At 41.1% G+C, this 144,179-nt stretch overlaps 3 protein-coding genes across 5 annotated transcripts in view; all 3 read right to left on the bottom strand.

Annotated features, from left to right (window-relative positions):
- PROM1 (prominin 1) overlaps positions 1 to 6,293 on the bottom strand; it is a 152,086-nt gene extending 145,793 nt beyond the window's left edge. Inside the window, exon 1 of the mRNA XM_023206949.1 lies at positions 6,234 to 6,293. The gene's annotated coding sequence lies outside the window, so the exon portion shown is untranslated. The remainder of the gene's footprint in view (positions 1 to 6,233) is intronic.
- A 45,140-nt stretch (positions 6,294 to 51,433) lies between these two features.
- Positions 51,434 to 117,445, bottom strand: TAPT1 (transmembrane anterior posterior transformation 1). Of its 3 annotated transcripts, XM_023206952.1 has the most exons (14): positions 117,157 to 117,445; positions 104,664 to 104,794; positions 93,292 to 93,410; positions 82,211 to 82,373; positions 79,029 to 79,164; positions 77,584 to 77,681; positions 77,338 to 77,407; positions 69,833 to 69,913; positions 66,393 to 66,502; positions 64,977 to 65,036; positions 64,513 to 64,581; positions 61,110 to 61,186; positions 56,767 to 56,927; positions 51,434 to 53,664 (listed from the first exon to the last, which is right to left on the bottom strand). In XM_023206952.1, exons 1-14 carry the CDS (start codon positions 117,353 to 117,355, stop codon positions 53,435 to 53,437), a joined length of 1,704 nt encoding a protein of 567 aa, XP_023062720.1. In that variant the 5' UTR covers positions 117,356 to 117,445; the 3' UTR covers positions 51,434 to 53,434. The 3 variants fall into 3 exon arrangements, 2 of the variants coding, with proteins under 2 accessions (XP_023062720.1, XP_023062721.1); XR_002730600.1 differs by lacking the exon at positions 61,110 to 61,186; XM_023206953.1 differs by lacking the exon at positions 104,664 to 104,794 and having other exon boundaries at positions 117,157 to 117,380.
- Positions 117,446 to 117,451: 6 nt separating this feature from the next.
- LOC111538974 (translation initiation factor IF-2-like) lies at positions 117,452 to 119,074 on the bottom strand (the record flags this gene model as incomplete). The annotated part of the gene is made up of 1 exon (XM_023206668.3): positions 117,452 to 119,074. A coding segment is annotated over exon 1 (552 nt), but the record flags the coding sequence as incomplete, so codon positions are not given.
- Between the last annotated feature and the right edge of the window lie 25,105 nt (positions 119,075 to 144,179).

Genomic DNA, 144,179 nt, shown 5'->3' with positions numbered 1-144,179 from the left:
ATCGAAGGCTATTTTGCTATGCACACATCACAGAGTGCACTTACACAAATGTAGATGGTGTAGCTTACTTCACACCTATGCATATGGTATAGGCTATTGCTCCTAGACTACAAACTTGGACCACGTGTCACTGTACTGAATACTGTAGGCCACTGTAACACATGGGTAATAGTTGTGTATCTAAACATAGAAAAGGTACGGTAAAAATACGGTATTATAATCTTATGGGATGACCAAGGTGTGTATATGTGGCCTGTTGTTGATTAAACATTGTTATGTGGCACATGACTGTAACTGTGCACTGTAGAAGGCATTGCTCTGCAACAGCAGGTCCCAGACGTTTTTGTGACATGACAAGTATGTTATCTGCAGGGTCAGCTCTAGGCAAAAATGTGGAGTATGCATAGGAGGAAGAACAAGGACTTTGGAGCCAAACAGACATAAGTAGAAGGCTATGTCCGCAATATCTTGTGTGATCTTGGACATATATTCTCATCACTCAGAATTCCAATTTCATCATTGACAAAGTGGGAATAACAGCACCTATTTTACACTGTCACTGTAAGGATTTTATGGAAAGGATAGAGTTGGTCCTCAGTAGATCGGGGGCCTCTTAGAAGCTGCACCTCCATGTCACTCTCTGGAGTCTCTGCGCCCATCTGCTTTCCCCATTGTCCACCCTGGGTAAGCAATCTCTGCTTCTTCTCATTTTCCTATGTCAGACCTGAGCCTTTGAGGTATTCAGAGATTTGGGGGAACATTTCTCTCTCCTTAGCCCCAGTCCTAGCACTGGAAATGACTTAGGCGCAAGCATCGCCCCATCCCACCAGCCACCTGCACATGAGAAAAAGGAGACCCCAGGAAGTTGTGTGTATTGAGTGTTTTATATCAGAGGAATTAAAAGTGTGTGTTCTGGAGGTGGATTGGCTATGATTTCTGGTCTACATCCCCTTGGTGAGTTACCTGACCTCTTTGTATTTCCGTTCCCTCGTCTGTATATTGTGTCTAGCACCTAATACGGAATAACATTGTGAGGATCAAATGAGTTAATACACACAGAGCTTTGCCCAGCAACTAACATGTATTATTTCCAACAAGTATTTATTGAGTGTCTGCCCCATGATGGCGGGTGTCTTTTCTAATGTCACCATGTCAGTCAGTGGGGAACAAGTGATTAAATCCCAGGTCTCTGACTCAAAAGTGCCAACTCTTCCCAGAATATGCACTTTTCCTTTTTCTTCCCTCCCCATCTTTCAAGCAGGAAAATGGGAGGGAGGGAGGGAGGGAAGGAAGGAAGGAAGGAAGGAGGGAGGGAGGGAGGGAGGGAGGGAGGGAGGGTAGAAAGGAAGAGGTGTAGGATTTAAAACTGCCAAGCATGCTCTCCCTCCTCCTCTGGGGTCAACTGAGCCAGAGCTCACTTCCATTGAGTGGAAGACGATGGATTCTATGGGGGTTTCTATATTTGACGCTCATGTCTACCTTTATCACATAGTGTGTGTAGACTCACACTCTCCCCTCAACCACAGATTCTTCATTCAGAAGGGTCCAGTTCCAGTTACTGCACAGCTGATAGAGACAGTGAGAGGCAGGGAGGAAAGAGGACAGATTTCACATCCAGGACAGAGCAAATTATTTCCTCCCTCTCATTCATTTGTCCGTTCTTTCGTTTAACAGATACTGACTCTGTATCAGATACTGTGTAGTATCTCATCTAACCCTCATGACCACACAATGATGGAGGCATTGTCCCATTTTCCAGATGAGAAAGCTGAGGTTCTAGAGGTAAAGAAATGGCAGAATGAGAATAAGTCTGTCTCCCTTGGTCTAGCACTGGGTCATTATTGATCAGGCACTGATTATTATTATTATTGTTATTATTTTAAGAAACAGGGGCCTGCGCTGTCACCTAGGCCAGGGTGCCGTGGTATAATCACAGCTCACTGCAGCCTCAAACCCTTGGGCTCAAGTGGTCTTCCCTCCTCAGCCTCTCAAGTAACTGGGACTACAGGAATGCAGCATCACATCCAGCAAATTTTTAAACATTTTGTAAAGATAAGGGGCTTATTATGTGGCCCAAGCTGGTCTTGAACTCCTGGCCTCAAGTGATCTTCCCAGCTTAGCCTGCCAAAGTGCTGGGATTACAGGCATGATCACTGCACCCAGCCCCCTGATTATTTTTTAAGTCATCAAACATATTTTCATTTGACTGGTGGAAAATTGTCTAATGTATTCCATAAATTTACCCCAGTAAGGCAGAGAATGAAAAAGCCTGAAAAGTGCCCTATTCCTAGATCACAGTGACAAGAAGGTGGGGTTAGTCGATCAGTTACCCTTATCTGAGGGTGCCAGCTCCCTGCCACGCACTATCCTTGGGGCAGGTCATCACTCATGTGGTGTTCTGGGAGCACCTTTTGCTCCAAAGTGTGGGCACCACAGTTTTCTGTGCAGAAGCAACATTGCCCTGATGCACTCATGTTTCAGAAAGGAAAATGCCAGCCAGGGATGCAGCTCTGGTTCCACCTCTACCACCTACCAGATGTGTGACTTCAGATAAGCTGATTAACCTCTCTGAGCTTCTGCTTCTCCTTTCAGGAGCTCTGAGAGTGTCCTCATCTCTGCTTGTGCTCCTTTTGAGTGTTCTTTAATTAGCACTTGGACAAAGTTTGTCAGGGCAGAGCTATTTACAGTTGTCCAGGAAGCTGAACTTTCAGTGAAAGTTCTGGAGACTTCCATTTGTCCCTCAAAATAATTCACATAAATAAATATCAGGCTCAGATGCAAAGTTTCTTTTTATAATAGAGAGGAGACATTTGAGAAGGAGCTGTTGCTGTGTTGAAATAGCCACTACAATCATGTTTTTGCCTCCTCTTTGACCTTTCTCTTCTGGGAACCTCCTTTGAGAAGGAGTCCCTTAGAAATGTATTTCCAAAACTTATTTGGTGATAAGATTCACCTGGCGCACTTGAAAAAACAAACAAATAAACAGAACCAGAATCCCAAGTCCATCGTCTGGAGCTGTGATTCTGCAGGTTCAGGTGAGTATTCTTACAAGTATACCCAGGCCTGGGTAATTCTTGTGGTCAGATGGACTGGGGGAGCACTTGTAGATCCTGGAGCCCTGGAAATAAACTCAGTGTCCAACCCTGTCATTTTATAGTTGGGGAAACTGAAACCCAGAAAAACTGAATGTCTTACTCACCAGCTGTCACCAACTGGGGCTAAACTGAGACTTGAGTGAAGGTCCTTGGGCCAGGAAGAACTTGGAATCAGGAATTTGATTCTTGATCTGCCCGCTTAGTAGCTGTGTGATGTTGGCAAGTATTCTGTTCACCTCACAAAGTATTCCTTGTCAATGGTCCAAATATTCAGGACAGTCGTGGTGCCATCAGGTTTTTGGGATTGTGCACTTGGCTTAAGTGCTGACAGGTGAACAAGAGCGAAGTTGACCTGGCCTTGGTGACTGGAGCCCAAAGAAGGAGGCCAAAAAGAGTACATACTCCCAAAAGTGAGCAGTGTGGCCAAAGTAGAGGGGGGAACCCTAGGCTGGACGGAGCCCTACCCAGCCTGGTCTGCAAGAGGCAGGAGTGGCTTCCCTGAGAAAAAGAAGGTTGAAGATGGTTAAAGTGACCAGGTGTTAGGCAGATAAAGAGGTGGAGGAGAATACCGCAGGCATCAGGGAAATGTACACAGGCCAGGTAAGTATAAGAAACATGGTCTCGGGTGGAATCACCAAGTAAGAGAGAGAGAATAGAAGGCAGAGGGAGGCTGGTGCAGATCAGGTGGGATCTCGTGGGTGCCCGAGGATATGTTCCATTTTAAAGGCAGAGGGAAGTCACCTGAGGATCCAGGTGATCCAGGACAGAGAGGGTCATGGTGCCATCAGATTTTGGAGGCACATTTGTGAGCTGAGAATCATCATCTGAATATGGCGGGGGGTAGGGAGTTCCTGATTTGCCTCCTGCTTTCTCTCCGACCCCTCTGTGGTCTAATTCTCCACCCAGTGGCCCTAGCAATGCTTTCATAATGGAAGCCAAATCCTGTCACGTCTTTGCTCAACTGCCCTGGCGGTTCCCATCTGCTATAGTTTGGATGTTTGTCCCCTCCAAATCTCATGTTGAAATGTGATTCCCAGTGTTGAAGGTGGGGCCTACAGGGAGGTGTTTGGGTCATGGGGTGGATCATTCGTGCATAGTTTGCTGCCCCCTCAGCAGTGAGGAATTCATGGAGATCTCTGGTTGTTAGAAAGAGTCTGGGACCTCTCCACTTCTCTCTTGCTTCCTCTCTCACCTTGTGACGTGCTTGCTCTCCCTTCTTCCACCATGATTTTAAGCTCCTGAGGCCTCACCAGAAGCAGATACTGGTGCCATGCTTCCTGTACAGCATGCAGAACTATGAACTAAATAAACCTCTTTTCTTTATAAATTACCCAGTCTCAGGTATTTCTTTAGAGCAACGCAATACAGATCAACACACTATCTCATTCCTCACTCAGCGCAATGTGCGAAGTGCCCAGTGTGGCCTGTAACTATCTGTCCTAAGCCCCAACACCCACACCTTCCCCGTTCTAACTGGACACCAGTCCTGCTGGCCTCCCTTAACATCGAACAGCCTGTCTCTCGAGAGCTTTGCACTGACGGCTCCCATGCCTGGGGGCAGAGGGGTCAGCCCCAGACACCCCCACAGCTGCCTCACTCCCCAGGCCTTTCTCGACTGCCTGCCACTCGCTGACCCGGCAGCTCAGCTTTCCTTTGGTGCACTCACACCTGTCATCACTTATACGCATTTGCCCAATTCTTTCCTGAAGGCTTACCCCTTAGAAGGTAAGCTCCATGGCAGCAGGAACTTGGGTCAGTTTGCCTCTGCTCTCCCCATGGTCTGGCACAGAGCCACCCGCCAATAATATTGTTGGGTCAATGGCTGAACAATACCTATCCTGAATGTTTATTGAAAAGCTTGGGCCGGGCACGGTGGCTCAAGCCTGTAATCCCAGCACTTTGGGAGGCCGAGACGGGCGGATCACGAGGTCAGGAGATCGAGACCATCCTGGCTAACACTGTGAAACCCCGTCTCTACTAAAAAATACAAAAAACTAGCCGGGCAACGTGGCGGGCGCCTGTAGTCCCAGCAACTTGGGAGGCTGAAGTGGGAGAATGGCGTGAACCCGGGAGGCAGAGCTTGCAGTGAGCTGAGATCCGGCCACTGCACTCCAGCCCGGGAGACAGAGCGAGACTCCATCTCAAAAAAAAAAAAAAAAAAGAAAAGCTTGAAGAATAGAATTTCTATACACACAGCACTAGTTGCAGTATGTGGTCAGTGAGTAGAAGCTTCCTCATTTCTTTCTATTGCATCCTCCCTTCCAGACTTACAATTAGAAGTTATTTCCAGGACATCAGTCATCCCTGGGCCCCCAACTGACCGCACTAAACCCTCTGCCCTTCCTGCCAGCACCTGGCTCTGTCCTTGACAGAGCTTGTTGTTTGCATTTCTCTGGTGTCAGCTTAGCTGTGTCCCTAGGGAAGGAGATGATGGTGGTGGGGGGGCGGGGGCGGTGTGTGTGCAGTTATCATACAGTACATTGGGATGGTTGGGAAGCTGGTGCCTCTTAGATAGAGTCATTTCTCTGGTTCCTCTGGACCCTGTGTGATCAGAACCTAGAGGTGGTCATCACACTCATGTGACACCAACTGCATGCCAGGGCATGTAATGATTCAGGACCATTGTGCAGGGACAGAAAAAACAAAGCCTTCCTTGCACCTTGACTAACAGGTTCTTCTCCACTGACCCCAGCACAAATAGACTGTGCTAATCCGGATGTTGCTGGCAGTGTGAACTTGGGATCATGCGCAGAAGCGTACTTTCCTCCCCAAAAGCATGGTTTGAGATTCCTGGAGATAGCAAGGCTGTTTGTAGTAGAGAGGCCCAGATGACCATCTGAGAGGGTTTTCTCCTCCTTTCTTTACTTACAACTCACATTGACTCAAATAATAAATGGAGACATTTGCAAGCTTCTTTGGGAAGGCAGCATTGCAAACTGTCAAGAAGTCTGATACCTAGTTCAGGATGTTTAACCTGAGAGGCTCCTGAATCGCTAAAGAATTTGGATGTGGGCCGTGAACTTGTATGCAAAGCATGGGTCTATCATGAATATTTGTGGAAAGAGGGTCCGCTGCTTTTCTCAGATTCTGAGAACCAACTTGTGAAAACGTCCGGTCTAGACGGGAGAAGTGACTTACCTGACTCACAGCATCACTGGCCGCCCAGCCTCCACCTCCACGTCTGCTGCTATCCACAACCTGCATCTGCGAGGTCGCTGGCACTGTTTAGAACAAATGATGAACAAATCAATAACAGGAAAGCCAAGGACTATGAAAACTAAAAGCTCAGGGAAAAGAAAATACATCAACACATTAACCATGATTGCCTCTATGAGCAGTGGGGCAAAAATCTTTTTCTTTTTTCTTCTCTTTTTAATTTTTGTGTATTTTCCAGATTTTCTATGAAAAAGCATTTACATTTAATTATTATCAAGAGGAAAACTTTAAGAAAAACAAATAACTGTAAATATATAAATGTAGCCCTTCTTTATACAGTTTTTTAGGTTTTTTTTAAAGGGTTGCTATTATTCAAAGTTTACAGGTTAGATATTTTGGGAACCTGCTTTTCTGGGAAAAAAAGCATGAAAGTTTTAGAATGCATTCATTTTCACTCCTGAAGCATTTAGTTGAAGAAGGAGTTAGTGGACATACTTTAAAGAACAATTTTCATGCTCTGATATGCTCTATTAAAGGGCAAGCTGCATTCATTGGAAAGATGCATTTTTATGGTTAGTTTTGATATGGCAAAGATTTTGGTTCACTTAACTATTGTAAAGTTTTACTTCTTTAGGGACCAAGCTAAATTCAGTGAGCTACATTTGCCCTAAGATACCACTCCAGGGTAGCCCTCTATTTTTCTACACTTTAGCTTTAATGGAGTTTTTCAAATATGAATTCTAAACTGTTACTTCAGCTGATGAACTCAAAGTGACAGCTATTAAACTCAATATTTATAAGATTTCCTAGAATAAATTTAATCGTCATACGAATACTTGCAGTCAGCTGTCACTGTTGCTATAAATACGTCTCTTGCCTTCTCGAGTCCCAAGTGTGCCAACACTAGCTCTGGCCTCAAGAAAAGAAGTTAACTAGGTATCACCAGTTTATGTGACCTCACTGTAGTCAATTGTTTTGATTCATCTGGGGCAGGTCTTTGTGTAGTTTAGACACTTTCCACAGAGAAAGACTATATAAAAGTATTCTCATCCTCATGGAGAAAGGACACATGGCTTTTACCTTTAGGCAGGTGGAAATATGCTTCCAAATCTATGCCTGATGTGTAGCTATACTGTCTACTGGAATCCCATCCTGAATTATCGTGATAAAAATAATTTAAATGAGTATAAGTCATCTTGTCTTTAAATATATAAATCTGACTTCAAACCCTGGTTCTGTCTCTCAGTAGCCGTGTAACCCTGGGCAGCTCACATAACTTCTCTGACCATCCTCTACAAAACAGGGATAGTAATACACTTCAGTAAGATTGCCGGGAGGGTTTTTGGAAATAAAGTATGTTACGGCATTATTACCCCAGTGTGTAGCATACAGCCCACATTCAAATTCATTTCATTTTCCCCACCTAATTCTCAGAGAATAATGTCAATTTTATTCAATTAAGCAAACATTAATTGGGCATTTGTTATGTGCAAATCACTAGAGATACCGGCACTTCATTCATGCCTTTAAGAATCCCAGCCGGGTGCTGTGGTTTGCACCTGTAATCCCAGGGAGGCTGAGGTGGGAGACTCGTTTGAGGCCAGGAGTTCAAGACAAGCCTGAGCAACATACGGAGACCTTGACTCTATTAAAAATTAAGAACAAACTTAGACAGGCTTGTGCCTGTAGTCCCAGCTACTCAGGAGGCTGAGTAGAGACCCTGTCTCAAAAAAAGAAAACAAAAACAGAAACAAACAAACAAACAAACAAACCAAAAAACCTCCCTATTTTCCAGGGAGGATAGAGCCTTTATCCTTTCATAGGTCTTAATTATGTCAGATTGTAAAAATGCCTTAATCAGAGTATCAGGAAAAGGTTCTGGGATCCAAGCAAAAGGAATATTAGTTTCACCTGGTATGACTTTACCAAAAAGGTTACAGAGCCTCCAGTGAGCCCTTGAAGGATGAGTAAGTTCTGGCCTTAGAGAGGAGCAAGATTTTTGGAAAGCTGAGAATGAAGAGGGAACAGTAAGAGGCACCAGCAAGAGCACAGGCAAGGAAGAATAAATGTACGGGGTGGAGTCAAAGAACCCTTTGAAGGGACAGATCTTGGGAGTAATGACCAAGTAACAGAAAGATAGGGGGACAGATAGGAGAAAGGGACAGGTGGAAATAGCCATGGCTCCTCACCATTACCTCTGGCGTGTTCCCACTTCCTGAAGCAAAAGTCTTAGAACTGTAGGAGAAGCTAAGTTGACACCTGTTGTCTTCATTCACTCAACAAATATGGATTGAAACTTCTATGTGATAGGTCCTATTTGAGGTGCTTGGAAGTCAACAATGGTCAAGACACAGTTCCTGTCTTCATGGTGCTTACACTCTACTGTGGCAAACAGACAATAATGAGAGAGAAAACAAATAAACATACTGCAGAATATAATTGTAGGAAATTAGTGTTGCATAACAAGAGAATGTGTAAGGGATAGATGAGATGTTCTTTTCCATGGGGTGGTCAGAGACCTCTCTGTCAGATATTTGAGAGGACTTGAGTAAAGTGAATACCCGAGGGAAGCAAGTTCCAGGCAAAGTACAGTGCAAAGGCTGGGAAAAGGGGGCCAGCTTCGTGTGTTCAGGGAACAGCAAAGAAGCCTGGATGGGTCCAGTGCAGGGCTAGGAAATGAGATCAAAGAGATATGGAAGAGCACCGATAAGGTTTCCCAACCCCAAGTTCTGTAACCCACTCTCTGCTCCTGCTCTGATCCTTGGAGTCTGGAGTTTAAATCTAGGCTTTCTGGGACAGATTCTCTTGGCTCCCTGCTGGCTCCCTCTGTCCTTACAAACATGCCTGACCCTTGGCACACAATCCTTGACACCAGTCTTTGGGCAGAAAACCCACTGAGAGGGGCTTCAGTCACTGGGGTGGCTCTGCCTCCCTCAATGGCATCCTGATCAAATGCTCCCCTCGATTCTCCAAGGTTGGCAGCAGCCAGGGAGATTCTCCACCATGGGAGGGCCATGGAAGTCTTGCCACTGAGGCCCCCCTTTCCCTTGGGACCGCACTAGTGTCATCGTATCCCTGGCATGGCAAGGCTTGCCTGTTCTTTAAACTCTGATCTATACCTGAACACCTGATCTATTCCCTCGATTTCCCCCAACCCAAATGAGATCAAACCTGATTGTTTAGCAAGATTTTAGAGAAGACCTAAACATAAACAGAGTAACTGACAACTGCCCACTGCTGCGCATGGCTGCTGTCAGAACCCTCAAGGCTGCCCACAGCTGTCCCTTGACTGGCTCAGCCTCCTCCAGGGCAGTGGCCACCACCTCCATCATCCCCATCACCTGGCACCCCTCCTCCCTATGTCTGGGAACTTCTGGGGTCCAGATCCAGGAGAAAGGAACCCACAGAGAAGAAAGCAGCAACTCCTACCAGCCTAAGGCCCACCTCCAAGCTACTTCCTGTCCCAGCATCCTCCCCTTCCTGCCTGATTGACATTGGGAATAGCCACTCTCTGGGGAGACACTGCCCAGCACCCTGGAAGCTTAGAACTCCCCTCAGTCCCATCAGAGCATCAGAGCAGTGTCCTCTCAGGGTCATTCCTGAGATCACAGATATTCCCGCAGAAGGGTTTGTCATGGCCCCATTTGGTGCACTTGGATTTGGTCTGTCCCTGCCCTGAGCTGCTTAGGGTAGGAACTTCCAGCTGGTCTGGCCCCTCAAAGATCAGCTCAGCTCACCAGCACCACACGGCACTGGGAGTCAGGAGCTGGGCAAGGCAGCCTTCCTGCTCACACTCTGCCAGGACAGATGCTGCGTCTTTGGGGGGCAGCTTGGGGGCAGAGTGGGCTCAAAGAGGGTTTCTTGAAGACCTGCTTGACTCAGGGTGGGGACATGGTTCCTTTTATCCATCGGGGTCTGGCTGAGGAACTCTGACCCTATTTACAAGACAGATACTAAAGTCAGTGGTGCAGAGTAGTTGTGCAAATTCAAGTGGGATATGAAGGGAATGGAGCCTGAATGAGCTGCCAGGAGAACAGAGACCGAGAGAGGTCATACCGCATTACACAGCTGTACACACCAATATTGAGTATATGTAAACTTGGTAAAGAAGATACAAGACCAAACTTTAATCCAGACATAGAGGCTGTGATTAATTCTGATATCTAAGATGAAGGGCCATTGCTGAGGAATGGAGGTGGGGGGTTGAAATGCAGATTGACTGACTCTGAGCCTGGGAGTTTGGCTACCACAACAGACTACTTGTGAAGTGAAGGGGTCTGAAGCATGAGGAAGAGAAAACAGGGTCTGGAAGAATTCACCCAGCCAGAGTGTCCTATGACATTTTATGCTGAGTTGGGACCACTATGACATTTTATGTTGAGTGTATGGCATGTGTCCCTCGTAGAGTGCACAGTGGAATCATCTGCCGTAGGGTAGGGAATCACCCAGCAAAAATCCTATGTGAGTTGCTTCTATAACCCAGGCAAGATGAGGACAAAAAAATGTCCCCGAAAGGAAGCCTCCCTTTTCCTCCAGGAGAGTGGCATTTATGAATGCTTACCCATCCCTGATTTTCTGTCATCATTGCAGCTACCCTGTTACGGGCTCAATGGGGTCCCCCAAAAAACTCATACATTGAAGTCCCACTCCCCAGTGGGACTTCACAGAATGTGACCTTATTTGGAGACAGGGTGTTTATAGAGGTAATTTGTTTAGTGAAAATGAACTCATTATGGTGAACCCTAATCCATTATGGCTAGTGTCTTTTTAAAAAGGGGAAATTTGGACACAGAGACAGACATGCAAAGAAGAAAGACAGTGTGAAGAGGCACAGGGAGGAGGTCACCTACAAGCCAAGGAGAGAGGTCTGGGACACAACATCCCTCAGAGCCCTTAGGAGGAAATGTTGCCATCTAATCACTCCTTAGTTCAGCTAGGTCCAAGTTATTGACTGCAACCAAGAAGAATAAGGCACGTGGCCACCAGAGAGTGAGTAGAGCGGAGCAGAATTTTATTAAGCAACAGAAAATACCTCAGCAATGAGAGGGGATCCAAGGATTAGATGGCAACCAAAATGGGGATGAGTTCCAGGTCTTTATGTGGCAAAGACAAGGAAGTCTTCTGTGGAATCTGCCCACGTGGGAGGGGTAAAACTCCCCCTTGGGGGTGTTGCATCTGTGCACGCCAAGATGAGGACATTTTTACTGTCCTCATCTTTCCTGGGTGATAGAAGCAACTCATGAAGGATTTTTGCTGGCTGGCTCCCTACCCTGTTGCAAGTTATGCCACCATACACTCTATGAGGGGTTGGCCATAGTGACTTCATCTTGGTTATTACTCATGAGTGCCTAAGCAAAAGTACAGCAGGGGAGGGGGAGGGGGAGGGTTAAAACGCAATGCTAATGGCATGTTAATGATATTATAATGAGCTGGGTTAAGTTAAGGACATTTAGGTTGATTCATTGTGCCTCCACCTAGGTCGGCACAGTCCCTTCTGAGCAACATCCTGGCATTAGAGGAAATTCTTAACCACATTTCTTTCCACTAGCAACAGAGGTAATGCAGGTGCTGTCCCATGGGTATTTTTCCACTCCCAAGACTCTCCCTCTTTATCTGGCTAAGCAGCCTCTAACTGTCTTCTCTCTCAGAACCAACCCCGCAACACCTTGATCTCAGACTTCTGGGACAATACATACCTGTTGTTTAAGCCACTTGTTCTGTGGTACTTTGTTCCAGCAGCCCTCACAAACTAATCCACATCCCATGAGACAGGAGTTATTACCTGTTTTGCGGATGAGGAAACTGAGGCTCAGAGAGGTTGGATGTTCGCCTCAAAGGCCCTCACATCCAGTAAGAGGCAGGAATTTTGGCTTCCAAGACATTTTCCACTGCACTGAGCTGCTCCTCTCGAGGCAGTGAGAGGTTTGGGGTCTCTGGGGTTTTCCCACACGTGGCACAGGCTTCACTCTCATGCTGTAAACAGAAGGCTCTGTAATTGTGATTATTCTCCACTCTTCTGTGGTTAGGTAGCCATGCTGCCAATTACCTCCCCAGTGCTTACATGGGACAGAAAACCTGCTTCTCTGAGGGGGTGCCCGGATCCCATTCCTGGCAGTCAAGAGGAGGAAAGGCCCAGCAGTGTGTTTCCTTGTTTACATTGCAAAGCTGAAGAAAGCCTCGGTTGTGAGGCACCAGCTCTTTCAACCCGAGGAGCCCTTCACCCACCTCAGTCTCTCACACCTCTGGGAGCCAGAGGCTGGGGTTTTATTTCCCCCTTTCACAGACAATGAAACCCAAGCTCAAGGAAGCAGAAAAACTCACCCGAATTCACCCAGTAACTGTACTGGCAGAGCTGAGAGTCCAACACAACCTTTTGTTGTCTCTCCATAGAATTCATCCAGTAACCATTACTAAGAACCTGCTGTTTGCACTGAGGAAGATGTGGAAGAACGAAATCATGAACCAGCCTTTCTACACCATCTGGGGGTGTCCCCTCTGAGTGTTCTTAAGGCTGCCTGACCAATGTGGTTTCCCAAAAGTGTCGAAACGGAATCAGGGGGCTCCTATGTCAGATGCCCCAAGACCCACAGGCCCTGAGGCTACAAGGCAGGTCTGATGTGACCACAGTACCTTGCCAGCTTGTGTGGAACAGGCTTTTCCCAACAGGCAGCAAAGCAGTGAGAAAATTCCAGGTCAGAAGATTGCTCCGGACATCCAGGTTCTACTCCCATTTCAATTTCAATAATTCTGTGAGAGCAGCTTTCCGGTTTTTCGCTCAGTGAGGGTTGGCGGTAGCAGGTTTGAAAGATGGAGGGGGTTAAGGGGGAAAATGATTCACCTTTAATGTCCACGTTACAGGTCAAGAATTTAATGATGACCCTCAGAAGCAGGCACATTTATTCATCCTCCCATCCTGCTGGGCCCTGAGGGGACCGCTGCCAGGATGAAGACAGGATTCTGGGCTCTGAGCCATTGGTGGAATGGAGGATGGAGGTTAAAGGCAGGCCCAAGAAAAGGCCTGCAAGGCTCCAAGGGACCTGATGAGTGTCTCCTCCTCCTCAGGGGTTGTGGAGCCACAAACTGAGGGTCTGGCCTCTCCCAGAGGGTCAGGCAGAGCTTCAGCAGGGGAAGTTCTCAAATGAAGCTTCTCCCTGGGGGAAAATGAAAGGGAAAGGTATTTCCAGGTCATCAAGTCACTGAATAGGAATTAGCTGCCCACATGACTCTCTCTCTCTCTCTCTCTCTAACATTGAGTTTAAATTCACATAACAAAAAATTAACCGTTTAGAAGAGAACAATTCAGTGGCATTCAGCATACTCGGTGTTGTGCAACCACCACCAGTATCTAGTTGCAAAACTTTTCATCCTCCCAAAAGGAAACCTGTTCCCGTGAAGCAGCTGCCTCCCATTACCCCGCTAATTCCTTGGCAATCACCAGTTCGCTTTCTGTCTCTATGGATTTACCTTTCCTGGGTATTTCAAACAAATGCAATCATTCAACGCCCCCTTCTTAACAGCATGCAGAGCATCAGGCTGAGAAGGGCTGGATAGGGGTTTCTGTTTTTGATATATTTTAACCACTGTTGAGACCATTTTGTGTGTGATAATCAAAGTTACACATTTTGTGGTAGAAAACCTGGAAATGGAGAAAAGTCCAAAGAAGAAACTTAAAATGACAAATTTTCACTCCCTCGTTATTTTATTTATAGATAGACAGAGCATATTAACTATGCTAATACTTCAGAGACACACCTTCCATTTTCCCCCTTGTGCAAAGGTGGATGGGCAAATAGGCTGCTGTGTGCCCTGCTGTGTGCCCTGGTTTCTTAAACGCTCTGTGTCTCATTCCCTCACCTGTAAAATGAAGATGTGAACTGTACCCACTTCCTAGGTTTATTGGGAGGATAGAATGGGTGAAAATGGTGTGAGCCACAGAGCAGGTGCTCAGTCAGCCCAGCACACATCAGTTATCATGTTGTTCTGTGCACCTCAATGACACGAGGCTTGTTATATCTCCAGAGAAAGAAACTGAGGAGTCAGGAAGGTGTCAAGTAACTTGCCAAATGACAAAAGGAAGCAAAAATTCTTTTCTGAGTACCTCTATGTGGTAGGTCATCACTGTTGGTCCATTTACCAGAGAGGGAAATTGAGGCACTGAGAGGTTGAGAGCGTCCCAAGTCACTCAGCTGTTTCAGGGCAGAGCTGATTGATATGGCAGGCTTTGTACGTTCCTCCATCCCGCCCCACTGCCTTCTCCCGTGTGGAAATGCCCCTTGTCTGGGACTAAGAGTCACCCGGCCAGGGCCCCTCACCTCTGGGTGGTTCCAAGCATCTGCTTCTGCCTTCCTGCTTGGCCAAGGTTGCTGTTTACCTGTTCTCTGGCTTCTCGCTGTGGTCATCCCCCGGCTATAACTGCAGGCACTCTTGCAGTGCTTCCAAGAAGCAGAGGCAGGGGCCAGCGCTGTGGAAACCGGTGTGTTGGTCCCTGAGTTTCTGTTCTCAGAGTGTCTCAGGCACTGCTCTGAAGCTTCACAGGGCCCTCAGGTGATCCCAGGCCAAGAGATACTGCCAGTGTCAGATACTGAGCCTGCCCTTCCAGAAACCTCTCATGTAAGCCTCCCAACTCTGCCCTGGGAGAAAGGCTAGGCCCTCAGAAATACAGGAAAAAAGGCTCGAGGCCTTGTTAAGCAAGGAAGACACTGTCTATCTCAGGTCTGACTTCTCATCCAGAGATGCCAAGAGCTCAGGTGGTTGGTATTTGGTCCTGTAACCAAAACAATGTGATCAGCCTGCAGGGCATTCCCTGAGATTCCACAGGAGGGCCAGGAGACCGCAGCATTTTCCCAGGATGCTAATTAAAAACACTATGAGACCAACACAGCATCATAAATAATTCAACTTGAAGAGCCCCACCCAGGGTCCATGCTGTTGCTCAAATCCCTCCAGAGCATGCTGGTTCTTGCGGTTCTTCATCTTTCTAACGAGCTTTTAGAGATGAGGGCTCTTCCTGGTAGGCAGCTGCTCCCAGTCCCGGGGAACCCCAGGACTAGAGGCCCACATAGCTGCCTGGGTCCCGGCATCCTCAGGGACACGGGAACGTTCACTGACTAAGCCCACCCTGGTGGCACCGCCAGGTTGGTCTGTAGTTTGTCAAGTGAGAGTAGAGTCTGGAAGCAAAATTCCTTCTCCTCGATGAAATTTCACAGCATTCACTTGGCGTGATATTGAGCAGGTCACCTGCTTTCTGAGCTCCCAGCAGGTCCACAGGTAAATCCTGTTGTCATCTCCTCTCTTCTAGGATTCAGCTGCCGTTGCTGGTGGGCTGCAGGCCCTGTTACCCCCATCAGCTGAAACTGTTAAGTTGCCATTGCATCCCCCTGAGATCATGGTTTTGAGAGGTAGTGGAGACAGGTGTCAAGAAAGACCTTAGTACTGTTTGTTCTGCATTCTCCAGCATCATCATCTTCACCTTTGTCCAAGGTAAACATTGATTGAGTACCATTCTGCTCAATAAGCTGAGCCTTTTATAAGCAAAATGGCATTTCATCCTCCTCCACACTCATGAGGTATATGCTGTCATGATCCCCATCTCACAGGGACCCACTGGGGTTCACAGAGCTTACATGCACTGCCCAAGGTCACACCTGGTTAGTTAGTAGTGGGCCATGGGTTAAGATCAGGCAGGTTGACTCCAAAGCCGACAGTCCTGACAAAGTCTGCTAAGATATACCAGTCATGGGATGGTCTGTAGGATTAATAATCTGTGGTAGGAAGAAGAAGATATATATAGACTGTGAGGATGAGACAGGATGTTTAGTTCCAAAGCCAAAACCTTATCAACTAAAAAGAAGAATGTGAAGGAGGAATGGCAGATAACAGCAGCACCCGAGGGTAGACTGACAGCAGGGCTCAGCTTCCCCGTGTGAGAGCTTCTTAACTGTAGACAGGTCAAGAGTATATCAAGTACTCGATGTACTCGCCTGGGTCCCCTCTTCTGCCTCGTCCTCTCCCCAAACTAGATACAAGGTAGATCTCTGGTATCCATAAATTTAACAATCCATGTATTAACCTGCCATTTTTCTGAGCTAAGAATTTGAATGACAAACAATGATGGGTAAAATCAGCCTCCCAATCAAAATAGTTTCATGTCATATAACCTAAAAGTTAAACAGTAAACAAATACTAACTCCTTTCCTTTTCAGATGCTTGCCTAAGCCTTTCTTTCCCTTGTTTATTGTTTATCTCTCTCTATTTTCAAAATGTAAGTTTACATCTCTTTTCCGATGTATATTTTACCCTGTTTACGATTATTCCGTCTGTTTTCAATGTATATATTTACAGTGCTTGTCAAATGTGCATTGCATGTTTATTTTCTTGTAAGCACCAGGATCTGCCTCCAGATGTATCTCAAAACACAAAACAAGAAACTTTCTGGAAAGGTGCATGTGTAGGGTGGGCGGAATCTTGGGTTTCACTCATGTATAAAACAGAACCTATAAACCTGAGAGGAAGCAGTCACTTGCTTTCTGCCTGCTGGGTAAAAAGCCCGCACTTCTTCCAGCATGCACAATTTTTGTGAGACAGCTAAAGTGTTATCTCAAACCATTTTATGTCAGTGATTGTTCAACAATAACTCCGTGGGGTTATTGTGCCACGTCATTTACAAGTGAGTGTGCTGAGCTGCCTGCCCAGCGCCCACATCTTGACCTAAGTGCTTATTCCTTAGCATACTTATTGTCTCTGATGTGAAACATACTTGGTGCATTTTAGATGGAATGTACATGCTGTAGTAGTATTCATGAATTTAGGAATTACACATATCTCAGAAGCTATTCCTTGAGATGTCAGGAATCCACTAGGTGATGAGATAACCAGCATGTGTAGAACTACTGTTCTGTGCCAAACTGATAAGGAAACCCTGTTGGTGTTATGGGTATGGCCTTGACAAGGGAGAAGATTTGGAGCTTCCACACCAGGTAGACCTGTGAAACATGTGATGTTTCCTGTGGCCTCTGAGAGGAGTGAACCCCTGCCCACCCAATCCCTTTCCTAGGCCTTTCTGAGCCAACAAAAACACTCACCTGAAACACCTTGAAACATCTCTGTTAAACGTGACCCATGACGCTGACGCTGGTCCAGGCCTCGAACTTTGCGTAGCTGTGGCTCAAACTAATTTTAGTTGCATGTTTTATTACTTGCATCCAAAAGCATCCTATCCAATCAATGCTTTTGGTGGGTATGTGACAATGCATATTTTTACTTTATATTTACAAACCTCTGATACAAACATTAGTTCACTTGATCCTCACATCAGAACTAGGAGGTAGCTTACTTTGCAGAAGAGCAAACGGAGACTTAGAGAATTGCATTTGTCAGAACACTTCTTGTAAGTGACACATAACTAACTCCAAAGAAATTTAAACACAAAAGAGAAGCTGACTTAGGTATCCAGAAAGAATAGGGGCAAGCCTCTGGCACAGCTGCATCCAGTGACTCAAGTTATTTTTCTAGGGCTTTGTTAATTTTATTCTTCCCTACTGCTGACCGGCTTTCTTCAAGAAGTAGAGAATCTGACCATTAGCAACCCAAGGCTCCCATCTTGTCCCATAGGATTCAGACTCCAGAGGAGGGTATTTTCACCTGCCCATTGTCCATATGCAAAACCCTGTGGACCACTTACAGAGGGTAAGAGTGGATTGGACACAGTGAGAATGATTTGGAAGGGCCCTTGATAGACAGGCATGAGATTATGTGGCTTACCTTAAGGTGGGAGAGGAGGAGGTTATAGAAAGCAGTTGGATGTACGTAAGTTGCGATATTTTCTTGTAAATCTATTTTATTTTATTTTATTTATTTATGTATTTTTTGAGATGGAGTCGCGCTCTGTCGCCCAGGCTGGAGTGCAGTGGCCGGATCTCAGCTCACTGCAAGCTCCGCCTCCCGGGTTCACGCCATTCTCCTGCCTCAGCCTCCCGAGTAACTGGGACTACAGGCGCCCGCCACCTCGCCCAGCTAGTTTTTTGTATTTTTTAGTAGAGACGGGGTTTCACCGTGTTAGCCAGGATGATCTCGATCTCCTGACCTCGTGATCCGCACGTCTCGGCCTCCCAAAGTGCTGGGATTACAGGCTTGAGCCACCGCGCCCGGCCTGTAAATGTATTTTAAAATCAGAAGAAAAATACTTTATCAGAATTCTTGTTGCAGGGTTTGATCCAGAAAATGGGATCCCCGTGGTTGTAGCACTTATTTGATCCTACAGCTTGTAAATGTACACTATTGCCTCCTCCACCAGATTACAGGGACACCGACAACAGGAAACATTTCTTTCATGTATTCATTTACTCAACAAATATATGTCGCCCTGCTGTGGGCCTGGCTCAGGGAATGTCACTGATAAGGCTGAGTCTGTTTTGATTAGGAGATTTCATCTGAACAGCTGGCCTTTCTGTGTGTCAGGTGTCCTAGGAGAGGCAGCCTTGTGGCCGAAAGAACCATTTCGCCACACTCTCCTAAAACAGAAATGTATGTGATCACAGTTTTGTAAATTCACACACACACACACACACACACACACACACACACACACACACACCAGTTAAAGAGTTTGACTGCAAATACCTAAAACAGATATTGAGAAGGAAACGGGAGAAAAGATGCTGAGAAGGTCACTAGCTGTGTCTGCCATGATATATATTTGTAATAAGATGTTCTGATATTAGACCGAATTGTTTTGAAATCTCAATACAGAGAAGTGGAAACACATTAGTATTTTTACATACAGGGAGATAAGGCGGAGTTTATCTTTGGACAAAGACTACACATTGATTATGTTGTTGTGTTGTTGTTTTTGAGACAGGGTCTCATTCTGTCTCCCAGGCTGGAGTGCAGTGGCATGATCACAGCTCACTGCAGCCTCAATCTCCCAGGCTCAACCGATCCTTCCATCTCGGCCTCCTGAGTAGCTGGGACCACAGCTACTATCAGCGTGTTGTCTAGCCCAGCTAATGTTTTTAACTTTTTTGTAGAAACAGGGTCTTGCCATCTTGCCCAGGCTGATCTCAAACTTCTGGGCTCAAGTGATCCTCTTGTCTCAGCCTCCCAAAGTACTGGGATGACAAGCGTGAGCCCCCATGGCCAGCTGACACATTGATCATGTGAAGACACTGTAAAAAGATTCCTATAATCCGACAAAAAGACCAGGACCTCTTCTGAACTGAAGAAATTCTGAATGAAGTTTTGCTAACGATGGGCTGCAAAATGATACAGGTGGATGTGTTCATTGATGGCAGAGTTGCATTGCTTTGAGGATCAGGTTTGATCTGTCACTTTGGGGTCCAGGACTAAAAATATCTGAATCTGGCAAGGAGAAATGGCAAAAGACTGTCTTCTTGTTTGGAGGCCAAGTAGGTCAGAGGTAGGTGTGGAGCTAAGAAGAGCCTATCTGAGACGGATTGGTCCTTCAAGGCGGGACTCAGCCTCTGGATCTGGGAGTCATGTCCTGTTTGTTTGGACACATGTACTTTGTGTCCTGTGTCAGTGGTTTGTTAATTGTGTCTATTTTTAAATTACCTTCTGAGGATATTGCCTACAGGGATATTTTATTAACTCTTCCAGTCTTGAGTCAGCTGTGGTCTGGGGATTAGGGAGGCAGGATCCATGCATGGGGAAGCTGCTGTTGTGAAGTATGGAGAGAACATCTGCAGGGAGTGAGCAAGGCCTGGAGGGAGGTTGTTGTTGAGGTGACAAATACCATGAAAGACATATTCTGGAACATGTGGGTGTCCCTCTGGGACCCCTCGGAGAGACTCTGTTAAAACTCTGTATTTTCTCCTAATCAAGTAAATGATCTGGGGCTTGGGCCTACACTGGTTGTTTTTTTTGTTTTGTTTTGTCCTGTTTGTTTTGTTTTTGAGACAGAGTCTTGCTCTGTCACTCAGGCTGGAGGGCAGTGGCATGATCTTGGCTCACTGCAACCTCCGCCTCCCAGGTTCAAGCGATTCTCCCGCCTCAGCTTCTCAAGTAGCTGGGACTACAGGTACGTGCTACCATGCCCAGCTACATTTTTCTGTATTTTTAGTAGAGATGGGGTTTCACATATTGATCAGGCTGGTCTCGAACTCCTGATCTCAAATGATCTGCCCACCTTGGCCTCCCAAACTGCTGGGGTTATAGGCATGAACCACCATGCCTGGTCCACTGGTTGTTTAAGGGAAGGGTTTCTCATAGGTTAGAGAACTTGTGAATAGCCAGGCTATACTTGGGGTTCACAGAAGTTTGACTTTGGTCTCAGTGTTTTTCCAGATATACAGTTGGATTTAACCTTGACCTTTGGAAGGCTCAATAGCCAAATGCCCACCTCAATGTCATATCTTGCACCTCTGAGCTATTATAAACATTCCTCTTATCCTTCTACTCCAGGGAAAGGCTGAAATTTGTATTCACGCAATGAAAACTGAGATGCACTAGAAATTTAGGTGGGATCTTACTGTCTTGAAAGCCATTTCTAGATCCAAAATTTAAGGACACATTTGTCTCAAAGGATCATATAAAGTATCAAGTCCATGCAAAAGTATAGGAAATTTAAAACTGCAAGAGAGTGCAACAATCTTAAGAGCACATTTTTTTTTTCCTTTTTCCTTTCTCTTTGCTTTTTTTCTTTTTTTGGTGACAGAGTCTTGCTTTGTCACCCAGGCTGGAGTGCAATGGGGCAATCTTGGCTCACTACAACCTCTGACTCTCAGGTTCAAGCAGTTCTTGTGCTTCAACCTCCTGAGTAGCTGGGATTACAGATGCCTCCCAGCACGGCTGGCTAATTTTTGTATTTTTATTAGAGATGGGGTTTCACCATGTTGGCCAGGCTGGTCTCAAACTCCTGACCTCAAGTGATCTGCCCGCCTCGGCCTCCCAAAGTATTGGGATTACGGGCATGAGCCACCGCACCTGGCACTTTATAAAATAAGAAGTATTTTCTTTCTTCCTTTCCAATCTGTATGCCTTTTCTTTCCTTTTCTTGTCCCATTGCTAGGCCTTCCAGTATGACATAGGAGTGAAGAGAAGGTGTCTTTGTCTTATTTTCAGTCTTAAAGAAAAACTGTTCAGTCTTTTACCATAGTATGCTGTTAGCTATAGGATTTTTTAAAGAAAATATTACCTTTATTGTGTTAAGGAAGTTCTTTTCTAATTCTAAATATTTGAGAATTCCCATCATGATATGACAAGATGGGTTTTCTTATTCAGTCTGCTAAATATTACATCGATTGATTTTTAAATGTTGAACTAGCCTTGCATTTCTGTAACCATATATATATTTATGTATATATGGTTTTGATTTTGCCCATATTTTGTTAAGGGTTTTTGCATCTATATTCATGGAGAAATATTTCGTCTGTAGTTGTTATGTCTTGTACTGTTTTTGTCTGGTTTTGGTAGTAGGGTAATATTGCCCTCTGAAAATGAGTTAGGGAAGCATTTTCTCTGCTTCTATTTTCTGGAAGATATTGTGGAGAATTGGTATTTTTTTCTTCAAATGTTTTGCAGAATTCGCCACTGAAATTCTAGTGCTTTACTTTTCTTAAATTTTAATTATCCATTTGATTTTTTAATAATTACAGGTCTATTGAGATTATCTATTTCTCCCGTGTTAGTTCTTATAGTCTCTTTCAATGAATTACTTTATTTTATCTAAGTTATCAAAGTTGTGTGGAAGTATCTTTTTCAAGTGCTCAAAACATTAGTTTATGAAATTGCTTCCATGAAACTGCATCAGCAACATGAACCAAATTCTCCTGTTAAGTAGGTGAGGAGACAGTAAGTCATGACCTTAGTTGCTTACTAAAAACAAAAGGAGTTTGAGGAAAGCCTGATAATTCTTTGACAACATTACCATCAGCCACCCCTTATCATTCCCAGCAGAGCTGGCCAAACGGATCTTCCTCTATCAATAACAGGAAGTGGGTATCTATCTGGTATTAACAAACATGCAAATTAGTGATTTAGGAACCACACAGCCCCTGATGATGAAGATACATGATTCCTACACTATAACTTCAAAATGTAACATTGAATACTAAGTTGTTTTAACAATAACAATTTTAAATTAATGTATTTTGGATCAGATTTATTTTTTCATTGCATAACATCAATCTATGATTATAATATTCACTTTTTGCCTTGACAGAGACAGATTTTACCATTTGCCAATTTGGAATCAGTCAAATGCATATTTACCATGCACCTCTAGAATATACATGCATGGACACACACACACACTCCTCTTTATCTCAGTGTCTCCAAGCCTCACCAGGCTGTATTTATCACATTGAGAATAATCCTTGTGTCTTGCAAGTAGTTCTTCTGTTTATATTCCAGGCCCTTTTCATGTCAAAGTACATGTTAGTTGGGTCACAGTGGATTTATAAACACAACCTCACAGAGCATTTTCAGATCCCCAGTGCTCCTGTGTGGTTCTCAAGTCTTGAATCTGACTTGTTTTGTCAGAATCCCACTTCTCTTTTGAATTCTCTTGTAGGATTCCCACAGCACTCTTGGTAGCTGTGTAAATTCATTCATCTCTCAGTTCATAGAAAGACAAGAGAATCACAGTTGAAGCTTTTCTGCAATGCTTGGGACTCATTTCACACCTGTAACATTCAGAGCTTATAATTAGCTTTCTTGCATCTAACTAAACACTAAACAGTGGCTTAAACAAGATCGATGTTTATCTTTATCTTATGTAAATGGAGTCTGGAGGCGGACTTCTCATGGCAGAATGATGACTCCTTTTATAGCCATTGTGGCTTTGGCTTCTATTTTTTTGCTTCCTTATTCTGTTATATCCTCAAGGTCACTACCACATCCAAGAACGCTGTCGGGGCTTCACAATATCTGCACTGGGGGTCATGCTACCGCCTGAATGTAAGTGTCCCCTCCAAACTATATGTTGAAATTCTAACTCCCAAGGTAATGAACCTCCTAAAGACTCCACTTCCTAATACCATTACCCTGGGGGTTAGAAGCCATCATGAATGGGATTAGTGCCCTGATTAGGTCACGGTGGGCAGAGCTACCATAAACGGGATTAGTGCCCTGATAAGAGAGACCCCAGGGAACTTGCTCACCCCTTCCACCATGTGAGACACAGCTAGAAGGCACCACATGATAGAAATATGGAGGCAGAAAAGAAGTTAAGACCAATTAAGATGGAAGGCTGATGGTCACATAGGCAGAATCAGGAGGTCTAGGGGGTAGATAGATGTGGCCCTGCTGATGATACAAGGTGTGGACTTGCTGCGATATCCATGTGGTGCTGCCACAGCTGGTCAGAATAGCCACCTTAGAAGACTCAGCTGAAAAGTTCTGCTTGAAGGCACAAGAGAAAACTGGCATGTCTAGAGAGGAGAATAGACACAACAGAAAACTCTCCCTGGGGGTACATCCAGGTTTGAAGGGCAGAGGGGAAGTATAGCAAATGGAACCAGTGAAGAAGACAAAGAAACAGCAGCTGGATAAATACGGGCAAAGCAGGGCGGTGCAGAATGGCCAAGATCCAGGGAGGAGCATGGCTGGAGGGAAAGGGAGAGAGAAATGGAGCGGAAGCACCGAGAGCTTGAAGTCAAATGGAGCAGACAACGGCAGAGCAGGCCAGTGGGTCTAGTGTTTAGAAAGCCGTTGGCGCCCAAAGAGGGCATTGTTTTTTGAGGTATTACCAGTGGGACAGATGGTAGTGTCTTTTTTTTTTTTTTTTTTTGAGACGGAGTCTTGCTCTGTCGCCCGAGCTGGAGTGCAGTGGCCAGATCTCAGCTCACTGCAAGCTCCGCCTCCCGTGTTTACGCCATTCTCCTGCCTCAGCCTCCAGAGTAGCTGGGACTACAGGCGACCGCCACCTCGCCCGGCTAGTTTTTTGTATTTTTAGTAGAGACGGGGTTTCACCGTGTTAGCCAGGATGGTCTCGATCTCCTGACCTCGTGATCCGCCCGTCTCGGCCTCCCAAAGTGCTGGGATTACAGGCTTGAGCCACCGCGCCCGGCCTAGATGGTAGTGTCTTTAAGCCTAAGTCAAAATGAGTAATTAAAACAAATAAAAAAAAGAGTCAGCTGTGAAAATAACTTTGAAGGTTATGGCCAGCCCTTGCATTTGCATGATGCTTGGTGCTTTCCCAGCAGGACAAGCTCCATAATTTGCAGGGCCCCATACAAAATCAAAATGTGGGTCCCTTACTGAAAAATTAAGTATTTCAAGACAGTAACAAGACATTAAAATAAGAGCAGAGTCTTTCTGAGTCTGGGGCCCCATGCAACTGCATAGATTCCACACACCCATGAAACTCACCTGCTTCCAAGCAGTCAGTTTTCCTCTACTCTTTAATTTCAGAGATGAGTTCTGGAGATGGGAAAAATCCATGAGTCATTTGGGATAAATATCTTTTCTCAGCATCGAAACACCCTTCTTACTTGGGGGATAGAGGGATTTCCCATTATGTGAGAAGCATGGTCCCCTCTACCAGGCAAATCCTCTGCCAACCCCAAGCAACCAGGCTTAGCTAATTAGGTGCTCCTTCCCAGGATTTTGAGTCTTGAGGGAGAAGTGCAAAGATGCATGATTATTAGAGAGAATTTCTTGTGGTGGTGGCAGAATGGAGAGGCCAGGGCAGAGGTGAAGGTAGGGCAGGAAAAGCAGCGAGCATCCAGTGGAACCCAGGAGTACTGTCCCATCCCACATTTCCCTGGGACCTGCTTGGGCATTCTCTGCTGCTCAGCCTTCCTTGACTGTTGCCCATTCTCCATACACAAGTTTATGTTGGGGAAAGGGTCCCTAAGACCACCCTTGGGCTTAGTCATTCACTAGAAGGATCACAGAATTTAGCAAAACTGTCATGCTTACAGTTTTGATTATTACATTGAAAGGACACAGACAAAAATCAGCAACAAGACCACGCAAGGCAGGATCCAGGCATGAGCCTCCAATTGCGCTCTCCCAGTGGCATATGTGAACAGCGATTACCTCTTTCAACAAGGACGTGTGGTAACACAAATGTCGGCAATGCTGATGTTTGGCAACACCAGTATTGCCAACCAGTGCAGCTCACCACAGCCCTGGTGTCCAGAGTTTTTGCTGGAGGCCAGCCATGTAGACACAGCTGACAACCCACAGGGCTGAGATTAGTATCCAGTCTCTCCAGAGGTTGAGCTGTGGCCCCAGGGCTTCACCATAAATCACGATTCTAGCATAGCTATATGACATAGTTCAAGACCCCCAAATAAACAAAGACACTCCAATTTGGCAAAACATTCCCAGACTTAGGGTTTACCTCTCAGAAGTAGGGATCGAAGCCACACCTTTCTTTGGGCAAGATAAATCCTTCACTGCACACCAAGCCCTCTTCACCTGCTTTCTCATCCGTTCCTCTGGGTTCTCCAAGCCCTTTCTTAGGAAGCCCCTCCAAAGAGTACCTGGATTCTCTCAACATCTCCTGAGGTGGGCACAGCAGATTATTTTTCCAATGATCCAACAGAGGCCCGGAGAGATCTAGGAACTTTCCTGAAGTCACAAAAGTTGATGTAGGGCTCACATGTTCTGAAACCTACCCCAATGTCCTTTTGATTCCACCCAGCTATCGGGGATGTAATTGCTCTAACAGGCTAGCAGCTGTCCAGGAGGACTTGGAGTCACTAGAAAGGTCAGAAGACTGAGGTTGGCTGAACTTCATCTCAAATGATTGGGGATCTGAATTTTTTTAATTCCTCATAAGCCTGATGAAATTAACCCAGGGTTTGCCCTCCAACAGTATTCTAAGGAGTTTTGTGGATAAATAAAGCTTTCTGTAGGTTTTTACAAACATCCAATGTTAAGACATTTCTCTATGTTAGGAAGCTGGCCAGACTTTCCAGGAAACATGGCAAAACCAAAGGGCATCCCTACATCCATGGAATGGAAAACAAGTCTTTATAACCAATAGGTTATAATCCCTAAGCGATTATCCCCCACTGTGACCCAGAAGTAAAAGTCCTTTGTGGTGGGCAAGGCTTGTCTCCTAGCCAGGGGACAACTCACCCCAGCCCTACCACCAGCTGGGCCCATCTGCTTCTGGGAGCCCTGGGAAAGAGATGGTCACTAAGGTAACCACAAGACACTGAGGGTTGGGCAGACACAGATACACAGCAGCTGCCACTGCTGGGCACACAGCCCGTGCCCTGCTCTGGAGAGACCCTGAGGGCCTTCTGCCAGCTGAGGCCTCAGACCTGGGGCACACAGAGCTGCCTAGAGAAAGGTGCTTTGAGAACCTTCTTGGTCTCCGTAGTGTTCCTGCAGATCACGGATCATGGAGACATCTCTTCCAACTGGGCAGACTGAGGCCAGGAGCAGGAACTGACACTTAATAGCAGAGCTCAGACTTAAACTCAATGGTCCTGACACCAACTTGAGAGCTCCCCGCTTTAGAGGTGACCTCTTGATGCAATGAGCTCTCCAGGATCCCAAAGAAAGGGGCTGAATACGGCTGCAAGGGATGATGCAGAAATACCTCATTCACTCATTCAGCAAACATTTACCAACTGAAATCAGTGTGTTGACAGGGAGAGGGCTGTGGCCCCTGTATTCAGAGGGTCTAGTAGGAATCCCTCCTTGCCTCTTCTGGCTTCTGGTAGCTTCAGGCAGCTCCAGACATCCTTGGTTTGTGGCTGTGTGACTCCAAACTGCCTCTGTCTTCACATAGTCTTCTCCTCTGTCTCCCTATATTCCCTTTTCTCAGGAGGACACTTGTCATTAGATTTAGGGCCCAGCTTAATCCAGAATAATCTCAACTCAAGATCCTTAACTTCATTATATCTTCAAAGACCCTTTCCTAAAATACAGTCAGATGCACAGATTTTAATGGATGCATATTTTGGTGAGGGAGCACCATCCAACCCACTGCCCCCACCCTGTGTCAGTCTGTTTTAAACCCTGGGTGCTACAGGAAACACAGCAGACAGGGCCTGGTTCTCTGAAGTATATAATCCAATGAAGAAAAGACAATCTACAGATGGTCACCAACTTATGAAGGTTCAATTTAGATTTTTTTACCCTTAAGAGGATGCAAAAGCAACATGCATTTAGTAGAAACAGTACTTCAAGTACCCATACAACCATTCTGTTTTCACTTTCAGTACAGCATTCAATACATAACGTGAGATATCTTGATTACTAAATAAGCTTTGTGTTAGATGATAAGTGTTCTGAGCATATTTAACATAGGCTAGGCTAAGCTATGATATTTGGTGGGTTAGGTGTATTAAATGCATTTTCAGTTTACAATATTTTTAACTTATGATGGGTTTATAGGGATGTAACTATGGGCATCTGTATAATTTAATGTAGTTTCAGGTAATGATAACTGCTCAGAGGAACAGTTACAGTTACAAAGGGCAAAGGAAGACTCTCTGGGCATGCAGTGGGTTCTCTTTTGGATGGAATGGTCACAAAAGCTCTCTTAGAAGGGGTTTTGGATGGCTCAGGTCACTGGCACATGCACACGTTTCCACCTATCCAAGTTCAGGGGCCTGGGAGACAACAGTACAGTATCGAGGAAAGAGCAGACACTTGGTAGCTTGTCTTTCATTGGGCTTGCATTGGAGGGGCACGACGTTTCCTGCAGTCCTTGTAGCTGAAGCTGAAAATGCATTTAATATACATAACACACCAGATACCATAGCTTAGCCTCGCCTACCTTAACTACACTCAGAACACCTACATTAGCCCACAGTGGGGCAAATCATCTAACACAAAGCCTATTTAGTAATCAAGTGCTAAATATCTTATGTAATGTATTGAATGCTGTACTGAAAGTGAAAACAGAATGGTCGTATGGGTGCTTGAAGCACTGTTTCCACTAAACGCATATGGCTTTTGCATCATCTTAAAGGTGAAAAATCCTATCTGCCAGTAGCATTTATGAAAGGAAATGGCAGCACTTTGGGACTGCACTCATTGGAACCTCGACTTTCAAGACTGCCATTTACCAAGCGTTTTCTATGAACGAGGCATCTCATCAACCAACCAGGAAATCTCCATTGAGATTTCCTGAGTCCTCAGAAGTGAAGACAATGGGTTCTCACACATTTTAAAAGGAGGTGTTAGACACATGCCCACAGATATGCCCAGATCTGCAAAAACCTGTGACCCTTGCTCACCACTTGCATCCAACCTACACAAGAGATGAGAAATTCACAGAAGACTGATCAGAGAAAGCTGTCCCTTAAAGCAAATGCACAGATGTGGAGCTTGTGGCAGTGTTTGTCCTCCTCTTCTTTTTATTACTTTTAGAGACAGAGTCTTGCTCTGTCACCCAGGCTGGAATGCAGTGGCACAATCATAGCTCACTGCAGCCTTGGGCTCCTGGGCCCAAGGGATCCTCACAGTTCAGCCTCCTGAGTAGCTGGGGCTACAGACCCACACCATTGTGCCTAACTTGTTTCTCCTTCTTTTCTGAGAGGGAAGAGAAAAGCCAGGGCTCCTCATCTTAAATGAGGGGAAGGGGTAGGAGGTTCTCTGGGGGAGAGGACGGGGTGTCCATGGGCCAGTCTGGTTTCTGACTGCATGTTGAATGTCTCCTAAGCTGCTGAACTGTGCACCAGGGCCACTACAAGGCCAGAGCAGGGTGCAGTGGCAACGTTGGGTGACACCTTGGCCTCCTGAACTTTGGAGGTCACATGCTGGAGTCAGCTTTTTTCCTGAAGATGTCTAGGATGCATGAGGAGGATGGTCAGGCAGCCTGGGGAGCAGCCTGCACCCCCAGAGACTGGCTGGGCCGAGGGAACACCAAGGAAGGCGCCAGACTAGAGCCATTCTGGAAACAACCCTGCCCAAGCAGGCTGCCTGCCAGAACTCCAGGGCGGGCCCCTGGGGCGGGAGACGAAGAGATGAGAAGGAGCTGGGAGAGGTCAGATCAGAGGGTGCGTCTGCCATGCCAGCAGGCCCCAGGGTGGGGCAGGGATGGAAGTGAGGCTAGTAGATATCTCTGAAGAACCCACAAAAGGTACCTCCTTGGAGACAGACAAGAAAGAGGGCTGTTATCGGTTGAGTTGTGTCCCTCAAAAAGATGTCTTGAATGAATTCCTCACCCCTAGAACCTGTGAAGGTGACCTTATTTGGGAATGGGGTTGGGGCTGATGTAATGAGTTAGAATGAGGTTGTAGTGGACCAGGGTGGGCCCTTAATCCAATATGACTGTTGTCCTTATCAGAAGAGGGAAATTTGGAAACAGACACAGAGAAGAGAGCATCATTTGAATAGATGCAAAGATTGGAGTCCTGGTGTCACTATCTAAGGATAGTGCTTCGGGGGCTGCCAGAAGCTGGAAAAGGCAAAACAGAAGCCTGCCCCAGGGGTTTCAGAGGGAGGCTGGTCCTGCTAGCCCCTTGATTTTGAACTTCTAGCTTTCAGAACTGTGAGAGAATACATTTCTGTTGATGTAGGACACCCAGTTTGAGGTATGCTGCTATGGCAACCCTAGCAAACTAATATAAGGGCCAACTTTTGGTCATCTGCCACATAGAAGACCCATGGGCAGATACTCCAAGAGTCGGGTGAGGCAGCCTTGAGTTCACATCTCCCCTACCCCACCCACTCCCTCCCCAGCTCGAGGTGCAACAGGGCATATGAAGGACACATCATGTCCTATTCCTGGGGCTGTCCTTGCCTGAGCTGGGGAAAAGGCAACTGCTTTGAATGGGACGTGAGATGGAAAAAAAAAAAAAAAAAAAGCAAAACAGAAGATCTGAGTGGCTTAGATTGGACTTGAATCTTTTTACTACCAGAACACGCTATAGGATCTACCCATAGTGTGAGAAGTTTCCCCAAAGAGTCCACAGGAAACATACAGGTAGGAATATCTGATGGGCTCTGGCCCAAAACTTTCCCCTAAGCCTCAAGGAGAGCCAAAGCACTACTCCGAAAATGTTGGAGGCAGAAGAAAGTTTTCTCAGATTCCCTGCCATCTCCTGGACTTCTCCATAAATGGAAAGAAGGCTCAGTTCAGCTTCACTAAAGTCTTGGATTCTTGTTCCCCAGGGACTGAAACCTAACCTGGAGCCCAAGTCACTACAGGGAAATGATCCAGACCTCAAGGAATTGCAAAACACTTACGCAGGCAACAGCTTTACCTGGAGGCTGGCCAACAAAGGTCACATAATGGACAGAGCAACATTTTGTGGTTGGGACAATGCTTTCAGAGAGGCAAGCCTTTGGGACTGTAGATTAGGATCCAAATACCAGTGTAAATAGAGTAGAGCTTCCTGGGTGAGAGCTTGGTTGCTCAAGGTGAACAGTGTGCGTCTTTGTCCATGCTCAGCTCCACAGTCTGGAGTTAGTTACCCTATCATCAGAGTTAATGGCAGGAAACAGAAAGTCCCCTAGTGGGTGTTAAGTATACAGATAATTAATACAGATAATTAGGTGCTTGCAGAAATCATCCGAAAGCTGTCGGGAAGTCAGGTGGCTCTAGACTGGGTCTCTAGGAGTGTTTAAAAGGCATCTCAAATTTGTTTTAAGCTGGTATGGTGAGACATGAAAGTGATTGTCATGAAGAAGTTTGCTACTCACAGGTCCCTAGAAGCAGGGCATGCAGGGCCACATGGACAAGTACCTATGTCAGTTCTTTACCGAGGTTTCCACAGGGAAGAACAGGTGAGGTAGTGTAAGCAGCTTTAGGATTGTCTAATTTGAATACTCTTAGCAGGCTCTTGGGCACAGGGGCTGCCCCTAGTTGTCTGTCCCTAATTGTCTTTCCCTAGGGCTGTCCCAAGTAATCTGGCTCTAGGGTGATTAGAGCAGGTGAACAGTGGCCTGGAGTGTGAGAGCAGACATAGGAGGTGGTTGGAGTATGGCTCTGGATTGGTTGGTTTGCATATGAAAGGTACATTGACTCATAGACCAGAGGTTTGCTATTCCTAGGAATTCGTTAGTCCAGTAAGGGGTGGTCCCTCCAGGGTCAGCAAAGCCCCAAGATGTCAAAGCATCAAAAATACAGAATAAAAACACCAACTGGACAAGGAATTGCTTCTGCAACATTTGAGAAGGCAAGGAAACAGGGGGCTACAAGGAAGCTCATGAGTGCCAGAGGATTAAGATAGTGTCTGTAAACCACTAGCAGAGTTAAAGGAATTAAATCCTCAATTAACAGCCACTGCTACAATTCTTAACATTGTTTCAAGTTCTGTAACTTGGCTACACAGACAATGATCATATTATTAGGTTTGCACTTAAAAGGAAAAAAAAGTCCCCTGTCATTTGACTATCTCTGAGACATCTGGAGTTTGTGACTTTCCAGGAGCACAGTACTAATCACACGTACACTCCAGCAATACTGGATGTACTAAGTGAAACTGGTGACCTGGAGCGTATTTGAGGTACATAGTTCTGAACCTCACCTTTTCATAAAGGTTTGGTCCTTGCTGGGGGCTGACATGGCCTATAAGAGGACCTAATAGAGCTCAGTGCTCTTTCCAGCATTTTCCTGTAATACCCTTAGAGGTCTTCTAATCGTGTAGCGCTTTCTATTGTCCACTAGCCAAGGAACAGAGTAAAGTGAGACCGAAACCAGAAAGTAAACCTGAAATGCAGGCAGAGAGGGCCAATCCCCACATGCACAGAGCAGAGGTGCAGAAAAGGGGGGCAGGGGCACACCTCTTGTGAGCACCCTGGACAGCTGTTTTGCGTTTAGCCATTGGCAACGCCATGAGGCTGAGATGTGTCTCAGTTTTATAGAGGATGGCAAAGCTCAAGAGGTTATGTACTAGCAGAGGTCCCATAGCAGGGTTCACACCCAGGTCTGCCTAACTCTGCATGCTAGGAGGCTTCCAACCACACTACACAGCCTGGAGAAAAACCTGCACATGAAGAATGAACTGTGGAGAAGGCTGCCTTTGCCCTGCCCATAGAGGGCAGGCAGGTGGGGTTGGGGAAACTGTGGAGTGAGGTCAGGGCCTCAGAGAAGAGCAAGAGAGGCAGGCTGCAAAGATGTCCCCCCATGTCTCTGTTCTCCCACAGACACCCACCCAACTTCGCAAACTGGAACTGCATTTCTATGTACTTTTGCTAATGGAAATCCCAGCAGAGGAGTTTGTGACTTTTATGGTTTGGTTTAGTAACACACCCCTCACAATTACTAAAGTGATAAGCATCATTGTAAAACAGAGAAATGCACCTTGTATGAAAACAAGTCTCCACACTCACTAGGATGGCTGTCATAAAAAAGACTATTATCTAATAGCAGGGTTGGTAAGGGTGGGAGATATTGGAACCCTCATAGTCTGTGGACGTCTGGTACAGCTATATTGCAAAACAGATGGGCAGGTCTTTAGAAGGTTAGACAGAGTTACCATGTGACTCAGCAATTCCACTCCTGGGGATATGCCCAAGAGAAATGAAAATACAGGTCTACAGAAGAGTGTGTACATGAATGTTCACAACAGCATTATCCACAATAGCTAAAAGGTGGAAGCAATCTAAATGTCCACTAATTAATGTGTAGGTAAAGAAAATATGGTGTCTATACAATAAATGTTATTCAGCCATACAAAGGAATGAAATGCTGATATGTGCTGTGACATGGATAAACCTTAAAAATGTTATGCTAAATAAAAGCAGCCAGTCACAAAAGACCACCTGTCATATGATTCCACTTTCATGAAATGTCCAGAGTTCATAAATATATAGACAGTAGGTTAGTGATTTCCTAAGGTTGGGTTGGGTAGGTGGCTACTAGTGAGTACAGGGTTTCTTTGGAGGGTTACAAAAGTGTTCCAACATTGATCACAGTGATGGTTGTACAACTCTGTGAATATATAAGAAATTATTGAATTGTATACTTTAAATGGGTGAATTTTATGATATATGAATTATATGTCAATAAAGGTGCTATAAAATTATAAAAACTTGCATGTGGATATGTATAGCAGCTTTATTCATAATCACCAAAATTTAAAAGCACCAAGATGTCCTTCAACAGATGAATGAGTAAATACACTGTGGGACATCCAGAATATGAAATATTATTCAATGCTTAAAATAAATGAGCTGCCAAGCCATGAAAAGATGTGAAGGAAGCTTAAATGCATATTTCTATGTGAAAGAAGCCAGTGTGAAAAAGCTACACATTGTATAATTCCAAATGCTGTATATGACATTCTGAAAAAGGTAAAATTATAGGGACAGTAAAAGGTTCAGTTGTTGCCAGGGATTGGTGGGAGAGACAGATGAAGAGGCAGAGCACAGAGGATATTTAGTGCAGTGAAACTATTCCATATGATACTATGATGGTGATCCATGTCATTACTCATTTGTCAAAGCTCAAAGAATGCACGGCACCAAGAGTGAACCCTAATGAAAACTATGAACTTTGGATGATAATGATGTGTCAATGTAGAATTGTCATCAATTCTAACAAATGCACTACCCTGGTGGGGGACGTTGATAGTGGGGGTGGCTGCAAGTGTGGTGGGTGGATAACATATGGGAACTCAGTACATTACACTCAATTTTTATGTGAACCTAAAACTGGTTTAAAAAATAAATGCGTGCAAAAATACAGTTAGGTAGAAGGAATAAGTCTTATGATTTTATAGTATAGTAGGGAAATTATAGCTATCAATAATTCATTGTACATTTCAATACAGCCAGAAGAACTGTAATGTTCCCAATACAAAGAAAAGATAAATGTTTGAGGTGCTGGATATGTCAATTGCTCTGATTTGATCATTACACCTTTTACACATGTGTCAAAATATCACATGTGTTGCAGGAAGTCAGGGACCCCAGATGGAGGGACCGGCTGGAGCTGCAGCAGAGGGACATAAATTTTGAAGATTTCATGGACATTTATCAGTTCCCAAATAATACTTTTATAATTTCTCATGCCTGTCTTTACTTTAATCTCTTAATCCTGTTATCTTCGTAAGCTAAGGATGTACGTCACCTCAGGACCACTGTGATAATTGTGTTAACTGTACAAACTGATTGTAAAACACGTGTGTTTGAACAATATGAAATCAGTGCACCTTGAAAAAGAACAGAATAACAGCAACTTTTAGGGAACAAGAGAAGACAACCATAAGGTCTGACTGCCTGCAGTGTCAGGCAAAAAGAGCCATATTTTTCTTCTTGCAGAGAGCCTATAAATGGACATGCAAGTAGGAGAGATATTGCTAAATTCTTTTGCTGGCAAGGAATATTAATATTAATACCCTGGGGAAGGAATGCATTCCTGGGGGGAGGTCTATAAATGGCCACTCTGGGAGTGTCTGTCTTATGCGGTTGAGAAAAGGACTGAGACATGCCCTGTTCTCCTGCAGTACCCTCAGGCTTACTAGGGTGGGGAAAAAACTCTGCCCTGGTAAATTTGTGGTCAGACTGGTTCTCTGCTCTCGAACCCTGTTTTCTGTTGTTTAAGATGTTTATCAAGACAATATATGCACCGCTGAACATAGACCCTTATCAGTACTTCTGCTTTTGTCCTTTGCCTTGTGATCTTTGTTGGACCCTTATTAGTAGTTCTGCTTTTTGCCCTTTGAAGCATGTGATCTACTCCATTTTTACACCCCCTCCCCTTTTGAAACCCTTAATAAAAAACTTGCTGGTTTGAGGTTCAGGTGGGCATCACGGTCCTACTGATATGTGAGGTCACCCCCAGAGGTCCAGCTGTAAAATTCCTCTCTTTGTGCTCTTTCTCATTATTTCTCAGCTGGCCTACACTTATGGAAAATAGAAAGAACCTACATTGAAATATTGGGGGCGGGTTCCCCCGATAACATGTATCTACCAAATATGTACAACTATGACATATCAATAAAAAAACACAGGACCCTATTTTTAAAAATCGCATAATGAAAAGAAACACGTGGGAGTCTGACCACACACACAAATATGATAATCACTCAACAGTTCAACCAATGTTCTTGGCTCTTTGTAAAGACTTAAAAATATAGTTTCCTATTATAGTGTTTCATCTGTTTCTCCTTTGCTAGGGTGAAAGGAAAATAAAGCTTGGGCTCCCAAATCACTAAGCTAAAGGGAAGAGTCAAGCTGGGAACTGCTTAGGGCCAACCTGCCTCCCATTCCATTCAAAATCATCCCCCTGCTTACTGAGATAAATGCATATCTGATTGCTTCCTTTGGAAAGGCTTATCAGAAAGTCAAAAGAATGCAACCATTTGTCTCTTATCTACCTATGACCTGGAAGCCTTCCTGTTTTGAGTTGTCCCACTTTTGCTTCAAATTGTCCCACTCTTCCGGACCAAACCAATGTTCATCATACATATATTGATTGATGCTTCACATCTCCCTAAAATGTATTAAACCAAGCTGTTCTCCAACCACCTTGGGCATATGTCATCAGGACTCCTGAGGCTGTGTCATAGGCACACATCCTTAACCTTGGCAAAATAAACTTTCTAAATTGACTGGACCTGTCTCAGATATTCAGGGTTCACACTAGCGATATGATATAAGCATTTTTCTATGTCAATAAAGATGTTATATTTTAAAATATCTCCATGGAAATGTATTATGTGGATGAACTATAATTAATTTAAACACCACATTTTTTAGATATCATCATAACTTGTGTTATTATAAAGAACATTGTGAACAAATCACATGTTCCTAAAATAGATTCTTAATGACAATAAAACAGTGAATATTTGTTGAGTGCTTACTAAGAGCCAGTGACTAAGTGAAGCGCCTTGCAAATGTTGCCGCAATTAATATTCAGAGAAACTCCTGGTGGCAGGTGCCTGTAGTCCCAGGTACTTGGGAGGCTGAGGCGGGAGAATGGCATGAACCCGGGAGGTGGAGCTTGCAGTGAGCCAAGATCCCGCCACCGCACTCCAGCCTGGGTGACAGACTAAGAAAAAAAAAAAACTTCAGAGAAACTTAGGAAGTGGACACTAAAATTAATCCCATTTTACAGATAAAGTAACTGAGACTTGGAGATTCAGTGACTTGCCTAAAGTTAAGCAGCTATAAACAGGAAATACTGTGATCAAACTTGGTTTATCTGAATCTAGAACTTGAGCTGTTACTCATTCTGAATCCCAAAATATACTGAGTTTATGTATCTTTTAATTCTTTTTTTTTTTTTTTTGAGGTAGAGTCTCGCTCTGTCGCCCAGGCTGGGTGCAGTGGCCGGATCTCAGCTCACTGCAAGCTCCGCCTCCCGGGTTCCAGCCATTCTCCTGCCTCAGCCTCCTGAGTAGCTGGGACTACAGGCGCTGCCATCTCACCCGGCTAGTTTTTTTGTATTTTTTAGTAGAGACGGGGTTTCACCGTGTTAGCCAGGATGGTCTCGATCTCCTGACCTCGTGATCCACCTGCCTCGGCCTCCCAAAGTGCTGGGATTACAGGCTTGAGCCACCGCGCCCGGCCATCTTTTAATTCTTTTGATACCTTCTGTCAAATAGCTCTGGGCCCAGAAAAGTCATATTAATTTATAATTTCTACAAAAAATGCAGAAAAGTGCTCATGATCCCCATCAGCATTGGATTTATAGTTCTTCGTTATCTTGCATTAATTTAATATGCAAAAACTAGTCTCCTGTTCTTGTTTCAATTTACAATTTTTAAGTTACTTGAGAGATTGCATATTTTTATGCTTACAGGCTGTACACATTTATTTTTTTCTGGAATCAGTTTTGCATATCCCTTCTCTTCCATTGAGCTCTTTTTTTTTTATTGATGTTGTATGGCAATAGCCCCTTTGTCATATGATTTCCAAATATTTTTCATGCTTTACTTTTTTTTTTGGTGGGTGGGGGGTGAACAGAGTCTTGCTCTGTTGCCCAGGCTGGAGTGCAGTGGCATGATCTTGGCTCACTGCAACCTCTGCCTCCTGGGTTCAAGCAATTCTCCTGCCTCAGCCTCCTGAATAGCTGGGACTACAGGGGCATGCCACCACGCCCAGCTAATTTTTTTATATTTTTAGTAGAGACGGGGTTTCACCGTGTTGCCCAGGCTGGTCTCAAACTCCTGAGCTCAGGCAATCTGCCTGTCTTGGCCTCCCACAGTGCTAGGATTACAGGCATGAGCCACCACGCCCGGCCATGATTTTTTCTTGTAACTTGACATTCCATTATTTTTTGTTGATTATTGATTTTACACCGAAATCAAGTGTGGGCTCCAGTTAGAAACCTTAGACATAGAGAGGGGTGGCAAAGCACAGGAGAATGGTTTTCAATTGTTTTAAAGCAGTAGAAAACTTTTTGTCTGATAAAATTTTATTCAGAACCTAGCGTGAGATATAAAATATTTTGCAACCCAAAGGCATAGGCACCAATCCGAATAGACTCAAGCCTTAGCCGTGCCAGGTGCTGTCCTTTGAATGGGGAGAATCTTGGGACATAGCAAGTGTGCAGGTGTCCTCCAGGAGTGGGCCTCCAAGAACTTGCTCTTTCAGGGGCCTGCCGTATTACTCCAAGGGGGAGTGGGAAAGGGGATATTTAGGGAACTTCGCTTTCTGGGCTGTCCTGCCAGCTTCGGTAGCTCTCCTGGCCTGCAGCCCCAGAGGCTGTCTCCTGAGCAGGGAGACATGTAATGATAATCTCCCCAAATGGATCTCATCTTTCATGTAGGTCTTGGCAGTTCTTCCACTGAAGAAGGGTGGGTCAGAGGTTCCTACAGCGGGGAAGAGGGCAGGTGTGGGTAAGGGCAGCGGGGGAGACGTGACCTGTCCTCCTTATTCCCTGGACCTCACAGGTGGAGATGGCCTTGCAGAAGAGATTGTGTTTGCATGAAGACGGTGGAGAACTCACCTTTCCCTATCCACTCTTCTCATCCTGTCCTTTCAATCGCTCCAGGAACTGCACCTACCCTCTACCATCTTGCTTTGTGTGTTTTGTCATCTTGCTACCACCGGATGCCCCAGGTATCATGAAGGGGAGATCGCAGGGTCTTCTGAATGTGGGTCAGTCTGAGAACTGGCTGAATTCTCTTGGATCTTGATCCTTGAGAAACAAAAGCCATGGAATTATTGAGGTTTTAACTAAGGAGACTTCGACTCTGCCTGAGCCTGGTTTATACTGCCAGTTACAACATTTAGCTGCTAGTGGCTCTTTTTTAATCTTCTTTGATGACTGGCACCAGTTGCACCTGGGATTGTTTCCTCTGATTCTAAATGGGATGACGTTGCCACCCTTCTGTCTGCCATAGCGGAATGGTCTTTTCCATCAGACAGACTGGGTTTAATTCTCATCTCGCCACCTGATGCATGATTTTAGGCGGTTCACTTGGCCTGCCTAGATCTCAGGCTCCTCAGCTATAGGCCTGAGGTACTACCCTCCTTGCTGTGAAGATTCAGACAGGATGTGGCAAGCACCCACCCTTCTTTTCTTTGTACCCTTTGGTCCCTGTGTGGAATCAGCTGATGTGCATGTCATCTGGAGGGGCCCATAGAAGAGGACAGTTCTAGGACCCTTCGCTGCTCTGCTGGTCTTGCCCCTTCTATGGTCTGGACCTAGTCCAGCTGTCAAACACAGCCCTCAGCACTGCAGAAAGGCTGCAGGGTGAGCGGACCAGACAATGGTTCAAGTAGGGTCTGAAGCCAGCCTGCTTGGATTTAAATCCTGCCTCTGCCACTTACTGTATTACTTTGAACTTGCAGCTTCTCTCTAAATCGCAGAGTTGATGAGTTGTAAATGGCTATTTAAACATAAAAGCTTGGTGTCATTTGATCATAACAGTAGCGCGGGAAAACGAACCGCTCTAGGACAAAACCCAGGGGTGAGGAGGCTGCCTTTGTGTTTGTAGACAGAGTTCATGGGCACATAGAAGACTCTAACTCCCAGTTAGGATGCTGCTTCTGCAATGAGATAAGACCTCAGCTTTTCAAATGGGGTCAGCAGGTTGCTAGGGGGATTATCTTGTGGCCTAATTAAATAGTGGGAAGCAAAAGGACTTTTGCAAGTGAAGGAAAAGACTACATTGATATCAGTGATCTATGTTAAAATAACAGAGCTAATTACTGCCATTTTAATTAGGAAATCATAGGAATGCAATTTACCGTGGCAGTAGGGTGCTCTCCCCAGGCAGTGGGGTGGGACAAAACCACAGCTGTGGGTCAGAGACTTGCATTTGGGTGGGTCTTGACTGCAGGGCTAGTGTGTGATCTGTGACCTAGGCCAGGCTGTCTAGCCTTTGCAGGCCTTTCCTGCTCTGAAAAAATGAAGATAATTAAACCAATTTCATCTAGTAGAGAAGACAGTTGATGAGGACACAGTACAGGGCTCTACAAAATGCAAAGATTTATTATCATTACTTGCAAAGATTTATTATCATTACATCTTGATCATTTCTCTCACCTCTCAGAGCAGGGGAGCCCTACCTTATTGGAAAATGGAGATTTTGTTTCCTCGCTCATTAGTTATTTGTCCACAGCCTTTACCCACAAAAACTCAAGGCAACATATAGAAGTGTATGTATCTATGTTTAAAATTACATATAAGAAACAGCCATCTGAAATTCTCTGTGGTATTTGTGGCAATCGGTATTTTAATAAATTCGATAAGGAGTTTCAGATGGCTATTTCTTTTTTTCTTTTTTTTGGAGACAGAGTCTTCCTTTGTCACCCAGGTTGGAGTGCCAAGGCACGATCTTGGCTCACTGCAACCTCCACCTCCCAGGTTCAAGCGATTCTTGTGCCTCAGCCTCCAGAGTAGCTGGGATTACAGGAGTGCGCCACCATGCCCGGCTAATTTTTTTGTATTTTTAGTAGAGATGCAGTTTTGCCATATTGCCCAGGCTGGTCTTGAACTCCTCAGCTCAGGGAATCTGCCTGCCTCAGCCTCCCAAAGTGCTAGGATTACAGGCGTGAGCCATAGTGTCCAACCTACTATGGCTCTTTCTTATACGGAATGCAGAGCAGTAAAAGTGATCCTCTGAGACTCTTCTTGCCACGTAGTTTGTTGACTGAATGAATGAGTGAATGGAAGATGAGGAGTTAAAGTTCCTTTTAAATAAGATCCCTCTTCATTCCCTGAAGACTACTTTATACTTTTGCAGTACCCATGATAAGCTGTTAGACATTCCCTCTCTTGCAAGCATCATCCAGTCATAAAAGCATCGTGGGCACAGGACCTCTTCCCTATCCACCACCCTCTGACCATCACCCACTGTCACCCTTATGACAAAGGGAGCTGATGCTGCAAATCGTCAGGAGCCAGTGCCAGGACTTTCACTAAAGTAAGTATCAGGATGTGACATGTCAAAGGTTTGGTGGCACACTCATCCTAAGGAATGGAAAAGAACCACCAGTAAAGACAAAATGCTTTTTTTCCTGAACACAAAGGAGACTGAGCAAAGCCCTCCTTTGCGGGAGAAAAGGGATCATTTCATATCCAGTTGCTGTGTCCTCAGCCTATGGGGCAACAATGGTGGAGAGAAACAAGAGGATGCAGAGTGCTGAGTCCCACAGGCTGGGTTCAATCCATCAGATGCCCTATGCACCCTGGCCCCAACGATGTGGGCCCCATTGAAAAATGACTCATATTCTGCATGACAAGTTGTCCAAAGTCATTTGGGGAAATATCCAGATGGTGAGTTTAAACAGAATCTTAGGAAGCATTTGTGACAACTGTGTGCTTAAAAAGACATGAGGACAGTTTATCTCACATGAGAAAAAGAATGCCGAGAAATAGTTGTAACTGGAGCACACTGGAGAATATCCCCGGGGTGGGGTAGCCTGTGTTAGAGAAGTGAACCCTGGGAAGAAAGGCACTGAGGAGCTGAGAACCCTGCCCAGGGTTAACTCTTCCAGGAGGGCTCATCTGCAGCCTGGCAGCCAAGGTCTTCTGTGGCAGGCAGAGCTCAAACAACTCTTCCAGCCATACCTCTTCCCACACATCCCAGAGCTCAGCTGACCTCGTGTTCTTAAAGCTGCTGGAGTTGGGTTTACTGTCACCTGCAGTTGAGTCTTGCCCAACAGAAATCTAGTTCAAATGCCTTCTTTCTCACAGAGCTTAGCATAGCCTCCCCTCCCTCTGACCCACCCTGACAATGATCTCCATATGCCCAATGGTTCTTACTGCATCTGTTCTGCAGTACAGTGATGGTGACATGTTTGATTCACCGTGGGTTTAGCCATGAGTACCTAGCACCATGTTTTGAATACTGCAGGTAAATGTTTGTTGGATGAATCGGACAAAATGGTCAAAATGTGAAACCATTCACCTCTTAGATTAGAAAGCGAGGGAGAAAGGAAGCATGACTTGCTGAGATACTTACATACATTATTTCACTTAAACATGCAGCCATCCTGGGAGGTACGTCTTATTATTTCTATTTCACTTGGAGGGGAGAGCCTCTGAGAGGTAAGATTGTTTCACCAAAGTGACTTGTTAAGATAGAGGCAATGCCTTGATTCAGACTCAGGTCTTTCTGATTCCAAAGCGGAAAGCTTTTTCTACTTTTTCCAGCAGTCTTCCAGAAAAAGGCTGTTTTTGTGAAAAAGAGACTGAGTTTCCCAATGGCTGGGTTGTTCCTTAGCGAATCGCTTTAAAGATTTCTGAAATTTCCCAATAGAAAATAGGCTAGAGGACAACTCCCTCAGACCCCCAGGAAAGGCGACTAGACTATGGTTTACAGAGCACTAGGGATGAGAAGGAGTCCAAGAGTCACCTAAATCTTCTGTCCAAGGAGGGTACGATTCAGTTCCTTCGGTTTGTGCCATCTTTCCACCTTATTCCATCTTCTCTAAAACATCTACCCATGGAAAGTCTCGGTCCTTTGAGCTCACTGGAGTGACTCCTAAAAACAGAGAAGTCTCCAGTAGCTATCTGAAGTCCAAAGTCCAGCATTGGCTTAACTGACCAGAAAGGTTATTAAATGGAAGAGAGAGAAAAAGCGAACGAAATGTACGTGACCATAGAATGACAGGATGGAAAACCTTTCAGTAAATTCATTGGTGAGTGCATCCAAACATCAATTCTCACTTTACAAGCAGACAAAACGAAGGCCTGAAATAGGGATCCTTCCAATACTTCATAGTGGAGCTTCGCTAGAATCCATTTTTTCTGAGTCTTAATCCAGTGACTTTGAATATATGTTATTTTTCTATCTATGGCAGGTTTTTTGTTGTTGTTGTTGTTGTTGTTGTTTTGAGATGGAGTTTAAGTTGCCCAGGCTGGAGTGTAGTGGTGCAATCTCAGCTCACTACAACCTCCACCTCCCGGGTTCAAGCAATTCTCCTGCCTCAGCCTTGGGAGTAGCTGGGATTACAGGCGCCTGCCACCACACCCCGCTATTTTTTTTTTTTTTTTTTGTATTTTTAGTAGAGATGGGGTTTCACCATGTTGGCCAGACTGGTCTTGAACTTCTGACCTCAGGTGATCCGCCCACCTCAGCCTCCCAAAGCACTTGTATTACAGGCATGAGCCACAGTGCCTGGCCCCATGGCAGTTTTTTCTCATAGACACATCATATGAGAGATGCTTCATGCATCCCCCTTTTGGCTTCTTACCAAAGGCCTTGTAAGCATTAAGATATTAATGTGTCCTTTCTTTCTTCCTTATTTGTAGGTGGCATATTTCAAGAGTAAGAATTGATTTCCAAGTCTCACTGAGGACCTGGCCTAATCTTTTGGGTGGGGCAAGGAATTTCCACCTTTTAGTGGATGCATTTGGACTCCCTAAAAAAGTGCATGACCTTTAATTCATTAACTTATTTAAATCATTAAGAAAAACATTGACATAAAAAAGAAAAAGATACAAACATGTCACTAAAAATGCACTGAAAATATCTAACAAATATGTTTAAAGATTTAATTACATTCTTAAAACCGGGTACCTTTTTAAAAACATCGGTAAGCTTGGCAAGACCTAGGAGACCACTCATTGAACCCAGGGCTGGTGGAAGTGTGGAGACTTGAGGCATGCTTCTACGCTCGGTGCCTCTGGAAAGCAGTTTGACAACAGACATCAAGACTTTGTCCAACTAATTCCACTCTCGGAATGTATCCTAAGGAAATAATCAGAGAATTGTCCAGCACAGAGGAAGGGATTAAACAAATGAGGATATGGCCATACATGGGAATTCTACATGGCCAAATTGAAAACATTTTAAATTATTGACAAGAGGAAAATGCCCACTACATGTAAAGCGAATGAAGCATGTTACAAGCCAACATGTACGGTAGAGTCTCACTGAGGTCTATTTACATGTGGAAACCTATATCTATTATATATTATCAGAAACAGTTGAAGAAGTATGCACGAAATTAGATGGTGAAATTATAGGTATTCTGGGGTACATGTGTGGGTTTGTTATACAGCTAAACTCGTGTCATGGGGTTTTTTTGTACAGATTATTTCATCAGCCAGGTATTAAGCCTAGTGCCCAGTAGTTATTTGTTCTGCTCCTCTCCCTCGTCCCACCCTCCACTCTTAAGTAGGCCCCAGTGTCTGTTGTTCCCCTCTTTGTGTTCGTGTGTTCTCATCGTTTAGCTCCCATTTAGAAGTGAGAACACGGGGTATTTGGTTTTTCGTTCCTGCATTAGTTTGCTGAGGATAGTGGCCACTTATTATTTACGGAATGAAACACTAAAAGCTCTAAAAATGTGTGATAATTGCCACTGCTTGAGCCAGGAAGCGGGCTACTCTCCCCAGTGTCCCCTCCTCAGCGCAGAACAGCAGAGCTGGAAGCCCTACGCTGGCCTACGGTGGGAAGTCCCATTTCCCAGCCCAGGCACTGCATCTGGACTCTCAGAAAACCAGGGCCTTGGTTTCCTGGTTGGCACATGGATACCCCCATTCATACTGTGCCCACCTTGCAGGGTGGAATCAGAAGTCAAGGAGAGAAAAGAATTATCTGTACATGATGGCACATGCCTGTAGTCCCTGATACTTGGGAGGCTGAGGTGGGAGGATCCCTTGAGACCAGGAGTTCAAGGCTGCAGTGGAGCTATGGTTGAGCCACTGCACTCCAGCCTGGGTGACAGTGAGACCACATCTGAAAAAAAAAAAAAAGAAAAAGTGCCAGGCATCACATAAATACACCTCACGCTGTCATGATTCCTTAGTGAGAAAAAAGATGATTCAACAATATAAAATATAAACAGGATAACCAGAACAATCTATTCATAATCCAAATGCTAAAAATAACACTCAGCAAAGCCAATCTATGGAGAATTAGAATCACATGAGAGTATGGAAAATGTGAACCGAAAGGAGGGCAGAAGGAATGGAAATTCTGTTAAGTATGCATGCTTTTGTTAGAAAATGATTTAAGAAAAAGTATTTTGTAAGAGCTCTTGTGGAAGGCTGTCCTGAGGCCTATAGGCTGCATGTTGGTTACGAGCCAGCACTCTGGGATCAGAAGGACCAGGGTTGAAATCCTGGCCCTGTTACTCCCTAGCTGGGTGACTTTGTTGAGAAAAGAGCCTCCCGAGCCTCAGTTTCCACATGTGTAAAATGAGGACTTTTCGGGGACATTGTGCAAATTAAATAAGGTAATGAATTAAAAGGGCCTTGTATGATGGTTTGTAGTAGATGTTTAATAAGTGCTGGTTTTAGGCTGGGCACAGTGGCTCATGCCTAATCCCAGCACTTTGGGAGGCTGAGGCAGGTGGATCACTTGAGGTCAGGCGTTCGAGACCAGTCTGGCCAACCCAGTGAAACCCCGTCTCTATGAAAAATACAAAAATTAGCCAGGCGTGGTGACACGTGTCTGTAGTCCCAGCTACTTGGTAGGCTGCAGAAGAAGAATTGCTTGAACCCAGGAAGCGGAGGTTGCAGCAAGCCAAGATTGCGCCACTGTACTCCAGCCTGGGCGACAGAGTGAGACTTCTTCTCAAAAAAAAAAAAAAAAAGTATTGGTTTTAAAATTATTATTAATACTACAGCACTTATTTCAAGACAAAATTATTTGATAACTTCTTGGGAGTACAGGACAACAGAAGCCCTGGAATAGGGGTCAGATGCTTTGTTAGAGCTGCTTTAATGCTGAGATCCCATCATCCTAGGACCTAAATCATTTTTGAACTAATCTTTGAAAGAGAAATGAACAGTGCATTTATATCCACAATAATTACAAGGGAAAGTCACCTTATTTTCTACTGTGTTTTCAAATAAAGATGGATAGAATCTGAACTTCAAAAAAAGTCATCTTTTCAACTGGAAACAATGTTTCCAGTTCTTAGTGCAGCCCTCTCACTGGGATAGTGGAACTGTTTCCTGCGGCTTGGCAGGGGCTCACAGATGCTTCCAGCTGTTTCCCCTGGGCATCATTTCAGAGAGTAGCAGAACTGGAGGCCATTCATCACCATGATCATCCAGTGAGAAACACAATTAGATAAAAGTTGACTTTGCCTACTAGGTGGTGTCAGCATTGAAGAAACAAATGGGTAAAGCTAGGTTCAAAATCCTCTGTCCTGTGTCTGTGTCGCCAAAGGAGGTGTTAAGGTTCCTGCAAGAGGCTGCTGCTGCTTCGCCCTTCTGAGGTGGAGACAGAGCCAGACCAGGCTGGGGGCTCCTGGCCCTGCCCTGGCATGACCCCAGGCCTGCCTGAGCCTGGTTTATATCACAGAAACAGCCCTTCGCTAGCCTCTGATTTTATGCTAGTTGCCCTGCAACCCATTCTTCGGACAGCAGAAGATAGTAATATCCTAACACTTTACCTCGTCCTTGGACCAGTAGTATCCTAACTCCTCGGGTCCTGGGGCTTGGATGACCTGGACTTCCACTCCCATCCCACTTCAAGCTGCAACCCATTCCCACCCCCATGTCCTCATTCCCCCAACCCTGATGAACTTCTTTCTGCTCCTAGGACACTCTCCATTCCCTCTCACTTCAGTAGCTTTGAACTTGAGGGCCTCTGCCGCATGACGTTCCTTCCCTTAGTTCAGGTCTCCGCTTGCATGTCACCTTTAGAGGCTTTCCCTGACCACGTGGTTTCAAGATAGCATCATGTCCCTATCACCTTACTTTGTTACCTCTATGGCACAGGTCACCTTCTGAAATGCCCCTTTCACATTTGTATGATCTGTTTTCTCTACTGGAATATAAGCTTCTAAAGAGAAGGGCCGTGCCTGCCTTGCTGGCTGCACCAGCAACTCCTAGATCATTGGAGATGCTCAGTGAAAACAGACTGAAACCCCTACAAAGTGCTTTGGTGCTGAACTACACCACTTAGTGGATTGTATATCCTTTCTCCCTTCCCCAACCCTTGGTGATTAAAGCTTTGGTACCTTGAGTGCTCTCTGATTTCTGCAGGGCTCGTCTGAAAGGTACTATTGCCAGGTGATGGGGTGGAGCCCTGAAGGTGCAGTAGAACAAGCGCGGGGGTTTCAGGAAGATCTAGAAGCCCCTGGTCCTAGCCTGCTCTGCCTCTGTCTAGCTGCCTGGCCTTGAGTGAGTGACAGCAATCGTGGATTTTAAACAGAATATGGTCATATGCTAGAGAACTTCTGGCCCCCAGATCCTGTTTTAGTCTCTCCAATCTTTACTTTGGAAAAAGTAGAGGTGAGTTTTTGGACCCATTGCCCTGAAATCCAGAGGATGATGACTTTCCAGGGTTCTCACACTTTAGTGGGGAGACTTGCCCCGGGGCCTGTTGAAACAGATTGTCCTGGCTGGGTGCAGTGGCTCACACTTGTAAGCCCACCATTTTGAGAGGCCGAGGTGGGTGGATCACTTGAGATCTGGAGTTCGAGACCAGCCGGGCTAACACGGTGAAACCCCATCTCTACTAAAAATACGAAAATTAGCCCAGTGTGGTGGTGCACACCTGTAACCCCAGCTACTCGGGAGGCTGAGGCAGGAAAATTGCTTGAACCTGGGAGGCGGAGGTTGCAGTGAGCTGAGATCGTGCCACTGCACTCTAGTGTGGGCGACGAGAGCGAGACTCCATCTCAGAAAACAAAGGCTCCGTCTAAACAAACAAACAAAATAGATTGTCCAGCTCCACCCCTGAAGTTTCCGATTCAGCAGGTCTGGGCAGGGCCCAAGGATCTGCATTTCTGGTCTGTTCCCGGATGATGTGATGCCACTGGCCCGGGGACCACACTGTGGGGATCACTGACGTGGGCTGAGTCAGCATAGCTTAAGACACGTGTGTTGCCTTCACGAAGTGAGTTTCAGATGCATTATCTGATTTGCTCTTCACAGCCCTGAGAAGTGGATATTCTTAACCCTGATTTGCTGATGAGGAGACTGAGGTTTGCTGTGGTGCATAGAGCAAGGGTCTTGACTGCGACATCACACGGCAGGCTAGCCCTCCAGAGCATCTCAGAGGGGCAAATATCCCAGAGTTCGGTACAGCCTGCATCCCTGAAGTCCCCGCACTCTGCTGTGAGTGGGTGCAGGCACCTCCCTAAGGGGTTTCCCTGCCTGGCTTCTCCCTTCTCCGTAAATAGCAGAAGGCAGAGAGCTTGAGAGCGCCGGTCTTCCAGTTCAAGAAGGCGGTTTAACTTTCTGCTGTGCTCCCTGCTCCCTGTGTGACCCTGAACAAGTTACTTAACCTTTCTAAGCCACAGTTTTCTACTTATAAAATGGGGTAACAGTGTCTGCTTTAGAGAGACATAAAGGTTCCATGAGAAGAATGTAGGAAATGAGCTTAGCCCTGCTTTCACACAAACACAACAAAAGTGATTAGACAATAATCCTTTACAAGGACATCAGCCTGACTTTTCTAAAACATTGATCTGATCATAGCAGTTCAGAGTTTACCAAGTAGTTTTTTTTTTTTATTTTTCATTTGATAATTACAACAACTTAAAATTTCACTTAAGCTCCTCCACCCTTTGTCTATAGGATTAACAGTGTAAGATTCTTAGCAAGGCATTAAAAGTGCTCTGAGATCTAGCCCCTGCCTCCATCCTCCATCTCCAGTTTCCCTGGGGCTGGGACGGAAGCTTCCCTCCTCATGTTCCCAGCAACACAGCTGGCACTTAATAGGCCCTGATGTTTTATCCCAGGAGTGAAGGAAACCTGCGCTGCAGCTTCCGCTGTGCTCTTTCCTCTTTTGTTCTCATGCCTTGCCCTTCCTCTCCCTTCTTATCCATCTAATTCCTACTTTTTTCAAGGTGGCCCAAGTGCACACCTTCTACAATGGCCCCTCTCTTTTCTTCATCCAATAAATGTTTATTGTCCGCCTCTGTGTGCCAGGAACGAGGTGCAAGGGCTACAGCAGCGAATGTGGTTGAATGTTCTCGTGCAGCCAGAGCCATGGTTTATGGGGGTACTCATCACACACACAGGGCTGTAATTGCCGGGTCGGTTTTACCATCAGCGCCCCCGTCTTTAATGCCTTGCTAAGAATCTTGGACTTTTCACTGTCAGACTACAGACAAGCCACATGGGCAGAAAGCACAGCTCCTTCATTTCTGTGCTCTGCTCAGTGACAGTGCAATTAATATCTGTGAAATAAGTCTAACAAGCTTTTTAGCTTTTTAGGCCTTTTCCTTGTTATACATTTCACTTATCTGGTTAAACCTGACATTACGGCGATTTCTAACCTTCCCAGTATTTACATTCTTATGCTGACATATTAAAAATGGAATGAGAATGGGCTTATTGAAAATAATTGCAGTTTCAAAATAAACCATCCACTTTGAAGGTTATTCACGCTGCAAGAGCTTATTCATTCTGTAGTTCCTGAGCTAATACCTTTAAAAAAGAGGCCAAATGGGCCCTCAAGACCTCCCTTGGTTTCCTTATAAGCCAAAAACAAAAAACAAACGAACAAAAAACAAGACATATAAAAGCAAAATATATTGTATTGATACCTACACCTTGTCATTAAATATCAAAAAAAACCTCAAATACAACTTTACTACACTATGCATAACTGTGCCTTTTGCCAACTTGCTGATACATTTACTCTCTTTTCTTAATAAAATTTAGAACAGCAATGCCTTGTCTGCTCAGCACTGCTAAGCATTAGTTCTTCCCTATAAGCAAACTTTTCAGATAACTCAAGCTCCCTGAGAATGCCATTTTTTTCTGAACAACTTCCCCTCTCAATTGTACGCACCTTAATTTGTATCAAACAAACACAATCCTTAATTGTATGTAATGAACACAGTCTAAATCAGCCTAGATCTCAGGCTCTTACTGTATACCACACATCACACTGACCTGTAATAGTTTATCAGCAATCACAGGCATGGCATCATTGACCTCAGGTATATTTTTATTGCTTTCTTAACTCCTTTTGCTTCTACTTCTCCTTGCTGTTAAGCTGTACTGACAATTTTCTCTTTCACTATACACACTTTCCTGAGATAAAGGGCAAGAAATGTCTATTTGATAGAGGATATGGACAAATAGAACTTTGCCATTTATGAGCAAGTTTAATGTTTAGTTCAAGGCAGCCAAGGGTGCTGGGAGTCTGACCTCTGAAAAAGTGAGGTGGAGTAACCTTTTTTTTTTTTTTTTTTTTTTTTGACGGAGTCTCACTGCGTTGCCCAGGCTGAAGTGCAGTGGCCAGATCTCAGCTCACTGCAAGCTCCGCCTCCTGGGTTTACGCCATTCTCCTGCCTCAGCCTCCGGAGTAGCTGGGACAACAGGCGCCCACCACCTCGCCCGGCTAGTTTTTTGTATTTTTAGTAGAGACGGGGTTTCACCGTGTTAGCCAGGATGGTCTCTATCTCCTGACCTCGTGATCCGCCCGTCTCGGCCTCCCAAAGTGCGGGGATTACAGGCTTGAGCCACCACGCCTGGCCATAGGTGGAGTAATCTTTATCTTTTTCCATATAAATAATAAATAATGGGTATCCAGAGAGAGAATTTTCAGAAGAATGTGTTTTAGCAAGATAGGTCTAACTCCTTGCTCCTTTTATGTAAAGATCTCTAAATAGTCCCTCTCAGATTTCCTAATGTACTAACGTGGGCTAAACTTCATGAACAGAACCTCCAGATTCAGTGGCTTAGAAACAATGGCATTTCAAAAGTTTCTCTCTTATGTATAGTCAAGTGGAATTTTCCAAGCTGACCAGCAACTCTACTCCACAGCAGCATTCAGGGATCCAGGTTCCTTCTCTCTCAAGGCTCTGCCATGATGGGCACCTACTGGGACAAGGTCACTACCTTCTCTGGGTTCCACCTGTGGGAAGGGGACAGAGGAGGTGAGGGGGACTCACCCACGGTCTTAAGGGTCCTGGCCCAATAATGGCATACACCCTTCAATTTACATCCTCTGGGGAGAATGAGTCAGCTGGCCAACAGGTAACAGCAAGAGGGGCTGAAAAATGCAGTCCTCAGCAAGTAGCACGTGCCCAGCTACAACTCTACACAATGGAACAGGAGAACGGATTCTGCTGGATAACTAGCAGTCTTCAGGAAGAAAGTATTTTCTTATTTCTATTTTATAGAAACACTGTAAAACTGCTATACAATTATCTTATTTCAAGCCAATCCAATAAGAAAAAAATCAGACCTACATAAACATTTTAAAGAACTATATTTTAGAGCTGAAATAAGCCTGAGAAATCATTTGGTCAGTGGACACCCTATGACCAGCAGACATTATTTCATTGACTTGTTCCTATCAGTCTTCCACAGAAGAACAGGGACTTACCTTGTTCATTGCTGATCCCACCACTTAGAACAGTTTCTAACACATAGGAAGTGATTAACAAATCTTTGTTGATAAAAAATAGTTGAAATGAAAATATATAGCAATGTAGAGATATTATTTTGTAAATTTATCTCCTCCTTTCCTGAGTTACCAGGAGTGGTAGGATATATTTTGATGGCCCAATTATAGGAAGTTTCTTTCACTTTATTTAAAATGAATATAAAGTCTAAATACTGGCCAAAGTCCACAAGAAAATCTGGACAAGTGTATCAATGACACTTAGTCTTTACACTTATTCTAAAGGAAAACCTAGTAAGGGTCTGGCCTAGGCTGTGCTTTCATTAGATTTTTTTAAAGCCAAAGCACTGTCTTGAACTTGACTCCCACATGTGAAAAATATTTTGTGTGCCATTCAAACACTTGTAAAATGTAAATATCTTCATTTGCTGAGAAATATTAAACGGTCTATAATCAAGGCCCAGCCTATTTTTTCCAAGGACAAAATTAAACATTTTGCCACTATTAAGACCAAAACAATAATTTAAATTAAGATAGCTCTACCACTTGTGAATTACAAATAAATTCTTATTATACAGTAGGAAATTCACTCTTCCAAATACAATAGTAAATATTAAAAGAAATTCAGTGACCTTTTTAAAAAAGATTACAAAATTGAATTTATTGAGTTTCACACAAGATGCACTTATAAAATTAGTATTGAATGCCATTATGACAGAAGAAATGAACATAATCCCGAACTCCCAACAGCATCTGCAAAGGAATGGAAATCTTCTGAAAATGACAGCACAGTCACAGAATAATTCAAGCGGAACTGAAGATCTATCCAAACCATGTTCCTGCTCTGAAATCAGGGTTGTGTTTGGCAAAGCTTTCCCCAAACTATTCCATTCACCATGGCATTGTTCCTTTTGTTGGTAAAGGGAGATGGAAAAAAAATAATAATTCTAAAATGGGGCTCCACTAAAACACACACAAAGCAATTAAAAGCTTTTTCATTTTTAACTTAAAATACTTCCTGGTTTCACAAAGGCATGTCCATACAATTTCTTCAACATTAATCTTCAGATTTCTTTAGTTAATACAAAACATTAAAATTCACTTACTTTTTTTGTATTTCAAATGAACAAGTCGGAACATTAAAGCTTGCTTTATATTTCATCCAAGAAACAGACAAATCACCTAAAAATTGCCTTCTGCATATATATATGCCTGAAACATTTGCATGAGAACTAAACTTCAAAATCAAAACATCAAAGGAAATAACAGTTAACAGTACCACCTTCTGGACAGTTCTGAAACCAGAAGTTGTAGAAGTTTTACGGGAGGGAAGTAACTTGACCTATGATGTAGGCCACAAACTAGTAATTAAATGGAAACAGAATCTTATCTCAAACAAAACCAAAAGCACCTTTTGGTTGCTGTTCCCAACAGCCATACACAGATGCCTCCCCACACTGACAGCCACCCATACGCCTCAAACACCCATTTACTTTCACACAAAATCCTCTCCAGACCGGGGCCTGCCCCACCCCCAGCACAGGCCCACCCTGACAGTCACATCCCCACAGACACACACCCACAGAACACACACCCTGCCCCAGCACAGGCACACCCGCTGTCCACCTAAACAGAAGGACTGATGCATTTGATAAGCCCGAGCAAGATGCTGCTGCCTAACACACTTGGAGCATTTACTTACAGCTAAAGTTGACAGTTTCGAATTTTGTACACTGACAATTTTTCAGCCTGTTCAACACCAAATCCTTTTAGCTGTAATAATTTATGAAGCAATTAGTTTTAAAGCAAAACCAGTGAAGTATACCTTAAAGTTAACACTGCTCTGCTTCCTTGGTGTAAAAAGTGCCCTTTTGTAAGGATATTTATATTTTAACCACCGCAATTAAATGACATACAGCTCACATTTTGCTTTAAAGAGTAAACTGAAAAATTATGAAGGGTTTTTCCCAGTAATGCATAGCCTTCATTAATTTTTTAAATAAATAAACTGGTTTAGCGTTTTTTGTTTTTGTTTTTGTTTACCCTACAAAATGCTACTGTTCATCATGTCTTATTTAAGGTAGCCTTTTATTCTGATTAATCAAGATACATCTTTAAGGGTTATTCTGGTGGTAAGAACATTTATGTTGACTTATGTTTAATTTTTTTTAATGCTTTGGCAGATGAAGTAACATTTGAAAACTGTTTGTGAAAATAGTATGAGACTGGTAAGGTAACGTCACGGTAAAAGCTTCACAGTTTTCCAGGTATTTCCTTATACTGAAGAGGCCTTGAGGCAAATTCAACATTCTGGAAGCCCAGATTGACAAAGCAAAACAGATTTTGATGTTGCCTTGGTTGGGTTCTGGAAGTGACGCTGCTGCTTGGCCAGGCAGGAGGAAGTTTTATAATCCATCAAGCTTCCCAGAGAGTCAAGGTCAAGGTCGCTCCTGTCTTGTGATCTGACCCTCAGCCAGACCACATTACTGGAAGAAAGATACTAAGATCTGCTTGCCAATAATAATTTAAGTTTTTAAATAAATATTTAAGTGCCATGTTTAGCATCTGTCTGTCCTGGCAACACAGCACTTGCTGCCCCAGGACCCAGCTTCATCAGCACATGGAGCCACAGATTCAGTCAATTCGGTTTCCACAAATTGTGAACCTGTCTATCTCTAACAAATCTTTCTTTGAGGATCTGTGTTTTAATTCAGAATTGTCCTGCGTTATGTCCTTCTCGTCACCATCTGGAGTTGTCAAAAACTGATCAGAGTTGCTTGTCACAAGCAATGGTATGATATTTTCCTTTTGATGAATAGGCTGGTTGGTGACGGAGGCAGACAGGTTTTCTTCTGTGGAAAGGCCTGTGATAAAATAGGTCCATTAAATGAGAGAAAGATTTTCCCCAATGTGCAATAAATAAAAGCTTACCAACATAGTGGTACTGAAAAAAGTGCCCATCATCCATGCTTTTAGATAAAGCAAATGATAACCAAATAGCATGTTGTATAAGCAGCCATCATTTATAATAAAACTTAGAGGCTAATCATCTGTTTGTTCAATTTTACGGAAGGGTATATTATGTTGCTCGTATCACACAAACAATGCCATCACCCAACTGTAGAAAGATCACAACTCCTACAATACGGCTCCTCTCTATATAATCAAGACCTAACCTGACTGTTGCCAGTCCTGAAAACTTAACATTTGCTCCAATACAGAACATCAGGGAGTGGGCCAAGAAGACTTTACTACATTCTACCTGTCATCTGTAGTCACTTCAGCTACAGTTGGTTTAGCATCATCATCTCTGGGAAGTACAAACCAGAGGTAAAAACAAACAAACAAACAAAACCCCCAGTGTTTATTTTAGGCCACAGAGATTCTGGAGCCTGGCTTTGGGGACAGCTGGGCTGGGGCCTGGAGCGACTCATCTGAATGATACATTCAATCCATGTAAGAACAGCTTCTTTGAGGCAAAAAAGACATACCATCAGCTGTACACATTTAAAATGTATAATCTGATGAGTTCTGACATGTGCATACACCTGGTCACACCACTGCCATGATGGAGGTAATGACACATCCAGCTCTCTTGCACTAATTCCTCTCTCCTGCCCTCACCCCCAGGACTGCTGTTTTTTGTCTCCTTACAACGTGATGAATCTGATGCAGCCTTGAGAGACGGCCCCCTCCCACTCTTCAGCTTGACTTCAACACCCTCCTGAATGGTCTCTAGTCTGTGTTCTCTTGACCTCCAAGACATTCTGTGCAAACACTCAGACCCTCGTCCTGAATGTACTTCTCATAACATGACCCCTGAGTCAATGGCCCTGCCCTGTAGTACGTCCTTAAAGCTTTTATCCCCATTAGACTGGATCCTTCTTGAAAGCAAGACTGATGCTTAGTAACTTCTTTTTATACTTTTTGTGGAGATGTGACTCACTAGAGGTTGCCCAGGCTGGTCTCGAACTCCTGGGCTCAAGTGCTGCTTCTGCCTTAGCCTCCCAAAGTGCTGGGATTATTAAAGGTATGTGCCACCATGCCTGGCCTAACTTCTTAACTAATATACATAACAAGAGAACACATACAGGCCTCACTACGAATTACCTAGTTGGTTGAAAAAAATACAATCCTGGCTGGGCACGGTGGCTCAAGCCTGTAATCCCAGCACTTTGGGAGGCCGAGACGGGCGGATCACGAGGTCAGGAGATCGAGACCATCCTGGCTAACGCGGTGAAACCCTGTCTCTACTAAAAAAATTACAAAAAAAAAAAAAACAAAACTAGCCAGGCGACGTGGCGGGCGCCTGTAGTCCCAGCTACTCCAGAGGCTGAGGCAGGAGAATGGTGTGAACCCGGGAGGCGGAGCTTGCAGTGAGCCGAGATCACGCCACTGTACTCCAGCCTGGACAACAGAGAGAGACTCCGTCTCAAAAAAAAAAAAAAGAAAAAAATACAATCCTTATTACTAACAGTGTTCTTATAATGAAAACAATTATTTCCCAGTGATTATACACATTGTTATTTTACTTTATTTTTGCTTCCTGTTAAGTACACACGATGAGCACAGCCCCACTTTCAGGTAGGACTCCAGTCCAGCCCAACTCTCCTCTCCTCCCTCTTTCTCAAGCACACTCCACACTTGCCATATTGAGCTGCTAGTTCTCCAGATGCTTTTCCAGGCCTCCATGATCTAACTCATGCTGGCCCTTCTGGAGTGCCCTTTCCACCAGCCTGCCCTAGGCCAGTTTCATCCTTCAAGCTTTTAGTTTAGAAGAACCCTCTCCTGTCCCTCCAAACCCTCTGCTCACCTATTTGGACCCCCGTAATTACATGAAGCCTTGAAGGACATCCTTTATTTATCTTTCTATCTTCAGCATCTCTAATACCTGGGACACAGTTGTTCCACACATTTAAAAATACATCATTCAAACTAAAAGTCATACGAACAAACACCTTTGTGAACAGGGAACTGCCACCTAACAACAAAAATTAAGTCAGTGTCCCAGTTCTTCCTCCAAATCTTCCAGCCCAGAAACCTTGGAATCATCCTGAACTCTCTTATTCTTCTCACACTGCGTAACTTCCTCATCAGCAAATACTTCACGCAAACATCCCAGGTCTATCCAGATCCTGGCCAGCTCTCCCTGCTCACACTGCCTACCCTGCTCCTGGCCAGGTAGCTGCCTCTCTGGTCCCACCCCTCTGGAGTTTATTTTCCACAAAGCTTGAGAATGATCCTTTTAAAATGTCAGCTGCACCATGCCACTGCTCCACTCAAAGCCTCACAACAGCCCCCTTCCACCTGGAGTCAAAGCCAAGGTCCTCCTAACAGCCTGCAGCCCTCCATGGCCCCCAAAACCCCCTCTCCAGTCCTTTTCGCTGGGAATGGGCCACTGCAGCCACCTTGCTTTTAATGTCCTTTGATGCACCAAGCATCTTCCTGCCTTGGTGCCTTTGCGGGCCTGCTGGGCCTCTGACTGGGAGCTGCTCCTGGAAGGCTGGATGCGCCGTCCTCAGGCTCCAGGACTCTGTGCAGTGCCATCTCCTCACACTTGGGGGAGCGTGCAACTCCCAGTTGTACTTCCCTTGGCCTGTCCTGCTTTTGTTTTCTCTGCAGTTCCCTGTCATCTGACATAGTGCATATTTATTTCTCTCTACCCCTGTTCCCGACAATCTAGAACAAGCTCCATGGGAGCAGAGAATTGCCTTTCCACCCCACTGCTGCATCCACTGGAGCTGACGTGTCACAGGTGCTCAATATTGAACAGTGAATGAGTAAATGGAAAAACTCAGAACACTGGGCCAGGTATATATGTGATGGGATCTAAAACACAACCATTAAAAGACCAAAAAACCTAGGCAAAGTGAAACCAATCTTTAAAGCTTTGCTTAACATTGATCGAACTGTGACTTAACTATTTGAAAATGATCCAGGAAAGTGAAGAAAGGGACCAAACCTACCTTGAGAGGGTTTACATTTGTTCTGTGATTTACTGGATGGCTTGCCTGGAGTGCAGGTTGGGGGAGGATTTGACAGCTTCTCTTCCATTTTGGCTTCTTTCACATACTGGCACGATTTCCCCAACAGCACAATGCTATTAAGTACTTTCAGGGATATCAACCTAAAAACAGAAACAAAACAAACCATATCTGTTGGAATTCATCTAAATCCCTGTGAATGCTCATGGCGAAGGAGAAGGCAGGGGGCATGGGATGGGGACAGGTCAGGGATTTCCAGGAATTTACACAAACCTTGAGCTTTTTTTTTTTTTTTTTTTTGAGACGGAGTCTCGCTCTGTCGCCCAAACTGGAGTGCAGTTGCCGCATCTCAGCTCACTGCAAGCTCCGCCTTTTGGGTTGACACCATTCTCCTGCCTCAGCCTACCGAGTAGCTGGGACTACAGGCGCCCGCCACCTCGCCCGGCTAGTTTTTTGTAGTTTTTAGTAGAGACGGGGTTTCACCGTGTTAGCCAGGATGGTCTCCATCTCCTGATCTCGTGATCCGCCCGTCTCGGCCTCCCTAAGTGCTGGGATTACAGGCTTGAGCCACTGCGCCCGGCCAACCTTGAGTTTTCGGAGGCTTCTTTGCCACAAAGAAAAACTTCGGAATTCCTTAGTTTTCTTCTTTTTTTATTTTTTGAGACAAGAGTCTCACTCTGCCACCCAGGCTGGAGTGCAGTGGTGCAATCTCGGCTCACTGCAACCTCCGCCTCCCAGGTTCAAGCAATTCTTGGCCTCAGCCTCCCAAGTAGCTGGGATTACAGGCATCCGCCACCACACCCGGCTATTTTTGTATTTTTAGTAGAGACGGGGTTTCACCATGTTGGCCAGGGTGGTCTTGAACTCCTGACCTCGTGATCCACCTGCCTCAGCCTCCCAAAGTGCTGGGATTACAGGTGTGAGCACCACGCCTGGCCTCCTTAGTTCTCTTATAAGAAATTGTAATGACTTAGAAATTTTTCCTGGTATTAAACATTTTAACATTTATTCTTTTATTATACAACAAATACATTTAGCACATGTAGATGAACAAAAAAATAATAATAAAATGACACGATTCCACACTCTTATTATAATCACTGTGACATTTAGTATGTTATCTTTCAGTTGCTTTCTCTGAGTACGCCTCTATTTGTACTTTCTTGCTGTATAGAAACAGGGTCTATTTTACAAGGCAGTAGGCGAGGGGAGTCAGGAGACAGAGCATGGACTTTGGGAGGAAGTGTGTCGGTGTGGAGTCCTGAGTCCACTGCTTAGAACCTGTGTGCACCTGGGCAAGCTACTCAACCAGCTAATCTGGAAAGGAGAGCAGTGAGGTAAGGTGCTTAGAGCAGTGCCTGGTACAAAGAAATGGCAAGCAATTCTGTTATTATTGTTATTTACATAACAATGTATCATGAATACTTTTCCATATCAGTTAATGTTCCTCAGCGACATTCTTTTAAATGGCCTTATAATATCACTGTATGGGTTATCAAATAACAAAGCCCCAAACAACTCTTATTTCTGGATATTTAGATTATTTTCAATATTTTGCTTCTACTAAAAAGTTTCTGATTAAGAAAACATGTTAAATCTGTATTTCCTTAGGATACCTAGATACCTATGACTATAGAAATAAAATTTCTGGGTCAAAGAATATGAATATTTTAAGGCATTCAATATAAATCTGGAAAAAATTATGGGAAGAAAAAAGTCTCACATTAACTTCAATGCCAGTTTTATAGCCAGTGAAGAAGCTGGTTTTCTTTTTTTTTTTCCAAGAGACAGTCTTGCATTGTTACCCAGGCTGTGGTGCAGTGGCATGATCATGGCTCACTACAGCCTTGAACTTCTGGGCTTAAGCAATCTCCCACCTCAGCCTCCTGCACAGCTGGGACCACAGGCATATGCCACCACGCCCAGCTAATTTTCTTTTTTGTAGATCTGGGGTCTTGCTATGTTGCCCAGGCTGGTCTCAAACTCTTGGGCTCAAGCAATCCTCCCACCCCAGCCTCCCAAAGTGCTGGGGCTACAGGCATGAGCCACCATGCCATTTTCTGCTCAGCTCCTTTCGTGGTCTCCCCTTCCCGGGCCCTCTGCCCCCATGGCTGCCCATGGACTACTGCAGCTGCCTGGCGCCTGCTGTTCCTCCACCAGGCCTGTGTCCCTGTGCCCTTCTGCTAAGCCTATGCTTTTCCCAGGTGGCTGCACAGCTCCCTTCCTTACTGAAACACCAGCTCACCAGAGAGGCCTGCCCTGGCCATCCTCTCTAAGGTGGCTGTGTCTGCCTCTCCCATTCATCTCCTCACACTACTGTGCTTTTCTTCCTAACAATTCCTACCAACTGTCAATAGAGTGACTTGCTTTTCTAGTTGTTGTCTATTTGTTGTCTGGAATTTCTGTGACATCAAGGCAGGGCACTTGTCTGGCTTCTTTTTGGCCAAGCCCTAGACCAGCCCAGGCCCAGGCCCTGCTGCTGAGCAGCTGCTCCCTGAGGAGCGCTGAGCAGAGCGTAACGGCAGAGGCTGGCAAGTCCTCCCACCTTAGCTGGCAAGAGTGAGTCTGGAGGGAAAGACGATAAACTGTGTGTAGTGGGGAAAAACTTCAGCATTTTATGTCAGAAGGCCCAACTGAATTCTGACTTTATTTTTTTAACTGAAGACAGATTCTTGGGTTTGGTGCAATTAATTGATAAAGAAGGCATGGACAAGGTAGTTTTGAGAAAGTTTCTGAAGGAGAAGAGGATAATTTAGGAATCACCCTGAGATGAGGATTAGAGTAGATGAATAAAGTAGAAAAGTGAGCAGATCTGTCTGGCTGTGCTATCCAGGTGGAGAAGTGAAGCAACATGGAGAGGGAGGCGACACTGGAGGCTGGGGGCACAGGTACCCCGAATTCTAAGTAACTGAAGATTAAAGTACATCCCCCTTGGTGAACTATGCACAGGCAACTGTAACTAAACAAAGGTTTTCAGATGTAGCATATACATGCTTCATTTCGTGATTATTATGTAAAAAATACTAGAATATTAGATTGTCAAACAATTATTCCCACTGAGATAACAGCAATACCACTTGGTAAACACAGCACAATGTTAAAAACGTTGAGGGGCGGTGTGAGACTCTACATTAGAAAAGGAAGGTCTTAATGTTATTTAATGTCAAAAAACGAAAAGAGTTACCTTAACATAGTAAACTATTTACATACTCATTCAAACAAAATAGGCAATGCTGTACAGTGTGATCAGAACCTCACCCTCCTGTGTGAAACACTGAAATTCGCTACATGACCTACACGCAGCTCGTGACCTACACTCAGGACACTGGCCTGAGCCAGGCACTGCAGGAGCTGGGAAGCAGGCCCATAACTCAGGATACTTGGTGGAGAGGTGGAAAGTGCAGACAGTAAGTGACTATTCCCATGCTCCTTCAACAGAAGCTTCCTGAGCACATGCCAGGTAGTGTGCTAAGCCCTGGGCAGGAAACAATGTGGAAAACACACTAAAAAAACCATGAAACTGGAACACTAAGCAAATCCACCTCTCAAACCGTGACTGCTATGCTTACCCTCCAACCTTTCTCCTCTGGAGGGATTCAAGTTCGACCACTCTCAGACCACCCACCCCTCCCTGAGTGAAGCTCCTGATGCACACCACCTAAGCGAGGGTGGAACAGGTTTCCCATTTCATTTTTCAGTAAGTTAACTGAATGCCAGGTCTGGTTACTTTATCATTGTTCACTTCTTGAGAAAAGTAACAATGGCAAAATCATCATTTTATATTGTTATTTTCTTCATACCATTTATTTCTATCTTAATTAGCTGTTAATTTACTGTATGTCTCCCCCAACTAAAATGTAAGATCATGAGACCAACAAACCTGCAGACGGATTCCAGTGGTCACAGAAAACCTACGCTTGTGCATGACATTTGGTTTTATGTGATGCCCACCTACAGTGTGCTGAACAATTCAATGTGGCAAACATATTGGAGGGTCAAAGATGTTTTTAAATATGAAAACATGTCTGCAATGGCAGGCTTTTATTCGTCAAAAAAATGTGAGTGAAACCTAAATCTTAAGCAAAAAGGGCTTTAAGATTTTGCTAAAAATTAAAATAAAATCTAAAGTACTATTAATACTACTACCAAATAGCGGTGCAGTTAATCTAACCGAGTCACAAGCAAATACACTTGGAGGTATAGCTATTAAAAGGAAGCCCCCGGCATAGACTGGGAGTAGTATGATTGGGATGCTATTAACTTCCATTACATCTTGCATTTATGCTTTACTATATAGCCAAAAACATATTCAAGAATAATCTTACCCAAAATAGAAGAGTATGACACAGGCATAAGACAGGATTCCTTGCACTTTAATTGAGCTTGTTACAACTCTGATGAGCTAGCCAGAAACAAACCAACAAAAACACACAAACAAAACACACAACCACAGAGTTATTAGTTAATACTTAAAAAGATTTCTCCATGCTGACTTTAACATTTTAGGCATAAATCTATGGCCTTTGTCTAAAAATCCAAGAAGGCAAATTTGTCGATTTGTATCAAGATCTGCCTACTTGTGAAACCTGTGGTACATTTGGATTGGTTCAAGCAAATCTGGGATGCCTGTGGCTAGTGCAACAGTTTCACTCTTGTGGACTCTCTGAGGTCCACCCTATACCTAGGTCATGAATGACACATGTACTTATACCTCATAGAGATGCAAAGCAGCTGATTTTTATAAAATATTATTCTGCAAAGTACAAATGATTTCATCTTGCTACATGTGTCCACACCGGAACTAGAATCATTTGGTGGGCGTTTCCTTATTCCTGTTTTATTCCCCCCTCTCCGCCGTCCTTTCTTCGACTCTTTTAAGAACCACCAGTAACTCACAGGGAACACAGGAAAAATGGAACCTTAAAAGTTTTGTATTTAGAAAAACTAAACACTATTAAAAAATTAATTAAACATTGAAACATTTCTCTCTTTTGGATAGTTATAGTTAAATATCCATTTTCTTACTTCTTTCACAGAAATAAAGGAATAACAGCGTTATCCTTGGAATTTTGCTGAATAAATCTGGTGAAATCAGTTAAAGGAAAATGTCCACACATTACAAGTGCAGCTGTGCCCATATGTTAAAAGAGAAATAGAGACTTAGGGAGAAGTGGTCTTATCTAGTAATGTCAAGTTATCAAATGTCTATTAGGGTATCTTAAATAAACATCACGGTACACATTTAAAAAGACATTTACAAATGCTTTTAATAAAAGAACAATTGGGAAGAGGTGTGGCAATGGATTGTCATTTGTTCAATAAACTCTAACTATGAGAAAAGTGACAATGGAAGCCCTCAACCGTGTCACAGTCTCTAACAGGGTAATGTCTACTGTATAGGCATTTCTGACTGAAGTTAACACAACTCTAGGATTTTATTCATTAATATGAAAGGCAAACCAACGATCACATTTAAGGCTTAAATAACTATACCCTTATCTAGCATATTGTCAGTTAACTTTTACTCAGTCTAATTTCCATGAAACTTTAATACACAATTTTTCTTTTTTCAGATATAAAATCATCTTAGGACCTAATGTAACGCTTAGAAGAAAAAATTGCCATCCCTGTGCCTTAATTAAAGAATTAACTTCTCACAGAGGTCTTGGTATATTTCTCAAGTCTCCTGGATGCTTGCCAAAGCTGTGGCACACAACGAAGCTCTGTGAGCAAAGTGCTGTGGAAGGAAGGCCAGTGGATCTCTGCCTAACTATACAACCCCCTTTCCGCACACTGGAGGTGTTCCAAAAGTGTTTGGTCAATTATTAATTATTCATAAATATTTCGCTATAACAGCCATAGAAACTCATTTAAAGAATAAAACAAAGACTGAAGAAAAATTTTTAAATACTAAATCAAAAAAGTTCATACTAATTATGAATTTTCTGACAAGTTACTAGACAAATAAGTCAATTATTAGTTGGCAAAGCAGGATCATATTTAAATCCAATCATTTGACCAATCCTTACCAAAAAAAAAAAAAAATCAGGCCATGTAGGTTTATCCCTATACTTGTACATTTCATATTTCTAGTTGTAGTAAACAAATGCAGAAATATTTAATATTCTATTTTATCAATCTCTTAAGCCTTTAACAAACAATTTTATTATTTGGAAGCCTCCATTTTTCTGAAATTCTAGTTCCTTTTCCCAAGCAAAAGAAAGCTATATTATTATGTAATAAGCAAAAATATAATGTTTTTAATTATATTAAAAATTAATGTGGTTATCTGTAAAGTCACACTGAAATTTAAATAGCATTAAGCCTATTAATCATCTGTCATCTAAAAAAAGTCAAGGAAGCTGGTCTAAAATATAGCTGGTATGACCTTCCCTTTCTTTACACACTTCTTAGTTGATTTGCATGAGACTGCAGCTATAGAAGTCTAGATATCCTTTGGCAAAAAAGACAATTGCGTTTTTTTTTTTTTTTTTTTTAGAAAAAGAGGGGTTCTTTTTTCCTGCTGGGCTGGAGGGCAGTGACGCGATCTTGGCTTACTGCAACCTTTCCTCCCAGGTTCAAGTGATTCTCCTGCCTCAGCCTCCTTAGTAGCTGAGATTACAGGTGCCCACTACAGGCACCCACCACCACGCCCAGCTAATTTTTGTATTTTTTAGCAGAGATGGGGTTTCACCAAGTTAGCCAGGCTGGTCTCAAACTCCTGACCTCCGGTGATCTCCCCGCCTTACCTTCCCAAAGTGCTGGGATTACAGGCATGAGCCACCGTGCCTGGCTGGTTGCATCTGTTTTGATGTTAGAATAGATAGTCAAGAAAGAACATAATCAAATACAAGTGCAGCCAGCAAATAGTTTTCTTTTTTTTTTTTGCCTCAGCCTACTGAGTAGCTAGGACTACAGGTGCACGCCACTAAGCCAAGCTAAACAAATCCTCTTAATTAACATTATTATAGCCTAATGTTGCTAGAGACTATTTGCAAGTCTGTTCTGGGCAATTCATTAAAATATTCCAAGTTGATGACTTGTTGAGGGTTGATTTAGTAAGTTTCAGTAGTATTTTTGAAAAAAATACTATTTCTTGAGTATAAAAGCAGGAATTTTCATTGCAGAAAGTCTGGACAATTTTTAAAAAGTATTAATTACCACTGATAGAGAATACGTCTTCATTTGGGCATACCATAATTTATTTAACCTAATTCGCTTGCTTCTAAAGTTCTATTATTACAAATGTCATTGAGATGCAAAGCTGTGCCCACAAATCATTGTGTGTCTTTTATAACTATTTTCTTAGGATAATTTCTAGAAATGAAATGACTGAATTCAAGCATGATACTGTCACACTGCCTTGTAGAAATCTGGATTAATTTATACTCCCATCAACATGTGTTACAGTGGCCATGTTAACGCCCATGCTCAGGTATTTCCACTAAAAAACATTTTTACTAAATGAATAAGCAAAACAGAGTGTTCTCATTGTTAGGAAAGCCATTTACATAAAACAGCTTAGTGTCACTTATCTATTGGATGGCTCAACCAATAGATATTTGGATATATAAGGTATTGCTATAATTTAAAACAAAATTTTCTTCCAAGTTATTTACCCTTAATTTTTATATCAAGTCCTTTTGAAACAATCATATCAATAATCCATTTATTAATATTCTATGATGATGGCTTTGTTACAAAAAACATTAAAAAGTATGTACTTACTAAAACAGCTAGTGGGAGAGGAATAAAACCCATCCTCCGTGCTACAGAGTCGCTGTAATCAGTGTATGCCTGAACAGAGAGGAGCAAAAGATTCAGATTTATGGGATTTAAACAGCATTTTAAAAGCACTATTCACTTATTACCAGCAAATGTTCTAAACAGGTGAGGCTATGGAGCAAGAACAGAACCTGGCACTTATAAAATGATGTGGAAATCCAAATGTTCACAAGTCTTAAATACAAAGTTGAATAACTTAAAATGCTGCAAAGAGCATACACTACTTAATGTTAAGTATTACTATTATTCTTAATCTGTAAATGTTTATTTAGTGTTGAGAACAGAGATAAGTAGGCAGTTTATGTAGCTTTCCTTTAGTTAATATTTCATGCTAAATTAAGCATTATTCAGTTAATTTCAGACTATGCCTTTGTTAATTTCGGATTATGCCCTTGATAAATGCTCACATTTTTCTGTCGGCTGCTAACAAGGTCAAAAGCAAGACTGGCTCTATACTCACTGTAGACCTAAAGACAAATAAGAATGAAATATTAAGTAATATAGTAAAAATATACCATGCAGAAAGACTTAGATTTTATTAATAAAAACGTTTAATAATTAACCAGGAACAAGTGCTAATAACCAAGCAGACATCTGCGCATAATTTCCCTATTTGTTTTCCTACAGTAAAGGTAAAAAGTAACCTTAATTCCCGTGAACTCTTAACATTCATAGATCTTTTAAAGGTTTTTCTTTAAAGAGGAATAAATGTCCAATGACTATGATCCTGAGAGTTTGGAATTTGGGGAAGAGTGACTATTTTAAGTAGTGTAATGTATATAAAATAATTTTGAAATTTTAAATTAAATGAATAGTTTTAAAAAATTACTGTTTATCTAACCATAATAATGCCTTCTGAGAAAAATGAATGCTGAAAAAGACATAAAACTAAGTTAGGGAACATAGTAAATATGAAGGCACTTGTGAATGATTATTTCCACTAAAAATTGCACAAGTGTCTCAATCAAGCCTATTAATTTTGACTTCAGATGCTAAATAAATGATCCTATGAAAAGGGAATCACTCTGCATTGAGAAAGCTGAGAAAGTAAACGGTGAGATTACTTTATCAGTGCTTTACAAAAAAGTACAAAACTATTTACTTTAAGTATATTAAAACATTCAGAAACTCATAACCGAATCATAGCTGTTGCAACTGCATTTTATTTTAAATAATTGCCTTTTGAAATAAAACAAATATTACTGTGAGACTGTTACTAAAAGCACCACCCAGTAAAATCTAGAAAACTGTGGAACTATTATTTATTTTGGGACTGAGGCAGGAATGAGAAATACATTAGGAAACTTTCTTATGTTTCATATGCAATTATCCAGAACATCTGGTTAAAACATAAAACAAATTTCCCAAAGTTTAAACACTTCCACCAGAAAAATGTAAGGCTCTCGTCTTCTAAAACTTACCAGGAACCTATTCATAATTGTGGAAAAAATCAATTTTTAAATACAAATTATTTTAAAAACCTAGCCAGAGAGAAAAGTGTTGATGGTCTAAGTTTTAAAATAGAAACAATGTGATTTTAAAGTCTTTAAACAAGATTATGACAGTGTTAACTGATCAGAATGATTTTGAGTTAGTGACACTGTGACTTTGACTACAGACTGGTCTATACTTCTACCCCAGGATATGGAATTAGCATTGCCTAATATTAAAACAGAATACTTTCAATAGTGTAATAATTTTTAGAAACTTAAAATTATAATTCTGACTTTAAAGTATGAATAAACTCCTATTATTCTACAACTTTTAAAAATTAAGCAACAGAAGTAAACTTTAAACATTGAAGTGCATGTCAAAATACATACATCTGCAGTAATGTCATTGAATTTGGTGATAAAGGCATGTTTTACAATATCCACGGCAATTTCTGATGCAATTACCATACAGACATCTGGAAACAACACCCAGAGATGATCTATAAATAGAAAAGAGAAAAACAATGAAATATCTTAATATGAACAGAATCCATATCACAGGCTTGACCAGAGAAATATGAAATCTCTAGAACAAAACTGTATTTTCAGTAAATGATGAACTAGCATTCAATTATAACCTTTACCAAAAGAGCTATACTGTATCAAGTTAAAGGATACTTCATTCAACAAATATTTGTTCAGGCCTGGCACAGTGGCTCACGCCTGTAATCCCAGCATGTTGGATTACCTGAGGTCAGGAGTTTGAGACCAGCCTGGCCAAAATGGCAAAACCCCGTCTCTACTAAAAATACAAACATTAGCCAGGAGTAGTGGTGTGCACCTGTAGTCCCGCCTACTTGGGAGGCTGAGGTAGGAGAATTCCTTGGAACCGGGAGGTGGAGGTTGCAGAGAGCTGAGATGGCGCTACTGTGCTCCAGCCTGGGCAACAGAGCAAGACTCTGTCTCAAACAACAATAACAACAACAAAAACCCAAATATTTATTCGTTACTTTCTAAGTGCCAAGAACTGCTTTACATGTGGGCTCCGGGGGTTTAGCAGAGAGCCTCTGCCTTTTCGAAGCCTACGTGCTGACATGCTGATGGGATGACTAGATTAAGCCGGTTCCTTAGAAAATCCTTTAATTCCAGAGCTGCCTCAACGTGACAGTAAATAGCTAGAAGAGATGTGCTGTAGTCTTTGCAGATGAGCAATCTTCTCCTTCTTTGATCACTACAACTTAAAGATATTGATCAATCCTTTGTTTCACTTTCATACAGATGTTAACCTGATAAATTTGCTCACCATTATCACATTTAAATGTCTATTCAAGTAAGACCTAGTGTTAGATAGATAAATAGGGTAACTGTAGTTTGCAATAATCTACTGTGTATTTCAAAATAGGTAGAAGAAAAGAATTTGACTGGTTCTAACAAAAAGACAAATATTTAAGGTAATGGATATCCCAAGTACACTGATTTGATCTTCACAAAGTATACGAATACATTAAATTATCACTTGCACACCCAAACTATGAAAATTACGCATCAATTAAAAAAAATTTTAATGCCAATTCAGTATCAGGGACCTGATAAAACACACCCACAGACAACCTGCTAAGAACTCGGAAAAGAATGTAAGAGTGGGACACAGCAAGAAAAAGATAGGGAGAAACGCTGACAAGGACCCACAGCAACTCAAGACCCAGGTAGCCGGAGGATGGGATGGAGACCACACAGCTGGGCTATCCCGGCTGACAGTGTAGGCAGCTTCTGTGAGTCTGGCATCACGTCAAGTTTTGGAAATCAAGGGACCTCTTTCGCCAATAAGCTCTGCTACTAAGTGCTATATGACCTTGGGTAAGTTTTTTTTTGAATCCACATCACTGGCAGAGGGCAAGTTTCTTAATTAGCTAAATTCTAGCTTCCTCAACCACAAGGTAAGGATAGTAAGTGTCTACAATTAATTACTATGAGAACTAAATGAGATAATGGTGCACAGCAATGTTCCTGGCATACAAAATGGCTAGTGCTGTTTTTATATTCCTCATGACCCTGAGAACTTAGAGCAAACTTCCATAAATGGCACTCTGTTGGTTTTTTTTTTTAAAGAAATTTTAATAAACCTAAAAAAAAGAGTGAAAATTGTGAATTCATCAATAAAAGCAAGTGTTCCTTTTATCATATTATCTGCCATAGCACTAATAAAGGAGGCAAGATAATTTATTAAAAGTCACAGTATAAATGAGAATGACTTCAAATATCCAGCTGTCTAGGAGGCATAAAGACTATTTGTCTTTCCTTTTAACCACTCAGCTTTGGGAATTGCTGATCCTACATGTACTCTACTGGAACCAGTGACACATACCCACTCTGCCCTTCATGGACACCCTGTTAGGTGACTTAGTTATAAAGAAATACACCACCATTCACTGAAAAATATCTGGGTACTCAATGAATCTAGCTGTGTGTGTGGAGGAAGAGGCTTTTCTACCACAAGCCAGGTAGCCTACTCCAGCTGCTGTCAGATATCATTTAATCTTATGGTTTCTCTACGAAAAAAACTTCTGAAAATGTATCTCCAAGAGCATATCTCTCATTTTATGTTTTTGATTTTTCAGTTACTTGAAAATTACCAATGAATTAAAATAAATTAGTAAGTTAATAAATGCCTATAACATATATAATATTGGGAGTAATACATGAAATCTAAAACATGGTCTCATCCTTTAAGAATGAGATTCCAACAAAAACATCAGATATTCAAACAAAAACTCTAAATTACTTGAGATACCTGAGAAATTGATCATTTCCCACTTAGCTCACTTCAGCATTATAATTACCCATCTCCCCTTAATTAGCCTGTAAGTCCTACAAATGTCTTACTATTTTTTACATTTGCCACAGTGCCTGCCCTTATGCCTAGAAACTAGCATATGCTCAGTGAATGTCTGCTAACTGAATGGATAATGAAAATTCATGGAATCTTGACAATTTCCTGTCAGCCTGAATTTAGAGATGCACCTAAGTAGCAAAATTTCCACCTCACTTTTTATATTTAATTTACCCCTATTTAACATGCTAATCAATGGGTAAAAGATAAATGTTAGGGAAGAGCAAAGGTTCATCTGGTCAACCCCTAAGATGAAAATGATCTTTCTGGATTTAGGTAACTAAAGCACACTACAGTTAAAAAGAGAGAGGCTCAGAGCTGCCAGGTATAACAGGGTGCACTCACCTACTGAGTATACAGCTCCAGAGACACGGAGGGGTTTATAGAAAATGACAGCATCCCACCACACCACAGAAAACATACCCAATCCATTCTACTGAAACAGGTACTGTCATGTGTCGCTCAGCAACAGGGACGCATTCTAAGAAATGTGTTTTTAGTCAATTTTGTCATTGTGTGAACATCATAGAGGGTACTTACACAAACCTAGATGGTATAATCACACACCCAGACTATATGGTATAACCTACTGCTCCTAGGCTACAAACCCGTACAGCACATTACCATTCTGAATATTGCAGGCAACTGTGACACAATGGTAAGTGTATCCAAACATGTCTAAACACAGAAAAGCACACTGGGAGACTGGGTGACAGGAATTTTTCACGTCCATTAGAAACTATGGGACCACCGTCGTATATGTGGTCTATTGTTGACTGAAATGTCATTATGTGACAGATGATTGTTTCTCCAACACCCAAACAGTAAAACAGCCAAAGTCTTTTGAAGCTTTCTGCAATATTCTTTTTACTCCGTGTAAAAGAATGATTTTGGCTTAGAAGAAAAATTATAAGACATTGTTTTGTTAAGAGTGAGTTACCTGGATTCCAAGAAAACTGTTCCATGTTTCTTAGACACACTATTAGTAAAAGCACATAATTTGTGAATCGTTCCTTAATATCTAAAAGAAAAAAAATCAACATATAAGTACTGTAGTGTATATAAACACCACAATAAAGTACATATAGGAAATAATTCTTTTAGCTAGAACATGATGAAATTATTAGACAATGTATAAATGTCCATAAATACACAACTTTATATATATATATGTGTGTGTATATATATAGGTTGGTGCTATCTTGGTAAGCCACTGACTTCTTTTGCCAACATAATTCTAGTATGGAAATTCCAGTTTTCTATAAACTTCAAAAAGTATTCAAACCATCAAACTGCTCAGACTGGGTCATTAGATTCCTCCAATGGTCTCTGGGGACACATGACAACTGTTTCCATTTTACAGAAGAAAAAATAGAAGCAAAGAGTAAAATTAAAGACTTTGGGTAATAAAATCCCTGTATAAAATCCCAGACTATTTCCAATCTGGTAAATAGTACACAATTACTGAACTGATGAGTCCTTTAGCTGAGAGAATCCTGCTATTACAATAGCATTTCTTGGGGTGTAGGTAGAACTTGAGGGAAAATAACCCCAAATTGGGCTTCATAATATTTACCATAAACTAATAACTACGTGCTGAGATTAGGTGGAATGAATTTAATAAAATCAAATCACTGAATTATTGCTAAAGGCCAGTGTACACATTTCACTTTTTAAGCTGTTAACTTTCTCATAGTCTAAGATACTATGTAATCAAGAAATGGGATGAAATAAATTTGTCTGCAGTTAAGAGTGGCACACCCATGTATGTGTGTCTGTGTAACAGTAGGGACTGTGACCAGAAACACTCACTCATATAACAACCCAACTCAAAAGTTTTTTTACAGTCTGTTGTCATTTCCCTACTTTCCCAATGCCTCCGTAATTGCAAGCCTCACGGATATCATTCAGCCATGGTGCGCCTCCTATAAGTGCTCTGAATTTCAATTTCATCCTGATGTAATTCATGGGACTGTCTTTGCTTCTCTTTTCTTACTTCCACCTTTCCTCATTATTCTCTAGCAATGTGATTAAAAACTTTTACTCCACAGCAAAACTCCCTTCTCTATAAGCGAGTTGGCCTTTACTCTCTGTACCTTCCCTACCTCCTTAAGCTCTTCCAGTCAGTTGCTGGTACCATCTTTTCCAGGGTAGCTCAACTCCTTATTAGTGATGGGTCTGAGCTGTGCCTTCACTCCCTCAAAGCTCAGTGGGCACTACTTGCTTGCTACTTCCAAAGCTGAAGCACCATTCATTATGCAGTACTGCATTTTGGAGTGTGAGCTCAGGGCACAGTGAGTCTCAAGGTACCAAGCACTGAGGTGCCTCCTTAGGAGGTAGGGCACCTCCGGAGCAAGTCCACGCAGAGTTTTCAGGTGCACCTGTTTTGATTCGTTCTAGATCACGTTTAATTTATTCTGTGATGTCAAAAGAGGATACAGGTTGAAGGAAACTAAGAAAAGTCTGCCCTAGAATAAGTTCCATCAAAGTCTGACACAAAATATATTCTTTGTTACTACAGCTAACTGTGGATCTTAATTCATGGGGTTAAATTTGCCAATGTATCTTTAATTGGAATTTTGTAGAATTATTCACAAAGCTGTACCTATATGTGTGCTAAGTCCTTTCTAATTTCCATAAATGAATTTAACAATGAAACGTATTTATTTTTGATACTTCCCAAACATGAATATGTAATATAGACTTGTTTCATTACAGAATTATCTGAAAATAAATGGCCTTGAGAAATTTAAAACACTATTTGAAATGAGCCAAAGTAACTTTTCTAAACTCTAATATAACAAAGCAAAACTACTGTAGAATTAATCTAACTGTATTTGATTTTTGGGCACATGGCAGCTGCAAGTATAGAGAAAACTGCAATAATTTCATTCCTAAGGATACTGATGAAAGGGGAAAAACCTATCTCATTAAAGGTATATTTAAGGCAAAACAGATTGTTTTATTTTTTATGATTTCTTATTTTTTTGAGACAAGAGTCTTGCTTTGTCTCCCAGGCTGGAGTGCAGCACGATCTCGGCTCACTGCAGCCTCTACTTCCCGGGTTCAAGCGATTCTTCTACCTCAGCCTCCGGAGTAGCTGGGATTACAGGCATGCGCCACCATGCCCGGCTAATTTTTGTATTTTTAGTAGACAGGGTTCCACCATGTTGCCCAGGCTGGTCTCCAGTTCCTGATCTCAGGTGATCCGCCCACTTTGGCCTCCCAAAGTACTGGGATTACAGGTGTGAGCCACTGTGCCCAGCCCAAAACAAATTTTAGAAAAGCAGACTATTCCAAAAAAAAAGCAGACTATTCCAAAAAAAGAGATTAATAAAAATGGATAAATTTGGTAAATAAATGCAATTTTATAAGATGAAGTATGTGAAGGATGGCAAACTTAAATATTAAAAAGTGACACCATAAAAATTAACTATATCTTTATTTGATAAGATAAAGATATAAAACTATATCTAACTATAAAGATGAGGCTGTTATGTGAAGATTTTTTTGAAAGTTTCATTCTTACACTTTCACAACTTTTACATTTAAATGTTTTACATAGACATTATAAAATCAAGATTTGACTTTTAAAATTTGAGTTAAAAAACACCCAAATTTTAAGTGTCTCCAAAGAAGATATAAAAAAAAAATAAAATTTCTATGAGAATAACAGAGTCTGATACTGATAATCTAAAATAATGCAATCAGCAACATATTTATACCATATCTCATCTTCAGAATAGTCAGGGTTTGGATTAGAACTGAACTTACATTGATTAAAAATTAAAATTTCTAAGAATGTTTTCTCCTAACCTTTATCAAGAAGCTTAAAAACACTGGTATTAATGCTTTTAAATATGTCTGATATTCAGATTTTTCCTTGCTATATTACCACTAACAGGGATATACTTTAACATATTTGCAGTCACATTTTAAATATAAAATGAGTGACTATTTCCAATAAACATCCATATTTATTGCAGCTTTGCAGGCTTCTAAGAGTGTTAAGTGAGCTATAAGCTTACTCCAGACAACCTAACTTCTGAAGGACCTTTCCAAATGCACAGTTCACATTACCAATGGGTAAAAATCTACCTAAAATTCTTCATCTCAAGAATGCAAACCAGAAAGACTGGGGTTCCACATTCAGCTGATGCTTATGTTAAAATGAAGTGAAGAAAAGAATAAGTTGTTAAAAATCTGGTTTTATTAACTAAACTACTTTTCACATGTCCTCAGGCAATTCCTCCAAAGAAAATATACGGTGAGTTACCACTGAAAGGGGTAAAGTTACTCTCGGATTTCTCCATGAAGTCTTCTATATTAAATCAGCACGAAGGACTAAAACTTACCCTATGTATCTGGCAACTCAACTTCTGATGGAGAAAAAATTCATAGGAAAATTCATAAGAAAAAAACAGCCAATATGAGTATCGCTGACTGGCTCTCATTAAGTAACTACTACTGAAGCATATGAAAGAGGCAACATATTCATATTAAGAGTGGTGACTCCTGCTCTTTCCATTTTAATAGCTGAATGTTACATGTAATGTTAGCAAGATTGCCTAGAATTTTTTTTTCTTAAGTTCTCTTTTTTTTGAGACAGAGTCTCGCTCTGTCACCCAGGCTGGAGTGCACTGGCGCAATCTCGGCTTACTGCAAGCTCTGCCTCCCAGGTTCAGGCCATTCTCCTGCCTCAGCCTCCCGAGCAGCTGGGACTACAGGCACCCGCCACCACGCCCGGCTAATTTTTTTTTTTTTTGTATTTTTAGTAGAGATGGGGTTTCACCGTGTTAGGCAGGATGGTCTCGATCTCCTGACCTCATGATCTGCCTGCCTTGGCCTTCCAAAGTGCTGGGATTACAGGCCTGAGCCACTGTGCCCGGCCCAGGTAAAGTTAATTTCTTATAAAACTCCTAAAGGGTACAATGCAGACCACCCTGCATTGTAACACGAGCTACTTTGCTTACAGCAAAAGGTAATTTTTTTTGGTGCTAAGTAGTAATCATTTTAAGCCAAAATAAAGTCCAAATTTCCTGTAAACTGATAATGCAAACCTGATCATTATATAATTTTTTTCCCAGTGTTTTCTTAAAACTCAAATATCGAATCCCTAATCTAAGCTAAGAGGTTGGAATTCTGGGGAACCCATTTATAAAAATGAAAAGGGGTATTAATTACATCAACATGCTGGCCATAAGGTTAAAAACATTCACAATTTCCTCCTCATAATTTTGAGGCTTTTATACATAAGGATTGAAAACCCTTAAAACTTAAGATTTGCGTGTCTAGTTTAAGTCTCTATAAAAACAGTGCTTACCCAAAGGAGGTTACCAATATGAATTAATTTTAAAAAACCATGGTTTCTACAACAAATGAAATGCTTACAGCTGAATCAATTTACTCATGGTTAACTACTGAAGCAAAGTATTCTATAATTTAGTACCTTCCCTCCTTCCTCTTTCATTTCTAATTCACGACGCTTGGCAGTCTGCACTTGAAAGGTGAGGAACATTAATAAGCAGTAAGAACACGAACTGCCCCTCAGAGCTTTGAGAGTCAGGTCCAGCATGGCCTCATAGAATCATCTAGGCTTTATGTTCAAGTTTTCCATTTGTTCTTTTCGTTCCTTGCTTAGTTTTCAAATCTCCTGTAACTTGTTTTAACATATTCATACGCCATTATTTTCCTTGTCTAATATACAGGTAAAATTTACATACAGTGAAATGCACAGATTTTTTTTTTTTTTTTTGAGACGGAGTCTTGCTCAGTTGCCCAGGCTGGAGTGTAGTGGCACGATCTCGGCTCACTGCAAGCTCTGCCTCCCGGGTTCACGCCATTCTCCTGCCTCAGCCTCCCAAGTAGCTGAGACTACAGGCACCCGCCACCACGCCCAGCTAATTTTTTGCATTTTCAGTAGAGACGGGGTTTCACCGGGTTAGCCAGGATGGTCTCGATCTCCTGACCTCGTGATCCGCCCGCCTCAGCCTCCCAAAGGGCTGGGATTACAGGCGTGAGCCACTGCGCCCGGCCTGCACAGATCTTAAGTATATAATGTGATGAGTTCTGATCAATGCATGACTTGTGACACCAAGCCCTTAATATAGAAAGAAGTTCCATCATCCAGAAAGCTCCTTTGAGTCCCCTTAGTCAATCCAAATGTCCAATAAGCAACCTCTCTTATTCCTATCATCATAAATGAATTCTTTCTGATCATAAGCTTCACATAAACGAAATACATTATGTATACTTTTGTGTCTGGCTTTTCTGCTCAACATAATGCTTCTGAGACGTACATAGTTGACACTATTAAGAGTTCATTCTTTTACCTTTAATTGCTGAGTAGTATTCTACGGTATGGATATACAATTTGTTTATTTTCCTATTGATAGGTATTTGGCTTGTTTCCAGTTTTTGGCTAGTATGAACAAAGTTGCCATAATAATTCTTGCAAGAAGTCCTATTAAGAACAGCACTGAATTACAGGGCAAGTGAACATTTAACTGTGTAAGAAATGGCCAAAAACAGCAGTTGTAATACTTTACACTCACGCCATCGATGCATGAGTGCCAGTTAATCCATATCCTCACTAACTTGTGGTACTGTCAGGCTACAAGAGTAGCCACTCTGGAGGGTGTGCAGTGCTATCTCATTATGGCTTTACTTTGCCTTTCTCCAGTGACATTTTCCCTAATAATGCTGAGCAGCTTTTCATGACCTTATTGGACATTTATAGATTTTCTTTTGTGAAATGTCTGTTCAAGCCTTTTCCCCATTTTAAAACTGGATTGTCCTTTCATTATTGATTGGTAGTTTGTTATATATTCAGAAAACAAACAAAAAAAAATCTATCGTCAGATAAATGCATCTCAAATCTTTTCTCTTAGTACTGTGGCTGATCTTTTCACTTTTTAAATTTTATGATCCTACATTTTAATTTTGAAGAAGTCCAGTTTCTCTCTTTTGTTTTATAGTTAGTACTTTTTGTGTGGTCTCTAAAAATGTTTGCCTAGACCAAGGTTGTGAATGTATTCTCCTATATTTTGTTCTAGAAGTTTTATAATTTTAGCATTTATGTTTAGGGTTATGAACCACAATGAATTAATTTTCTTGGGCAAGGGAGGGGCCAAAGTTCTTTTTTTTAACCTTTATCCAACTATTCCAGCATTACTTGTTCAGAAACTCTTCTCACTAAATTTTGTTTTAGAAAATATCTTTTTTATTGAAACGTTATTTTTGTAAGCATGTAATATTTTTATTAAAACTTCCCAGTTTTAATTTCAAATATGGTAAATAGCGAGAGACATAATCCATATAAATAAAAGTCCTTTGGGATCATCATACTTTTTTTTTTTTTGAGATGGAGTTTCGCTCTAGTTACCTAGGCTGGAGTGCTCTGGTGCGATCTCGGCTCACTGCAACCTCTGCCTCCCAGGTTCAAGCAATTCTCCTGCCTCAGTCTCCCCTCTGTAGCTAGATTACAGCTACAGAGTAGAGTCCGTAGCTAGGATTACAGCTATAGAGTGACAGGCACCTGCCACCACGCCCAGCTAATTTTGGTATTTTTAGTAGAGACGGGGTTTTACTATCTGGGTCATACTTTCTGAAGCATGTAAAAGGGTCCCAGAAGCAAAAACTCTGACAAGCACTGGTTCGGATGAGCCATGTGTGCTCTTATCTACAACCAGCCCACGCGCCTCCCCCGTGATACGCCTCACCTTCCTCAAGGACATCAAGCCAGGTTTCTTTAGGGATCCTCTCTATTGTACATCTGTCTGGATTCATGCTAAAACACCACCATTTTTTCATGACTTGTGCAAATGTCACCATGGCAGAAGAGATGAATAATGTCTTCATATTCTTGTGAAAACACTTTTGACTCTGAGCACACTCCCTGGTAGAGCCCCTGGGACTGTTCTTGAGGGCTCCATGATCCACTACACTATTCTGCTCTGGCTTTCAAAAACTATGTAAGACACCAACTCCAGGCAAAAAATTTTGTCCCTTCACAGTTTTTAGGATTAGAATGAAGGCAGTAAATAATAACTAAAAAAGCTAAGGACTTCGAGACATTCTGAGATTCACAGTCACAATTCTCCTAGAAGCTATGTGACTGTGGAGAAGTCAAATTATTTTCTCTGTGTTTCAGTTTTCACATCTATAAAATGGAATAATACCACCCACTTCAGAGAAATTTCCAGATTATTAAGAAGCTTCTCAAAGTATTGTATGGTGCTACACAAATGTTTCTAATTTTTTATCTCAAACATCTTGTGATTACAGTAACCAAAGATAAGAAAACCTAGTAAAGATGTAGATCGCGTAAGAGAAAGTACAGTTTAAGTTAAAGAAACAGTGGCCCAGAGAAAATGTGCCATTAGGATTTCAGAATGAACTGCAAAATACCGCACAGAACTTCAAGTAGAAGCTAATCGTACATACCACTATTTGACATTTGAAAGAGATTGTTCTTTTCAAACTTCTTGAAAACACTTCCTTTAATTTCAACAAACTGAAACAGTAAACAGAAATATCATCTTTATGATTATAACAGTTTAAAAACTGGACTTGCTTCCTATAAAACTTCCGGGAGAGCAACATATAGAACAAAGAATTTTATCCCACCCAGAGTATTGCAGCTGAAATGCCCGTATACCTTCAAAAATGTAAGATAAATCTCATACTTACATTATTAGACATCATGATAGTAAGCAAAGACTTGTTGTGTGAGTTAAAAGCTACATTGAGAGTTGTTGCTTGAACCATTATAAGAATTGCATGCAAAACTAATAGAAGGTCAAGGAAAAAACTTAAATTTGCTTTCATATTATTACTGATAATACTACAAAATTTTGAAAGTGAATAATAAAGAAGATGACTTTCTTTTCTAAATCGTCTTACGTAAGCATTGTATTATCTTCATAATTTCCCTATTAGCTATAGTTGATATAAATTTGACAGGATATCCACATGAAATGAACAAAAGTGGAAATGTACCTCTACACATTCATTTATTTAGACCATGAATCCTTTGGAACAGGGTTGTTTTGTTCTTTCCGTATCTCTGGCACTTGGCACAGTGCTCAGGAAATAGGCCCTCAAAAAAGTTTGTTAAGTAAATGGAATAAATTATGGTAAATACTGAAAAAAGAGACTAAGAAATACACATTCTGAAGTAAGATAATTTGCAATGTAAAAAAGAAAGCACAAACTATGTCTGGAAGTGATTTTCTTCCCTGATTCTTCAGGAAATGTGGAATGTAAGGCAGTAAGAAATATCTGATAATTAAGATTCTTTTTCATATGTCATTTTGAAGATATCCATAAACTGCAGAATTACATTTGTATTACATACAGAATAGTTAATTTATATCTAAGAGTGGTAACTGCTTTACTCCATTAAAACTGGAACAAGCTTCTACCCTCACAGGTATCTTCCCACTTGGTTCTTTAACTTTCCAAGTATTAACCCAATTTCTTTCAAGTGTCACTCTTACAGAGATAGAAAAAAAAAAAGTGACACATTCTTGTGAATGAGTCCTGACTTCACATGGAACTTAAAAGCAGGAACGTGTGTTATAAATATGTAGGGGTACACACAAACATGTACACTGCTTATATAATAAAGCATTTACTCTCCAATAGAAAAGCTTTAAGCCAGGGATGAATACACAAACACACAAAACCACCAAAACTCCTCCCAACCAATTTCACATTTTGCTTTTAGATAAATTCTATGCATTTTAAGCCCAAGGTTATAAAAAAGAATTCCTGGATTTAAGATAACTTCAAGAAAAATTCTAATGTAAGTATGAAAAATTACATAGATCTATGTAAATGTAATGTATGTATAAAAATATGCTGCCTTTTTATTATAAAATTCTTCCTTATAATCAGTTACACTGCAAATAGAACTGTTTTCCAGCAGCTCAAAGAATAATGCATACCTGAGGCTCCTTAAATTAATTACAATTATGACAACCAATTTCTCAACAGAACCCAGATATTTCACATTAATCTTCAGGATACATACATTATCTATATGTCTTTAAATCTATGAAATGGCTAACCAAATAAAATAAAGTGGACTATGCATTAACTGTTGGAAATTTCCAGTAAGTCTATAAGGATACAGACATAGAGAACAGCCATGAAAAAGTGAGGAATCACCCCAATGTGGGCTCTTTTTCTTTCTTTAGGTTCTGTTGCTGTCCAATAGAGAGCATCTAATATATCTTGTCCAAAAGATGAAAACAGACGATCAGCTACCTAAAAAAGAAAAATGACTTGTAAGATGTTTCTTAATATTCCATTTAAATATGTCATTAAAATTGAGATATAGCTCAAATCCTGGAGATCTACTAGGATTTAAAATCCTAGTAGAAGGCAAGCTAAAGAGTGAAGATATTTGTTTACTTATTCACTCACATTTCTTTATTCTTTAACAAATAGTAAGTGCTAAAATATGTATAGAATTTCAATCAGACTGTCTAATTAGCTATGTTTGTAACAAAGAAAGTCTTAAATAGTGGCAAAAATAAAAGGGGTGGGCACATCTGGCCAGGTGTGGTGGCTCACGCCTGTAATCCCAGCACTTTGGGAGGCCGAGGCAGGTGGATCATGAGGTCAGGAGATTGAGACCACCCTGGCTAACACAGTGAAAAGTCGTCTCTACGAAAAATACAAAAAATTAGGCGGGCGTGGTGGCGGGCGCCTGTAGTCCCAGCTACTCGGGAGGCTGAGGCAGGAGAATGGCATGAACCCGGGAGGCGGAGCTTCAGTGAGCTGAGATTGCGCCACTGCACTCCAGCCTGGGTGACAAAGTGAGGCTCTGTCTCAACAACAACAACAATAAATTAAAAAAAAAAGTGGGGGGGGTGAGCACATCAAAATCATGGTTCCTCTGGTTTTACCACTTTAAATTCAAACTCAGGATTCAAATTTAGGACAAATATATCATTTGGCCTACTCATATCTAATGTTTGCAAACAATGGTAACTGTATTTTTTTAAGGTTTATTATACGGAATAAAATATGCAGATTTACTTCCTTACCATATTTTCCGGTATCAATCTCCTTGAATACAGTATAACAAGTAAAAAGTGACACATAAAACGGAGAAAAGGAGGGCATGATAGTCAGGATTCAGTTTGAATGCCACATCCTAACAGAGGCCTTTTCCTAGACTATCCAATCTCTTGTGGCTCCTATGGTCTCTGCTGCATTAGTCTGTTCTTTTTCATCATACAATATATCATTTCCTAATATCTCCTTGTTTATTGTCTGTCTCTCACCTGTAGAATATAAGCTCCATGAGAAAAGGCTGGTTCACCTGTGAGTATTCAGGGTCTAAGATGCTTGGCATGCAGCAAGTGCCAACTAAAGATCTGCTGAATGAATAACAGCTACCATTTAGGGAGCTCCTACCATGGGCCTGATATTGTACTAAACCCTTTCTATGTGGGGTCTATTTAATCCTCATAATCTCCCTAGTGTCTCCACTTTACAGATGAGAAACTGAGGATTAGAGATATTCAGCAACAGTAACTATGTCCAGGATAACGAGGTAATAAAGGAAGGACCAGGATTTGGTCAGAGGTGGTTTGCCTCTAGACCAGAGCATGGACTCTCATCCACTGTGTTTAAGCCGCTTCATCAATTACGGTCTACAATATGAATATGTATATAAATCATTTTAATCAGCAATTCATGGATCCTTTTTCTTGGCCTATTTTCTGGTAACAATACTTCTACTACCTTGAGAGGGCTTTGTAAGTCAGGGAACAGGGAGAAACCCTCGCACTTTCCAATCTCCTAAGATGGAAAGCCTACAAAGGAGAGACTACAAGGGCAGTGGTGATCAGAGCAAGGCAGAGAGCAGAGGGGAATAGCGAATGAGGTCTAGGCTCTTTCTATGAGAAGGAAGGAAGAACAAGATGAGCTATTCTGTTTCAGGAACTTTATTCCCATCCACCCCTAGGCAACCTACTTGGTGGGGCAAAGTGTACATGCAGCAAGCCTAGAATCAGGAAGCTGGAGTATGGTTTTAAAACATCTGGGTCTTGAATTTAGGAGGTACCAGAAGGCTAGAGCTCCATGGCTTCTTTGAAGAGATGGAGAATCCTTGTCTACCACAGCAATGCAGCTTCAGAGCAAAAAGGCCAGCAGCCCCCACCCTATCTGTCCTCTCACTAGGAAAAATCTCTTCATGGCTAATTAAAAAGATAAATAGACCTTATTTGTATCCCCCTAAAAATAAAATATAAAAATGCAATTTGAATTTCTTTCTTTTTTTTTTTTTTTCCCGAGATGGAGTCTCGCTCTGTTACCCAGGCTGGGGTGCAGTGGGATGACTTCGGCTCACTACACAACCTCCACCTCCAGGGTTCATGTGATCCTCCTGCCTCAGCCTCCTGAGTAGCTGGGATTACAGGCATGCATCACCAGGAACGGCTAATTTTTGTATTTTTAGTAGAGACGGGGTTTCACCATGTTGGTCAGTCTGGTCTTGGACTCCTAACCTCAGGTGATCTGCCCACCTCAGCCTCCCCAAGTGCTGGGATTACAGGTGTGAGCCACTGTGCCAGCCTGCAATTTGAATTTCAAGGTTTATTATATAACTTAGGTAGCTTACTATTTTAAAAACTTATGAATATTTGGCTTATAAAGCAAAGCAGTTTTTTGCAAAGTGAATATATGTCAGCTCAACTTATTTTTTACATAAATGAAGATTTTCATATGCTGAATGCTTTAAAGTGAGGCATATTGTACTAAAAACATTCAGTACTTACAAAAATTGGGAACTTACATTTATTTGCCCTATGTAAAGATTTGAATTTAAATGTGCAATTTAAAATGTGTATTTCTTATAGCAAACATACACATAATCATAACATTTAACTCATAATTTAAAGTTCTAGCATGGGTTTCTAATGAAGTTGTGAAACTAATTTTCCTAGCACTTGACAATTTGGATACTCAAGGGGGTACTGGTTCTAAAATGTCTGGGCAGCAAGACTCTTCCCAGCCTACGTGAGGACACACCATGCCTGCGGGCTTGCCACCAGAGGTATGCCTCAGACCAGCAGCATGAGCCCCACTGCTTGAGAAATGCAGATTCTCCAGACCCAGCCCAGATCTCCTAAATAAGAATCCATGTTTAGCAAGAGCCCCCAAGTGATGATAGCACAGTAAAGGCCAGAAGCATCACAACTAGAGTCGGTAGAGCATTCTTGACTCTCAGGTACCTTCAGAATTGGAAGACTTGAAGCTGAGTGCCCTGGCCAGGCCTGTGCAGGGTAAGCGAGGTCCTTACCTCCAGCATGTTGTATATGATGTAGAGCTTGATGACGGACTGCCCCCTTATCAGGTGGTACATCATAGAGTAGTCAACATAGTGCATCATAAAATAGCAGATGACCAAAATGACACCCTTCAAAATGTCACACACCTGGGCAGGCTGAAGCAAACGTCTGTCCCTGAAACATACAAGAAGTAATAAAAATATAAGTTTTACTCTGTATGTTCTCACAAAAACAATAATCTTTACTTGATATACACTGGCATACAAAGGTAAAAATAAGAATTATGTTGATTTTTTAAAAACTTCAAACAAGGGAAGTTAAACTACATGACTACTCGACAGTGTAAAATTTTCTGTCCAAGTATAGAATATAAAGATTTTAAGTGAGAATTACTATTAGATGTTGGCAATCTTAACAAATGAACACAGAGGGCAGGTATCTACTGATAGGGTGCTTTCGAGGAACAGATTTCCACCATTATGGCATAAACCTTTAACTAATCATAAATCTCTGCATGTAGCCTGCTGAATCAGCCCTCTTCACACAATGCTACATTCTATGCATACTGCTCTGCATCTTGTACTTAATGGCATAACGTTCCATATAAGTTCACCAGGAGTTCCTATTTTTATGGCAGCATACTGTTCCACTACGTGGATGAACTATACTTTATTTAACGTACCACTGACAGATTTCTAGTCTTTTGCAATTATAAGCCATGATGCAATGTACATGCCATGTCTCATATATGAAAGTGTATCTGTAGGATAAATTCCTGAAATTGGAATTCCAAGGTTATATTCACTTGAAATTTTGACAGAAACAGCTGAACTGCCCGCTGTGCTGTACAGGGTACAGTTTATACCTTAACTAGCAATGCCAGGAGAAAGCCTGTAGCCCAGGGCACTGATATAGTGTTTGATTAACTTTTGGATCTTTGCCAGTCTCATTAGTGGAAAATTGTACACAGTGTAGTTTTAATGTTAATTTCTATCATTAGGAAACTAAACATCTTTCCACATATTTAACAGTTACTTATATTTCATGCGAACACTCCCTATCTTTTTTGTACTGGTTTATAGGACAGCTTTTGTATTACAGATGTTAGTCCTATGTGACTTCAGTCGAAATTTTTTTTCATAATTAATATGAGCAGAATAATCACTCCTTACTTCTGAGGTTAGAGTATAAGGAGCTAAACCTAAATTGTGAAAGGAACCATCTTTATAAGACAGAGCAAAAAATACATTAGAAAACAAGGAATTAAGATTTCTTCCACTGGATTTAAAATTCTTGTGACAAGAATGGGAAAGATACGTTCTCTTTGCCTGTCGTAGGCTGACTCCTCAGGACGGAAAAGGCTGTCTCTTGTTTTGGCAGTTTTTATGCACAGTGCAATCAATAAAACTGCCCGAGCATTTTTTTTTCAGGAGCTACAGAATCTCTTCATTTCCACCAATTGTGACAATGTTCTAAGCAACAATACAGGGGTGGGCTCGTTTTCTAACCGGCCATTGGCCGTCTGAGTCGCCAATGTATTTGATATTCCTTGGCTACATATTCTCCAGACCTCTTTCCTAATGCTTTTCCTCCAAAGATCTTTGTGGAGTTTAACAAGGAACTTGCAAATCTTCCAAACTGTTACTTGAAACATTGCTTTATAAGGTCACAATGATGCTCTACCAATCCTGTGAGTAGTTGTTACAGAAACTCATTCTTGTTTTCTACAATGTGCACTGTATGATGTTTTCAGTTAGATGTGAATTTGGCTGATCTATTTACAGACAGAATGTAAGATACTGCAGAAGTTCTGAAAGCAGGCAAATTCTGTGAAGACTGTTCACCAAGGGCTAAAGGTGGCTGGACGTACACTGGGCTGGACCAATGAGCCTAAACAAGAGAGAGGTCAGAATTTGTCTAAGTCAGATCACATGACTTAAGATGGGTATGAAAAGCCAAGTAAAATTATTCTGAGCAGTTGAAGTTAAGGCTTTGGGAAAAATTGCATCAAGGACAAAGTTGATCAATCTCTATCATTATTTTTCTTTCACCATGACTTTCTTTTATCCAATGCTGTTCCTCTTTCTCCCACAGAGAAAAAGAAAGACCTTTTTCTCCTCAGGAAACAAAGAATGCCCTTTATCTCCTAACTCCCAGCCAATCAGCCCAGAGCACAGATCTCTGCCAAGGACTATCTGAATATCAAGGTAATTTCCTGCCTCCATCCCTACAAGACTGAAAATGGAAGACCTATTATACCTGCCAAGAATTGGATCTTGATCCCTTAAACTTATTTCTCATCCAAACACTGAGAAGAGGAGACATTTTGAACACTTGTGAGCTCCTGGCCTTGGTGTGACTGTCTCCACTTGGGCGACAGGGAACAAATGGTGAGCCACCAGCCCCCACTCAGAAGTGTGGCACAGCTCAGCATATATTGAAAGTCACACATCACCAACAGTCATGGGCTTTTGTGTTCAAAGACTGCAAATCATGTTTATAAGTTAAATGATACGAACTAAAAGTAGGGTAGTATTAATTTGTATTAATTACAAAAATAATTTTGATAACTAATTAAAGTAGAAAACTATACTTAGAGCTTTTGGTATTAGATGGCATCTACTTAGTTGAGTGATCTCAGTTACAGCAATTTTATTTAAGAGACAAGGGGCTTTTAAGTATATATCCAATTGTGTTTCTTTATATACATATTTGGAATCAAAGAACAATGTGTTAGTATATCAAGGAAGGAACAGTATATTTAATACAAGCCATAGTTAGAAATTAGATCTACCAAACATTGGAAATACATATCCCAAAATGATATAATACCACACTTTTTGAACCAAGCTGACAAATTAACAAAGAAAATTTGTAGAAACACCTAATGCTACAATTCAGTTACTATGTGGCAGGCACTATTCTAGACAATCCACATATATTCCTTTTAGTGTTCACAATAATCCTATTTATTTAATCATCTCAGTTTTACAAATGAGCCAAAGGACAGTCAAGAACACGCCTGTGGTTGCACAGTGACTAAGTTCCCACATGGTGCAGCAGGGATGGAAACTTGGCAATCTGGCTCCAGAAGGCATGCTCTTCAGAACCATCTGCATTCTGGACTTTTTAAAACAGAACTTCTAAACTTGCAGGAATCAACAACTCAGGACCTATTATCTTTCCGTAAAATTTAACACTGCATACTTCATCACTGTACTACAATCTCATCTGAACAAATTGCTGTACAAAAAAACAAACCTATTTATCACTTGGTCTTTATTTCTAAAAATGACTGCAAAAAAACCTGGACTATATGATATGTATATGATATACACATATTGAATTCACTGCTTTCTGTGCACCCCCTGCTCTGGTGAAAGTGTTCCATCCATTGCTAACATCATAATTGGTTGCTGCAGGGATGACTGTGGTTTTCAGAACTAAGGAATATTATTCAAATAAAGAATAAAAGAAGCAGAATCTTTAAAAACAAAGGTCTTGTTTTCTTTCTTTTTTTTTTGTATTTTTAGTAGAGACGGGGTTTCACCATGTTGGCCAGGCTGGTCTTGAACTCCTGACCTCAGGTGATCCGCCTCTCTGCCTCCCAAAATGCTGGGATTTCAGGCTTGAGCCACCACACCTGGAAAGGGTCTTGTTTTCATATAAATGTCCTTGTTAACAAAAAGGAAAGGCTGCCAAAATAAAAAATTGTTTCTAAGGTGGCATCTTAAAAGACAGCTGTATGTACCACAGCCTCTTTCTAAGAAAAGACCTAACCTCACAAATAAGTTTACCTGGTTAAAACAACTTGAACCAATCAGCTTATTTGTTCCTTCTCTGCCAGGATATTTTTAGATGACTATCTGATAAGCACTTCAAACTCCCTAAGAAGCTTATCCAAGGCCCTGCCATTCAACCCTGAATTGGCTTTTGAAAAATACTTTCATGCTAAAGTTCTTATAAACGGCTAAGTGGTGGTTACTGGCAATTCACCTTGCAAATGATGAAAATCCCATACGAAAGCATAAACAAGTGAAATATACTGTTGGGCAAAGAGAAAAACCCGCTAATCTAATTTGCAGCTTTGGATGTACGTCATCACACAAGTAGTATTACATCAGATATTTAACAGAACTTAAACATTTTTCAAAACAAGACATTTAAACAGAATTCTTTTAAAAATTTCTAGTAAAACCAACCTTAGAGAAACCAAATTTGCTACATTCCTAAATTTTATTTTTTATCCTTACAAACATTTCCATTTCCATTGTGTTTTTAGCAACTGTACAATTTTACATTGTACAATTTACCAATTAGAGCATCTCCAGTTGTTTCGAAGGGCTCATAGATTTAGAGAAACCGAATTATACAGTAGAGAAAGACGATCAAGGGTAAGCTTTCTCCTTCTCCTCTTTAGTGGAAGATAATACGCTAACTGTGATTAAAGTAAAATCTGGTAGTGGACAGAAAGATCAAGAAGGAAGACATGGCACCAAAAATGAGCGAGATAAATGGGAGAATCCCTGCATAGTTATTGCAAATCAGTGTTGAAACATGCCAGAATATTAGCATGAGTTATTTCATTACAAAATACATAGACTAGATCTCTCGCTCTCTCTCAGTATTTTCAGCCATTTGTGGTATAATTGAAAGAGTGAAGAAACACAAGCACTACTGAAATAAAAATGCAAAATACTTAATATGGTTTTATTTTTGAAAGTGAAGTCCCTTTATAATTTTAAAGTAAACTGGAATAAAGTAGTGAAATCAAGATGTTTTCCTCAATTAGAAAATTAAGTATCTTAAATCTTAGGTTTGACTGACATGTAACAGAAAAATAAATACTTAACATAAATGGAATGATTCAAACCATTTCTTAAACTTTAATTTCAAACTATACCAGAAAAAAAAACTTTTTATAAAGCTATGTTCACAATTTTAGTAATGCAAAATAAAAACTGCTTATATGGAAGGAATTAGGCTCAGCCAATTTCTGTGGCTTTGGGGATGAGGTATTTGCTAAGTCTAAGCTAATATGTGTAAAGATCACTTCTGAGTGGATTTTCATGTTAGGTGAAATCACAGTCAAATCCTTCACAAAGAAATGTGGACAAAGCTTTAAGACCAAGTAAAGATGCTATTTTGAAAAGGACAGGGATCCACATTTTCTTCAGTATGTTTCTATCCGCTAATGGCTATATCTGCCTATTCTGTTTATTTTTGCGTTTAATGAATGTCAATTTGGCCAAGAGTATAGAAGGAAAAATCAGGGTTTACTCACCACAAGGAGTCCCTGTGCCACCACATTCCATTCTATAAAGGAAGTGAAAGTGCTCCTCCCTTCGGTCTGATTTACGAGAGAGAAAGAAAGAGAGAAGGTTGTAATGTTGCTACGCTACTTAGAGCTCCATGGTGAGGAAATGGGACAATAAAACCTGGCGTTACGAAGACTTTTTAATAACAACAAATATATTGCTCTCAACAAATAAGCCACATAGATCAGCCCTGGTAAAAGGAAGTAAAAGGCATATTTGTTTCCCTAGAGAAAGTTACCAAGAGCTCTCCCTACTTGTGCAACAGTGGCTACAGTGGTGGCATCAATCACTTAGGCCAAAATCAAGGCTTAATTTTGTCTAAAAAGAGAAAAATCTAGTATAACATACAGGTGAAGTTAATCTTGGGTAGAACTACTTCTAAAGAGGTAAGGCATACGAAGGAAACTCAAAAGGTTAGGAAACTCTCAAGCAGTTGAAATTCATAATTCTGGGAGACAAGAGCTCTCCCATGGGATAAATTCTCAAAAGAAAATGATACTATTGCCTCTTCAACCAAGAAAAATAAAAGCCTGTGAAGCCTCATGTGAGAGTTATGCCTAAAGCTGGGCCGGGGTCAGAACATTTGCTCACACATATTTTAGTTGCTCTAATGGTAAAAAAACAAAAACCAAAAAACACTCCGGCATTTATTACTTAAGCCTGTTCAACTCACGTTACCACTTTCTAAAATGTTTCAGTAAAGTTTTCTCAACAATAACTCAGTTCTTAGTACCAGACTATATCAATTTTCTCTATAATCTTCTTTAACTTTTAACTCACGTGACTGAGAATTCTAAAGCACAAAACGAACTCACAAATTTTAGGAGACTAGAGGGCTGACAAAAATGCCAGGTAAATCAAATGTACATAATTAGCTATTTTTCATTTAATTCTACAAGTAAATTTGGAAAAAGGATGTTTGGTACCTCTAACATAATATAAAGCAGTCTGCTTTTCTGAAAAACAAAAATTATATTATTCTTTCAAGGAATAGATACTTCATAGAATAAATCAAAACTTTGTTCTGTTTTATATGCCATGAATCATTAAAAAGATTATCCTAGCTCAAGAAGTTTCTCAAATGATTTCTAAAATGACAACTACTCTTATCTGGGAAAGAGGGAAGATATACATAAGTGAATCTGCTTTTAAATAATTTAGATGCATTTGCTAATTTTTTTTAAGTCTACAACAAAATATTTGGGGGCCAAGATTTTTCAAGGTTGTTAATTCATCAGAAACAATTTCAGTGAAGTATTCTACAGATCACCGAGGACAGACATAAACTTTTAGGAAGGGAGTGCATCCCTGGCAAACACCACATACAAATACGACTCCAGATAATTACCCTGCCAACATCTCAAAATGAACAGTACTTAAATAACAGGGCCAAAGCCAGCAAAACACCCTGCTGGATGAGCCATCATGATGAAGGCTGGGTTTACTTAAGGCACTGTAGAACCACCCTTGTCCTCGGCCTTAGTGAAGGGACAGGGTCTTTATTTTACTTAAGTCAAAAACCATGACAAGTTTGCAGAAGATCTACAAATAGGTTCAAATATTAAGTTATGAAGCAGAGAACACGGGGGTATATGTGCTTTAAAAAGCTTCTCACAAATGCTGTATAAGATGTAAATCTGCAAACAGATGAGGTGAGAACACTGATCTCCAATATAAAAAGAAGGCAATAATTTACATTACTGAAGTGATACTGAACCAAACAGTTCTAGAGACTGCAGAGAGTTAACTGTTTCCATGTCAGCATCGTGATTAATTTGACAAATGGACTGTTTCCTCCCTTTTGTGAAAACAATTTCAAAGAACAAAGAGACTAGGAAGACAGTAAGTTTTTATGGAAAGAAGACTGAAATACAGGAGAGTGAAAAAAGAAACCATTACTTAAAAAACTGCAATCAACTTCTTTGCTGGTCTATTTCACTTCTTCTTATTTCTTTGAAACAAAGTCAGACTGAAGGAAAGAGCACTTTTTGCTTGCTGAAAAGGATGGAACATGACATCACTATAGGCAAGACAAATCGAATAATCTTTAATCGAAGTAGAAAACACTGGAATAAAAACTATCAGAAGGCAAAATCTGGCTATTTCTAAATAATCATTTGGTAAACCTAAAAAGTATTTTTATATTCCTAAAATATTTGAAAGGTCTTAGACTTAACATTAACAATAGCTTTGTTTAATGTAACTTTCACCTTACCAAATAGTTCAAGTTTTGTGACTTTAAAAATAATGCTCAAAGAGATATTTTCTAAATTACTCAAAGAAACAAAAACTGCAAACTATATTACTGTAAGCACAAATTACTCAATTTTAACAAACCATACTTAAGGCACTAAGACATTAGGCAGGATTTTCCTATTCTGTGTAACTTGGCTATCCTGAAAGCATCTAAAATTGTCTGAACTCCGTTTCATTTAAAATTTAAATGAAAATGTAAGTTTCATTTAAACTCCTATCATTTAAAACTGTTGAAACTGTTACATAATTTTAACTGCATTTCATGTTTTTTATACATGTAAGTATTTATTACTGATAGCATGAAATTAATTTTTCAGTTACTCCAAAGCAGAAATAGCAAGAAGTGTTTGCAGGGGAAATCCTCAATGGAGTCTTAAATGTAGTGTGTAACAGGCTGCCCTCTAGTGTCATTTTAGCTTAACTTTGAAAGTAGAAAACATCTTATTTTCAAATGCTACTCAAACAAATTTAGATTCAAAGTATTTCAAACTAATGTAAGAAAGCAATCATCTTATGTGCTACAAAAAAAAAAAAAAATTAAAATATCTAAAACAGGTTAGAGGTAGGGATAACTAACCACTAGTAAAGTGAATACTGGAAGAGGATTTAAGATTTCCCAGTTCTCTGCAACACCTTTTAATTTTCAGGACAAACACTTTAAGACTTTTTTTTTTTTTTTAAAGAGACAGAATCTTGCTGTGTTACCCAGGATGGAATGCAGTGGTGCAATCACAGCTTACTGCAGCCTCGAATTCCTGGGCTCGAGGAATCCTCCCACCTCAGCCTCCCAAGTAGCTGGGACTACACGTATGTGCCATCACACCTGGCTAATTTTTTATTTTTTTGTAGAGACAGGGTCTCGTTATGTTGCCCAGGCTAGTCTTAACTCCCAGCCTCAAGCTTCCCTCCCACCTCGGCCTCCCAAAGTTCTGGGATGACAGGTGTGTACCACTGTGCTGGTCTAGAAGACTCTTCTAACACTATTTTATGTGCCTTGTTCTTCCACGTAACAGGGGCTATGCAGAAATGAACTTGAGTGCAGCACACTTTTAGATGCCTGTACAATATAACAAGGTAGAACTTCAAACAACTGTCCCCAAAGAGAGACCCTTGGGATCATTGGCAAATCACCACTGTTACTTAGTATACCTCATATGTGTGCTAACCAATGCCCAAGGAAGGGAACACTCCAGAAGGAATATAGTCATTAGCTTATCTATCATTTTAATGTTTTATCACATTGTGCCAACAGCCACTGAGCACATGACATGTCTTTAAAAGCCATCCACATAAACATGGCTAGAACATGAACTTGATGCACATTGTTGATCAAAGAATAACTAAAAAGTAATGTAGCTGATAATGTAGATGTGAAAAGTCCTACATAGTATTAGTTTATTTTCTTTCTTTACTTGAGACAGGGTCTCACTCCATCACCCAGGCTGGAGTCCAGTGGCATAATCATGGCACACTGCAGCCTTGACTTCTCAGGGTCAAGTGATTCTCCAACCTCTCAGCCTCTGCAGTGGGTGGGACCACAGACATGTGCCACCATGTCTGGTTAATTTCTTAATTCACAAGGTCTTACTATGTTGCCCAGGCTGGTCTTGAACTCCTGGCCTCTAGCGATCCCCCTACCTTGGCCTCCCAAAGTGCTGAGATTACAGGCATGAGCCACTACATCCAGCAGTATTAGTAATTTTGTATCATGTGTTTCACCTGACTTTATCTAAATTTCCACGTGTCTATTCGCTTTATGCAGTTCCAAATAAAGATGTATATTTAGTAATGTTTTATTAGATTGTATTTTGGTCTTCTGAAAATGAACTAAAATGCCATGATATTATGAAGCTCCCAATAGTGATAAAAGAAAATAGTTTATTGTGGTTAGGTTTTGTTAGTATTAATGTACCACGCTACAAATGCCTTTAAAAAAGTTTGTTAATAATAAGGCCTTCTTAAAATTTCTCCTAAAAGAAAAAAGGATGTACTAGAAATAACTTAAATGACTAAATTTCTAAAACTACCTTCCCATTTGATTAACTTGTGACTAATAAAATATGTAACACTAATTCACTGTTATCCTGGAAGGCAAGTAAGTTACAGAATATAGCATGTAACAATAACAGGAGCTGAAGTTTTATAATTGTTTTACTCCATGTAATCTTGCAAAACAAGAATTTTTAATCCTTTTATAATGTGGTCATCATAATAATTATTCCAATTTATAACGGGAGGAATTTCTATCAAAACTGATTAAGTCTTATTTTTAAAAAGACCATATGTATTACTAAATATCAAGTATACGCTCATTTACTACTTTAAAAAAGAATCTTTCATGGTTTTAGTCTTTTTTAAAAAAACATATAATTGTGTATATCAACCACTAATTTTTAACTCAATTGCTATCGTTAAAATATTTTATTAATTATATGTTTTATACACCATGGAACAGTCACCATAGCTCAATGAAGCCTCACAAATTATTGTCCATTTTAGCATTTTAGAACTTTCACAGAATGAAATGTATTTAGAAAAGTGATGTATGTCAGAAATGTAACTTTGACATTTATGATAAGAATTAAATAAAAATGCTGTAAAGAGGGACTATATACAGAATGGAGACACACTGGCATAACTATACAAAGAAAGAAAACCGTAAAAGCCAAACTTGCTTTTAACCTCAAGACCAATAAAGCATTAAGCTTCATGTAAGCTTAACACCTTCACCTTACTATTCTTAGTTTTGGTAGAGAAGAAAAAGAAGAAAACTGATTATTTGTTCTGGTCTACTATGAGCCAGGTACTATGCTGGGTATTTTTTTTACATCTTCCAATCTTTGTGGTAAAAGATGCTGAGCTCTCAATAGCTCCTTTTTGCTGATGGGGAAGCATACTTAGAGGAGTCAGGCAGTTGTGCACAGCTCACAAAACAGTCAATGTCGGGTCGGGCTATCTGATCCTCCCCATGGGACAATGGTCTTCCAGAGTTCTTCCACTCTCACAAATCAGTCTCATCTATAACCAGTAACTAAGGCTCCACGGACCATTACAACAATGATTCTCAAACGAAATGGAGGAACCCTTATAGTAAGAGCTCCTGAGGAGATTCCTTTCCCACTCCAGCCTAGAACCCTGTTCTTCCTACAGATGATGCCTACGAGGCCCAAGGACTTCGGGGAAATAAAGGCACTGGTGACTTAGGAATGTGGTAAGTAGGTCTTTGACTTTCATTCCCAGGTCCTTTCTACACTGCTACAAAGCCTCCAGCATTAACATTATTTTACTGGCTAAAGCAAAGTTTCGGTTCAAAACAATTCTGGAAAAAAATAAGCATATAAAAAATATAATATTATATAAACATATTATATAATATCCATTAAAAAGGTAAACAGTGTACGCATGAAGGGCCAAAGTGTGGATGAAACTGTATGAATTATTCTTACTTTGCAACCACTACAAGTATTAAAAATAAAGAAATATTATACATTTACAATAGTTAATGATCTTAAACTTACCTTAAGCCATAGCAAGGCAAAGTGAGGAGCCTGAACAGTGCCAGGAAAACTCTTAAAGGAAGCAGGGTGAACACATACAAAAACGCATCCAGGCATAGAAAGATTCCAAAAACCATCAGCTGAATTTTAAGGAGAGAAGAAAAAAAAAATTTTTTTAAATACTTGTAAATGAAAACTTCAAACAATCAGAATTTCTAAACATTATAAAAAATTAATTTCTTAAAACTTAGCCCTGGGAATAACAAATTAATAGTTCTACTCTTCAATGAATGAGTCTGTGCTTCCTGCAGAGCCTTTGGTTTACGACACACAGAAGAAATTACTCAAAAACAAGTTGCCCTTGACCATAGTTAATGGCACATAATCTGGATGTCTTTCTGAGTACTTCCTCAAGCTCTAAAGATATTATGGAAAATCTTTATTCCTCATAATTTTGCTATTCCTATTTATTAGGGTGCTTCGTTGATGGGAAAGACTGGAATATATATTGAGTTACATTGTTTATGTTAAAAACATGCACACTGATCACTAAGTTTAACACAATTTCATATGCACTGAAACTTGCTGCACTCAGAAGGCCTTATTCTTAATTCCAGGACCAACCTCTTAGCGTTTATATTTCTCCTTCTTTCTTGAATACTTGTCATACTCTTTCTTTTTGTGGTAACATTAGACACTCTTACTTGTTAAGTTTAGGACTATACTACACAGAGAGAGGGTGAAGTCTTTTGAAGACTTGGCCAAGTAGCCACCCCTAGGCTAACAAACTCAGCTACCCATTTTAAGAGTGGCGACTTTCTGTATGTCTGGCACACAATTATGGTATGATACATATGCCCGAGCCACAGCACTCCATGTATCTTTAGTCAATAAATTGCCCTACCTCCACAGATTGAAATTCACAGTTATAGACTGAACTGTGTCCCCTATCAAGTTCCCAAGTTGGTACCTCAGAATGTAACCATGCTTGGACATGGGGTCTTTAAAGAGGTAATTTAAGTTTAGGTCTTTAGGGTGGGCCCTAATCCAATATGACTGGATTCCTTATAAAAGAGGAAATTTGGACACAGGCACAGACAGAGGAGAGATATCAAGACCGAGGGGGAAGGCAGCCATCTGCAAGCCAAGAAGAGGCCTCAGAAGAAACTACCCCACTGACACTCGATCGCAGACTTCCAGCTTCCAGAACTGCAAGATAATAAACGTCTGTTGTTTAAACCACCTAGTCTATGGTACTTTGTTATGGCAGCCCTAGCAAATGAATTCACATGTTTTTAAATCGAAGAATACATTTTTTAAATTTTGGATAAAAATGTCTCAAAAATATGCTACACATATTTTTGCCAGATTTCTTAATCTGAATATATAGGCCCTTTTTTTGTTTTCCACAATTTAGACTCATTATGAACAGCAATGAAAATATGATGCTAAACCCCTAAGTCACATGCTGGTAGATTAACACAGAGTCCCAGTGTTGCATGTTTTCTTGTCTTACACACAAAGCAGTGCAGTAGGAGGTTGAGCAAGGTCCATGTAGATAGAATTTGTGGTCCTTTTCTATTACTCTCCTGTCACTGAGAAGCCTTTCCCTCCTTGGGAGTGGACTGCTGGTTCAGTACTGAGGGCAGAAGCTTCCAGACACCCGACGTCCCCAGAAGGAGAGTTTGTGATCCACTAAAAAGTTGCAACTCAGTCTGAAAATCAGGTCCCGGAGAGGCAGCCAGATTGAAATTTAGTTCCCTCCTAGGCAGCTTCCAAGGCACTGAAGACAGTTCAGCTCAAACTGACTACAGAAAGCTTTGCAGAAGAGTATACGAGTGGGAACACACTGGAAAGTTCTTTGTGCAAAACTGAATTAAAAGTACTGAGTTACAAACTGCAGGCATACAATTTTAAAATATTTTCTAAAATTCATTCTCAGCAGCGATTTATCAAAATGTACATGTTTCAAAATAATCTTATGCTTAATAATCTTCAGGTACCTCTTCAAAATAAAAAGAGTTATAAGTGAAAACAATCAAAGGACAGAAACGTTCATCAGGCTCTCTGTCTCTGAGAGCTCTTGTCTGGAAGGACTTCAGAAGCCTTCTACAGGTTCTGGGCAATGCAACCGGGCACTGGCCAGGTGCTGGCTCCGCCTGTGCATGGCCGCAGTCCAGTACCACCCACACTCTGCAGTGAGACAAGGAGTTGGCCCAGGTTCTTGAGTGGTGGAGGCAGAGCCAGAACTTCACTCAGTCTGCAGAAAACTGAAGCACTATTTCTACTAATGACACTTTCATTCATCCTTCTGGCCTCATTACCACTGGATTTACCATTATACATATTTCAAAATAAAGTTTAACCTAAGTTTTTAACATCTGAACTTTAATGCTAAGGAAATTACAAAATGAAAATTATCCTGTGGCATTGCAAGTAAACAAAATATTCACTTGCGAAAATTTCTGCCACCTGCTCTTATCATATTTATTTTGAACCTAATAGAACTGCAACTTAGCATCTGAAAAATACCTGCCTCAAGAGAAATAAATCAATAAAAACACCAGCCTCTTTCTGTGGGGAATGAAGCAAGGTTTCTTTATCTTTCAAAAAATCTATGCTTCCCTTTATGACAAAAATCTCCTGCCCTTCTTTTAGCACCATTTGAAATTTCAAAATGAATAATACGTTATGGCTAAAATGAAAGAAGCATAATGATTTTGCAATATGCCTCCTTGAATTACATTAACCATCTTCTGGAAATTCTGAATACCATCTCCTCCACCACAACCACCAAATACCACCTGCTAGTCAAGGATCGCTGGTCTAGAGTGTTACAAAGTAGGAGTAAAGAGGCTTAGTCTCACTTTTACAAAGCTTGTGCTAAAGCTTTGGGTCTACTTCTGTAAAAGCAGAGACCATATCTTGCTTAATATTGCACTGGGAGGAAAGACATCTTCTCCAGGGAATTCACGACCCAGTGAGCTTGACACAAACCGCACAGTAAGTGCTGCATGAATGATGTGCTCTGGAAACACAGGTGAAGAGCTTAGGTCTGTAAAGTGTGTGTCTTTGGGGATAGGGGAGAGTGGCATGCACACCACAGGGAAGGAGGTGCAAGAGATAGCAGAGATGTCCCACAGAGGAGAGAAGATGGGCACTAGGCTTTGCCAGGAAGTAAAGAGGACAGAATTCCAAACCAGCGGAAAAGCATGCACAGGTACAATGTGAGTAGCCTCCTAGCGGTGAGGTTAGGCTATAATCATTATGCAAGAGGCATGAAAATCACGTTTAGCTCATTGCTAAGGAGCTCAAATTTTAATTCTTAGGTTCCAAGGCATCCTTGTCTTTTGATTGTTTTCACTTATAGCTCTTTGTACCTGAAGATGATTAGATTATTTTGAAACATGTACATTTTGATAAATCTCTGCTGAGAATGAATATGCGCTCAATATACCCACATGTAGGGATCAATTATCAGCAGAATGTCAAGGGGAACAGGATATCAATAAGAAAACTATAAATGACTGACTTTGAAAGCAATTACTGCAGATTCAAGGTTATCTCTACAATAAAATCATTTTAATCATCTGAATTAAAAAATTCATGCCCCAGAAAGTCTATACTCTAGGAGATGGCCAAAAAAGGGATTATCATGAGCCAGGTTCTCTTATGATAGGCAAGCTATGTAAGCATATGTAGCCATGGAAAACAAATCAATTGAAGATTTTAATTTGTAGGACTATGCACATAGAATGATCCTGAGACTTTCTTGTTTCTCTTAAGTCCAATCCATGTTGAATAGTGTTATATTTTAAGCATGTGACCCACATTAACTTAATCCTCACAACAACCCACCAGGCAGGAACTATTACTTGGTATTTTGCTTGCTAGAGACAGGGCTTAGACAGGGCTGTGGTGCTCCTGCTGAGAGGCTGGAATGATGCAGCAAGGCAGGAGTGCCCTCAGGGTTCAAGGCAAGACTGAGTGTGACCTAAGGAACAGAGGTCTTAGCTGCTGCTCTAGGCTCTGATCCTATACCTTCTATCTAGGATCAGATCGAGGGAGTGGTCAGCACGCAGCACCACAGCAGGCTGCAGCGAGCAGAGAGGACAGTATGGAAGGAGAAGAGCCATCAGTGTGAATGATCACAGCAGCCTGATATAGGACAATGAAAGAGAAGAGAAATTTAAGACTGTTTCCAAAGCTGAAATGAGAGAAATAAGCGACTGATTCACAAAGATAAACATGGCCCCATGGTGCCAAGTTCAAAAATTATCTTTTAAATACATCAATAAATGCGGTAGAGGCCTAAATTTAGGCTTTGCTGGTTTGTCTTAGAACTATTTGATGGGTCTCACATGCTGAACCTCCCCTGAAAAAATTAAGAATGGTAAGACAGTTGCAGAAAGAACGTGGAAACTACAGTCACCACCACCACAAGCAGGGTGTGACAAGCCTCGGAGAGAAGGGGAGAAGCACCAGCCAAGGCTGCTGAGATTTGAGACATGTGGATCCCTACTGGCTTTCCTGCTTCTTAGCAGCCACACAGAGGGTACATCTGCGCAAGCGTGTGTCACCAGCAAGAGCTGCAGCATGAGAAGAATTTAGAGGGATGATTCTCTAAACATGTTTTCATGAAATTAGAAACTGACTAGGATGCCCAAGAAAACACTGCCACAAATACGGGTCTGAGTAAGTACTCTCTATTAGTTTCACAGTGAAATCCCAGGACTGTTTTGCTGAAATAAAGGTGAAACAACAGTCATTATGTTTTCTTAACATATACCTCACACTGACATAAAACAAAAAGGCTTTATATGACATTTTAAGTCCATGCATTTGAAATGGATTTATTTTTTTGACTTAAAATGTCATATAAAGCCTTTCTGTTTTATGTCAGTGTGAGGTATATGTTAAGAAAACATAATGACTGTTGTTTCACCTTTATTTCAGCAAAACAGTCCTGGGATTTCACTGTGAAACTAATAGAGTACTTACTCAGACCCGTATTTGTGGCAGTGTTTTCTTGGGCATCCTAGTCAGTTTCTTTTGGATTATTTTTTTTCCTAAATGTTAACCCCGGCACGACCTTCAAAAAGGCAAAACTAAGTTACTCAACTAGACATTTAAATCTTTCCATCTGCCCTCACCATTCCTCATAGGCAAACTCATTCAATGAATCATGCACTATCAGACCTCTTGACATGACCTAAGCCCAACCTTCTAATCATAGAAGAGAGTAAAACCCAAGAGAGATTTGATGCCTTGATCAGGCCTCAGCTATTACAAACAGACTCAAGAAGCTAAAGTTGTTGATGCTTGATTACAAATAATTCTCCTGTATGACAGTAATCCTTCTCCCTTTCAACAATAGTTTATGCCTAGTAATAACAATATATCAATACTTACACCTTCAATCTGACAAATTTAAAGCTTAAAAAAATTTGCTACATTGGTAAGAAAACTAAGTGGTTCTATTTAAGTCTAAGCAGTTGAATTTAATTTTTAGAAAAATGCGTTAAATAGCTATAATGTACAAGGCATGGTAACAATGAAATAATGAATTGCCAAAAAGCACAGAATTACAAGATAAAGAAAAGTCAACAGAATATTTTCATTTTAGTTTAACCAGATATGCAAACTTACATGAACATATATAAACACGGAAAAGAATATTGCTGAAAGGTTTCATGATAATTCACAACATACATCTGACATATTTAACACAAGAAATAAATACCATGAGAAGGGAATAAATAAATCAAATGAAGATTTTAATCTGTATAATTAAATTATGTAATTGTAGAATTAAATTAGAATTTTAATTGTAGAATTATATTATATATTAACTATATTCATGGAAGGATCTTGAGCTCTCCCTGCTTGTTTCACTTCCAGTGCATGTTGAATATGACTATAATAATTTTCCAGAAAGCAAGCTCTGAGGGACGGCTAACCCAATAACCATTATCAGTTCTTTTCCGTTTGTTGGAAAAGCATAATAATCACTGTCCTAGCCTCCTCTGCAGCTGGGGATGGCTATGTAGCTCTGTTTGCACAATAAGACAGAAGTGGAAGTATTCCAGGCCACGTCTGGGAAATCTTTCAATTCTTTATAAAAGGCATAGTCAAAAAGGTGGCAATGCCCACCCCATTTCTTTCTGTTTATAATGCAGATGTAATGCTGAGGTTGCAGCTGTCATCCTTCTACTAGAAGACAACAAGCAAGAGGACCCAAAGCCAATTTGCCAAGGATGGCAAAGTAGAAAGATGAAAAGGACTTGGGTCCATGACAGCGTCATTAATCTCCTGCAACAACTGAGACCTCTTTTTTTCTAGACTTGTTGAAAAAAATAGTTTCCTACTTGTTTAAATCACTGTTAACCAGTTTTTCTGTTCTATACAGCTAAAAGCATTCCTATGAAACACATATTTAACAGTCTCCTTCCACAGACTCGACTCTAAAGCCTGACCATTCAACATAACTAGATCTAGTCTATCTCTTTTTTCGAGACAGGGTCTCGCTCTGTTGCCCAGGCTGGAGTACAGTTGCATGATCTTAGCTCAGAGCAACCTCTGCCTCTGGGGCTCAAGCAATCCTTCTGCCTCAGTCTCTCAAGTAGCTAGGACTACAGGTGCGTGCTACCACTCCTGGCTATTTTTTGCAGAGACAGCATTTTGCCACATTGCCTAGGTTGGCCAGCATGTGTCAGTGGTTTCCCGTCCACACTTAACAATTTTCCACCTCTGGATCTTCCTAGCATACCCATCCCATCCTACAAAGCCTATACAACAAAATCTCCCTCTTTTTCCTTCCTGGATCCTCATCCCAGGCCTGTTGTTTAAGCACGCTTACCATTCTCTAAATTCTTCACATTTTATTTATACTATTTAAAAGCACTTGTCACTTTGTATCCTGTACCATAATAACTTATGGATCTGATATCTCCTAAGCTAGGTGTGAGTCTTGTTTATCTCTGTATTCTGCATCGCAAAAGTGCCTTCTTGGAACATAGAAAGTACTCAAAACATAGATGCAGCAAATTAATAATTAAGTGTGTAAGTCATCTTTACCTTTCTAAATTAGAATTTAAACATACCTGGGAATTTTAGAAGATCCTATAATGTGTATTTCTTTACTATTTAATGTAGCTTTAGATTCACAAAGATGACAAAATTAGTCCTTAGACCAGAGACAAGTTTGACCTGATGCTTGGTACACTGTTCCTAGGGGACCTAAATGGACAGCATACGCTACTAGCACATACCTCTACCAAACAATGGTGGAAGGAGAGATCTGTCTGGAAGTCAATGTAGAACTGCCACAGTGGAGTGGGCACAGGAATTGGAGCTTTAATAGTATATATATATCTTGTAAGGCTGTTGAAGGGACTGAACGCAAACACACGTAAAGTGCCTAGGACAGTACCTAGCACCTAATTCTTACATAGCAAACATTATTTATTATTCACACAGAAACAGATACAAGTGGTGGGATGTAAGTGTCTAAGTCAAGGCGGGGTGTGGGACAGTGAGAAATCACTCACCATGAATTTCCTCTTTAGGAAACTGATGCTCCCTGCCCCCGATTTCACCAAGCCTCTGGTTAAAGCACCCTATTTCTGTTATAATTGTAGGTTTCATGCATGTGCCCACTGAGGCCAGACTCTACAGGGCTTGGCAGAAAATGGTAGGGTGTGTTATCATCTCTCATGGCCATTGGTTATGTCCTTCATGAAAGAGATCAGCTTTATTCCCAGACAGCCTGGGTAAAAGGAAAGAGGAAAAAAGACAGCTTTCCTAGATATTTTTTTCTGCCTATGGTCAGCAACCCAAGAGGGCCAAGAGTCAGAAAATCATGCCCCTTGCAGGGTTAGCAAAGTCAAGTTTAGTGGCAAGCAAAGCAGGGAGATTAAAAGTATAATGTGAGATAAAACTGGGACCCAGGGAAATCCTAAAAACCACACGTCTCCCAATCACCTCCTTCTGAGCACATCCCAAAGATGAAAGCTATCCCTACTGCAAAGAAAAATATTACACCCACCAGAATGTAATCGGGAACAAGAAACCTTTAAATTCCTCTCACTCTAGCAGAGTAGTGCATTCCCCTGAGTGGCTGATGTGAAGGCTGTGAAAAATTTTACATGCTTACCATATAATTAATATATAGATGAGACAACTTAGGCACAGAATGATAAAGTGAATTGCTCAAGGACTCACAGCTAATCAATTGTGAAGCCAAGATTCAGAGTTAGGCAGTCCAGCTTTAGAGATGATCCCCTTAAACATTTCGCTATCTTGCCTCTCAACTTAGAATGCACAGAGAGTATAGTTTAATCTCCTTAGTTGTATAAAAAAGAATAATAAAGTTCCCAAAGTGGACTACATAAATAGCAGAAGATCCGGTATATAGAACCCAAGGGGTTGTGGGGTCAGGGGAGGACATTTATGGTGGAAGAGATGTCTCCCAAAGCCAATAAAACACTCCAAAATTACGTACCCCTACATTAAAATAAAAAGTTTAAGAGTGAAAATCATGTGCTAACAATTGGAGATACTATTTAAAATATATAAGCAATTCATTTTACTAAATGTCAAGTATAAGGTGTTTATCCAATGACAATATAATACAAAAATTGGAGGATTTTTTTTTTTACATTAGTAAACAGGTTTGACAAGAGATATTAAGTTGACTTTTCTCTTTATCTTAAAGTATAAAAATTAATTACATGTGTTATGGTTTTTACAACCTTTGTAGAAGCAAAGTGCTCTTTAATTTTCAAGTTTCTCTTCCTGAAAAGGTTAGGTGAAAATATCATAGCATTTATCGAAAACAAGAAAAAAAATGAGTAAGGTATTATATATTAGAATAGACAATGTAAACAAAAAAAGCCAATAAAAAGTAATTTAGGTTATCTTGCATGTCTAGATAGGCTCTCAACTCATAATAAAAACTTCAAGTGAAATCCTACTTATAAAAAATAAAGGCCTTAAAGATATCAGAGTGAATTCATGTGGTTATGAGAGATATTTAAGCCTGGAATTAAACTGAAACCTAAATTTGCTTTCCTTTACATCCTGCTTGGTTTTAGAAGTTAAGAAAAAATGCTCCAAACAGAAAACCATGACGTTCTTTTGTACATTTAGGCTACAAAGCTTCTTAAGTATTGCTCTAAGAGACTACATCAAATTTTCCCAAACAGGCCTAAAGCTTCTTTCAGGGAAAACAAAAATCATTAGGAAATTATTACAGCTGTGTATTAGCAGTGTTAATGCAACTTTTCTGACATTATACATTTACATTCATACAAATGGAACCAAAGTTTCATGAAATGATATTCACTCTTAGCATAGGCAATGTTCTCTGATAATTCTTCTATTTTATTGAAAAAAGAAAAAAATTCTGATGGCAACTTATACTGATTACTTGATTCATTAGTGGTTCTACAGTGGACCACAATTTAAAATCACTGGTTTATACTTTAGTCTCATCAAGACATAAGTATAAGGCTATTTTCTCCAGAAGACAATTTATACTCATAATTACAAACATGAAATGCTTATAAGTTTCTGTGAGAAATCTACCCCAAAACATTGCTTGTTATTTCAGTTGCCTTAAGAGAAAGAAAGAAGGAAGCGTGAAACGAGTCTGTCTCTGCTGAGGTAACAGAATCAGGAGTGGATGCTGCCACTACTCATTAGTTTTGCCACAGGAGGGGTAATAAAAGGGGTCAGACAGACACCAACCCACTTTGAAGCAGTCCCCTGGTTGTGCTCATAAAGTTTGGTGGGAGTTGCAGATTTAAATCCCTCTGCAGAGATTTATGGGAGTTCAGATAACTCCCCAGAGAAAAATGGGAGTTCATAATTACTCAGACAGACAGGAAACAAATTCCCCCGTAGAGGGCTGAGGTCAGGTGGGCAAAAGCTGACAGTGGCTGGCACCGTCCTGTCCAAATACAGGCCTTGGCAGGCTGTCCCACTTCCCCTGCACTGTGTCCTCACACTTCCATCTCATGGCTTATTGCTGGAAGAAATCCGAAAAGCAAGCTAACAGTCTTTTAAGACACAAGAACTGGTTTAATCTTGTATTTTTTTCCAAGTAAAAGAAACATACGCCTACCCCACTCCTTTCTCCAAACAGAATCTTCATTAAATCCCAATATATAAGATAGAGTTGTTGCTGCGCTGGAGAGGAGTGCTGCGGACAGCCCTGCCCACTCCTCCTCCCTCCTTATCTGTCAGTCCCTTAGGCTCCTCCACGGAACCCTAGTCCTCTAGAAATGTAGGAATACAGTAATAGTTAAGCATATTTAATGATCCTCGCTAAAGCCAGTCAAACCATTGCCATATTTGTTCTCTAATCTTTGCTTGCTCACTAGCTCTCTAAATCCCACCCTAATACAGAACTCCCTAAAACTTCAGCAAGTGATACTTCACCAAGAACCTACATAAAGCAACATTTCTGAAATTGTCACTCTACATTTGGCTCTTTTTCTTCTATTAACTGATAGACTGTCAGAAATAGAACATCAGCCAAACCAGCTGGGTCCTTACTCCTCATTGCCTGTAGTACCTCTTGTTATTACAATGTACCAATAAATCGAGCCAACCAAACTCTTCTGATAGCCACTCCAACAGAAAGTATGATTCCAAGAAGATGACTGGACTATTACAAGATTTATGTTACCACAGAAGTATGAAAACATGTTTCAATACAGCTGAAGCTTAATTATTTCTTCTTTTCTTTTAGCAAGCAATTTTGGAATTGCTTAGACTCACCAACTCTAGCATCAGCTAGGGGAGAAGGGGCTGCTTTCCCATCCTATTTTACTGGTCTTGATAGGATAAGGCACAGACAAGGAATAAGACACATGAAGATGTAGTGCTGCTGTTACTACACTCACCCTGTAATGTGATGCTTCCCGTGACAAAGATAAAACAAACCATCTTTTTCTTTGAAGAGACTGTCCTGTATGTTTATAAACATGTGAGCTTTCTGAGAAACTGAAACCTTAAAAAAGGCTGAAATTAAATAATTTATTAAGCTGAATGGGGGAAAAAACCTATTTCTAGTAAAACAGAACTGAAGGGAACTAAAAGGGTACAGAAGTAGAGATTAATTCCTTACAAAAGTTATTTTGATGTAGCACACAATGATAATGATAGGCAGAAAAGTTCAGATTTTGACAGATCTATTAACATCACTGGGTCTTACACTGAAAAATGTAACTTTAAAGCTTCTTCCTATAAGGAAATTTCTACTCCCCCAATAACATTATTTCAATTATTTAAAAAACCCAACTCTAGCTGTTCACCATTTTTTTTTCATAATTAATACTTTGACATAACTTTCAACACGACGTCTGGTAATGAAGAAAAAGTAGTACCTTTTCCAATTCTCTTGGTATTCGCAAACAAGTGTATACTCTTTCTCTTCTTTCTGTATACTTGGCCTCATTATGTTCAAGGAAGTACCCTCTTGTTAGTTCAGCACTGAGGAACCTCAACAATGAAAGCTCTACAGAAAAGAAAATGACAGAAAACAAAAAGAACAGTATTTATCAAGGAATGTCCATGCTAGCTGGGGCCATAGGTAATACACATATAAAACAAAGAGACCAAAATAAATGTTATCTATAATTCTATGTCTAGAACTGAACAACTACACACAACGATCAGCAAGTATTTTTGAGAAAAGTATTCTTCTGTGTGGTATAAACTGAAAATGCCACAGGAATATTTAAGGGAATCATTACTAAGGGCTAGAATAGTCAAGAAGGTATTTTTCAAGAGCTCAGTCTTGGTTCTTACGGGTGATACAGTACTTGGACTGACAGAGATGGAGGGAAAATCAGTAGCTGTCAAGAATATATAAAACAGAGCAATATATAGAGTCGAAAGGGAGCCAAGTCACACAACGGGCACTACTTTAGTCCAAGAACCATCCTGGGTGAACTACATGGATACCAGTGCCCCAGCTACCTTCTTAGATCAGCCTCAGAAATCCTGCACAAACGTCTAAATAATGCCATTTTCCTACATGAAGACTTACCAACATGACACTTACAATAGTTACGCAAAGTGCAACCTCAACTAGATCAGAAAAACTTCCCCTTCCTTGGATCTTTCCATTCACCCATGTTTTTCCTCTGTTCCTCTAAAGCAAATTACTCCATAGTCATCTCATCTCAGATGAGGAAAACAAGGTCAAAAGAAATTATTTATATACTTTCCACTCATTACAACTGGAAGCTTGAGGTGAGAAGTGAAGGCTCTGGATGCTCGACCCCACCTCTTCTCAGTGCATTACACTTCCCTGACAGCCCATCCCCTCAATGACCCTCAGCACCCCTTACTTCATCTACACCTTCCTACTTCTACTTTTACTCTGCAGGAGGTAAACTCTCTTCCAGAACGCAGGTTACCAAAAGGTTTCCAACTGTCCACTGTTCTCTTCGCTCTGAGCTGGCCTTGTGGTCCTTTTTACCAAATGTGGTCTTAATATTCCCTCCAAAAAATGACAAGGGAGGAAGGTTGATTTCACTTATCCAGATCTACTTAAGGAGTTGCACCTTCTAGGAGTACTATGATCTAAAGCCTACCTGTGAGGCGGAAAGAGTTTATAGTAAAAAAAAAATCCTTGGCTGGGCGTGGTGGCTCATACTTGTAATCCCAACACTTTGGGAGGCCGAGGCGGGAGGATCACAAGGTCAGGAGTTCAGGACCAGCCTGGCCAACATAGTGAAACCTGTCTCTACTAAAAGTACAAAAAAAATTAGCTGGATGTGCTGACGGGGCGCCTGTAGTCCCAGCTACTTGGGAGCCTGAGGCAGGAGAATTGCTTGAACCCAGGAGGCGGAGGTTGCAGTAAGCCGATATCACACCACTGTACTCCAGCCTAGGTGACACAGCAGGACTGTGTCTCAAAAAAAAAAATTATATATATATCTATCTCCATCCTTAAAAGCCCTTGTAAAGACTTAAGAAGCCATCTTGACTATGGTTCTAAACAACAGGTCTACAACAGCTTACCTTGTCCAGCATTACAACGGATCGCTAGTTCTTTGAGTATTATGTCAAGTGGCTTGCTTATGTTAGGGTTTATTCCATATATATGTGTACGTACACACATACACACACATGCTTCTTTAAATATCAGATTCATAATCTTTTTGGGGAGTCAGTGTTACCATGAAGAGTACATTTACAGTTGAAGTCATGTTGGTTAAGTGTACGCAATATGTGAACTGTATATATTAACAGATGTTTGGATTTAAAGGACTTAGTCTAACCAAATCCACGTAGAGTAGAACTTCTGGTTAGGAACTTTCTAATATGTTCTACGCTGGCTAGAACCAGAACAAGATCTGCTCTTTTAAGGTGAGAAAAAGAAAGCCTTTTGAGTTGCAAACAAAAACAGCCAAGACAAATGAAAGATAAACAAATCATACTCAGTTCAGTCAGTTTTCCAATCAGGAAAAAGAGTATGTTTTGATTAGTATCTACAAACACCAGTTCTTTCATGTAAAAATCGAGAAGCAACAGGCCTTTCAGAAAGCAGAGGAGATTCCATATACATAATTTTTCACTGACCTTAGTGAACTCTGAACTTTGAACTCCAGAGGCCACTTCACCACACTCTACGGACAGCAGCCAACCCTGCAGCTTCCCCGTCTCTCCGTGCCACCTAAATCTGATTCATTGGTGCTCTTCTCTCTTGAATGGCTAAATTTTTTCATCTAAGTCTCTCTGGTAGCCCTTCTTCCTCTACCTGATCCTTAAGTGTTTGCTGCTTCAGTGCTCTATTCACTACAGTAAAATGTCAGCCATCCTTCAATGCTAGCATTCTCCAATATGTCCTCATCATTCTTTCTTGTATTTATTCCCTATACCTACTTTGTTTCCTATACATGTTTTGTTTCCTATAGATTCCTAACTAAAATTAAAACCATCATCAAAATCTTAAAGTCATCATATCTTCAGCTCTGGCTATTGTCATATTTCCAACAGCCTCCTCTACCTGGATATCCCATAGATACCGAAATCACCTGCAAAACGAAACCTGTATCTTGCCCACTGACTCTGCACCTTTCCTGGAGTCCTGACTTTAGTTACTGGCTTTACCCGTGACATAGTTGCTGCACTAGAAGCCCAGGGCCAATCTTGACAACCCCCCCCCTCTTCTTACCAAGGCCTACCAATTCTTTCTTTAAAACATTAACTTTTTGCCCTTTTTCCTACACTCCACCCTAGTTTAGTCCTCCCCATCTCTCTCCAGGTTATTGCAAAAGCTTCTTGATTGAGTACCATTCTTCCCATCTTTCCTCCCTTCAATGCTAACTCCACCTGGCAGCCAGTCAGCAGCTCACACAGATCAGATATGGTTCTGCTGAAACCCTTCAGTGATTCTTCATTACCTCCAGAATAAAGTCCTACCTCCTCAGTGTGGGCCATCCCAGATCCTCTATCACTGGCCACAGGCCATCTCTTCAGTCATGCTTCACACCTGCCTCCCCTGAATTTCTAGGTCACAATTTTCTTTTTATACCACTTTTCATTTCTCCCAAACATGTCAATGGGTTCACACTGCTCCTTGGTCTGAGAATTCCCTACCAATTTTCCAGGAGTGAACATGCCTAGACGGTACCTTCTCTGTGAAGACTTCCCTAAGTTTCTCAGGCAGAGTCTGTCCTTTCCCCTACTTGGCTTCCGCAGTACCTGTGTCTGCCTATGATTTTCTGCAGCATGCTACATTCATTTTCTTATCTGGTTTTCTCATTCACCTTTGCATCACTGGGACCTAGCACATAACAGGTACTCAACAAATGTTTGCTAAAACAATATATGGGTCAGAGGAGAAGAAGAAAAATCACAGAGAACAAAAACAGAATTAGACAGTGAAAAGCTAAAAACAAAATGGAAAGGGAAGTGACTAAGAAAAGAAAGAATTACAGACATAAAATGGAGTGGCCAACTTAGTCTCTTTAGGAGGCAGGCAGCAAAGAACAGAATTGAGGGAGTAATGTGAACGGCAAACTGGGCTAAACTTTCATGTGGGTGATCTGTCCCTTCTGATATGATAATTTCTGGCATTTTCCCATTTTTCTTTACTGCTGAATTGCTCTATTGAAAGATGATCTATATGAATACAAAAGTGGAATTCATCAAAATGTTCACTAGTAATGGAATTGCTTAATAAATAACAATGTACCAATATAAAACAAAAATCAGAAGTGGCAAAAGAAAAGCAAACCAGATACTTGAGAAAAGAACTTGCAATTGTGACAGAATTGTTCGGAGACTCGGGGAGTCAGCAGGGAAGGAGTGAAAAGCTTCATTCAATGTAGCAGCTGCTGAGGATACAGGAGCCTCTACTCTGTGTAGCTAACAGATTGTAAAGGTAACCCAACGGGTACCTGAACCTCAACCCCTCTGAGGGAACAGGGTACCATGATGCAGTCACAGTCAGTGAGTGCCCTGGGTTTGGGAATGAAGAGATTCCCATTGTCCACACTAAGTGCAAGGAAAAAAATTAGGCAGCCCCCAAGAATGCCATCTGCGTTAAAGAGACACAGAAACACATTACTGCACAATCATTTACAATTTTAAAAAGCAAATTAAATAAAAAGGTTTATTTGGGGCCGGGTGCAGTGGCTCACACCTGTAATCCCAGCACTCTGGGAGGCTGAGGTGGGAGGATCACCTGAGGTCAGGAATTTGAGACCAGCTTGTCCAAAATGGCGAAACCCCGTCTCTACTAAAAATACGAAAAATTAGCCAAGTGTGGTGGCAGGCGCCTGTAATCCCAGCTGCTTGGGAGGCTGAGGCAGGAGAATCGCTTGAACCCCAGAGGCGGAGGTTGCAGTGAGCCGAGATCATGCCACTGTACTCCAGCCTGGATGACAAGAGTGAAACTCCATCTCAAAAAAAAAAAAAGGTTTATTTGGAAAATTATTCTCCACAATGGTGTTTTCTCTGGTGACTGGGGATGACAGCTTTGACCATAATGAGAGTTGGGTTACGATCTACAGAAGAGCATGGGATTAGCAACCAGGGAAAGGGAGTCCTGGTACCAGTTGTCTTAAACATTAGTCCTGTGACCCTACTCCAGTGACAGATGTCAATTTCACTGAAGAGAAAATGGAAGCTTAGAGGAGTTTTTTTAAATACCTGTCAACTGTTTGCCTTATCCACAGAATCATCAAAGGACTAAGAGAGTACTTGTATGAAAGTATATAAAAACTGCAAAGCATGACGCACTGTCTTCAACTACTTCCTATTAACTTCACAAGTACTGTAGTATTAATCAGTTCTGGTTTGGTGGTTATCTAATGTTTATTTCTGCAATCCTAGCTCTATCGTTAAAAGGTAAAATGACAAATAAGTATATTTAACAACGTATATAACCTAAGTAATTTTCTGTAAACAGGTTATCATACAACATAAATACCGAGTGTTTTAATTACAAGTACAAAACAATGCTGTGTCCAGATTCCACCGCTAGATATCCAAGAATTTTAAACACTAGTTTAGATTCTACAATGGAGAATATAAAAAGTCAAATAAAAACATAACCTATTTTGAGTGTACAGCTCTCACAACTATGAAACAGGTTCTACTGTTATGCTCATTTTGCAGATGAAGAAACCAAGGCCCAGAGAGGCTAAGGAGATCTCCAAGGTCACACAGGAAGCAAGCAGAAAAGCCAGAACTCAAAGTCAAGAAGTCTATGGCTAGAGCGTGTGTTTTTCACCATTAGACAGCTTTTCCTATTATTGCCTCAAGTGCTTTTGTAAACAGGCCACTGCGTTACTTCTGGAAAATCAGGAGCCCTCTGTCCCTCCTCTTTATCTGTGCTCCCACTGCACCTTGGGCTGACTTCTGTGAAGCTACACTCTTTACTAGTTGCTCCCTTACAAGACCATAAACCTTCTGAGAGCAGGCCCCATGTATCCCTATATTCTCGAAGTCCAGCCCTGCTGGTGAGTTCTGAATGTAGGGGTAATCTTTGTGTATAATTAGTGCGATGCTAATGGGCTGGGGAATGGTTTTAAATGATACATTAAAGAAATACTAACCACAACAACAAAGTTTCATAAGGTTAAATATCTTGAAAGCTTTGTCTTACCTCCTTCTCATCTACTCCTGAGTCAGTGGCTATATTTTAGGGATCAGAATCCTTCTACTTTACAGTATGAGGCAGTTTACAAAGGTCTTGCATACATTACTTCATACAATTCTTGCAACAATCATGAGAGCTAAAGAGAGCAATTAATGCTGTCCATATTTTGTCCATTTTCATATTATGAAAAAACTGAGGTTCACAGAAGTTGAGTACAAAGTCATTGAAAAGCTAAGCGACAAACTGGGAATAGCACCTAGTCCAGCGTACTCTCTCGCCTATATCAAAATGATCAACCATCTCTCTGACAAGTATAATTTGGCTGTGATTCCTGGTGAAGGAGGTAGGAGGGTGCACTGCCTCATTGCCGGAGCCATGGAGTTAGCCTTGCTGCTTCTGCTCCACCAGGACCACTCCTACCTTTCCCTGGAGAAGGCTGCATTTCCCAGCACACCACTCAATCCCCAGTGCCGAGTTACACCTGCGTTTCAGTGTTTCGCTTGTTTTTATTTTGCTAAACATTGCTCTCTAGAATTCTATAGACCCACCTGAACTTACCTGTCCCATAATTTTGGCTATAGTTGCCTGGTTAATAATTTAGCAAAGCCACTGTTCTTTACCTATGGGTATCACCAAGAACTCTGACAGCTAAGTACATCTTAACTTCTGTCAGACTTTCGTGGTATTTCATTCCGTCTAAGCAAAACAGTCACTCTCATTTGTTATGCTAAACATCTACCTTTATGTTTTAAGAGTATTTTTCCAATAATCCAAATACTTACTTCCTGAACACTGATTTCAGTTTTCAAGATGTCAATTAATTTTAGTTCATTTATCCCAATCTTACCAGGAAGAAATATCATTCAGTAAAAGTCTTTTAAAAATAGATACTTTTGGGAAGCCGAGGTGGGTGGATCCTGATATCAAGAGATGGAGACCATCCTGGCCAACATGATGAAATCCCGTCTCTATCAAAAATACCAAAATTAGCTGAGCATGGTGGTGTGTGCCTGCAGTCCCAGCTACTAGGGAGGCTGAGGTAGGAAAATTGCTTGAACCCAGGAGGCAGAGGGTGCAGTGAGCCAAGGCGCCAAGGCACCAAGGCATCAAGGCACTCCAGTCTGGCGACACAGTGAGACTCTGTCTCAAAACAAACAAACAAACAAACAAAGTTTTACTATTTAATTATAACATAAACAAGTGCTTCAACATTAGAAGAACTATGTTTTGTCAACTGTGAATTTTCTTTTTTTTTTTTTTGAGACAGGGTCTCACTCTGTTGCCCAGGCTGCAGCGCAGTGGCACAATCTTGGCTCACTGCAACCTCTGCCTCCAGGGCTGAAGCGATTCTCCCACCTCAGCCTCTCTAGCAGCTGGGACTACAGGCACATGCTACCATGTCCACCTAACTTCTGTATTTTTTATAGGTATGGGGTTTTACTATGTTGCCTAGGCTGGTCTTGAACTCCTAGGCTCAAGCAATCCACCTGCCTTGGCTTCCCCAAGTGCTAGGATTATAGGTGTGAGCCACCGCGCCCAGCCGTCAACTGTGAATATGTAATATGAGGAAAATAATACCAATCATAAATCCCAATCAATTCCTCCAGCACATATATATGCACATATATATATATATTTTTTTTTTTTTTTGGAGACAGAGTCTCGCTCTGTCACCTGTCACCCAGGCTGGAGTGCAGTGGTGCGATCTCGTCTCACTGCACCCTCCACCTCCGCCTCCTGGGTTCCAGCAATTCTCCTGGCTTAGCCTTCCAAGTAGCTGGGATTACAGGCGCACACCTCCATGCCCGGCTAATTTTTTGTATTTTAGTAGAGACAGGGTTCCACCGTGTTGCCCAGACTGGTCTCGAACTACTGAGCTCAGGCAATCCTCCCGCCTCAGCCTCCCAGAGTGCTGGGATTACAGGCGTGAGCCACTGCGCCTAACCCCTCCAGCATATTTTTACACGATGTCGTCTCCTACCACAGAATTGCTCTGTGATCCAGAACTTAAATTCAGAAAAAGCATAGTATAAATTGCCTTTTCCTCACCCCTAAAATAAAAAACACATTGTTTAATTATCTTCTAAGAAAGCTTATTTTAGAAATAAGAACCTAAGATTAAAAAGTATTAATTAAAAGTCATGAGTAATCATAAATATATTCATATGTTCAGTAATATGTCTAAATATATCTTTCTTAAAATAGCATTGAGCATTTAAAAAGTTGGAAAGTAATACTGGTTAACTGTTAGGAAAATATGAAACATGCGTACCTCCATAGCCTTAAATAACATAAAACTTTAGTAAACTTTATTAAGGTTACACTAAACTATTAGATAAGCTTATTAAGCAGAGACACACTCTTGTACAAGGCCAATTAGTAATCAGCTTTTCTAGGAATCAATAATACAATTCTGCCTTCCTAAGTCAAACATTAAGTAAAAGAACCATCTCACACAATATATTCAAGTTTTTAAGATGTTTGAAAAAATGTTTATAGTCTCATTTAGAGCAGTAAAGAGTAGAATATTTATAAATGTATAGATGGAAAACAGGTATAAACAAAGGAGTGACTTTTTCCAAGGTCATAAGGTTGTAAAGCAAAGGATTACAAATGAGAATAGAATATCATTAATTTGACAGTCAATGCTATATATGTTTTCTAGAGACTTCTTTTATGCAAGTAATCCCCAAATTGGAGTACAAATGGGTTGCTAGGATTGAATTTCAGAAAGTAAACTAGGTTAAAGTTAAAAACTGTAAAAAGCCAAGGCACTGAACTAATCAAAAACCAAAATAAGTAACTTTTCATTGTTCATTTGGTCTATATACACTAATTAGGTAAAGCAAGTGAGAATTTTAAAAGTAAAGCAATAGTTTGTCAGAAGAAGCTAATGTTACTTTGTATCTGGTTTGTGGTTACTCCAAGTAATTTTCCAGTTTTATAATTATTTTTCTTTTTCTTTGTAAACAAATTAATTGGCTCTAAGATCATAATTTTAGAATCAGTCACCCTTTAATCATCCATTAGGTTAAGTTTGGGGCCACTGGGATAACTATGTGATATAGGTGAAGACTGGTTAAATGAAAACATATTTTAATAAAAATGTATTTAATTTATAAGAAGAAACTGACAAATTTTCAATTACACAAAGAATAGGACATAGGTAATATGAATAGTTAAAACCTTCATCCCACTCAAAATCTTTTGAGGGTATTGCTAAAAATTCAGCTGACTTTTCTGGGTTTTCAGTCTTTCTCCCTGCCTCTGCTCAATCTCTAACAGATGTGAAGCAAGAAGAGGTCTAACCATGGTTAAAGAGAGAGGACAGAGGCAAAAGAGATGCATAATAAGTTGAAGTTTTAGAAGTCCGGAGTCACTACTAAAGGAGAAAAGAAATGGGTTCATGGCACTGTTACCAGTAGAAACAATGTGTTCACCTATACTTGACTTCAGGCTTTCTTGTTTTACAAGCAATACCTATCCCCATGCATCTCCAACACCTGCATTACACAGGTACTGTTTCATCCTCACAGGTGCTACCTACCCTTATTTACACCAAGCATTCTGTTAAGTCTCCACGGTGACTATAACCAACCTAGTTGCCTCAGATACTGAACTATCTAGTAGTGGCATTATGAAACAGAACCAAATGGATTAGGCAAGCAGTCTAAGCAAGCACAGAGTTTACAAAGCAGTTCAACAACTCAACCAAGCCAAAAACACAGATTTCCTAATGTTTAGTCCAAAGTTGATTTGCTGGACTTAGATTCCTAAATAAAAATATGGCTACACAGAAACTCTCCTGCCTAAGACTTCTGCAGATGAATTGAGTGGGGAACAAGCACAAAAACCTAATATTGATTATTTGGTTTTATGTCAACAGGAACAACAGAAGTTGGTAGTATTTTTAAGGACAGGAAGAAAATACAGAAGAGATCAATCTGCAGTTCTTGATAACCACCATATCCAGAGTCTAAGGCCAGTAACCACATATGCAACAAGGGAATACACAATGACCATTCTGAGAGAGCAAATAAAAATAGGAATGATGAGTGGGATTCCCAATTCTAACTACGTTAAAAGGTGTAAGTACTCACATCTGAGACATGCTTCAGCCTATTGCCAGGCTAAATATAAGTCAGAACGGAGTTCTGAGAACGAAGTGATGAGGAAATGAAAGCTTAGACTTAATGGAGACACATGTATAATACAATATATAGCATATATAGCTGTTCATACAAACATACATATCTAGTTTCTAAACATATAAATCAACAAGGAGAGATATAAAACAAAAAATGAACCTCAGATACCACATTTTGATTTATTTTATTCAGATGGAAAGAGTTTGGATAAGTACCTAACATGTACATTCATTCAGGGAATTCTAGGCTGTTGGGACTGATCAACAAATGTCTCATCTGTAGGAGCCCTAAATTCCTTGTGAGAAATGATAAAGGGGACTTTAGAACTGACGGTTCAGCCACCAAGACACTAAAATTATGACTTTCAAAAAGAAAAGCCAAAGGCTGCCTTAACTTGCAGGGGGATCTAGAGCTCAAGAGCAGGGCTGCTAGACTCTCAGAGGCACACAAGAATATAAAAAATTGACAAGTAATACCTTAAGTCCAAGCATCTAGTCTTGGAGGACTAGTTTGATTCAGGGAGAAATGCTATCCAAATGACTCTAGGTGCTGCCACTCAAAGGCCCTCTGACCCAGGCCAGCTCCTATGGAATCGTTTTTTAAAATTCTTAAAAGGAGGGGAAGGAAGGATTACAGAGCAGGGGAAGAGGGCAGCACTAGACTCAGCAGCCTGGGCACTGAAGAAGGACTAAAATAATTCAGTCTCTAGTGGAGAAACTTCTAACAAATGTGGTTATCAAAGCTACAGGTGCTGGCAGTGGCAGGAGCTATGTGACTTAGCAGAGCAGGGACACCAGGGGAAAAGAAGGCAGGGCTCATGTGGAGGCTCAGAGAGAACACTGGCCAGTGGCTCCAGCTGAAACACTCCTGGAATTTGGAATTCTCACCTAAATCCTGATGGCCAAGGCTAGTGTGACTTGGTAAAGCAGGAGTGGCCAATGACATCTTCTCACACAAAATCAATGGAACTGGGGAAAGAACAAAGACTACCCCAACAGCTAAACCTGGAGGCATCTCCCTGATAATGACTTCCTGCGACTATGGGTTAAAAAAAATCCAGCCTTAGACATGGTGAACCACGTTGGTGAAGAATGGATACATGGAATAATGAAGTCCATGGAAGTCCAGGTATCCAGTCCCAGAAAAAGCCAGGGAAGAAGTGTGAAGTGATACTGCAAGCTCAAGATCTGTGCTCATCAATAGGCTTCAAACAACTTCATTTCCTCTCCATGCAAACAAGAAAAAAGGGCTTTTAAAATGGTGGCTTTCCTGCAACTGAGAAATATTTTAAAGAAAGTATAGTGAAGCCTGGCTACATCTATTTCTATTTACAAGAATGCTTTTAATATTCAAGTCTAAGTAAGTAAACACACAGTTGAGAGATTTGATATTTTGACTTACTTAGATCCTGCCAATTCAGAAAGTAAATACTCTTGAAAGCAAATGTTTAACTGAGAACTAAACCAAATAAAGTACGGTTGAGAATTTTTAAGTGGTTAACTGAAAAAGACCAAAGAAGACAGCCTGTAATTTTCATATAGACTGCTTCAAAATCGAACCTATGTCCAGTTCTGGGAATCAGCAAATCAACTAGAATCTCATCTGATCAACTTTATGCCCCTTAAGTACTCTAAAAATTTCAATACTCAAGTACAATCAATGACGTAATCGGCCTCACAACTTAAAGTTATTTGCATGAACTGCAGGAAATAACGGCTAACACAGTCCCTTTTGGACCACAGAAATAATTTTTTAGTTGGAAGAAATTTAATGGAGTTATGGTTCAGTTGCTGTTTAAAGTTCGAGGAATTAAAACGTTGGGTTCACTCTATATTCAAGAAGACATCCATCTCAAAATCTTTTTTCATTTAAAACTAATTTGCAACTGCAATATGAATACTAATGCAAGTTTAAAAAAATTTTTTTAATGAGAATAAAAACCTAGATCTTATATGAATTGTAACATTGTAACAATACGTTTAAAACTGGTCACTGAATGTAGCATTCATAAGTACACATTTTCTCATCCAGCAATTTTTTTGGCTTAAGTTTCAGTTTAGGAAAAGTTCAGATGCAACATTTCATGGAGTGTTAAATATTTCTGTACTGGGCAAAACTACTGAACTTCATGGCCACTACCACACCGTCAGCTGTCTGTGAAAAATCTATTTGGAGGGCAAGTTAACAGGTCTCTATGGTTCAAGTTCACTTAAAATACAGAACAAAAAAAGTCACCTTGGCATGAATATAATTAAGAGATCAGCCGTGTGCTTCTCACGTTTTGGCTCCGAGACGTGGAGATGCCCCGCCAACCTAAGACCTTCCGAGGGCGGTGCAGGGACCCGGACACAAATTTCCCGGCCGCAGACCCCTTCTAGCGCACACCTGGCCTGGCGCGGCCGCGGGAGCCTTGGCGGTGCGCGCGGAACCCGCCTGAGGAGCTGTCAACGGCCGCGGAGCCTCGGCAGCGCGCGCGCCCACAGCACTGGCGACACCCCGAGGCAGCGCCGGCCGCGGGGCTCGGGGGCCGGGGTCCCAAGGCGCTCCCGCCGCCCTAGGTGCCCAGCCCGCCCCTTGGTGCCTGCCGCGGCCTAGCGCCGCCCGCCTCACCTGTGCGGCCCCGGCGCCTCTCCCGCCGCCGGTCGCTCTCGTAGAAGCCTAGCGTCTCAGTGAGCTGAGGCGCCGGCGGGAGCCCCTGTCCGCCGCTGCCGCCCGGCTGCTCCGCCTCGCCGCGGCTGTCCCGCTGCGGGCCGTCCACGCCACCACCGCCGCCTTCTCCCGGGGCGGCCGCGTCGCCAACGCCCGCCATGTTCCGAGCACAACAAACTGTCCCCGCCGCCTCCCTCCAGCCTCTGGCCCGGCCTCCACCTCCGGCCGGCCCCCTCCCCGCCTCGCCCCGCCCCTCGCCGGAGCCCGGGCCGCCGCCGCCGCCGCCGCCGCCGCCATCCGCGGCCCGCCGACCGGCGCGCACCATTGGCGTCAGTGACGCGTGTGAGGCCGCCGCTGCTGCCGCCGCTGCCACAGCCGCCGCCATCTTCTTTTTGCCCTCACCGTGGCGGGCGGCGGTTTCCCGCGCCGTGGCTGGCTCGACCGGCCGGGGCACCGCGCCGGGCTCCATGCAGCCGGGCTGCGCGGTCGCGCAGAGCGGGCGCCTTCGGGGCTTGGGTCGGGGACCCGGCAGGAGCGAGCCGGGGATGGCAGTGGCGGGCGGCGGGTCGGCCGTGGAGCCCCGGGGAGACGGCCGCCCGGACCGCTGTCCGCAGTCTGCGAGGTGTCCGGCCGCCCGCTCAGGGCCCCTTTTGCAGACTCTGTGCCCGGAGTGCGCCGGCGCCGCCTGCCAGGTCTTGGCACCGCTGGTGCGGGCGCGGCCGCGGCGGCGAGGGCCCGACTCCAGATCCCGGATCCCCGCGAGCTCCGGCCCTGCGTGCCCGCTATTTTGGTTCCATCTCTTCTGCATATTTATGCTTGCCTGTCACATTCCCTGGCCTCTGAGTGTCGTTTGGCAGTTTCCAAAGCACTTGGGCTAGAAGGAGCTTGGGGAGCTTCACAACAGGTGGGGGCGCGCAGGGGAGGGGCCGCGGCCGGACCAGCAGAGCGCTTCAAGGGCTGGCGCGGGGACGGACTTTCCACACCGTCTTTAGGGACTGGGGTTAGCAGACAGTCCTTGGCCACCACTGTGTCCTTACTCTGTCGCTTTACTTGGGGTTGGACCTCCCCTTTCCAGCTCTGGCGTGTGACCCCATACCGAGCGTGGTGTCAAGACCACCACCAGCTGGGGCCGTGGGAGCGAAGGTGCCCCAGGCTCGGGGAAGGTGGGGACCTTTTACCGGCTCCGCAAGTGATTGTTGCGCGCTTTGGTGAGGGGACAGTGGTACCGCGATTTCCCGTGTGCCAGCTTCGGGTCTCAGCTGTGCTTTTGTGTCTCTGATTAGCAAAAGCAAAACGAATTCCTCCCCGAACACTTAAGCTTCCTGGAAACTTCCCCAGACCTAAACTTGAGAACCGCATATAAACGGACCTTGAGGGTTCTGTTGTCAGTAGCGGGTTACCTGATTGCAAACTGAGCAAGTTTAAAACTGAGTGGGCTGCTTTGGGCTGCACAGCCGCCTGGCGTTCTGACAGCTGAACAAGAGGCAGAGGTGAGAGCCCAAGATGGACTAAAAATGCCCCAACAGCTGGGAGCCCAACCTGGCCCAGCCTCGTTGAAAGGAGGAACATTCGGTGCAGACGTCGGAAGATTATACTTTATGAAACGGGACAGCTCACAGGATTACATTTCTAAGCCAATCCTGTGACGATCCTCTATGAAATTATCTATTTTCGTTGCATGTGATCAAAACTGAGCCTCACTGAAACAATTGGAAACAAATATTCTCGACAAATCTTAAAAATCGTTTTGAAAATCAAAAGGTATGGAAAATGTTGTGGCTTCTTTCTAAGCTTTATTCAGCCCAAATTCTATTATTCTCTGATCTTTTATGGTGTAAAATCATACCCATTCCATTATGTATTGATTGCAAAGAGGGAAGTAGGCTTTTATCGCTATGTTTATGTCAGTTTCCATTTACTATCTCACCACATTTTTTGGGTTATTGCCTTTGCCTTTGACTTGACAGAAGCTGGAAGGGTAAGAATCCCAAATTCTGTTTCCTAAGGCAGCCAGTTGACAGAATGGACTTTCTTCATTTTCTATTATGAGGCCTGAGGAAAGACATTCGGTTCCAAAGGCTGTGTGCCTATCCTTTTAAATAGAAGAGAGAGGTCCTGGCACGGTGGCTCACACCTGTAATCCCAGCACTTTGGGAAGCCGAAGCGGGCGAATCACGAGGTCAGGAGATCGAGACCAGCCTGGCCAACATAGTGAAACCCCGTCTCTACTAAAAATACAAATAATTAGCCGGGCATACGGTGGGCGCCTGCCCGCCTGTATTCCCAGCTACTCGGGAGGCTGAGGCAGGAGAATCGCTTGAATCCGGGAGGCGGAGGTTGCAGTGAACCGCACCGAGATCGCGTCACTGGACTTCAGCCCGGGCGACAGAGTGAGACTCTGTCTCAAAAAAAAAAAAGAGAAGAGGAGGAAGCAGCCGTGCCAAAAAAAAAAAAAAAAAAAAAAAAAAAAAAAAGGAAGCAGCCATGCCAAGGCTAGGTACTGACTGAAGCAGGAGGAACAAATTGGAAATGTGGGAATGCGAATGTGGGCAAGTTGAGGGTCTTGTAGCTTCTCTTCGGTTGAATCTTTTCACTGAAGCTGCTTTATTATATCTGACATGTGAAACTGCACAATTTCAAACCTATATTGAAGTCAACATACAAAAAAGCATTTTAGAAACAGCCATTAGTAAAAATACTTTTTTCAGTTAACGCTATTCTTCCCTTGTATGGGTGTTGATAATCAGATAATCAAATAGCTTATTGCATATGGAAAATTGTTTTCTTTTGAGTTAATTCAACGTGTTGCAACTTAGTTAGAATCCAGGAAAATAGTATTTTCAAATATGTATTTGGAATCTTCAAAATATTAGGTTACAAATTACCTTAAAATAAGAAATATTTATGCAGCATAGAAGAACCAGCAGTTCTCTGAGGAGGATAAATAGCAGTTAAAATATCATAATGCACTTTTTATCAGTTGTAAAAAGAAAATTACAGGCTTGGATTTATGGTATTACCATTAGAAAAACAATGAGTATTTAAGAAACATAGCAACCTTAGCCATTAAAGTAGGCATCAAATAGCATTCTGAATTAAGTTATAAGATAAAATGAAGATTTGGATGACAATGACAATATTGCCCATCATTGTCATCCAAATCCTGGTTTTATAACTTTTTAGGGGCAATTCTAGTGAACTGTCCCTAAAAGATGTTTGAAATTAGTTCCATATACTTTTCCTGAATCAACTTAAATATTGATTTCACAAACAATAAGATGGTGTGCTGTAGCATGTCTGCACTAAAAAGAAAAAAAATACTCCACAGGTGGGGAGTGATTTCATTAGAGGAAAGTGATGAATATTGGATGTGAGTTCAGAAACCAGAGATTGATAAAGTCTTGTGATGGCTGTATGCATTATGAAGCCACTGTATTTTGAAAATTGCAAAACAGTAATTTTTAAAGAACAAAAGTTTGGTGAGTAGCATATGCAGATTTCAAACATAAATTGCATAACTTCGTATTTCAGTAATTAAAGATTGAACAATTGTGATTTTGTGGCTAAACAAAATATACTGAACCCATTACGTATAAGCCATGGATTCAAAGCCCCAGGAAGTTATCTTAATGAGGCGTGTAAACTCTTTTTGTTTAATGTCCACACCAAATCATTATGGTCTGCCATTTCATGAAATAGCAAGAGTTTTAAAATAAGTGATGTTTTTTAGTTTGTATATCTATATTCTTTCCTACCAGGTATAGCACAGTGTAGTACAAGGGCCTACAGTTATAAGCCTTGGGAAAGATGCTGTTTTGGCCACATATTTCATCGTGTGACCCTGGAAAGAGGGTCTCAGAGGGTCACTGTGGCCCTCAGTGTCTTTTCATTGGTAAATGGGTCATCATCTCTTGTATAATGAGAGCTGAAAAAAATACCATTTTCCTTTTTTTCTCCCTTTCATTTAGGCTGTAGTTTTCACTTTTTAACTACAAAGCAGTTTATCTCTTGATAACACTTCTAGTGTATTGTCCCTAGAATATTTTTGAAGGTAGTTCTATACACTTTTCCTGAGTAATAAAAACATCACATATTTGCTAACTTGAAAGAATCCTGAGTCAGGAAATGGCCTGGATTCTCTCCGACCTTCAACTAAAGTCTTTGACCAAAGGAGCACAGGTGAGCCCTCTCTGCTTCATTTTCTGACTTATAGAGTAGTGGACTCAATGACCGATCCTCCTCCCTTCTAGCTCCAAAATACTGGGCTAAACCCCATGCAACTCCCTTCAGAGATAAAAATAGTAGACAGGCCTGCACTATCAACATTTGTAGAAAAATATGAAATGCTTACAGTCACTTTGTAATTGAGTCTAAGGTTTGAATGCATAGAGTTTAAATGCAATAATTGTGTTGATAACAACAAAGACATACAAGTTTTTATGTACCTTTATGTTCTGTGCATTAGTCCTTCATTCCTGGGCATGAGGAGAAGTGGTGGTTTCTCAGTGACTTTCCAGAACTCTAAGGCTGTGTTTCTCACACCAGGCCTCAGGGTTTCTACATTTTGAACAAATTTCCAATATTGTACCCATGCACACCTAAGTCTAAGAACTCTGCTGTCAGGTGACATTAAACAGCACCTGAAGTTATATTTGAGATGATTACTCAGTAATCATTGTATAGTTGATTTTCATAATATGGATCCAAACACTGAATAGAACACAGTTTTAATTAAATCTGTATTTCTCAGTTGAAACTTTATTTTAGCATTACATGACTTCTATTTCATGAATCATTAATGTCATGTGTCTTCACAAACTGTAGTTCTGAATTTAATTCATTCACCATTTTGTTGTCAAAAAGAAGAGTTGATGTTTTTGAAAGATCTAAACAGCTTTGCAGCTGATGTTCTAAAGAAATAGAATATACTGCTGAACGCAGAGCAAGCCTTTGCACTAAATTAATGTGAGTTTGATTTTCTGAGTTTCAGTAATAATATTTTCTGTCTTTGGCAATCATTTTTGGACTGATGCTCATTATGTTTTATTCTTTTTGGACTTTATTCCATGGATTTCTAAAGGACATCAATTCGCTTTATTTCTGGAAGATGTAACACAAATTAAGTAATGTGCCTTTGATTCTAATGTACCTCTTACACCTTAACTAAAGCATGAGCAACATCATTTTTAAAAGCATTTCTTTGACATGAGAATATATGACAGAAACCATTGTAAATAGGACTTTTTGAAAACTACTTTGCTGAAAGGGGTGTTTTGTAAAGGATATTATGTTCTGAAGACCTAAAGGTGGGTTCTGTTTATGTAATAAAAGTGTATGAACCTATATAATTTCATGGCTTATTGGCTTTTAGGGCCTTTTATTCATGATCAGATATAAAATGTATTTTGTGCTGGACTTTAAATTTCTGGAAAATTTCAAAATACTGATGAAAGGGCCCCTGGTAATGACTCAGCAGGCTTTCCATTCCAGATTTATCTCTTTGAGAAAAAAGAACAGTGTTTCTCATTATCACCATGAAAATAAATAGACGCTGTTTCAAACCGTGTTAATCACTTAGTCGGTTAATTAGCAATAATCCTTTTGCAGAATAAATTCAGACCTTCCAGTAATGTGTTGATAACTGTCAAAAATCCTTTTTTCTAAATCTAGCTAGCAAAGGCTTTCATTTTGGAATTCAGGAAGCAGGGGAGATTTTATTTACCACCCAGTTCCTGTTGCTAGTGCTTTTGAATTTTGCCTTTCAGAGTTGTTTTTTTTTTTTTTTTTTTTTTTATTCTTTTTGTTATTCCCCAGTTGCAAGTCATTTATTGCTTCTTTTGGCCACTCATCAAATAGTAGTTGGTAATCGGAAGATTTTACGTGGTATTTAGGATAGTTTTTTGCTTTTTTCTAGTGTTTCTAGTTGAACTATGATGGATTAAGGGTAACTGAGTAATTTTTCTCTTGACATCGATACCCTTTAAGCTCTTTTGAGCTGTGATCCTGCTCTTGTTATTAGCTTTCATTCTGTTCATTAATCAGTGTTTTCATTCTGGCAGTTTTTTCTTTTCTTTCTCCTTCTTGTTTCTGAGATTAAAAAGTGAAAGCAGTCTTTTACGAGGATCTATTGTTTGTTATCTTTTAGGCAAACCCAAATATTTATTTCTCTCTTTTGCCTTCATACCCAAATTTATTGCAAATGCATGATAAACTTTCAGATTCTCAAAAATCTTCTCAGGGTTTCTGCTTTCCAGGTTTTAGAAATTAGATTATCTGATTTCAAGGCCTTAGATTTTCAAATTGCTCTTTTGTATGCATCTATTCTATTCGCTTTTCTTTTCAGTTCTAAGTCTATGTTTATGTGTAAAATGCTTCTCTTGTTTCTGACATTTTCCAATTTAGTATCAATTTCTCATAATGAACCACTTTTACCTGCTGTCTTCCATGTGGATGCTTAATAAATACTCTAACTTAGGTATACAGTTTCATGGAGGAGAACAGAAGAATGTGGTTAATTTTTTGAAATAGCAACAAGAAGAAAACATATTGTAGCTTTAGCAAGCATTATTTTCTTGTGACAGTTTTATCCTCCTAATTATACTTTGCCTAAGCTGGTACTAACATTAATTCACGTTCTCCTAAGCATATGCCCACTCTTGACAGATATACACTGGGGTTGCAAATTTGGCATGTATAATTTACACATAAATATTCGATTGCTAAGAAAACTGAGACTAAATCAGATGCTGGTCATTGTCATCTTTTAAATTACACTCTGACCTTTCATCCGTCTACTTAGTGGTGTAATAACACAATTGTCTTAATATAAATAATTGATTTCTAGTGCTACAACCCATTTTTAAATATTCAATTTTAATATTTATTATAGTTCTGATATTTATTATCTGAAATGTTTGGCTAGATATTCTTTTCCTGAATAGTGCTTAGTTTCATGTAATTTGATTTTATTTTTACTAGCTGGATAAACACACAGTTTCTACTTTATCTTAATGCATCCAGCAAAATCAGTCTTGTATTAAGTAATTAAGGTCCAAAAATGAGTTGGTTCCATTGACTTTGGGCAATGCAATGTCCAGTCCAAATCTGTAATTTGTTTCCCTCTGGTATTTTGATAGTGTTCCACAGAGGATGCCTAATTGGTGTGATTAGCCTTCTTCACTGGTGTTTTATGGACAGTATAACTGGCTTCTCCCTTGAAAGCAAATAGTTTTCTTTATGTTGGGAGTATTTTTTTAAAATAGCTTATCAGCAAAGGTTTTTCTTCTGAGTGTGTTTTTTTAAGCTAAATCTTTTAGAAAGGCAGCAACCGTTAATCCTTCAGGGACATATATAAACACACAGGTGGATTTGCCCATGTGAGTATTTGATTTTAGCTAATGGATAGCTTTCTCAAAACAATCTGTTCTTTTGCCTGTGTGCGCCAAAGTGGGTGAAATATTTGGGACTACACCATAAAAAGTAATCTTGAATGATGGCAGTAGGCTATAAAAGTTCATCATGTAGAGAGTAGCAGAATATAATAGAGAAAGCTATAAACTTAGAATCAGGAGGCCTGCCACTTACTAGTTGTGGAACATGGATGTGCTCTGGGCCATTATTACCTTATTTAAGTAGCAGAAGGTGGGCTAGATTGTCTCAAAGTCTCCTTTCAGCTCTACAGTAACGTGATTTTTTAGGTGCCTCTTTGGTTATTTGAGGCTAGCATTAAATGCTGACATTCATTTGTAATATTATCCTTCTGGTGAGCTCAGGTACCCTACTGTAAATGATAATGTTTATCTGAAATTGCTTATCTTCAAAGAGCAGTCTTTAGTATTTCTTATTCAGCATACATTTGTTGACCAGATTTTTTGTGCCCGGTAGTGGTACAAAGCCTTAGAGTAACAAAGGTAAATAAGATGAATTTCCCACCCACGAGTAATTACAGTGCTGTACAGTAAGTAGCACAATGGAAGACCATATGAAGTACCATGGTAGTTCAGAGGAGAGATTAATTAATTCGACTTTGGGATGACCAGGTCAGCTTAGAAGGAAATGGCATTTAGATGGATCTGGAAAGATGTGTTTGCCAGATGGAAAACAGGGCTGAGGATGGCAACTGAAGGGCCCGACAGGTGGGCGCTAGAGCACGGGCAGAATGAGATTTCCAAGGCTAAATAGCAGACCATGAATGGGGCTGGGATAGGGCATTTTGACTTGAGAGTGGGGAAGAATGGCCTGGAAGTGAAATGAGGAATTAGGGCATTTGTAGGTTGCCAACACTTCCTCTTGGCCATCTCCACATGTTGAAGAGTAATTCTGGTTTTTTGTTTGTTTGTTTGTTTTTAATCTGGTGTATATTGGTATCTGCTTGCATTTCTACAAAATTTTCACAAGAATAATTGGAACAATAATCTGTTTATTGAACATTTACTATGCATTAAGTCTTATTCTCAATGTCCAAGTCCAGTATCTAGTTAAGACATTTTACCATCTTTTTTTTTCTGAAAAGTTGTTTCAGCACAACATTCATAGAACAAAGTTTTTTTTTAAAAATTTTTTGTTTTGTTTGGCTATAAGACAATAAATCATTCATTAAGGATTAACATTTTTTGACAGCAACTCACAATACATTTTAATGATAGGCAATGTATTCAATATAAAATAATCATATTTAGCCTCAAAACCTCAAATCAAATCATTTCAGTCTATTGAAAGGATGAAATGGGATGTCGATGGCTTGGAAGCAGTCTTTTGTAAACTTTAAAGTTCTAGATTATTGTCAGTAAGTATAAATATCAGGAAGAAGACATTATGTATTCAATTTTGTGTCTGAGTCTCAGCCTAATCCCCCAATAGTTATGGAGTAGGGTAAGAACTGTATGTCAATTTGGAATCAGACTCTCTGTTTTGAGCCATTTAATTTAGACACATTATTTTAATGTAAGCGCTTTTGCTTTTTCTTTGGCAGTCAGTGTGCAATTTTAATTAGCACTTGGAACCCGGAAGAATACATTGATGAGCACAAGACATGAAGAAATACGTTCATAATGGCCTGCCTAAGGTCTCTGGCAGCATCCAAGAAAGACACTTTCAGTATAATGCTCAATGCTTCTGAGAAATCATCCTTGCTGATGATTTATACTCTTGTACATTTTAATCATTTTAGAGTTTCAAAATATTGGCATTAGCAGCTTTGTCATCTATACTACACTCAAGGAATATTAATTTCCTAAACTTATTCTGATGCAGTAACTCAGGTGTAAGAAAACAACTTATTTTCTACATCTGCCCAGGACTCTCTTCCCAACTTTGCCACTCAAGCTCTTCCACATCCTTTAAGCCCCAGATCTAATATTCCCCCTCACAGTCTTTTTAACCTCCCATTCTCCCATGGCCATTCTTTTCAATATACACCCGTGGTTCATGCATCTTAGCGTCTTAGTGTGCACACCACACTGCGTTGTAACTATTTTTTAATGCATTACTCCCCCTGTCAGTTCTCGATCCCCTATTTGTAGGAACTGTGTCCATATGTGTATTTTGGTTACATCTAGTTGAAAGACAGAGCATGGTAGAATAGAAATAACATGCACCTTATAAACTGATATAGGTTGAATCCAAACTGCTCCTTACTTGCTGTGGGGACTGGGGCAAGTTACTTCTTTGAGCTTTTTTAAAACAACAATAGTAATACCTGCTATACAGGCTTGTTGTGAAGATTAAAGAAGCTCCATTCATTAGTTCAACAAATATATGGAGAAGTCCTATTACATGTCAGTAATTGCAAGGGTAACTGTACTTGGTGTTAAGAATATAAAGGTGAGTAAGTCATGACTTTGTCCTAAGAACTTTACAATGTGGTAGTAGAGAAAGACTAGGAGATAGTTGCAACATAATTCTTAAAGGATGAGTAAGAATTCACTAGCACAGGAGTTATAGGGTTTAGGTTGAAAGCAGCAGAATTTGAAGTAGAAGGAGAACTGTGTGCAATGCCTTTAAACCAGGGAGGGGATGGGAAGTCTAAGGTACAGAGGGAGGTGTAATGTAGCTGTGATGGTGGGGTTAGGCTGCAGATATAAATATTACAAGGGGCCTTGCAAGCTAGGCACAGGGCAGAGGGAACCTGTGAAGAGTAGATGATTAGATTTGCATTTTAGGAAGATCTCTTTCCTTGCTGGCATGTGGAATGGTTTGAGGGAGTCAAGAGAATCAGTATGACCAGTGAAGAGGCTGTAGCACAGAAGTGTTAACGGCCTCAACAGCAGGAGTTACAGTGGAAATGGAGTGGAGAGAATATGTTGAGAGATAATTAGCAGCCAGAAAAGGCAGGATGTGATACAGTATACAGGTGAGGGGAAAGTGTGTAAGGAAGAGAGAGGAAATTTCAGGAGAAATGTACAGAATTTTGACTTGGGGATGACGGTGCTATTCTCAGAGATAGGAAATGCAAGAGAAGCAGTTGAGGGTATAGGTAGGGAATGGAAAGTGACTCCAGTGTGGAAATTGTGGAAATCATGGAACTCCTATAGGGAGTGCAGGACATTTTGACATCATTTTGAGCTCTTGTATGTTTTGACCCTGCTGTTTTTTTTGTTCTTTAATATAAACGTTGCCATCAAGATGATATCAACACTGATGAATTTTGTGGTAAAGATTTATTCCAGGGTTAACTTCATTAAGCTAGTTTAATTTCTTGATCTATTTCCTATATGGCAAATTTAATGTTTTCCCATTTGTTCCCTCCTGTATTTTTATTTTATTAGCACTGTTTCCATCAGGACAAAATTCTTGTGTACATTTTACAATGAATACTTGATTTATCAACTTCTTTATCATCATCTTTGTCAAATTTTGACAGATATAACTTTTTCATGGTAAATGTCATTTTAGCTCTACTATTTTTACCATATCAAATTTTGTACATCTACTTTTTTTGATTTTTCATTAATTTGTGAGCAATATTAATTCTTTACCATTTTCTGTTTTTGATATTTTCAGTTGTATTTTACCTTTTTTTGTAACCAGCGAGTTTCATGAGACAATTTTTTCAACTATAAAAATTACTGATGATCTGTGATTCTCAAGTCAGCTTTTCATCTATAACAAATTTTGCTGTGTATCATTTTGGCCCTTGTCTGTTTCATTTTGGTCCTTAAAACCAAAACTGCCTCAGAATCTAAATGACATTCTTCTGCCTATGGAAGAGCCAATGAGAAAAGTCCAGAACATAGGTACATGTATATAGGTATGGTGATTTGGAGAGAAGTCTAGGATGAAACGTAGATTTGTAAGCGTTTGCATCTGGGTATGAGGGCAAGAGAGTGGATGACATCTTACCAGAGGGTATGTAGCATAAGAGAAGGGCACCCCAGAAAACTAGGAGAAGGAATCCAGGAAGGAGTGGTAGAAGGTAGGGAGAAACCCACAAGATGGCATTCTTGTGGAAGACAAGTCAAGAAAGAGGAAGTGGTCAACAATGTTGGATGCTGCCAAGAGGATGCATACTGAAATGTGTGGATTTTGCAACAGTAACATCACCCTGTCATCGCTGAAGGCAGCCTCATGAATGGAGAAAGATCTGCAGCTGGGTATACAGAAGAGGAGCAAGAAGGAAGCAAAGATGTGGAGACAATTACAAGGACAACACTGGGCTGCAAGAAGAAACATTTGCTTATTGATTCACTGGTTTGTTTCCTTTTAATACGAGAGAGACTTAAGCATGGTTAGGTGCTGATGGGTTGGAGAGGAGAGGATGAATGTATAGGAGAATTGGAACAGGATCCCCAAGAAGAGCATTAAGATCCCAGTCCTTTCCTGGGGTAGAATTTAGCATTGCTGCCTAAATCTTCATATCTAGTGATTCCCCTGCAGCTGCATGCCCAAGACAGAACCATCCTCAATCTGGCCCATCCATTTGGGCTTTTACTTTGGGTTCCCAATTAAACCGCTAATTCCTTCCTGGGCCTAGAACTTCCTCCAGAGCTGCTATCACTTGCTTATCACATCTCAGTCAAGGGGATCTTACTGCTCTTAACCCCACAATACTATCGCTTGCCGTGACCCTTGAATATTACTGCTTTTGAGAAAGTCTTGCTACCACGTGTTGGCCACAATATCAGATAAGCTTTGATACTCTTGCTCCCCAGCTGTGAGCTGGGTCTTACCCCATCTACTAGATCCACCACTCACAGATTAGATGAAACAGAACACTCTATCGTGACCCTGACCATTCCCTGTTCTTTCCATTTGTCCTGAGACTGAATAAATTATGGCAAAACTTTTGTTGCCTTATGAATAATAGAGCGGCAGCCAATGCACACATCCTTCTTCTCTCCATCCATGGAGGTTCATCTAACCATCCCCTGGTGTCTTCACTGCATGTTTGTTGGGCACTTCCTAGCACCAGGCACTGTGATAAGAAATGGAGGTTAAGCCATGAAGAAACATGGCTCCAGCCCTTAGGGAGCTCCGGGTCCTGCAGGTGAGTTAATCCTTGTTGCGATACTGTGTACTAGATGGGCAAAGTGAAGAACCAGTTAGCCTAGGTAAGCAGAAACTAGTAGATTACCTTTTTTTTTTTTTTTTTTTTGTGGAATCTAAACAATCTCATGAGTTCAGTTGAACATATGAAATACACTCTTCTTATCCTCATGTAATCATTTCCCCTGCCAGTCTACACAGCTCGCAAGGGTAAGTCTGTTTTATGAGTTGGATAGGTTCCAGGACTGCGGTTTATCTTAAAGAAAACCCATCTGCTTATGTAGCAGCCAAAATCAGTTACTAAATCTCCAAGACATTGAAAAAAATGGCATTCTCTTCAAATCCTTTTATATTTTTAGCTAGCATCCCCTTGCACCCTGACCCTGTTCTGACCTTTTTGTTGGTTGGTTGGTTGGTTGCTTTTGCCTTCAGGACAAAGTGCAGGACAGTTTTGTGTCTGTTCTTGAATCAAGTGTATTTGTTTGATCTCTGTGGAATTTAGTTCTGAGCGTATGAATGAAATAAAGGTAAACTGAGAGGTCATAATCTGTATCTTTCTCTGAGAAGTTCTCCAAGGCTCTACCTTTGCTTGCTTTGCTGTTTCTTGATTCCTTGGTTGTGCTGCTGTCTCTGGGTTCCAGCACTGACACCCCATGTGGGTAGGGTACTGTGAGGGACAGCACAGGTCTGAGAGAGAGAGCCTGGGGAAAGCTGGAGATGCCCTGTTCTTGTTTTCCTGCACCGGGCCTCTATACCCCTTGAGGCCAAAGCATGTCCCATTAGGTTGAGAATAAGTCAGAGATATTGGACATAAGTGTCTTCCTAAAAATTAAAATGTGCAGTAAACACTACATCAAAATTATCTGTTAACCACTTTAATATTAACTTTGAACTCTACATTATGGCAGGCTGTTCGGAAAATTAAAGGTTTCCCAGCACTCTCTTTCTCTCTCTGACGTTGTGTCCACCAGTTCCTGATCTTGTCCCTTGCAAGGAATGGGTGGGACTCCACAGGTCCCTGACTGCATAGTTTTTTCAAATCCAGTGGGTCTTTCTCTATTTCCCTTCAGGCTCCCTTGCTTGGATCACAGATGTGTGGAAGGCTGCCTATGATGCCCTCTGCATAGAGTGTTGCAGCCACTTGCCCATTCCTGGCACAAGTCTTCCCCTCCCTGCAGGAATGGTGCTCAGGACCCCAGTGGCTGCTTTCTTCCTCTTTCTCCCCTACTTCCCTAGGGCAGGAGGTGAGAGGAGTGGCGAATGTTAGACAGATGGGCTTTCATTTTGTATCCTCCGCATCTGCTCCCTGAGGCAGTGAACACAGGTGCCTACCTGCTTAGATAGGTGACAGAGGAGCAGGGAGTGAAAGGATGAACTCTTGTGGAATCAAAATTGCACAGCTTTGTATCTTAAAATAGTGCCCTGACACACAAACAAAAGCTCTCCTAAATTACTAGGACTGTTAAAAAAAAAAGTCTAACTTATTAAAAAAGCCAATATTAGCTAATGACAATGATCTCAGGCAAGATTGAGAGAGAAGGCTTTTCAGACAGAGGCGGTGGTCTGGAGAAGCAGTGTCCTGTCTGTGCTGCTTCTTACTTTGTGTTCTCTTGTCACTTTCTCTTGGCCACACTCTTCTTGACATTGTCTCCCCTTCTCTATCCAATCCTTGCCTTTTCCCTGCTACTGTTCTCCACTCTCATTTTACACTCATCTTTGGCAGACCATCTAGAGGATTGAGTGGGCACAAAGGTCCATAAACCATGGTTAGGCCTTGGTTTGACTTCTGTCTGCAGATTTGCTTTTGTAAAATATATCCTCTGAATGTCTACTTGAGATGGGCTTATTCCTTTTTAAAATTTCACTTTTTGAATATATATAACACATAATTCCAAAGTCAACATTATATAGTTATAGGCAACATTATATAGTTATACTCAGGTGATATGGTTTGGCTCCGTGTCCCCACCCAAATGTCATCTTGTCACTCCCATAATTCCCACGTGTTGTGGAAGGGACCCAGTGGGAGATAACTGAATCGTGGGTATGGGTCTTTCCTATGCTGCTCATGATGGTGAGTGGATCTCACAAGATCTGATGGTTTTATAAAATGGGAGTTTCTCTGCACAAGCTCTTTTTTTTTGCCTGCCACCATCCACTTAAGATGTGACTTGCTCCTCCTTGCCTTCTGCCATGATTGTGAGGCCTGCTCAGCCATGTGGAACTGTAAGTCCAATTAAATCTTTTTCTTTTATAAATTGCCCAGTCTTGGGTATGTCTTTATCAGCAGCGTGAAAATGGACGAATACACCAGGATACTCTTACTTCAAGCCTTGAGTCCTGTACCCTGTTTGCCTCAGTTGGCTGCAAATTTTTGTTTCTGGTTTATTCTTCCAGTATTTCTTTTTGCAAATATAAGCATCTATATATGTCTTGATTATATTATATTATATATATGCTTTGATATGTTGACTGATTAATATTAAATATAAGCATATATATGCTTATATTAACATATATTAACTTGGATTTATATATATGCTTATATTTGCAAAAACATGTATGCTTTTATTTGCAAAAGTATGTATGCTTATATTTACAAAAAGAAATACTGGAAGAATTGCATATGCATATATATATAAGTGGTATACCACTTACCTTGATTTGCACCTTGATTTTTGCACCTAACAATTTCTCTTGGTGATCACTCAATATTAGTACATGAGGCTTTTTCTTATTTTTCTTCTTCAAAGCTGAATGTACAGCATTTTGGGGACATATCATAGTTTATAGATCCCCTATCAGTAGATATTTGGATTGTTTTAAATCTTCTGCTATTATAAATAATAACACAATGAATAGTCTTTTGCATCTATCAATGATACAAGTTTACTGGCACTGTGATTAAAATGCTTTTGTTATCAATAGCTTTATTAGGCTTTTTAAAAATGTAACATTGATTGCAAACACTCCTTGGTGGATATTGTATAAAAAATAGCATCTATAACTAATCAGTCAGAATGCTGGATTTGTGCCCTTACAATATATGAAGAACCTGATATATTTTCACAGTTGCATCCAGCCAATCAAACAGCCTGGTACCAACCTACTGGGATGTGGACACATCTCCAAAGCCTAACTAGTCTTACCCAGCTATATTCCCTATCTATCCTGAAATGAATGAAAATTCCCTGTCTGTATTCTTTAGTAATCAGACTTATTCCTCTCTACAATTTATTACTCCTCAATTATGTGTTGAAACTGTTCGGATTAGCCTTTCCCAATGTAACACAAAAGCCTACTCTGCCTATAACCATTCTTAATTCCATAATCCAAATAGGTTTTTCTGAACTAGCTATTTCGCAATCCTATATCCAACAGCAAACTCTTCTTTTTATCTAAATTCAATAATTGGAAGTCTGCTTACCCCCTTCTTCTTAAGGAAACTGAGGGGAATAGAACTGAGAGCCTCAAATTTTAGCATTACCCATAAAAGAAATGGAATTCTATTTCCAATGTACCACAATTTTGTGCAAGTATTGCCCCCAAATTGAATGACCATTTTGGAATAAAGTGACTCCGAATGTTCAGAGACAACCCTCTCTGCAATGAAACCATTAATCTTGGTTCATTTGTCCATAAAATATCTTCTTATAAAAGAAATTCATGCAGTGCTAAGCTTCTCACTACATGCAGTTTTGAGTTTCACTCATTTGTCAGAGCATTGATTCCTTCCATTGATACTTCTGAATTAGACAAGGCTATTATAAATGTTCCCAGGACTTTAGAAAAAGCTTTAATGACATTGCCACTTTTGTCTTGGCTTTACAAATGAGTTCTCCCCAGCCTTGCTTCATTAGTTTTGCAAAATAGAGAAGTTCTGTATACCCTAACCACTCACTAGGATGGTGCATGTGCTGTTAGTGTTGAAAAATGTAGCTTCTATGTTAATTAATCAGGAATTGTTGCCCCAAATCTAAAAGATCTTAAAAGAAGAGACACAGGTTTTTCATCACGTAGGTGATGCTACACCTACTGATTTGTTTAGGTGATTACATCGTGGCTCCTGGGAATCTCTGCTCTAGGAGATTTTTCAGTCCTTGGCGATTATTCTCTTTAGAGTCATTGTATTTACCTTCCTAGTGCATGGTGTCTTATCAGGGGTTTTAAATAATCTCCAGCAGCTACTCACATATCAAGTGATTGCCATCAGGATCAGACAACTTGAGGAGCTCAACCACCTGACCAGTGATGGCTACAGAGGTGGTGATAACAGTGACACTACCACCCTTCCTTCCAGTGCAACTATGGACGATGATAATGTCTCTGTGACTCTGTCCCAGTGACTACGTCAACTCCCTCAATGGTGATAACCAAGACGAATGCTATACCGTTTAATCAGTCTCAGCTTGCTGAGAGGATAAAGAGGATAACCAAAAAGGGGGCAGTTATTAAAACAAACTAAAATGGAGACTAGACCTGAAAATCCCTCAGCAGACAAGTGAGTTAAGCCTTGAAAATAACTTTAAACTTTTTAAAATTGCAAACATAAGCAAAACTTAACTTGGGCCATTACATATAAATGCTTATATCAGAGGAAAACAAAACTTAAGCTCAATCAATCAGAAGCGGCCAACTAACTTATGTAACTAGAGACTTTCTAGTGGGACAAACCAAATAAGGAAATTCAATACTCACAATAAATCAAATATTTTATTTTTAATTTTAAGAGACAAGGTCTCGCTCCGTTGCTCAGGATGGAATGCAGTGGCATGAGCATAGCTCAATGCAACCTCAACCTCCTGGGCTCAGGTGATCCTCCTGCCTCAGCTCCCAATAGCTAGGATTAAAGGTGTGTGTCACCATACCTGGCTAATTTTTATTTTATTTTTGTAGAAAAGGGGGCTGAAAGGGGGACAAAATAGGGAGTCTCACTATGTTGTGCAGGTTAGTCTCAAACTTTTGGCCTTAAGTGTTCCCCTTGTCTCGACATCTTCAGGTGCTTATTTCTGCATTCACTCTGTAAAAGCCAGTTCCTTATGACTCTTTATGGAGCGCCAAACCTCTTTCTGTTTGGTGCTTCCCAACTCATGAATTGTTGTTTGCTCAGACAAACTCTTTAAGATTTGTATTGTGCCTCAGTTTTTCTTTTAACACTTTCTTTTAACAAAAACAAGTAGGGGTGAGGGCAGAAGGGCAGAAGAGAGAGTCAGAGAGAGAAGTGGGGGTGGTGGGGGGAGAAGGAAGATGCCTGATTTTTAAAAAGATAATCTTTTGAACACTAACTTTCCTTTTGTTTTTTGAGACAAGGTCTCACTCTGTCACCAAAGCTGGAGTGCAGTGGCATGATCATGGCTGACTGCAGCCTTGATCTCCCATGCTCAAGTGATCCTCCCACCTCAGCCACCTGAGTAGCTGGGAACACAGACACACATCATCATGTCAGGCTAATTTTTTATGTTTTGTAGAGATGGATCTTCCTACATTGCCCAGACTGGCCTTAAACTCCTGTGTTCAAGTGATCCTCCTGCCTTGGCCTCCCAAGTGAGATTACAGGTGTGAGCCACTGCACCCTGCCCAAGAACATTTTTGAAAGAAGACCTGGATACTTTAGGGAATTAGCTGACATTCTAAAGTGTTCTCTATTCCCTGTAGCTTTTGTGCCTTGTGAGAGGACTCTGAGAACTCCCAAATCCATTCCACAGCTATTGAATTAATGGGAGAACCTGATCAGTTTGAATGTCTGGTTTTGTCTTGGGAGGTGGGGCTGAGTGTCTTACACTTAGGCAGGATAGATTCTCCAGAAATGCCTCTTCATCATAGTCTATTAATTTTTACTGATTTCTTTAACAAGAGGTAAAGCTCTCATTTAATATCAGGCCTATCTGGGAAGAGAGAATTTGCTGACATTAATGTGTGAATGGCGTCTGTACTGGACACTGTCTTAAGAACAGACTCTGATTGAGCAAAGGAGAGAGAGCATATGTGATGATACCAAGTTATGGAAGATGGGCGTATCAGTCAGGGTTCTTTAGAGGGACAGAACTAATAGGAGATATATATAGGAGCTTGTGAAATATTAACTAACACAATCACAAAGGTCCCACAATAGGCGGTCTGCAAGCTGAGGAGCAAAAAGAGCCAGTCTGAGTCCCAACACTGAAGAACTTGGAGTTTGATGTTTAAGGGCAGGATGCATCCAAGAGAAGAAAGATGTAGGCTGTGGGGTTAAGCCAGTCTACACTTTTCACGTTTTTTCTTCCTGCTTTATATTCTAGCCATGCTGGCAGCTGATTAGATGGAGCCCACCTAGGTTAAGGGTGGGTCTGCCTTCCGCAGCCCATTGACTCAAATGTTAATCTCCTTTGGCAACACCCTCACAGACACACCCAGGATCAATAATTTGCATCCTTCAATCAAATCAAGGTAACAATCAGGATTAACCATCACAGTGGGAGAGGATATCTTAAGATAAGGCTGGGAGTAAGACAAACATTTCAGACGCTTACCAGAATGTCTCCCAATCTCTGCAAACTTAGCATGCTTCAAACCTTGGTATTCTTTTCACCCCTGAAGCTGCTATTCCATCTCTTCTTCATTCTAATTCCCTTCTCCTGGGTCACTGAAACTGGAAACCTCAGTTCTTTTTATTTCTCTCTTTGCCTCACCTATATTCACCCTCAAAATGTCATTTATCTTGTCCCCTGTTTTCTATTTAGTCATTACTGCCCTAGAATAGTCCCTCATCATTAGGGGGATAGAAAAGTATGCAGACTCAGGAGCCAGACCCCCCTTGGTTTAATTAATTGCCCTGTACTTACTAGCTTTGACTCTCTGGGTAACTTACTTAACCTTCTGTGCCTCAGTTTCCTCATGTCATTTGAGATGCCAAAGAGTATTTGTCACATGCAGTCAGAGTGAGGATAAAATGCTAGGAATAGTGCCTGGCCACGTAATAAATATATAATGAGCACTAGGTATCATTTCAAAAGACTACTAACTGGTTTTGTTGCCTTCTCATCTCACTAATCTATTCCCCAGAGAATGGGCAGATTGGTTTTAACAATGCACGTGAACAAAGCACTTCCTTCTGGAAAAATTTCCACAATCCTCTGGACCTTCTCAAGTGGGTTTCGTGCTGTCTTCCCAGCCTCATCTACTGCCACACCCTAGCGGGTTGTCTGTGCTCGCCTGGTCCCAGCACTGCCATCTGCACCCACATCTCTGTGCTGTCCATTCTCTTTGCCTGGGACTTTTTTCTTCTCCTTTTCTGCATGGACATCTACTTATCCTCTCAGGCACAGATCAGACGTTCTATACTCAGTGGAAACTTTGCTGACCTTACCTGCCTTAGCACCAAGTGGTGTTGGTGTGTTTCTTTTTATGTATTCCTGTGGCAATTTATATATCCCTCAAATTTAGCCCACCCACCAGAATGAACCATGTAGCAGCCCGAATGGACATTAACCCTATGGCACCCACACCTCGTAGGTGGGGAAGCTATGCCCTTCCTGCCCATCTCAGGTCACACAGAATTCCTTGTGATCACATTGCCTATACCCTCCCTCATGGCATCACAGTATCCTCCTGGCAGCTCTTAGCACAATCTCTAAAGGAATTGAGGGAAGCATTCTTCAGTTTGTAGATAAGGGTAGGTGAGAAAGAAAGTGAGAGGAATGAGTTTGGGAAGGATGCATCTATAAGAGTTGAATTATCTGGTTTCTATGCCATGTATCTCTTTCAACAGCTTTCAGAAACCAATTTTTTGTTTGCTGGTTTGTTTGTTTGAGATGGTGTCTCACTCTGTCACCCAGGCTGGAGTGCAGTGGCTCACTGCAACTTCCACTTCCCAGGTTCAAGTGATTCTCCTGCCTGAGTCTCTCGAATAGCTGGGACTACAGGCACGTGCCATCACACCCAGCTAATTTTTGTATTTGTGGTAGAGATTGGGTTTCACCATATTGGCCAGGCTGGTCTTAAACTCCTGACCTTAGGTGATCCATCCACCTCAGCCTCCCAAAGAGCTGGGATTACAGGTGTGAGCCACTGCACCAGGCCAGCTTTCAGAAACTTTTAAATATGACTGTCAAACTCTAGAATATTCCTTCACCAAGGATTTGCTTTCTTATTTTTGTGCTCACTTCCCTCCCTGGGAGGCAGTCAAGAGAGAATAAAAGCCTCTGATACATGAAAATAGAGACGATATTCTCCACTTGGGTTACAATACCCTGTATAGAGGAGAGAGCTGTGAACTCTGCAGTTTTTCACTCTGATGCTCCTTCTTTTAGCAATGTAGCATGGATACTCACATCTAAATTGTTACTGTTCTATGTTGAGTTATTATTGTCGTTCAGGAAAAAGCTACTGAATCCAACTATGTCAGGAAGCGTTCCCAGGAAGCAGAGCCTGATGCAGGGGTTGTTGTGAAAGTGACTTATTGAGGGAGTGCTCTCAGGACAAGGGGAGTGAGAGAAGAATAGGGTGGGAAAGAAGCCCAAGTGTGGATGTCGTTTTGACTGGGGATCAAATTAGTCTAGATCCCACGGAGAGCTCTCTGGAGCATGAATTGCATGACAGAGTTGGACTCCTCTTAGGATAAGGAGTATGGTCTTTAAACCATTATGTCGATCAGTCATTGGTCCCAGTCTTCTCTGAAGGGGTTGAGGTGGAAGTATGATCTGGACCAGGCAGCTCTTTTTTGGTTGAGACAAATCTCTGATGAAGGGAGCACCAGTGGCATCCACTGTACCAACCATCTTGGAGCAAAGGAGTGGGGAAAGAAGACAGATTGGAGGATGTGCCCACTGCTCAAAACACAATCTTACTTGGGTACCTTCAAGATGGGAATAGGACATGGGAATAGGACAAGTGTGTGAGCATGTGGTACCTGGATGTGGGAGTCTGTGATGGGAGAAGGTAGCCACAGAATTTTCCAAGATATATGGTATGGGCCCCAGGCCTTCTTGGTAGAATGTTTAAGGGATGATGACTTCAGAAGACATGAGGGCCTGACAAAAGTAAGCCTCAGACATTTGATTTTTGATAATCTAGAGTCTACTTCATAAGCCATAGCCATACTATGTCTGTACCTTGGTCTAGCAATAATTAACTGTGATGATATTATGCTTTCTACTTAATTTAATTTAATTTAATTTGTTTATTTGGAATTTGTATTTTGGCTTTTAAAAGTTTAACCCATCTAAACAAGGTGATTCCAAAAAGGAAATGGATGTGTCCAGCCCTTTAATTGGGGAGCTACTGCCAGGAGTTCTGAATTGAGCTCTGTGTTCCTTGAAAGTAAAGCGAAAAGGGGCTAAGCATTAGGTTATAAGGTTCTTCTTCTTACTATTTTTTTTTAAAGGTGCTGTAATGTGAAGAAGGACCCAAAGCCTTCTTAATCTCTCCCAATAATCTCAAACCAAATAGGTGGAACTCCTCGCATAAGTTGATTTACAAGTGCCTCTCTTAATGGCTTTCAACAGTGATTCTTGGGCCCTTCCAGAGGTTCTAGAGCTGCTAATGTCTTTAAATTAGTTTCTTGTCTGCTTCAACTTGGACTTTTAAGAGTGGATGACCTCAGAAATCTGAAGGAGTTGAAAACGTACGTGGGACCGACTTTTATATTTTTACTTATTTAAAGATCTTTAAAAAGACTGTAGCTTGCTAGTTGATTATATGACTGTGGGGCCTGTAGATATTTTTATTGCTGTTAGTTGGTCCAGCATTTTGCTCTTAAACTTTTGTTCCATCTGTTCTTCAATGGAAATTCCCATCTCTGCGGTCACTTTCTACATGCCTGTGTTAAGACCTTCCAGAGGTGGGGTTACACATGGTGAAAGGGCTTGAATGGGCCAAGTTTGAAGACTTTGTCCTCCAAAATGTCAATAGATCCTAAGAACTGTAGGTATTTGTGTGTGTGTATTTATGAATGAAGTCTGTAGATGAAGGCATTATTTCAACAGCCTGAAAATGGTCTCTGATACATCGGGTATTTATTAGCCTCTTTCTTTCTTTTTTTTAGAAGTCTGGTGTAGAAGAAATAATAATCAGTTAATTGAGAGGGTTCATTCATTTGAGTCCTGGTTAAAGTCACAGAAGGCTCTGATCTTAGTCCTATTGACCTCTGTAAAACAGCAATAATATTATTAAAGGATGTTGTCAGAAAAGTAATTTTCTAAGTTGAGATATAAAGCTTTAAGATATATGTATGTGTTTATAGAGAGTTGAATTTTATACACATCTAATTATATGTGTGTAATACTGTACCTGGTGATGTGGAATTTTTTATTTAGAGGTGAACATAGAAAGTCATGTTGGAACAGCATCCTTTATGTAAAGAATTGAGGCATGTTTTAACTTTGGAAAATGGTATACAATTAACTTTAAAAAAAAGTCCTGTATCTTAGCAAAGGCTTCTCAGTTTGCAGAGGTTGGGGGAGGGAGTGGACGTATTTGAATAAGGATCCTAAAAGCCTTCTGAAAGAGAAGGAAGGGAGACACCAATTCCTACTACCAAATGTGAAAATTAGGAAAACCTGCCACAGTGGATTGTGATGGTCTTGACCAATGTGCAATGAGAGGACAGTAAGGTCCCAAAGGCCAACTTGCCACAAGGGGAAGTAGACTCTGGCAGTGATCTGAATTCCACACAACAGCACTAACTCCAGGTTAAAGAGCTAAGTCTGGGGCATTATGAGTCTGAGTACAGAAGATTTACAGGTAGGAGTCAGGAAACCATCAAGTTTGCATGTTGCAATAAGGAGGTTAGACATTCCATGATGCTTTCAGAGCCATTGATGGGTTTTAAGCAAGGTAATGGCTTGGTTTTTATGTGAGAGAGCTCATTTTAGTGAAAAATATGGAGGATATTTTTAAGAGAAACAAGAATAGAGGATGGAAAACTATTACCATGATCCATGAGAGAGGAAAAGACAGTCTGAATGAGTCAGTGGAGAAGGAATAGATTCAAGAAGTAGGAGGTAAAGTGATCATAGCTTGGTAATTGATTGGCTCAGGGGGAGCAGTCATTAATTTGTTTGCTATTTGTGCTACTTATTATTATTATAAATGGCAGGGATTAGAATAAGTGGCCAATTATTCTCTTCCTGTCTACTTGTTTTTAGTTGTTGGTCTCTAAAAAGAAAATTATGAAGATGGGGCTTTGATTAGCTTCTCTTACTTTCATAATGACTGTGGCTATCATTCCCAGTTTACTGAGTGAAGTCATTGTTCTAATTTGCATAAGTGGCTTTTGGATATGCAAAGATCCAATTACATTAAAAGCTAGATATCAGTTGATGTAGAAGAACAATTATCTAGATATGTCCATGACATTATAAAGAACAAAGACTGGCTGGAGAATTTGCCAGTATTTCCATCGAGTTAACTCTGGCTGCCAAAGAACTATGGGAGGAGAATTTGAAGAAAATAAGAAGAAATATAGACAGTCTTAGCCAAATAGTACCTCTGCAGATTAGAAGAATGGAAGGCATGCAAAAAAATTTTTTAATTTGAAAACCAACCAATTTTTTGTTGTAAAACAACAATAATCACAACAACCTAAAACAATAAAGTGATTTATATGGTAAAAATAAAAAGGCATCCCCCACCACAACCTCCTACTGTCTAAAACCCTGGGGGTAACTTCTGTTAACAGACAGATGGGCATTCTTCCAGTCAAAAATGTCCTTAAAGAGATTCCATTCATTATACAGAATCTATGACGGCACACGTTTCACCAAGGTAACCTTTGATCTGTTTTCTTATCTGTTAAAGTCTACTTGATGATTCAGTTCATAGCTTGCTAGTTGGCTGAATGCTAGAATTGCTGCTGGCAAAGGATGCCGTTACAGGGGCCAGTAGACAGTGGAAGTAAGAGAGACAGGACAAAATGCCAGGAGAAAAAGGTCAAGTCAAGGTGGAGTACAAATGGCAGATGCCAGGCAGGAAAATGGGACGGGCTTGGAAAAGAAGACTTAGTAGTCCACCTTCCTTGTTTTCACCTTCTGTAACCTAATTGCTCCAACATCTTTGCTACTGACTTTTACCCCCTGCTTTCTCCTAAATTAGTTTCTCAAAGGTCACCAAAGGACCATGTGGTCATCACATTTGATGACCTTCTCTCCATTTTTACCCTGCTTAACCTCTCTGTGTCTGAAATTGTCAACCACTGTCCCTTTCATGAGTCCCTGTTTCCATGGCGATGGCTCTTAAATGCTCCTGACTCTTCTTTCCCTGAACTCCATAATGACTCCCCTTCCTCTTGTCTGGTCTTCTAATTGTGGGGTCAGCCTGCAGAACTGTTCTTTTCTTGCTTCTCTTTTTTCTGCATTTTCTGTTTCTTGGATATTTAATTCACTCCTATGGCTTCAACGATGATTTCTATGACAGAGGTTTTGAAATATTACAGATACATACATAAGTAGAAATATAAATCTGACCCTGACCTTCCCTGGAATTCTGATCTCCCATTTTCTGTTACCTGCTAGACAAGTCCCATTTGTATTTTATTTTATTTTTATAGAAAGAAATGGGATAATCATATGTATTATAAAAATGTGAATCCATACACATGTGTACTGTATATATATAATAATTACATATACACATGTATTACATATATATGAATACATGTACATGTATATTGTGTATATACACAGAAACACATCTTAATGAGACCAGTGTCAGGTCTCTACCCCCAAACAATTATGTTGGAATATGTAGGATGGGGCTGCAGCACTTGTGCCTATTAAAAGCTCCCAGAGTGATTAAAAAAAAAATTATTTCCATAGGTTTTGGGGAACAGGTGGTATTTGGTTACACGAGTAATATCCTTAGTTGTGATTTGTAAGATTTTGGTGCACCTATCACCCAAGCAGCATACATTTGTATTTTAAACTTAGCATTTCTAAAACGAAACTTGTCTTCTTCACCTTCAAACTCCTCAGTATGGACTAAAGAGATCTTTCTGGTCTATCCCCTACTCACCTTTCCAGTTTCATCTCTTACCACTCTTCTACAAGCACCGTCTTTTCCGGTCATACAAATACTGCAGTTGCTTGAACATGTCATGTTTCACATGCCTCTATGCTATTGAAAACTACGTTCTGTCCCCCTGACCCATTCTTATCCTCAGGCCTGAATTTTTTTGTCCCAAAACAATCCGTCCTCAACCCTCCAAATTTTTCTTGCGTATCATTTTCCTTAGGAAGGCTTCCTGCATCTGATGCCCTTCTGCTGTCTCTTATAGCACCCCTTGGAAACTTCTGTTATAGATCATATCACACTGAAGTGTAGCTGGTTGCTTACTTGTTTGTATTCACAGGTGAACTGTGAGCCCTTGGAAGCAAAGAAGTATGTCTTTGATGTCTGTACACCCAGGGCCTAAAAAAGTGCTTAACACATAGTAAGTGGATTCACACACTTATTCAGTACTTAATACATACTGAATAAGTATGTGAATCCTCTTCTCTCTCTCTATTTTTGATGGTGGTGAAGCCATCTCAAATTTATATCTCTAACCCTGACATTCCCCCTAACTCCATGATCACATCCTTCCTTCAAAACATCTCCACTTCAATGTCCAAGAGGTTTATTAAATCTCACAGGAGCTAAGCAAAGCCCTGCTGTCTTTGCCCACCATAGCCCATCTCAGTAAGGGCACCACCATTTACCCAGCTGCTCTGAGTACAAACCCTGGAATCATCCTTTTTCTTCTACTCAACATCAAATCCAATAAAAATAATCCTACAAGCATTGCCTTATCATAGATCTGGAATCTGGCCATTTTTCATCTCCTCCAGCAGTGCTACATCAGTTCAAGCCACCATTGTCTCTTCCCTGGGCTCCCATGGTGCCTTCTTACTGGTATCTGTTTATTCTTGCTCTCTATAAATGATTCCTCCAAACAACGGCCAGAGATACTTACCTTGGCTTACAAGACCATTCAGGATTAGGCCTTTGGCTATCTTTCTGGGCTCATGACCTATTACCTCCTCCTTGTTGACTCTGCTGCCTACACAGGCCCCCTTGTTAGTTTCTGAACGCACCAGATGGACACCCATTTCAGGGCTTTTTTCATGCTACTCTCTCTGCCCCAGATACTTCTCTCCTAGAACTTCACATGGCTCACTGCCTCGCTTCCTTCTGGTCTCTGCCTGGTTGTCACTTCTGGAAAGAGGCCTTCTCTGACTATAATATCTAAAAAAAGCACCCCCACAGACTCTATCCTCTTACCCTGATTTGTTTTTTCCTTTGCCATATGATATTTTATATTTCTTTATATATCTATTGATTCTCTCTTTCCTTAGTGCATTAGCTCCCTGAGAATAGGGTTTTTGTCTACCATGTTTTTTGCTGCAATCCTAGCATCTGGAACTTTTCCTGGCATATAGCAAAAGCTCAACAAATACTTGATAAATGAATGATTCCAGTTATTCAAGGCTGTCAGTCATATTTGATTCCTCACTTGCATTCCCTCCTGTGTGTAGTCACCCAGCCCT

This window comes from Piliocolobus tephrosceles, chromosome 3, assembly GCF_002776525.5.
Source record: "Piliocolobus tephrosceles isolate RC106 chromosome 3, ASM277652v3, whole genome shotgun sequence".
Taxonomy (NCBI): domain Eukaryota; kingdom Metazoa; phylum Chordata; class Mammalia; order Primates; family Cercopithecidae; genus Piliocolobus; species Piliocolobus tephrosceles.
The sequence above is the reverse complement of the archived record's forward strand: the minus strand, read 5'-3'. Positions and strand labels throughout refer to the sequence as shown.

What these genes read in the sequence shown, in the direction of transcription:
- TAPT1 (XM_023206952.1), bottom strand. Translation starts at nt 117,355, where the DNA reads ATGGCGGGCGTTGGCGACGCGGCCGCCCCGGGAGAAGGCGGCGGTGGT. An exon ending in TTGCCTTGCTATGGCTTAAG is followed by an intron (nt 82,374 to 93,291) that starts GTAAGTTTAAGA and finishes TGTATGTTTCAG; the next exon opens with GGACAGACGTTTGCTTCAGC. An exon ending in GTCATACTCTTCTATTTTGG is followed by an intron (nt 56,928 to 61,109) that starts GTAAGATTATTC and finishes TTCTGTTTTTAG; the next exon opens with GTTGATATCCCTGAAAGTAC.